Source organism: Amblyraja radiata, chromosome 6 (genome assembly GCF_010909765.2).
Source record: "Amblyraja radiata isolate CabotCenter1 chromosome 6, sAmbRad1.1.pri, whole genome shotgun sequence".
NCBI classification, from domain to species: Eukaryota; Metazoa; Chordata; class Chondrichthyes; order Rajiformes; family Rajidae; genus Amblyraja; species Amblyraja radiata.
In genome coordinates, this window is record NC_045961.1 from 32,083,007 (window position 1) to 32,217,684 (window position 134,678).

Below are 134,678 nucleotides of genomic sequence, written 5' to 3' on the forward strand. Positions count from 1 at the left end.
GCAAGTCCAACATCCGGCACCCACCAAGGGCCAGTCTTCAGCTGCCAAATCCTCTCTTGGGGGGCACACCTTGATCTCATTAACATCTTTGCTTGTGCTTCCCATCAACAAGCAGCTTCAGATATGATGCTCATGCTCTTCCATTTGGTCCTGGATGGGTCTTTTCCTCCTAGTCATCACTGGTATTTTCTTTTGTTCCATGTTAAATTGGTGATGGGTCTATCTTCAGTCAAAAAGATGCATCATTCTGGAGATTCTGCCCTGCTAGCAGAGTCCTCCCCGAGCTGGTCAGGCTGTTTGATATCTTTCTTTTGGCTTTTCCCTTCTGGTGAATCCAACGGCAATGCAAAAATGAGTTCAGCTTGGTCCCAGCTCATTCTCTTTAACCTCCTTGCTTGGGTGACGAAAGTGGGTCATTTGTCGTAACTATCTTTACTTCTTGATCCTCTTCTTCATCTTCTCTCCGGCATCTACCGTGGGTCCGTCTTCTGCTGTCGAATTCACTTGGACGACACACCTTACTCTTTAACATCCTCGCTTGTGTTTCTCCACCCATTAGTTGTGATGCTCATGTTCTCCAGTTTGATCCTTGCCGAGTCTTTTCCTCCTTGTCATCACTGGTGGGTTTTTTTTGTTCAGTGTTGAATTGGTGATGGCTCCATCTTCAAGCAAATAGATGCATCATTCCTGGAGAACTTCCAGAGTTGGTCAGGCTATTTGACATCTTTCTTCTGGCTTTGCCCTGATGGTGAATCCAATGACACTGCAAAAAAGAGTCCAGCTTTGTTTTCAATCGTCGTTAGATCAGTTGTGATGCCTTGGTTTTCCCAGAGACAATCCGTAGTAGGGTTCTCATGCTGCTGTTCCTCCCATGTATGTTTTCTGCTCGGTCATTTCCTCCTCCTTTTGTCTGATCTTCAGTCAAAAAGATGCATCATTCAGGAGAGTCTGCCCTGCTAGCAGAGTCCTCCCCGAGCTGGTCAGGCTATTTGACATCTTTCTTCTGGCTTTGCCCTTCTGGTGCATCCAATGACAATGCAAATAGATTGGTTCTCAATCGTCGTTAGCTCGTTACTTCTGGTAAGTTGCGATGCCTTGGTTTTCCCCAGAGACAACGTGTAGTACGGTTCTGATGCTCCTGTTCCTCCCATGTATATTCCTCATTTTGTCCCGTGTTGACCTGGGTGTGGGTTCTGTCCTGTGACAAAGATAGGCTTCATTACCAGAGATCTCTTGCATTTCAGGTGTTGCTTTCTGCATTTGATGTAGCTACCATTGGCACTTGCTCCTCTTCGTCTTCTCTTTGACCTCTGGAACCCACAGAGGGCCCGTCTTCAGCTGTCGAATCCTCGCTGGGATGGTTCGCTCCGTCTTACTCGCTCCCTGAGGGCCCAGCTCACTCTCTTTATCCGTATCGCTTGGGTGATGAAATTGGGTGATTTGTCATAAGTATCTTTGCCACTTGCTCCTCTTCTTCAACTTCTTTCCGATACCCACCACGGGGCAAGTCCAACATCCGGCACCCACCTCGAGCCCGTCTTCAGCTGCCAAATCCTCTCTTGGGGGGCACACCTGATTTCTTTAACATCTTAGCTTGTGTTTCCCACCAACAAGCAGCTTCAGTTATGATGCTCATGCTCTCCTGTTTGCTCCTGGATGGGACTTTTCCTCCTCGTCATCACTGCTATTTTCTTTTGTTCAGTGTTAAATTGGTGATGGGTCCATCTTGTCAAAAAGATGCATCATTCTGGAGATTCTGCCCTGCTAGCAGAGTCCTCCCCGAGCTGGTCAGGCTATTTGACATCTTTCTTTGGGCTTTGCCTTTCTGGTGAATCCAATGACAATGCAAAAATGAGTCCAGCTTGGTTCTCAATCGTTGTTAGCTCCAGCTACCTCTGGTGAGTTGCGATGCCTTGGTTTTCCCCAGAGACAATCTGTAGTAAGGTTCTGATGCTCCTGTTCCTCCCATGTATGTTCCTGATTTTGTCCAGTGTTGATTTGGGTATGCGTCGTTCTGTCCTGTGACAAGGATAGGCTTCATTACCAGAGATCCCTTGTTTTTCAGGTGTCGCGTTCCTCATTTGTTGTCATTACCTTTGGCAGATGCTCCTCTCTGTCTTTTCTCCCTCCTCCGGCAGCCGTCTTCAGCTGCCGAGTCCTCTCTTGGGTGGCTGCATCCATCTTCCGTGCTCCCCGAGGTCCCAGCTCACTCTCTTTAACCTCCTTACTAGAGAGACGAAAGTGGGTCATTTGCTGTAACTGTCTTTGCCACTTACTTTTTTTTTCCATCTTCTCTCCGGTACCCACCACGGGGCAAGTCCAACATCCGGCACCCACCGAGGGTACGGTTCTGATGCTCCTGTTCCTCCCATGTATGTTCCTCATGCAAAAAAGAGTCCAGCTTGGTTCTCAATCGTCGTTAGATCAGTTGTGATGCCTTGGTTTTCCCAGAGACAATCCGTAGTAGGGTTCTGATGCTGCTGTTCCTCCCATCTATGTTTTCTGCTCTGTCATTTCCTCCTCCTGTTGTCTGGTGTTGACTTGGATGGGGTATCTGTCCTCTGACAAGGGTAGGCTTCATGACCAGAGATCCCTTGGCTTTCAGGTGAAACTTTCAGCATTTGTTGTACCTACCATTGGCACATGCTCCTCTTCTTTAACTTCTCTCCGACACCCACCGTGGGCCCGTCCTCAGCTGCCAAGTCCTCTATTGGACGGCAATGTCGGCCTTTCCCACCCCTCGACGGCCCACCTCCCTCCAACAATTCGATCAAAGAAGGCCTATTCCTCACTTTGTGTTGCAGCTATAGATTAATTTTGTGTTGCAGCTATAGATTAATTATAATTCTTTCTACCCAGCCTGAAGATCAAATATTGGTCTGAATTACACTCGTAGGGTTCATAAGTAAGCAAATAGAGAAATAAGGCATCCAGACAAAATAAAATGCAAATTGCAGCTCTCGCTGGTGCCTTAAAAGACACTCAGCAACCCGACAATCATTCTCTACAGGTTCAAGAACATCTTCCCATCAACCATCAGTTTCTTGAAACACATTGCACCAGCAACACATTTCACAACCGAAAGCACATTTCTACTCACTTTTGCATTATGTTCATTATTTGGATCGTCTTCATCAAAATAGCCGAAGCACTCTCAATTAAACAGAATGCATCTCTCAACCACTTGGCTGTTAGATTTAAAAGAACATCAACGTTATTATCTTCTCTGCTTCATGCTCCCGCGCATTGGCAACTAATATTGGCACTTGCTCCTCTTTGTCTTCTCTCCCATCACCGACACCCACCGAAGGCCCGTCTTCAGCTGCCGTATACTCTCTCAGGCAGCACACCTTGTCTCTCTTTAACATCCTCGCTTGTGTTTCCCACCAAGAAGCTGCGTCAGTTATGATGCTCATGCTCTCCTGTTTGTTCCTGACCTGGTCTTTTCCTCCTCGTCATCACTGGTGCTTTCTTTTATTCAGTGTTGAATTGGTGATGGCTCCATCTTCAGTCAAAAAGATGCATCATTCCTGGAGATTCTGCCCTGCTAGCAGACTCCTCCCCGGGCTGGTCAGGCTATTTGACATGTTTCTTTACCAGAGATCCCTTGTTTTTCAGGTGTCGCGTTCCGCATTTGTTGTCACTACCATTGGCAGATGCTCCTCTCTGTCTTTTCTCCGTCCTCCGGCAGCCATCTTCAGCTGCCGAGTCCTCTCTTGGGTGGCTGCATCCATCTTCCTCACTCCATTATGTCCCAGCTCACTCTCTTTAACCTCCTTGCTTGGGTGACGAAAGTGGGTCATTTGTCGTAACTATCTTTACTTCTTGATCCACTTCTTCATCTTCTCTCCGGCATCTACCGTGGGCCCGTCTTCTGCTGTCGAATTCACTTGGACGACACACCTTACTCTTTAACATCCTCGCTTGTGTTTCTCCACCCATTAGTTGTGATGCTCATGTTCTCCGGTTTGATCCTTGCCGAGTCTTTTCCTCCTTGTCATCACTGGTGGGGTTTTTTTTGTTCAGTGTTGAATTGGTGATGGCTCCATCTTCAAGCAAATAGATGCATCATTCCTGGAGAACTTCCAGAGTTGGTCAGGCTATTTGACATCTTTCTTCTGGCTTTGACCTGATGGTGAATCCAATGACACTGCAAAAAAGAGTCCAGCTTGGTTCTCAATCGTCGTTAGATCAGCTGTGATGCCTTGGTTTTCCCAGAGACAATCTGTAGTAAGGTTCTCATGCTGCTGTTCCTCCCATGTATGTTTTCTGCTCGGTCATTTCCTCCTCCTTTTGTCTGATCTTCAGTCAAAAAGATGCATCATTCAGGAGATTCTGCCTTGCTAGCAGAGTCCTCCCCGAGCTGGTCAGGCTATTTGACGTCTTTCTTCTGGCTTTGCCCTTCCGGTGAATCCAATGACAATGCAAAAAGATTGGTTCTCAATCGTCGTTAGCTCCAGCTTCTTCTGGTGAGTTGCGATGCCTTGGTTTTCCCAGAGACAATGTGCAGTACAGTTCTGATGCTCCTGTTCCTCCCATGTATGTTCCTGATTTTGTCCAGTGTTGACTTGGGTGTGGGTTCTCTCCTGTGACAAGGAGAGGCTTCATTACCAGAGACCCCTTGTTTTTCAGGTGTCGCGTTCCGCATTTGTCGTCACTTACAATGGCAGATGCTCCTCTCTGTCTTTTCTCCGTCCTCCGGCAGCCGTCTTCAGCTGCCTAGTCGTCTCTTGGGTGGCTGCATCCATCTTCCTCACTCCATTATGTCCCAGCTCACTCTCTTTAACCTCCTTGCTTGGGTGACGAAACTGGGTCATTTGTCGTAACTATCTTTACTTCTTGATCCTCTTCTCCATCTTCTCTCCGGCATCTACCGTGGGCCCGTCTTCTGCTGTCGAATTCACTTGGACGACACACCTTACTCTTTAACATCCTCGCTTGTGTTTCTCCACCCATTAGTTGTGATGCTCATGTTCTCCGGTTTGATCCTTGCCGAGTCTTTTCCTCCTTGTCATCACTGGTGTGTTTTTTTGTTCAGTGTTGAATTGGTGATGGCTCCATCTTCAAGCAAATAGATGCATCATTCCTGGAGAACTTCCAGAGTTGGTCAGGCTATTTGACATCTTTCTCCTGGCTTTGACCTGATGGTGAATCCAATGACACTGCAAAAAAGAGTCCAGCTTGGTTCTCAATCGTCGTTAGATCAGCTGTGATGCCTTGGTTTTCCCAGAGACAATCCGTAGTAAGGTTCTCATGCTGCTGTTCCTCCCATGTATGTTTTCTGCTCGGTCATTTCGTCCTCCTTTTGTCTGATCTTCAGTCAAAAAGATGCATCATTCAGGAGATTCTGCCTTGCTAGCAGAGTCCTCCCCGAGCTGGTCAGGCTATTTGACGTCTTTCTTCTGGCTTTGCCCTTCCGGTGAATCCAATGACAATGCAAAAAGATTGGTTCTCAATCGTCGTTAGCTCCAGCTTCTTCTGGTGAGTTGCGATGCCTTGGTTTTCCCAGAGACAATGTGCAGTAGAGTTCTGATGCTCCTGTTCCTCCCATGTACGTTCCTGATTTTGCCCAGTGTTGACTTGGGTGTGGGTTCTGTCCTGTGACAAGGATAGGCTTCATTACCAGAGATCCCTTGTTTTTCAGGTGTCGCGTTCCGCATTTGTCGTCACTTACAATGGCAGATGCTCCTCTTCATCTTCTCTCCATCCTCCAGCAGCGGTCTTCAGCTGCCGAGTCCTCTCTTGGGTGACTGCATCCATCTTCCTCGTTCCCTGAGGGCCCTGCTCACTCTCTTTAACCTCCTTGCTTGGGTGACGAAAGTGGGTCATTTGTCGTAACTATCTTTACTTCTTGATCCTCTTCTTCATCTTCTCTCCGGCATCTACCGTGGGCCCGTCTTCTGCTGTCGAAATCACTTGGACGACGCACCTTACTCTTTAACATCCTCGCTTGTGTTTCTCCACCCATTAGTTGTGATGCTCATGTTCTCCTGTTTGATCCTTGCCGAGTCTTTTCCTCCTTGTCATCACTGGTGTGTTTTTTTGTTCAGTGTTGAATTGGTGATGGCTCCATCTTCAAGAAAATAGATGCATCATTCCTGGAGAACTTCCAGAGTTGGTCAGGCTATTTGACATCTTTCTTCTGGCTTTGATCTGATGGTGAATCCAATGACACTGCAAAAAAGTGTCCAGCTTGGTTCTCAATCGTCGTTAGATCAGCCGTGATTCCTTGGTTTTCCCAGAGACAATCCGTACTAAGGTTCTCATGCTGCTGTTCCTCCCATGTATGTTTTCTGCTCGGTCATTTCCTCCTCCTTTTGTCTGATCTTCAGTCAAAAAGATGCATCATTCAGGAGTTTCTGCCCTGCTAGCAGAGTCCTCCCCGAGCTGGTCAGGCTATTTGACGTCTTTCTTCTGGCTTTGCCCTTCTGGTGAATCCAATGACAATGCAAATAGATCGGTTCTCAATTGTCGTTAGCTCCAGTTACTTCTGGTAAGTTGCGATGCCTTGGTTTTCCCCAGAGACAAAGTGTAGTACGGTTCTGATGCTCCTGTTCCTCCCATGTATGTTCCTCATTTTGTCCAGTGTTGACCTGGGTGTGGGTTCTGTCCTGTGGCAAAGATAGGCTTCATTACCAGAGATCCCTTGGATTTCAGGTGTTGCTTTCTGCATTTGATGTAGCTACCATTGGCACTTGCTCCTCTTCGTCTTCTCTTTGACCTCTGGAACCCACCGAGGGCCCGTCTTCAGCTGTCGAATCCTCGCTGGGATGGCTCGGTCCGTCTTACTCGCTCCCTGAGGGCCCAGCTCACTCTCTTTATCCATCTCGCATAGGTGATGAAATTGGGTGATTTGTCATAAGTATCTTTGCCACTTGTTCCTCTTCTTCAACTTCTTTCTGGTACCCACCACGGGGCAAGTCCAACATCCGGCACCCACCTCGGGCCCGTCTTCAGCTGCCAAATCCTCTCTTGGGGGGCACACCTCGATCTCTTTAACATCTTTCCCACCAACAAGCAGCTTCAGTTATGATGCTCATGCTGACCCGTTTGGTCCTGGATGGGTCTTTTCCTCCTCGTCATCACTGGTATTTTCTTTTGTTCCATGTTAAATTGGTGATGGGTCCATCTTCAGTCAAAAAGATGCATCACTCTGGAGATTCTGCCCTGCTAGCAGAGTCCTCCCCGAGCTGGTCAGGCTATTTGACATCTTTCTTTTGGCTTTTCCATTCTGGTGAATCCAACGACAATGCAAAAATGAGTTCAGCTTGGTTCTCAATCGTCGTTAGCTCCATCTACTTCTGGTGAGTTGCGATGCCTTGATTTTCCCAGAGACAATCTGTGGTAGGGTTCTGATGCTCCTGTTCCTCCCATGTATGTTCCTGATTTTGTTCAGTGTTGATTTGGGTGTGGGTTCTGTCCTGTGACAAGGAGAGGCTTCATTACCAGAGATCCCTTGTCTTTCAGGTGTCGCGTTCTGCATTTGTCGTCACTACCATTGGCAGATGCTCCTCTCTGTCTTTTCTCCGTCCTCCGGCAGCCGTCTTCAGCTGCCGAGTCCTCTCTTGGGTGGCTGCATCCATCTTCCTCTCTCCATTATGTCCCAGCTCACTCTCTTTAACCTCCTTGCTTGGGTGACGAAAGTGGGTCATTTGTCGTAACTATCTTTACTTCTTGATCCTCTTCTTCATCTTCTCTCCAGCATCTACCGTGGGCCCGTCTTCTGCTGTCGAATTCACTTGGACGACACACCTTACTCTTTAACATCCTCGCTTGTGTTTCTCCACCCATTAGTTGTGATGCACATGTTCTCCAGTTTGATCCTTGCCGAGTCTTTTCCTCCTTGTCATCACTGGTGGGTTTTTTTGTTCAGTGTTGAATAGGTGATGGCTCCATCTTCAAGCAAATAGATGCATCATTCCTGGAGAACTTCCAGAGTTGGTCAGGCTATTTGACATCTTTCTTCTGGCTTTGCCCTGATGGCGAATGCAATGACACTGCAAAAAAGAGTCCAGCTTTGTTTTCAATCGTCGTTAGATCAGTTGTGATGCCTTGGTTTTCCCAGGGACAATCCGTAATAGGGTTCTCATGCTGCTGTTCCTCCCATGTATGTTTTCTGCTCGGTCATTTCCTCCTCCTTTTGTCTGATCTTCAGTCAAAAAGATGCATCATTCAGGAGTTTCTGCCCTGCTAGCAGAGTCCTCCCCGAGCTGGTCAGGCTATTTGACGTCTTTCTTCTGGCTTTGCCCTTCTGGTGAATCCAAGGACAATGCAAATAGATTGGTTCTCAATCATCCTTAGCTCCAGCTACTTCTGGTGAGTTGCGATGACTTGGTTTTCCCCAGAGACAATGTGTAGTACGGTTCTGATGCTCCTGTTCCTCCCATGTATGTTCCCGATTTTGTTCAGTGTTGATTTGGGTGTGGGTTCTGTCCTGTGACAAGGAGAGGCTTCATTACCAGAGATCCCTTGTCTTTCAGGTGTCGCGTTCTGCATTTTTCGTCACTACCATTGGCAGATGCTCCTCTCTGTCTTTTCTCCGTCCTCCGGAACCCACAGCGGGCCTGCCTTCAGCTGCTGAATCCGCTCTTGAACGGTTTCTTACTTTTTTTCAGTGTTGAAGGTTCCATCTTCAGTCAAAACGATACGCCTTTTCTGGAGATTCCTGGAGTTCTTCCAGAGTTGGTCAGGCTATTTGACATATTTCTTTTAGCTTTGCCCTGATGGTGAATCCAATGGCACTGCAAAGGGGAAACCAGTTTGGTTCTCAATCATCGTTAGCTCCAGCTACTTCTGGTCAGTTGTGATGCCTTGGTTTTCAAAGAGACAATCCGTGGTAGGGTTCTGATGCTCCTGTTCTTCAATACATGTTCTTTCTTTTGTCGAGTGTTGATTTGGGTGTGCGTTCTGTCCTGTGACAAAAGATAGCCTTCATTACCAGAGATCCCTTGTCTCTCTGGTGTCACGTTCTGCATTTGTCATAACTACTATTGGCACTTGCGCCTCTTCGTCTTCTCTCCGTCCACCGGCACTGACCGAGGGCTTCATCTTCAAGCAAATAGATGCATTATTCCTGGAGATTTTGCCTTGCTTGCAGAGCCCTTTCAGAGCTGGTCAGGCTATTTGAGATCTTTCTTCTGGCTTTGCCCTGATGATTAATCCAATGACACTGCAAAGAAGAGTCCAACTTGGTTCCCCATCGACATTAGCTCCAGCTACTTCTGGTTAGTTGTGATGTCTTGGTTTTCCCAGAGACAATCTGTGGTAGGGTTCTGATGCTGCTGTTCCTTCCATGTGTGTTTTCTGCTCGGTCATTTTTTCCTCCTTTTGTTTAGTGTTGACTTGGATGAGGTGTTTGTCCTCTGACAAGGACAGGCTTCATTACCAGAGATCCCTTGGCTTTCATGTGTTTCTTTCAGCATTTATTGTACCTACCATTGCAACATGCTCCTCTTCTTTATCTTCTCTATGGCACCCACTGTGGGCCCGTCAGCAACCCGACAATCCTTCTTTCCAGGTTCAAGAACATCTTCCCATCAACCATCAGTTTCTTGAACCACATTGCACCAGCAACACATTTTAGAACCGAAAGCACATTTCTACTTTTGCATTATGTTCAATATTTGGATCAAAATAGCCGAAGCACTCAATTAAACAGAATGCATCTGCCAACCACTTGGCTGTTCGATTTCAAAGAACCTCAACCTCATCTATCTTCTCTGCTTCATGTTCCCACGCTTTTAAGGTCAAGCAAATCCTGGGGCGACAGTTCTCTTTAATGGGTCTAATAGCTCCTGCATGTCTTCCTACTCGCCTCTTCACAACCTACTTTCTAAGCCAAACATAACCTTTTCCTCTGGTTTTACATAGGATTACCAACCCTAAAACCTCTCAGGTTAGGCACTAGATGCAGGCAGTTTTTATCAAACATCATTCACACATCAACCATCGCAAGCATTATGAAGTCTCTAATGTTAAGATTTCCAGAACAAGTCATTTTACAATCACCAGTGGCCTTCATTACAGCATCAAATGATTTGTTGAGATAATAAAAATTAAACATGCTAATCACACCCAGATCCATAAGTTGGAGGGATGTAGTGTTCAGTAGAAGATAAACGTGAATATTTCTGTTCCTGCAATTTACGTTGTCACAATGACATTACTAATACATTATGACACATGCTACCAAGTCTGAACATCAATTCGTCATCTGTTTCGTAATTAAGCATTACAAATAGAGAAATAGGACATCTAGACATAATAAATGCAAACAGCAGACTTAAGGAGTAAAATATTCAGCAGCTCTTACCAGACCTTTAGTTGTACTGGACGAAGGAAGGTTGTAGATGTACTTTATCTTCTCGGACAGGGGACAATTCCCTCCTTGGATGGATCACGTGCAGGATCACGTCCACAACCTGGCCAAGTTAAGCTTACTGGCCTTCAGTGAGTCTGACAGCTGAACTCTGGTAGCACCTTTGCCATTTTTGCCGGGGGGGGGGGGGCTTTCTGGTGTGCTAGGATGGATGTTGTGGGCCAAAAGGGACGGTTTTCCAGAGGGCTAGTATGGACATTGTGGACCTAATGGATTTTTGGGCTGGCAGCTCAGAAACTGCCAGAAATTCTGCCAAAAACTGGTGAGACCGAGAGGAGAGGGTAGACAATCAATATTAGACCTTTTCATCTTTTTGCACAGTTGCACAAGGGGCACAGTTGCACAAAGGGGCACAGTTGCAAAAGGGGCACAGTTGCAAAAGGGGCACAGTTGCAAAAGGGGCACAGTTGCAAAAGGGGCACAGTTGCAAAAGGGGCACAGTTGCAAAAGGGGCACAGTTGCAAAAGGGGCACAGTTGCAAAAGGGGCACAGTTGCAAAAGGGGCACAGTTGCAAAAGGGGCACAGTTGCAAAAGGGGCACAGTTGCAAAAGGGGCACAGTTGCAAAAGGGGCACAGTTGCAAAAGGGGCACAGTTGCAAAAGGGGCACAGTTGCAAAAGGGGCACAGTTGCAAAAGGGGCACAGTTGCAAAAGGGGCACAGTTGCAAAAGGGGCACAGTTGCAAAAGGGGCACAGTTGCAAAAGGGGCACAGTTGCAAAAGGGGCACAGTTGCAAAAGGGGCACAGTTGCAAAAGGGGCACAGTTGCAAAAGGGGCACAGTTGCAAAAGGGGCACAGTTGCAAAAGGGGCACAGTTGCAAAAGGGGCACAGTTGCAAAAGGGGCACAGTTGCAAAAGGGGCACAGTTGCAAAAGGGGCACAGTTGCAAAAGGGGCACAGTTGCAAAAGGGGCACAGTTGCAAAAGGGGCACAGTTGCAAAAGGGGCACAGTTGCAAAAGGGGCACAGTTGCAAAAGGGGCACAGTTGCAAATGGGGCACAGTTGCAAATGGGGCACAGTTGCAAATGGGGCACAGTTGCAAATGGGGCACAGTTGCAAATGGGGCACAGTTGCAAATGGGGCACAGTTGCAAATGGGGCACAGTTGCAAATGGGGCACAGTTGCAAAAGGGGCACAGTTGCAAAAGGGGCACAGTTGCAAAAGGGGCACAGTTGCAAAAGGGGCACAGTTACAAAAAAATAAACACATAATGGGCACTCACTGGTCAGTATTCTCAGTGTTCTGTAGATTTCCAGCTCAGGCTGAGAGTCATGAAACCTCTCCCTCCCCCATCTTGCAGAGACTGAGCCACATTTTTAAAACATTAATAAACCGTGTCCAATGCAACGCGAGCAAGCATTATGAAGTCTCTAATATTAAAAGATTTCCAGAAATCTTTAAGTCATTTTACAATCACCAGTGGCCTTCATTACAGCATCAAATGTTTTGTTAATAAAAATTAAACATGCTAATCACACCCAGATCCATAAGTTGGAGGAGGGATGTAGTGTTCTGTAGAAGATAAACTTGAATATTTCTGTTCCTGCACTTTACGTTGTCACAATGACATTACTAATAAACTATGACACATGCTACCAAGTCTGAACATCAATTCTTCATCGGAACTATACTTGCATGTTTCGTAATTAAGCATTACAAATAGAGAAATAGGACATCTAGACATAATAAATGCAAACAGCAGACTTAAGGATTAAATATTCAGCAGCTCTTACCAGACCTTTAGTTGTACTGGATGAAGGAAGGTTGTAGCTGTACTTCATCTTCTCGGACGGGGGACAATTCTCTCCGTGGACGTGCAGGACCACGTCCACAACCTGGCCAAGTTAAGCTCACGAACCTTCAGTGAGTCTGACAGCCGAGCTCTGGTAGCACCGATCTGATCCTTCAGATAGATCTCGGATGACCTCCCTAAGGAGCACCTCGTGGGATTCCAGACAGTGCGGGTTTTTCATTTAGATCCACAGTATGACCTACAATACAAATGAGTGGTATCAGAACAATTATCTCACTCTCTGCCTTTGTAAGACAAAGGAGTTACTTGTTGCCTTAATTAATGCACTGACTGATCCATCACAAATACTGCCCACCCCACCATTGAATTGACCTATAGGAAGTATCTGGACTTTCAGAAGGCTTTCGACAAGGTCCCACATAAGAGATTAGTATACAAACTTAAAGCACATGGTATTGGGGGTTCAGTATTGATGTGGATAGAGAACTGGCTGGCAAACAGGAAGCAAAGAGTAGGAGTAAACGGGCCCTTTTCAGAATGGCAGGCAATGACTAGTGGGGTACCACAAGGCTCAGTGCTGGGATCCCAGCTATTAACAATATATATTAATGATCTGGATGAGGGAATTGAAGGCAACATCTCCAAGTTTGCGGATGACACTAAGCTGGCGGGCAGTGTTAGCTGTGAGGAGGATGCTAGGAGACTGCAAGGTGACTTGGATAGGCCGATGAGTGGGCAAATGTTTGGCAGATGCAGTATAATGTGGATAAATGTGAGGTTATCCACTTTGGTGGCAAAAACAGGAAAGCAGACTATTATCTAATGGTGGCCAATTAGGAAAAGGGGAGATGCAACGAGACCTGGGTGTCATGGTACACCAGTCATTGAAAGTAGGCATGCAGGTGCAGCAGGCAGTGAAGAAAGCAAATGGTATGTTTGCTTTCATAGCAAAAGGATTTGAGTATAGGAGCAGGGAGGTTCTACTGCAGTTGTACAGGGTCTTGGTGAGACCACACCTGGAGTATTGCGTAGTTTTGATCTCCAAATCTGAGGAAGGACATTATTGCCATAGAGGGAGTGCAGAGAAGGTTCACCAGACTGATTCCTGGGATGTCAGGACTTTCATATGAAGAATGACTGGATAGACTCGGTTTGTACTCGCTAGAATTTAGAAGATTGAGGGGGGATCTTATAGAAACTTACAAAATTCTTAAGGGGTTGGACAGGCTAGATGCAGGAAGATTGTTCCCGATGTTGGGGAAGTCCAGAACAAGGGGTCACAGTTTAAGGATAAGGGGGAAATTTTTTAGGACCGAGTTGTGGAAATTTTTTTTCAGAGTGGTGAATCTCTGGAATTCTCTGCCACAGAAGGTAGTTGAGGCCAGTTCATTGGCTATATTTAAGAGGGAGTTAGATGTGGCCCTTGTGGTTAAAGGGATCAGGGGGTATGGAGAGAAGGCAGGTACAGGATACTGAGTTGAATGATCAGCCATGATCATATTGAATGGCGGTGCAGGCTCGAAGGGTCGAATGGCCTACTCCTGCACCTATTTTCTATGTATCTATGTCAGTGCTAGTACAACCGGATCACCCGTTTGGGAGAGTGGAAGTAGAAGTAGATTTGTGTCCTCACCAGTAAAAAGTCAGCCTTGACTTAAAAACACACCTAGAGGAAAAAAAAAACAGTTTAAAAAAAAAACCCACTAGTAAAAAGTCAGCCTGGACTAAGCAAAGACCCATCTGCAATAAAAAGCCAGCTTAAACTAAAATTCACACGAGTAAAAGCAGAATCACATTAAAAAAATCCCGCCTCGACTAAAAAACACTGAGGAAAAATAAAAGTAAAAAGCCCGCCTTGAATAAAAATCACACCTCAGGTAAAAATCATCGTTTAAAAAATTCCTCAAGTAAAACCCCCTGTCAAAAGTAAAAACCATAACTTGAATAAAAAGCACATCCAATTTTAAAAAACCATACCGAGTAAAAACAAGAGTAACCAATGCAGTAACCTCGGGCTTTGTCCAATGAACGTGGCAGAAGTTTCGAGCGGAAAACCGAAGTACAGAAAGTTTCAGCTGACGGCCAACCCCGCCCCACCCACAAGTACAGCACGAGTGGACAACACATCATGTAAACAACCTGCTCCAGTAAACACTCCCCCCCCCCCCCTCGACTAAACAGTTACAAAAACACTTCGAGCAAGAGTAAAACACATAGCTCGATTAAAAACACGTCAGGTAAATAGAAAACTTGGAAAAGCACGCTCAGACTAAAAAAAACCCCACCTCGACTAAAAAAAGCAATCGCAGTAAAAACAGAGAAAAAAAGCGAGCCTCGAGTAAAAAAAAAAAAGCACCTCAAGACACAAGAACGAGTAAGATTCCCGCCTTAACTGAAAAAACAAGCCTCGAGTAAAAAGTAGTTCCAAAACACACGAGTTAAAAGTCAGCCTCGACTAAAAAGTGCACCAAGTTAAAAAAAAATAGAAAGCCCGTCTTGACTAAAAAAAACCATTTGGAGTAAAAAGCTGGGGAAGTATCCCATCTTTAATAACTGATACTAGCAGTTTCCCCACTACCGATGTTAGACTAACTGGTCTGTAATTCCCCGTTTTCTCTCTCCCTCCCTTTTTAAAAAGTGGGGTTACATTAGCTACCCTCCAATCCTCAGGAACTACTCTAGAATCTAGAGTTTTGAAAAATTATCACTAATGCATCCACTATTTCTGGGGCTACTTCCTTAAGTACTCTGGGGTGCAGCCTATCTGGCCCTGGGGATTTATCGGCCTTTAATCCATTCAATTTACCTAACACCACTTCCCGGATAACCTGGATTTCACTCAGTTCCTCCATCTCATTTGACCCCCGGTCCCCTGCTATTTCCGGAAGATTATTTATGACTTCCTTAGTGAAGACAGAACCAAAGTAGTTATTCAATTGGTCTGCCATGTCCTTGTTCCCCATGATCAATTCACCCGTTTCTGACTGCAAGGGACCTACATTTGTTTTAACTAATCTTTTTCTCTTCACATATCTATTAGCCTATTAGCACGGAAATTCATCATTACACTCATCAACACAAACACGACATGTTATCATACTCACCTTGGTAGTTGGCCTCAGGTGATCACTATCTTCTGCCAATGGGCTCAAAGACTTATTCCTGCACCTTTCCTTTGGTGGCTCTTTCAAGACCTACGGTTGGACCAGGGGGGGGGTAAGCTTGTAGACGCACCAATGTCTTTGGGTATGACGGTGACTCGCAGATTGAACGGTGCGCAGATTTGTGTCCTCACCAGTAAAATGTCCGCCTCGACTCAAAAACACACCTCGAGGAAATAAAAGTTTAAAAAAGCACACACCAAAAAGCCCGCCTCGACGAAGCGAACAAGAATCTCCAATACAAAGCTGGCTTCAACTAAAATTAACACGAGTAAAAAAAATTACCATCAGCCATTGCAAAGAAGCAGCTTTCAGCTACTGAAGAGACATTTGATCCATCCCCTATTAGCACAGGAATTCATCATAACACCGTTATGAGAATTTTGCCTGAACAGTCAGTTACCCATAACGCTGTGTATAAAGCCCAATGCGCTGTGGCCAGTAATGTTATATTTAGAACCCATAGCACTGCAGCTGATTGCTTTGTTTAAATTTCAGTGCATTAAGCCGATAGCACTGTTTAAACCTTTGAGCACCAAACCGACAGCTCCGTGTATTACCTTTACGCGCCAAGTCTGTAGCACTTTGAATTGATTTGAGCGCCGTCTTTTGCGCTGTGAAAAATTGATTTGCGCGCCAGGCCCGTAGCATTGTGTGTATCGATTTGTACGGCAACTCTTTAGCACTGTGTATATTGATTTGCGCGCCAAGTCTGTGGCGTTGTGTATAGATTTACGCACCAAGTCTGTAGCGTTGTATCGATTTGTACGCCAACTCTTTAGCGCTGTGCATATTGCTTTGCGCACCAAGTCTGTAGAACTATGTATATTGATTTGCGCACCAAGTCTGTAGGGCTGTATCGATTTGTACGCCAACTCTTTAGTGCTGTGCATATTGCTTTGCGTGCCAGTCTGCAGCTGATAGCGCTTTGTTCCCAAAGGGGGGGCGGGCGGTGCTTGCTGGAATGCAGTCCCCTGCCATTGGTTATAGTTTGAATTTGGGAGAAGCGCTATTGGCCAGGCCTTACCGGCAGTTATTTTAACAGCTGATTTCGTACCTGTATAAAGGCAGGCGCCAGGAAGCCACAAGTTAGTTCATGTACGAGAGGGATTCACCGATGGGCTGTGTCGCGATCAGTGCCACGGACGGAGGCAGAGAGAGGTGTGTTGCTGTAAAACAGACCCCGTGCATACCAAGACAATTATTGTTTTTGTTCTCTCTCGCGCCAATAAATCTGATTTGTAACTAAACAGATGAGTGAGTCTTTTTCTGTTCCACTAGTCAGATCCTTGAACCCGTTACAAAGTAACACGCCCATCAACACAAACATGATTCTCTAAGTGTTATCATACTCACCCTGTTTGTCAGCCTCAGGTGAGGACTATCCACTGCCAATGGGCTCAAAAGCTTATTCCTGCACCTTACCTTCGCTGGCTCTTTCAAGAGCTATGGTTGGACCAGGCGGGTTATGTATATAGACGCTCCAATGTCTTTGGGTAAAACGGTGGCTCACGGCATGGGCCGTTTGCAGATTCACGTTCTCACCAGTAAAAAGTCCACCTCAACTAAAAAACACCTTCAGGAAAAAAAAAAGCATATATCGAATTAAAAAACAACAGCACAGTAATAAGCCTGCCTCAACTAAGCAAACATCCATATCCAATAAAAACGCAGGAGAAAAAAAAAAACACATGTAAAAAGCCTGCCCTGGCTTAAAAAGACACATCTTGAGGGAAAAAAAGTTAAAATCTACTTCACACTTCAAATAAAAATCCCACCGGGATTTAAAAAAAAAAAAAAAAAAACCTCAAGTAAATAAAACGAGTAAAAAGCCAGAGTTAAGTCAGTTTTTAAAGTTTTTAAAAAAGTAACTGGAGTAAAAAGCACATCGAGTTTTTTAAAAAACGTACTGCGATTAAAAATAAGAGTATCCAATGTGTAACATGGGCTAACGATGAGCTGGTGACCACGGCGTTCTTTCACCAAAGTGGCCCCGGAACCGTCCGTGTTGCACCACCCGCCCCCGTAATTCTGATCATCTCCGGCTTCGTTCAATCATCAGGAACGGATTTTTGAGCGGGAAACCGAAGTGGAGAAAATTTCCCCTGCGCTACATGTGGACCACCCCTCATGTAAACAACCCCGCTCCCAGTAAACAACCACCCCGACTAAACAGTTACAAAAAACACCTCGAATAAAACCAACCAACTCGAGCTAAACAAAAAAACGAATAAAAGGCCGCCTCGACTAAATAAACACCCATCTCCAATAAAATGTTGGCTTCGACTAAAAATCACAATTAAAATGCCTCCGTCATGTAAACAACCTGCTCCAGTAAACCACCACGACTAAACACCCACCCCGATTCAATTAAACAACCACCCCGACCAAAGTTACAAACACCTTGAGTAAAACATCCAGCGCGTAAAAGGAGTAAAAGCTCAGCTCGAAGAAAAACAAATCTCGAGTTAAAAACGCATGTCGAGTAAATAGAAACCACGAGTAAAAAGCTCGCCTCGACTCAAACCCCCACCTCGAGTTAAAGAAAGCACCCCGAGTAAAATAAACCAATACAAAGCCTGCCTCGAGTAAATAAACAGTTTAAAAAAAAGACTAAAAAAAAACACCTTGAGTTAAAACACACGCCTCGAGACACAAAGAACGAGTAAAATTCCCCCCTTGACTAAAAAACAAACCTCGAGTAAAAAGTACATCGAGTTACAAAACACACCCCGAGTTTAGATTTTTTAAAACGAGTAAAAAGCCCGCCTAAGGAAAATAAAAACTGAACTCGAGTAAAAAGAACATGGAGTTATAAAAAAAACTTCGAGTAAAAACAAGAGTAACCAACGCTGATCGGTCCTCTGGCTTCGTCATGAGGGGATTTTTGAGCGGGAAACCGAAGCGGAGAAAGTTTTCGCTGTCGGAGAAAGTTTTCGCTGTCGGCGAAACCCGCGCCCGCCACAAGTGCAGCACTAGTGGACAACACCTCATGTAAACAACCACCTGCCTAAACACCCACCCGACTCAACATCAACCTCTCAACAACCACCCCGACTAAACAGTTACAAAAATTCCTCGAGGAAAACAACCAACTCGAGCAGAAAGCACAGGTAAAGTAAAATCACACGAGTTAAAATGCACTCGAGTTTAAAAGGAACTGTAGATGCTTGAAAATCGAAGGTAGACAAAAATGTTGGAGAAACTCAGCGGGTGAGGCAGCATCTATGGAGCGAAAGAAATAGGCAACGTTTCGGGCCGAAACCCTTCCTGTCTGAAGAAGGGTCTCAACCCGAAACGTTGCCTATTCCCTTCGCTCCATAGATGCTGCCTCACCCGCTGAGTTTCTCCAGTTAAAAACACATGTCGAGTAAATCGAGACCAGGAGTAAAAAAGCTCGGCTCGACTAAAAAAACCATCACGAATAAAATACACACCTTGAAGACAACAACGCACCGAGTAAAATAAACTAGGAGATAAAATAAATAAAGACTAAAAAAAAAAATCACCTCGAGTTAAAAAAAAACATATCTTGAGTTAAAAATACACGCAGTCTCACAGAACGATTAAAATTCCCACCTTACTGAGAAACAAGCCTCGAGTAAAAAGTACATTGAGTTACAAAAGAGTAAAACTTTTTAAATAAACCTTGAGTAAAACAAAGTACAAGTAAAAAGCCCGCCTCGACTAAGCAAACGCCCATCTCCAGTAAAGACCTGGATTCGACAATTAAAAAAAACATCTTGAGGAAAAAAACTGTTAAAAATAGCCGCTTCGACTAAAAATCACACCTCGACTAAAATTCCCACCGTGTTAAAAAAAAACCCCACATACCTCGAGTTAAAAAGAGCTGGCGACCACGATGCTTCTTCACCAGAGCGGTTCCGTGACTGGAAGCGGGAACCGCACCCGTCCGTCTTTTAAACTCGCCGCACCCGCCCCAACGCTGATCGGACCCCGAGCTTCGTCCAAATAGCACGAACGGTTTTTTTGAGCGGAAAACCGAGGCGGAGAAAGTGTCCGAAGCCCGCGCGCGTCGCAGGTACAGCTCGAGTGGACAACCCCTTATGTAAACAAGCTGCTCCAGTAAACATCCAGCCCGCCTAAACATCCATCCCCGACCAAACAACCAACCACCGCCCAGTTTCAAAATCACCTTGAGTAAAACAACCAACGAGTGAAAAAAAACGAGCAAAAAGCACAGCTCGGGTTAAACCAATTTCTCGAGTTAAAGGAAACCACTAGTATTAAGCCCGCCTTAACTAACAAAAACCCATCTGGAGTAAAAAGCCAACTCGAGTAAACAACACATCTCGAGTAAAAACTTCCACAAGTAAAAAAAACTCACATCGACTGTAAAGTTATCTCGAGTAAAGAAAGAAACATCGATTGAAAAATACTTGAACTTTAAAAAAACGTCGAGTAAAATATAATTTCTACACTAAATCTTGTTATTCAGAAATAAAATGTGAGCATTTTAGAATGTTCGTTGTCAGGAGCCTATATGTGGTCAATATATCTCAATGCTAATGCGAGCTTTGTAAATTGAACATATTGATTTGATGACACAATGTCATGTATTCATGTAACATATTTGCTATATCATGTATGTGTTTTATGCATAACATCTTCAAAAAAATAATTAAAAGATATCTTACATATTTGCACAGCACAGACGCCCCCTCCCCTCCCCAGCCCAATTCACGCTTGCTGACCAAGGTGCCGATTTCCAATCTAAGGACACACCCAAAAGGCTCTTGAAAGTTGTAATTGTACCCACCTCTACCACTTCCTCTAGCAATTCATTCAATATACCCTCAAGTAAAAATCACACCGAGTAAAAAAACTCAACAAGTTACAAAATATACCTCGAGGGAAAAAAACCAAGGAAATGTGGAGAAAATGGTCCCCCTGATCTCCTTAATTCTTTCAATTTTTATCTTACCAGTTTTTAAGCTTCGTTGCCCTTGAAAAAAGCCCGCCCGCCCGCGAAAGAATGCACCTTGCACCTCTCGCAGCTTGCACTTGAGTTGGCTGAGGTGCGGATAAGACAGTTGTCTTCCCTTCTTTAATAACAAAATTTAAACCCCTGCCCCACGGTACGAGTTCATTCCAAGAGTTCTCCCGAGTTTGCCCTGATTCGAACTCGGAGATTACATTTGGACAGGCGAATAGATAGAAAAGCTTTGAAGGGTCTGGGCCAAATGAGACACTGAGAAAAGGCATCTTGGTCGTCGAGGTCGAATTGGGCTAAAGAGACTTTCCTATCTATGTCTGATTCTGTAACTGTTTACCAAGAAGGTCCAGCGAGGGGTTTGGTTGTTGTTGTCACGGCACCGCATTCTGAGGGAGTGGATTGCAACGCAGAATCCTACTACCACAGGCTACTGAGGGATGGATCCTATGTAACAGCCTATGAAAAATACTCGGAGGTAGACACGAAATACTGGAGTAAATCAGCGGGACAGGCAGCATCTCTGGAGAGAAGGAATGGGTGACATTTCGGGTCATTCTGACTCTGAAAAAGGGTCTCGACCCGAAAGGTCATCCATTCCTTCTCTCCAGAGATGCTGCCTGTCCCGCTGATTTACTCCAGTATTTCGTGTCTACCTTCGATTTAATTCAGCATCTGCAGTTCTTTCCTACACATATGAGAAATACTCTATTGATACTTAAAGATGAAACATTAGTGGAGTATTGCTACTATACAACATTGCCTCACCCCGAGTAAAAAAAAAGTACAAGTAAAAAGCCCGCCTCGACTAAGCAAACGCCCATCTCCAGTAAAAAGCTGGATTCGACAATAAAAAAAACATCTTGAGGAAAAAAACTGTTAAAAATAGCCGCTTCGACTAAAAATCACACCTCGACTAAAATTCCCACCGTGTTAAAAAAAACCCCCACATACCTCGAGTTAAAAAGAGCTGGCGACCACGGTGTTTCTTCACCAGAGCGGTTCCGTGACTGGAAGCGGGAACCGCACCCGTCCGTCTTTTAAACTCGCCAAACTCGCCGCACCCGCCCCAACGCTGATCGGACCCCGAGCTTCGTCCAAATAGCACGAACGGTTTTTTTGAGCGGAAAACCGAGGCGGAGAAAGTGTCCGAAGCCCGCGCGCGTCGCAGGTACAGCTCGAGTGGACAACCCCTTATGTAAACAAGTTGCTCCAGTAAACATCCAGCCCGCCTAAACATCCATCCCCGACCAAACAACCAACCACCGCCCAGTTACAAAATCACCTTGAGTAAAACAACCAACGAGTGAAAAAAAACGAGCAAAAAGCACAGCTCGGGTTAAACCAATTTCTCGAGTTAAAGGAAACCACTAATATTAAGCCCGCCTTAACTAACAAAAACCCATCTGGAGTAAAAAGCCAACTCGAGTAAACAACACATCTCGAGTAAAAACTCCCACAAGTAAAAAAACTCACATCGCCTGCAAAGTTACCTCGAGTAAAGAAAGAAACATCGATTGGAAAATACTTGAACTTTAAAAAAACGTCGAGTAAAATATAATTTCTACACTAAATCTTATTGTTATTCAGAAATAAAATGTGAGCATTTTAGAATGTTCGTTGTCAGGAGCCTATATGTGGTCAATATATCTCAGTGCTAATGGGCTTTGTAAATTGAACATATTGATTTGATGACACAATGTCATGTATTCATGTAACATATTTGCTGTATCATGTATGTGTTTTATGCATAACATCTTAACATTTAAAAAAAAAAGATATCTTACATATTTGCACAGCACAGACTCCCCCTCCCCCAGCCCAATTCACGCTTGCTGACCAAGGTGCCGATTTCCAATCTAAGGACACACCCTTGAAAGTTCTATCTATTCGCCCTAAAGGCTCTTGAAAGTTGTAATTGTACCCACCTCTACCACTTCCTCTAACAATTCATTCAATATACCCTCAAGTAAAAATCACACATCGAGTAAAAAAACTCAACAAGTTACAAAATATACCTCGAGGGAAAAAAACCAAGGAAATGTGGAGAAAATGGTCCCCCTGATCTCCTTAATTCTTTCAATTTTTATCTTACCAGTCCCCTCTAGTTTTTAAGCTTCGTTGCCCTTGAAAAAAGCCCGCCCGCCCGCGAAAGAATGCACCTTGCACCTCTCGCAGCTTGCACTTGAGTTGGCTGAGGTGCGGATAAGACAGTTGTCTTCCCTTCTTTAATAACAAAATTTAAACCCCTGCCCCACGGTACGAGTTCATTCCAAGAGTTCTCCCGAGTTTGCCCTGATTCGAACTCGGAGATTACATTTGGACAGGCGAATAGATAGAAAAGCTTTGAAGGGTCTGGGCCAAATGAGACACTGAGAAAAGGCATCTTGGTCGTCGAGGTCGAATTGGGCTAAAGAGACTTTCCTATCTATGTCTGATTCTGTAACTGTTTACCAAGAAGGTCCAGCGAGGGGTTTGGTTGTTGTTGTCACGGCACCGCATTCTGAGGGAGTGGATTGCAACGCAGAATCCTACTACCACAGGCTACTGAGGGATGGATCCTATGTAACAGCCTATGAAAAATACTCGGAGGTAGACACGAAATACTGGAGTAAATCAGCGGGACAGGCAGCATCTCTGGAGAGAAGGAATGGGTGACATTTCGGGTCAGTCTGACTCTGAAAAAGGGTCTCGACCCGAAAGGTCATCCATTCCTTCTCTCCAGAGATGCTGCCTGTCCCGCTGATTTACTCCAGTATTTCGTGTCTACCTTCGATTTAATTCAGCATCTGCAGTTCTTTCCTACACATATGAGAAATACTCTATTGATACTTAAAGATGAAACATTAGTGGAGTATTGCTACTATACAACATTGCCTCACCCTGAGTAAAAAAAAAGTACAAGTAAAAAGCCCGCCTCGACTAAGCAAACGCCCATCTCCAGTAAAAAGCTGGATTCGACAATAAAAAAACATCTTGAGGAAAAAAACTGTTAAAAATAGCCGCTTCGACTAAAAATCACACCTCGACTAAAATTCCCACCGTGTTAAAAAAACCCCCCACATACCTCGAGTTAAAAAGAGCTGGCGACCACGGTGTTTCTTCACCAGAGCGGTTCCGTGACTGGAAGCGGGAACCGCACCCGTCCGTCTTTTAAACTCGCCAAACTCGCCGCACCCGCCCCAACGCTGATCGGACCCCGAGCTTCGTCCAAATAGCACGAACGGTTTTTTTGAGCGGAAACCCGAGGCGGAGAAAGTGTCCGAAGCCCGCGCGCGTCGCAGGTACAGCTCGAGTGGACAACCCCTTATGTAAACAAGTTGCTCCAGTAAACATCCAGCCCGCCTAAACATCCATCCCCGACCAAACAACCAACCACCGCCCAGTTACAAAATCACCTTGAGTAAAACAACCAACGAGTGAAAAAAAAACGAGCAAAAAGCACAGCTCGGGTTAAACCAATTTCTCGAGTTAAAGGAAACCACTAATATTAAGCCCGCCTTAACTAACAAAAACCCATCTGGAGTAAAAAGCCAACTCGAGTAAACAACACATCTCGAGTAAAAACTCCCACAAGTAAAAAAACTCACATCGCCTGCAAAGTTACCTCGAGTAAAGAAAGAAACATCGATTGGAAAATACTTGAACTTTAAAAAAACGTCGAGTAAAATATAATTTCTACACTAAATCTTATTGTTATTCAGAAATAAAATGTGAGCATTTTAGAATGTTCGTTGTCAGGAGCCTATATGTGGTCAATATATCTCAGTGCTAATGGGCTTTGTAAATTGAACATATTGATTTGATGACACAATGTCATGTATTCATGTAACATATTTGCTGTATCATGTATGTGTTTTATGCATAACATCTTAACATTTAAAAAAAAAAAGATATCTTACATATTTGCACAGCACAGACTCCCCCTCCCCCAGCCCAATTCACGCTTGCTGACCAAGGTGCCGATTTCCAATCTAAGGACACACCCTTGAAAGTTCTATCTATTCGCCCTAAAGGCTCTTGAAAGTTGTAATTGTACCCACCTCTACCACTTCCTCTAACAATTCATTCAATATACCCTCAAGTAAAAATCACACATCGAGTAAAAAAAACTCAACAAGTTACAAAATATACCTCGAGGGAAAAAAACCAAGGAAATGTGGAGAAAATGGTCCCCCTGATCTCCTTAATTCTTTCAATTTTTATCTTACCAGTCCCCTCTAGTTTTTAAGCTTCGTTGCCCTTGAAAAAAGCCCGCCCGCCCGCGAAAGAATGCACCTTGCACCTCTCGCAGCTTGCACTTGAGTTGGCTGAGGTGCGGATAAGACAGTTGTCTTCCCTTCTTTAATAACAAAATTTAAACCCCTGCCCCACGGTACGAGTTCATTCCAAGAGTTCTCCCGAGTTTGCCCTGATTCGAACTCGGAGATTACATTTGGACAGGCGAATAGATAGAAAAGCTTTGAAGGGTCTGGGCCAAATGAGACACTGAGAAAAGGCATCTTGGTCGTCGAGGTCGAATTGGGCTAAAGAGACTTTCCTATCTATGTCTGATTCTGTAACTGTTTACCAAGAAGGTCCAGCGAGGGGTTTGGTTGTTGTTGTCACGGCACCGCATTCTGAGGGAGTGGATTGCAACGCAGAATCCTACTACCACAGGCTACTGAGGGATGGATCCTATGTAACAGCCTATGAAAAATACTCGGAGGTAGACACGAAATACTGGAGTAAATCAGCGGGACAGGCAGCATCTCTGGAGAGAAGGAATGGGTGACATTTCGGGTCAGTCTGACTCTGAAAAAGGGTCTCGACCCGAAAGGTCATCCATTCCTTCTCTCCAGAGATGCTGCCTGTCCCGCTGATTTACTCCAGTATTTCGTGTCTACCTTCGATTTAATTCAGCATCTGCAGTTCTTTCCTACACATATGAGAAATACTCTATTGATACTTAAAGATGAAACATTAGTGGAGTATTGCTACTATACAACATTGCCTCACCCTGAGTAAAAAAAAAGTACAAGTAAAAAGCCCGCCTCGACTAAGCAAACGCCCATCTCCAGTAAAAAGCTGGATTCGACAATAAAAAAAACATCTTGAGGAAAAAAACTGTTAAAAATAGCCGCTTCGACTAAAAATCACACCTCGACTAAAATTCCCACCGTGTTAAAAAAACCCCCCACATACCTCGAGTTAAAAAGAGCTGGCGACCACGGTGTTTCTTCACCAGAGCGGTTCCGTGACTGGAAGCGGGAACCGCACCCGTCCGTCTTTTAAACTCGCCAAACTCGCCGCACCCGCCCCAACGCTGATCGGACCCCAAGCTTCGTCCAAATAGCACGAACGGTTTTTTTGAGCGGAAAACCGAGGCGGAGAACGTGTCCGAAGCCCGCGCGCGTCGCAGGTACAGCTGGAGTGGACAACCCCTTATGTAAACAAGTTGCTCCAGTAAACATCCAGCCCGCCTAAACATCCATCCCCGACCAAACAACCAACCACCGCCCAGTTACAAAATCACCTTGAGTAAAACAACCAACGAGTGAAAAAAAACGAGCAAAAAGCACAGCTCGGGTTAAACCAATTTCTCGAGTTAAAGGAAACCACTAATATTAAGCCCGCCTTAACTAACAAAAACCCATCTGGAGTAAAAAGCCAACTCGAGTAAACAACACATCTCGAGTAAAAACTCCCACAAGTAAAAAAACTCACATCGCCTGCAAAGTTACCTCGAGTAAAGAAAGAAACATCGATTGGAAAATACTTGAACTTTAAAAAAACGTCGAGTAAAATATAATTTCTACACTAAATCTTATTGTTATTCAGAAATAAAATGTGAGCATTTTAGAATGTTCGTTGTCAGGAGCCTATATGTGGTCAATATATCTCAGTGCTAATGGGCTTTGTAAATTGAACATATTGATTTGATGACACAATGTCATGTATTCATGTAACATATTTGCTGTATCATGTATGTGTTTTATGCATAACATCTTAACATTTAAAAAAAAAAGATATCTTACATATTTGCACAGCACAGACTCCCCCTCCCCCAGCCCAATTCACGCTTGCTGACCAAGGTGCCGATTTCCAATCTAAGGACACACCCTTGAAAGTTCTATCTATTCGCCCTAAAGGCTCTTGAAAGTTGTAATTGTACCCACCTCTACCACTTCCTCTAACAATTCATTCAATATACCCTCAAGTAAAAATCACACATCGAGTAAAAAAATTCAACAAGTTACAAAATATACCTCTAGGGGAAAAAAACAAGGAAATGTGGAGTAAATGGTCCCCCTGATCCCCTTAATTCTTTCAACTTTTATCTTAACCAGTCCCCTCTAGTTTTTAAACTTCGTTGCCCTTGAAAAAAGCCCGCCCGCCCGCGAAAGAATGCACCTCTCGCAGCTTGCACTTGAGTTGGCCGAGGTGCGGATAAGACAGTTGTCTTCCCTTCTTTAATAACAAAATTTAAACCCCTGCCCCACGGTACGAGTTCATTCCAAGAGTTCTCCCGAGTTTGCCCTGATTCGAACTCGGAGATTACATTTGGACAGGCGAATAGATAGTCTGGGCCAAATGAGACACTGAGAAAAGGCATCTTGGTCGTCGAGGTCGAATTGGGCTAAAGAGACTTTCCTATCTATGTCTGATTCTGTAACTGTTTACCAAGAAGGTCCAGCGAGGGGTTTGGTTGTTGTTGTCACGGCACCGCACTCTGAAGGAGAAGACTGCAACGCAGAATCCTACTACCACAGGCTACTGAGGGATGGATCCTATGTAACAGCCTATGAAAAATACTCGAAGGTAGACACGAAATACTGGAGTAAATCAGCGGGACAGGCAGCATCTCTGGAGAGAAGGAATGGGTGACATTTCCGGTCAGTCTGACTCTGAAAAAGGGTCTCGACCCGAAAGGTCATCCATTCCTTCTCTCCAGAGATGCTGCCTGTCCCGCTGATTTACTCCAGTATTTCGTGTCTACCTTCGATTTAATTCAGCATCTGCAGTTCTTTCCTACACATATGAGAAATACTCTATTGATACTTAAAGATGAAACATTAGTGGAGTATTGCTACTATACAACATTGTTTCCACTCACCTACACATTGAAAGGTAAGTAAGACATAACATTATAACTCCAATTAGTCTGGCACGTTATCGATGTTGCAATAGTGTCGCCATAATTATATGTTCGAAAATATATCAGACTGAGAGATTGACAGGGTGTAAAGGGTCCTAACTCAAAATGTTGCCTGTCCATTCCCTTCACAAATGCTGCTGACTTTCTGCAGAGTTGATTTGTGCTAGTTCAACTAACAGAAGCCAACATTGTAATGGATTTTATGAGCCATATAACCGAACGATCCCCTGATGCAGAATTTTAGCCCAAAACATCGACTACCCTTTTGCCTCCACAGACGCTGCCCGCTGAGTTCCCGGAACAAATTTTGCTTTGCTCCAATTTCCAGCATCTGCAGTTTTTGAATTATCCTCTCATTATTTCAGTCTCGCAGATATCCTTTTTTTTGCCTGGCGTCCTTTTCTTATTTCCAAGCTTTGTTTTATCGTCGAATGAACCAATATTAGGCAAATTATACATCGTCAAGCCTATTGCCATCTGTTCAAATACGGAGAGGTACATATGATGAAAATCTTATTTGTAAGTCTTGTTCTTTTTTAAATAATCCTGAAGGGCAATAAAAGTAAGAAAAGCCGATTTGCATTTCTCATAAGGACTGCTGAACAGTGTTTTGTGCATGTTCACCCTTCTGCTTCAGAAATTGTAATTGCTCTATTTGAAACAAGTTAACCCCTGCATGATTGAGTAAATCTGCATCTGCAGTTCCCTCCTTTGATCAAAACATGAACGAAATGACGAAGAAACATCAATAGGATGTAGAAACACCCAGTGATGCAAGGGTACACTACTGATGATGTGTCCTGTGCCCAACTGTCCTGAAGGTTACCCAGGCCAAGATATACGTATCCACTCCCCCCCCCCCCCCCCCCCCCCCCCCCCCACAGATGTTGAGCGTCTACCACTCTCAACAATCAACGAATGTCGTGAAATGCTCCCCACCTATTGGCACAAGGGACTTCTTAACATCTTGTCCTGTGTATTTGATTCTGATAATCTGGACTCGTCCAGTGACTACTGTGAAAGGACAGCTGACAACATGGGAAAGTCCACGTGACAGCTTGGAGAGACAGCTGACAGGAGGGAACAGACCCCACTGGGGCCGTCATGGGCTAGCTACCCATGATAGCAGTCCCCAACGCTGTTTCAGTTAGTTGGAGACACCCGCTAAATGCTACTAAACGTAAATTAAAGAGAATACCCCTAGAGCCTGCGAGAGCGGGGGCGGAAGATGGCTCACCGATTGATAACACGGTTACAGACCCAGGAACGGAAACGACTACGGACAAGGAGAGCATGGCACATGAGACATCCACAACAGCTGCGGGACACAAACTTCAGGTGTGCATTTGTGGTTGCGAGAAAATTACATCAGTGAAGGGCTTGAAGATCCACCAAGGGAGGAAAAAGTGCTTGAGAGAGCAGAGACATGGGCCTCGCATTGACCAGTACTTCTTACGAAGCAACCAGTCAAATCAGTCGAGTGAAGCACAGCGACAGGACTCTAACCAAAGTTCGCAGAGCATCAGCACCCATGTCACTGAAGAGGGTGATACAAGCACAGAAATGCCGGTGGAGGAGCCCACGCAACAACGACAAAGACCTCCATTGGAGGGAAAGATCAAAGGGCACAAACCTGGAGTGAAATGGCCCAAAGCTGTTGAAAAGAAAGAGTGGGAGACGGTCAACAGTGACCTTATACATATCTTGGAGCAACAAGCGGGCACAGCAGTGGAAAAGCTTGAAAGGATGGGCAACACAATCTACAGCTATGGAGAAGAACGGTTTGGGGTGAGTAAAGGGAGAGGTGGAAAGAAATTACCAACACCAATCAAGTCCAGGAGGCAGCAGGAGATCGAGAGGCTAATCAGAGAGAGGAGACAGTTGAAAAAGCAATGGAAAAAAGCAACTGAGGCAGAGAGAGAAGGTCTCATGCTACTCCAAGAGGACATCAAGAGCCGATTGGCAACCTTGCGAAAAGCAGAGAACTTGAGGAAACTTCGCAGGAAGAAAGAACACACAAGAACACGGTTCTACAAAGACCCTTTCAAGTTCATCAAAGACCTCTTCGCAAAGGAAAAAAGTGGAACTTTGAAAACATCAAAACGGGAATTGGAGGAACACCTGGAAAAGGTCCACCAAGACACGAAAAGGCATGAGCAGTTAGTCATCCCACATGACATCCCGCCTATTCAACCACCTGAATTCAACCTGGACACCAGCCCTCCAAGATGGAAAGAGGTAGAGAACACTGTCCGGCGAGCAAGAGCAGCATCAGCTCCGGGGCCAAATGGAGTACCATACAAGCTCTACAAGAACGCACCGGATGTGTTACGCTTTCTATGGAAGCTCATGAGGGTGGTGTGGAAGAAGCAAACAATACCTAAGGCGTGGCGAAGGGCCGGCGGCGTGCTAATACCTAAAGAAAAGGATGCGTCAGACATCAGCCAATTCCGGCCAATATGTCTCCTCAACGTCGAGGGAAAAATCTTTTTCAGCATTGTATCACAAAGGCTGTCCACCTATCTGGTAACAAACAAGTACATTGATACATCTGTACAGAAAGCAGGAATTCCAGGATTTTCGGGCTGCTTGGAGCATACAAGCATGATCTGGCACCAGATCCAAGCAGCTAAGAAGGAGAAGAGAGACCTACATGTGATCTTCCTCGATCTGGCCAATGCATTTGGTTCAGTTCCCCATGAACTCCTTTGGAAATCTTTTGCCTTTTTCCATGTACCAGAGCTCATTACCACACTGGTCAAGAGCTATTTCCAAGACCTGCAGCTGTGCTTCACAACAGCTGACTTCAGTACAACATGGCAGCGCTTGGAAGTAGGCATCATGGCAGGCTGCACAGTCTCACCCTTGGCCTTTACAATGGCCATGGAAGTCATCATCAGGGCCTCAAAATGGGTGGTGGGCGGTGAACGAACCAGGGCTGGGCTCCGTCTGCCACCCATCAGGGCATACATGGACGACATGACCACACTAACCACTACTGCAGCATGCACCAAGCGGCTACTTGGAAAGCTGCAGGAGAACATCAAGTGGGCCCGAATGAAGATCAAACCAAGTAAATCTCGAAGCATCTCCATAGTCAAGGGGGTGCTTAGAGACACAAGGTTCTGTATCGGTGACGACCCTATACCAACAGTGTCTGAGCAGCCAGTTAAAAGCCTGGGTAGATGGTACAACGCAAGTCTCAAGGATAAAGAGCAGGTGGAACAACTAAGGCAAGAAATTGTCAATGGCCTGGAGAACATCAATCAGACCCTACTGCCTGGGAAACTGAAGCTCTGGTGCCTACAGTTTGGACTCCTTCCTCGGACAATGTGGCCACTGACCATTTATGAAGCCCCAATAACAACTGTGGAGAAGATGGAGCGAACCATAACTTCATACGCGAAGAAATGGCTCGGGGTCCCATGATGTCTAACTAACATCGGCCTATATGGCAAAGGGGTCCTGGAACTACCTCTCACTAGTCTAACAGAGGAATACAAGTGTTCTAAAGTAAGACTTCAGATGACACTGAGGGACTCTAGAGACAAGACCATCAGTGCTGTTGCGCCGCCCCTAGTAACTGGCCGGAAGTGGACACCATCTGATGCAGTACAGCAAGCTTCATCAGCCCTGAGACACAAAGACATCGTGGGGCAAGTCCAGCAGGGAAGAGGAGGCTTTGGCCTTACGACAAGTAAACCAACTTGGCGAAAGGCCACAACATCAGGGCGGAGGACATTGGTGGTCGAGGAGGTGCGGCGACAAGAGGAGGCCGCAAGAAGTGCAAAGGCGGTCTCTCTTGCCAAACAGGGGCAATGGATGCAGTGGGAAGGTGTGGAGCGGAGGAAGATCAGCTGGAAAGAACTATGGGAAATGGAAGCAAGCAAGATCAGCTTCATCATCAGAGCGACTTATGACGTGCTTCCATCACCAAAGAACCTCCATCAGTGGTACGGCGAGGATCCAACCTGTGCCCTCTGCCCAACTCCAGCGACCCTCAAACACATCATGGTAGGCTGCAAGACCAGCCTCACGCAAGGGAGATACACGTGGCGGCATAATCAGGTACTAAAAAGCCTGGCATCAGCCCTTGAGAACAGGCGGTGTGCGACCAACTCCTTGCCTCCGAGAGCAAGCAACCCCCTCCCCCTAAGGGCAACAACCTTTGTCCGAGAAGGACAGAAAACATCTAAACATCCTTCCACCAGATCAGAAGAAGGAAACCTAAGCAGGGCCCGCGACTGGAGGATGCTGGCGGACATCGGCCGACAACTAGTTTTTCCACCTGAAATTGCTTCCACCAACCTCAGGCCAGACTTGGTGTTCTGGTCCCCTTCACAGAAGACTGCTTACATCATAGAGCTCACAGTTCCATGGGAGAACTCTGTTGAGGAGGCCTATGAGCGTAAGAAGCTGCGTTACGCAGAGCTTGCAGCAGAGGCAACGCAGCGTGGCTGGAACACCAAAGTCTATCCAGTTGAAGTGGGATGCAGAGGATTTGTTGCGTCATCTACCATCAGACTGCTGAAGGAGCTTGGAATCCACGGTCAGGCTCTGCGGAAGACCATAAGATCACTCTCAGAGGCGGCTGAAAGAAGCAGCCGGTGGATTTGGCTCAAGCGGAAAGACCCATGCTGGGCCCCAAGTATTTCAGGGTGAATCTTTGGGACGGTTTGACACGGGACACGCGCTGAGGGCTGATCATCCTGCAGCGGGCCGCCCTTGTGGAGGGTGTATAGTGTTAAAAGGCCGAAACACCCAGTGATGCAAGGGTACACTACTGATGATGTGTCCTGTGCCCAACTGTCCTGAAGGTTACCCAGGCCAAGATATACGTATCCACTCCCCCCCCCCCCCGCCCCCCCCCCCCCCCCCCCCCCCCCCCGCCCCCCCCCCCCCCCCCCGCCCCCCCCCCACAGATGTTGAGCGTCTACCACTCTCAACAATCAACGAATGTCGTGAAATGCTCCCCACCTATTGGCACAAGGGACTTCTTAACATCTTGTCCTGTGTATTTGATTCTGTAGATGCTGGTTCACACCGAAGACACAAAATGCTGGAGTAATTCAGCGGAACAGACAGCAACGGGTTTCGACCCGAAAAGTCACTCGTTCCTTCTCTCCGGAGATGTTGCACCAGCATTTTGTGCAGTTCCAGCATCTGCAGTTTCTTCCTTTGCTCAAAACACGAACGAAATAATGAAGAAAAATCAATAGGAACCGCAGATGCTTTGTTTACGAAAAAAATATACAAATGGACACATACAGACATTGAAACTCATTGTTAAATACACAAGTCTGCGATTCCTTCCTCTGGTCAAAACACGAACAAAATGATGAAGAAACATCAATAGGAACTGCAGATGGTAGACACAAAAAGCTGGAGTAACTCAGCAGGCCAGGCAGAATCTCTGGAGAGAAGAAATGGGTGATGTTTCGGGTCGAGACCCTTCTTTAGACTCAGAGTGTTTGGACCAAAGATACTAGAGGAGCAGTCTGAAGAAGGACGGTTACCCGAAACGAGACCCATTCCTGGGTTACTCCAGCTTTTTGTGTGTATATCTTCGGTTTAAACCAGCATCTGCAGCTCCTTCCTACAGAATAGATGCTGGTTAGCGATTCAAAACAAAAGATACAAAGTGCAGACGTCGAAACGCATTGTTTCACTGAAGGGTGAACGCGCAGGCGCAGTGAAACGGACTCCAACTCCCAGCATGCCAGGGACGGGCGAAGACGCAGGCGCGGGAGACTGCGGCGGTTGCCCTCTCCCCCTCAAGGTAGGCCCCAGCCCCAGTCCCATCAACGTAGGCCCCAGTCCCTCAAGGAAGCCTCCAGCCCCAGTCCCATCAATGTAGGCCCCAGCCCCTCAAGGTAGGCCTCAGCCCCTCAAGGTAGGCCCCAGCCCCAGCCCCAATGTAGGCCCCAGCCCCTCAAGGTAGGCCCCAGCCCCTCAAGGTAGGCCCCAGCCCCAATGTAGGCCCCAGCCCCAACCCCCCTCAAGGTAGGCCCCAGCCCCACCCCCACCCCTTCAAGGTAGGCCCCAGCCCCAACCCCCCTCAAGGTAGGACGAGCGTGGATCTCCGCTCCCCTTTTCTCCTCCGCCCCAAGGCCGCACTGGGACCCGTCGGCGCTAACCTTCCTGCTGTGGCCACCACCCGCGGCTCCAAGCCGATCCGCCAGGGTCCCGGGTTCAATCCCAGCTCAGGGCGCTGTATATGTGGAGTTTGCATGTCCTCCTTCAGGCCGATCCTCAGTAACCCTGGCTTTCCCATTCTGTCCCTCCCCCATCCAAATTCTCAAACTAGTTTAACTGCCCCCATTTGGTAATTTTACTGATTGTTTCAGAAGGAACAGCAGATGCTGGTTTAAACCGAAGATAGACACAAAAAGCTGGAGCAACTCAGCGGAACAGGCAGCATCGCTGGAGAGAAGGAATGGGTGACGTTTCGGGTCAAGATCTTGACCTTAAACGTCTTTACTGGTTGTATGCCTGGTTGTCACCTTCCTCATAGCGAACAATGAACGATTCTACATTTCCTTGATCATTGTCTGTTTTGATCTGTATGTATGGAGTTTGCATGTCCTCCTGCAGGCCTATCCGTCAGTGTTCCGGGTTCAATCCCAGCACTGTCCTCCTGATTAATGTTACTGTTTGCATGCTTCGTTGATACCTTCCCCTCAGCCAACAATGAACCATTCTACAATTCCTTAATCACCATCCCTTCCATATCTCTGGTTTCCCTCTCCCCTGACTCTCAGTCAGAAGAAGGGTCTTGACCTAAGTGTCACCCATTCCTTCTCTCCAGAGGTGCTGTCTGTCCTGCTGAGTTTCTCCAACATTTAGTGTCTGTGTTCCTGAACCAATCACCTCTTTCACACCCCCTTCTGAGTGCTGCTTCCACCAGCTCTTAACTATTCTGTTATTATACTTTGTATCAGTAAATAAATGGTGTGCAAAGCAGCAGATACTTTTAAAAGGCAGAAGATAGACACAAAAAGCTGGAGTAACTCAACAGGTCAGAGAGCATCTCTGGAAAAATATGTTAATTATTCAGGGCAGAATACCTCATTTCCACCTGTGCCTGTTTCATCCCTCCGTTGCCATGCGGTGAGAATGGAGAGGTTGAGAAGGAGTTTCTTCCCAGAGGCCATTTGGACTGTAAACGCCTATCTCACCAGGGACTAACTCTACTGAACGTTTTTCCTTCCATTATTTATTATGTAAAAGAATATGTGTGTTATGATTGTGTTTATAGTTTGTTTGGTTGTTTGTCTTTTGCACAAAAGTCCGCGAGCATTGCCACTTTCATTTCACTGCACATCTCGTATGTGTATGTGACAAATAAACTTGACTTGACTTGACTTGCTTTTACTCAGTAGCTAAACATTTTTCCATAAGTGAACTCAAGATCTTTCTCTTACTTTTCCTTGGTAATGAATATTCACTGCATAGGGAAAACCAACAATACATGTGGGCTGTTTGAAGCCCACAATTCTGTGGAGTATGATTTTATTTCCCCCATGACTTGAGTTAAAGTTCCACTGCTATTCTCACTTGCAGCTTTAATCGTTGCCATTTACTGTTCGAAATGCAATTTTGAAAGAAAGGTTGAAGTAGAAACTGTATTGTGCAGTATTTCAATTTATTTTGGTTCTATTTGTGATTTAAATTTTTTATATGGCTTCAATGATGTTAGTATTTTTGTAATTTTAGTGTTGAAGAATCTGACTGAGAATGGGGAAGCCCCCCTTTAGGCAGGTTCAGACATGTGGGCCTTGGGATTTAAAGGAACGCCTTGGAGCAGGAGGCTTTGGGCATGTCTATATGTATGAACATAAGGTACATTCTATATACAGTTAGTCTAACCTTTCTAGTACATTGTAGAGTTTTTACGATTTAATAAAACAAGCATGAGACAGATACAAAAACCTCTTTCGTTCAGTTTCTTTAACCAACTGTTAATATGCAATTTCAGGGGACTAATTTCGCCTTGGCCTTTATTGTTGTAGATTTTATTCCTTCCATGATGTGATGAGAAAATTTGAAATCTCTTGTTTTTACATTCCAGTCTGTGTTGCTTTTCTTCCCCTTCTCCCCAGTATCTGTGTGACAGAAACCTTTGTAATTTAGATCAGAAATGTTGTGATCAAACTTGGGAAGCGATGATTCTTTCAATATATCTATGTCATGTACTTAAGCTGATTGTGCGGCTACTAGCAAGCTATTCTGATCAATGCAAAGCTCCGATAATTTTAAATTGAAATTATTTCTGAAAGAAAAATAAAGTGCTCAATGTATGGAACTGACAGAAGGACGGTTGACACGCAAGCCCTAAGGGTTTTTTCTCGGTGGGAAGTGATTGCTCTTCTGCAGCCATTTTCCTGTGAGTTATGGATGACACCAGTTTTTTGCTTGATTTCCATGACTTTAATTTTACCAGGGCTCCTTGATAATACAATTGATGGAGTGATGTCAAGAGGAGCCACTCTCCTCTTGGTTGTGAAATTCATTTTTTGGTTATTGATTACATTTGAAAGCAATTAATGTTTTTGAGAGTTGAATGAATTAGCTTCAGAGAGGAAGCTTTCCACATTTTCTGGGAGAAATTGTAACCTTTTTAGCTTAGGGGTGTAGATATATTTTAATCACATTATCCTTTAAAGCAAGGATGTTGTTGTGTTATAGCTTTTTGAAGGGTCCCAACCTGAAATGTCGCCTGTCCATGTCTTTCAGCAATGTCGCCTGTCCTGCTGAGTTGCTCCAGTGCCTTATTTTTTTTGTAAACCAACATCTGTAGTTCCTTGTGTCTATTGTACAGTGTGCGCCCAGCTACAGTGCCCTTCATAATGTTTGGGACAAAGACCCATTATTTATTTATTTGCCTCCGTACTCCACAATTTGAGATTTGTAATAGTCCTCTTCAGTTTTCTCTTCAGCATATAAAAGGCATGCTCAATTGGGTTCAGATCAGGTAATTGACTTGGCCACTCAAGAATTGACAATTTTTTAGCTTTGACAAACGCCTTTGTTGCTTTAGCAGTATGTTTGTGATCATTGTCTTGCTAAAGATGGCTGCAATACAGGCATGGCAGAGCACCAGAGAAGACACCCTGCAACTGGTGATGTCCATGAATCGCAGACTTCAAGCAGTCATTGCATGTAAAGGATATGCAACCAAATACTAAACATGACTACTTTCATTTACATGACTTTGCTGTGTCCCAAACATTATGATGCCCTGAAATGGGGAGACTATGCATAAACACTGCCGTAAATTCTACATGGTGAAACCAAAATGTATACAAATGGCCTTTATTAAAATCTGACGATGTGCACTTTAACCACATGTGATTATTTTTCTATTACAAATTTCAAATTGTGGAGTACAGAGGCAAATAAATAAATGATGGGTCTTTGTCCCAAACATTATGAAGGGCACTATATTTCCAAAATCAAGAAGTGAGGGTTTCCACTGATAAACCCGGTTCCATCTTCTCTGATGTGTTATTTTGTGATTGTTAGATGAAAATCCTGTTAATCCTTTTATCTTGCTGACATTCAGTATTCACGGAATGGTTCTCATGTAGGGGGCCCTTGCCTCAGCTTGTCTGCTACCAAAACCAGTGTGTGCATTGTCACCTTTAGACTAGATGGCGTCAAAGGTTCCCAATCGCTTCATTAACATGACAACATTTCCTTAATAGATCTAGTTTAAATTTTCATTCTCCTATTAAAATCCTTGCATGTTGTTGGCCACTTATGTCTGTAAATTCTTAAGCTTTCTTGTGCGCAATCTTTCCTAGATTACTTTTTGTTTTCAAAATTCAGCCTCATTTGCTTGCTTCGCTCTCTTTCATCATTACCATCCCCATATCTCAGTTACTAGAACTTATACCATAATTATCAGAGTTTTAATAGATTTGAAATTCACGCTATCGGTTTCTTTCTGGTGGTTCAAGATAAAATGATTAATGTTTATTCGTAAATTGACTACATTTGGCAGCTATACTGCATCTTTAAGGTTTCATTACAATAATCAACATTACAGTGTATTTGATAGACTTTATAGTTTATAATTTAATCAGGAGTTTAACGTCAGTTGGAATGATTTGCAAGCCAGTTTAAAATTAACTAAGTGAAACGAGTGTAACTTTTTTGAGATTTGTGATCCGTCAATAATTTTGCCAACAACTTTAACTAATTACACCTCCCACCCTCCCATCCGCCCGCCCTCGGGCTCCTCCTCCTCCTCCCCTTTTCCTTCCTTCTCCCCCCCCCCCCCCACCCCCCATCAGTCTGAAGAAGGGTTTCGGCCCGAAACGTCGCCTATTTCCTTCGCTCCATAGATGCTGCTGCACCCGCTGAGTTTCCCCAGCAATTTTGTGTACCTTCGATATTCCAGCATCTGCAGTTCCTTTTTGAACACTTTAACTAATTACCTTTTGATTTACTATATAATGAACTTCTAAATGGCATCTCTGTTCCAGAGCACTGAGGAAAGGATTGCAGTTAAAGCCTGTCGTGTAGAGTTGAGTGCAAGAAACAAGGAGAGGTGGTGCCATGAGATTCAAATCATGAAAAAGTGAGTATATTTTCAGAGACCTCTGGAGTTTCTTTAGTGATGCAGTGGACCTTGGCTTAAAAAGTTTCACAAACTTTTTGCCATCACAGATAATCCATTTTGTATCCAGCTATTTGTTCACAGTACAGCACAAACCATTGACTAAAGATGTTTAGGAATATCAATATATTAGTGATTTGTAAGTATAGGTTTTGAAGGAACAGCGTGTTCATTTTTTTGTTACCTGGGCATAAGGATAGTGTGCAAACTGAAAATACCTGTTCCTTTGGGTTAGGTGGAACTTGGAGGAAATTCTTAGTTTGATTTTCCCGTCTCCCAATCAAGTTCACTGAGGTTGTGGCATTTTGTTTTGCTGGGATAAGGTTGTTCCAAACAAGGTTCTGTGGAAGATTCGGTAAAAGATTGTGAGTACATCAGAACCTTGGTGGCTACAGTTTGAGTATTAATTTGTATGTTCCATCAGTATGAAACAGTATGTTTCATCAGTTTGTATGTTTCATGTTTCATGCAGCAAGCAAGAATTTCATGGTCCGACCTGGGACACATGACAGTAAAACTCTCTTGACTCTTGACTTCATCATGGAGTAGCACAAGAGTAAGGCAGAACATTTGATAAGGTCCCACATAGGAGATTAGTGGACAAAAGTAGGGCACATGGTATTGGGGGTAGAGTGCTGACATGCATAGAGAAGTAGTTGGCAGACAGCAAACAAAGTGGGGATTAACGGGTCCCTTTCAGAATGGCAGGCAGTGACTAGTGGGGTACCCCAAGGCTCGGTGCTGGGACCGCAGCTATTTACAATATACATCAATGATTTGGATGAAGGGATTCAAAGCAACATTAGCAAATTTTCAGATGACACAAAGTTGGGTGGCAGTGTGAACTGTGAGGAGGATGCTATGAGAAAGCAGGGTGACTTGGACAGGTTGGGGGAGTGGGCCGATGCATGGCAGATGTAGTTTAATTCAAATAAATGTGAGGTTATCCACTGGTAGCAAAAACAGGAAGGCAGATTACTAGCTAAATGGCGTCAAGTTGGGAAAAGGGGAAGTACAACGGGATCTGGGGGGTCCTTGTTCATCAGTCTATGAAAGTAAGCATGCAGGTACAGCAGGCAGTGAAGAAAGCGAATGGCATGTTGGCCTTTATAACAAGAGGAATCGAGTATAGGAGCAAAGAGGTCCTTCTGCAGTTGTACAGAGCCCTAGTGAGACCACACTAGGTATTGTGTGCAGATTTGGTCCCCTAATTTGAGGAAGGACATTCTTGCTATTGAGGGGGTGCAGCGTAGGTTTCCAAGGTTAATTCCCAGGATGGTGGGACTGTCATATGCTGAGAGAATGGAGCAGCTGGGCTTGTACACTGGAGTTTAGAAGGATGAGAGGGTTTCTCATTGAAACATAAGATTGTAAAGGGCTTGGACACGCTAGAGGCAGGAAACATGTTCCCAATGTTGGGGGAGTCCAGAACCAGGGGCCACAGTTTAAGAATAAGGAGTAAGCCATTTAGAACAGAGACGTGGAAACACTTTTTCTCACAGAGAGTGGTGAGTCTGTGGAATTCTCTGCCTCAGAGGGCGGTGGAGGCAGGTTCTCTGGATGCTTTCAAGAGAGAGCTAGATAGGGCTCTTAAAAAATAGCAGAGTCAGGGGATATGGGGAGAAGGCAGGAACTGATTGGGGATGATCAGCCATGATTATATTGAATGGCGGTGCTGGCTCGAAGGGCCGAATGGCCTACTCCTGCACCTATTGTTTATTGTCTATTCCATAAGGGGTGGCACAGGGGTGGCGCAGTGGTAGAGTTGCTGCTTTACAGCGCCTGAGACCCGAAATAGCAGCAAGAGTAGGCTGCAGTGTCTCAATCTTGTCTCAGCATTAGATGGCATCAAGGCTAATTTGATTTTGAGGACTGAACCTCACCATCCTGCCTTTTTTCTATAGCCCTTTACTCTCCTCCCAACCAAAAATCTATCTGTCTTCACACTATTCCGTGTTGTAACCTCCACAGTACTTTGGGATAAAGAATTTCAAAGTCCACTGAAAGAAAAACATTCCTTGTCATGCTCATCTTTTTTGAGGCTCTTCTTTGAGGGTAAACATTTCCTTTGTCAAGCCCCTTCAATCTGTGTGATTCATTCAAATCATCTCTCATTCTTCTAAACTCCAATCTTTCATTCAAGCAAATCCATTTATCACAGAAATCAACTTGGTGAAACTCTGTTTGAAGTGCATCCAACGTGTACAATGTGGGAGCAAATCTACAGGTCGTCCCCTGACATTTACTTGAGTTTGAAGGTAGACAAAAATGCTGGAGAAACTCAGCGGGTGCGGCGGCAACTATGGAGCGAAGGAAATAGGCAACCTAAGGGTTTCGGCCCGAAACGTTGCCTATTTCCTTCGCTCCATAGATGCTGCCGCACCCGCTGAGTTTCTCCAGCATTTCTATCTACCTTCGATTTTCCAGCATCTGCAGTTTCTTCTTGAACATTTACTTGAGTTTCTTCTCTCCTTCCTTTTCTTTTCTCCTTTCTTTTTACTCATCATAGCAGGTTGTGAGCCAGTTTTATCAACTTGATGCTATCTTTAACTTTCTAAGCCATGCATGTTTGATCTTTTTCCTAGAATATGGAATATGAATTCAAAATATTTCCTTAAATGTCTCCCACTGCTTATTTACCATCTTCCCTTTTAATCTCTGCTATCTTGGATTTGAAAAATAACATTTCTCTTCATTCTTTTGCGTTGTTCTTGAGATCGAAATTTAAGGATGAGAATATTAACAGTTATCTTCTTTTTGGGAAGTTCTGTCGATAATTTCCTCTTGGATTTGCAAATATTACTTGATATCTTAATGTCTGAAGCTGATTATTGAGTAATTTTATCCTTTCTAGTGGAAAGATATCTGAACTATTATCTTCTAGTTCAGGTTTTGAAACTGGAGCTTCATTCAACTTTATTTACTATCGAAAACTCCACGCTAAGTGGTTGGATCAGATTATAATTAGTTACAATTGGTGCTGGATACATTTAAAACATAACTACAGTCAGTTAAATGAGCATTATAACTTCATATCTTTGCCTGTTTTGTATCTTGAATGTTCAATTTATTCTGAGAACCGTGTAAAAGATTTAATGTTACAGGTGCACAACCTTTTATCCGAAATTCCAAATAACGAAAAGCTCCGAATAGCGGACATTTTTTCGGTCCTTGAAGACGTTCACCGAGGGCGGCCCGCAGAGGTGACAGCGGAACCTCCGGTCGGTCCTCGAGGAAAGGGGAACTAAATCCCCATTTATAAAAGAGAAGGTGAGGGTATATTGCGCGGGAGGGTTAATAATTGACAATCTGCTGCTGCCTGCCCGCTGAGTTAAAAAGTTCCCACGGTAGACTCACGATACATAGTGTATCGTGAGTCTTGCGTGGGAACTTTTTAAGTCAGCGGGCAGGCAGCAGCAGATTGTCGCTCCCTTCAGTTTCACCCCACCTACACCCCTCTGCTTCCCGGCCATGTGTGTGACCCCTTCCCTCCCCTCTCCAGTTCCCCGCCCATTGCACCGGCGCGGGGGCTTTGCACTGTCCTCACGTCGGCGATGCCAGCAGGTCAGTGCCAGTCTCCGGAGACGTCAGGACCAACGGGACACCGACCCCCAGGCCCACTGCAAGCACGGAGATCCCAGAGACCCACAGCCAGCAGCAGCCCAGCCCCGTTCCAACTCCAGAGGAACACGCTCCCCGTAGGGACAGAAGCTGATGGTGTACAAGGTACGTCTTGTTCTTGGGGTTGCGGATGAGGGGGCGCAGCTCGGGCTGTGACGTGTACAGGAGCTGAGATTGGGAACTGTACCGCCCTTGCCCCCTCCCTCTGCAACTGCAAACAACCCCACTCTCCTGCTCACCTGCGAGGCCGGAGACGTCAGGACCACCAGAAGCCGCTCCCCGATGGGCCGCTACGGCGACAAGTGGCCGTTCGCCCACAGCCCAAGCTGCGCCCCCTCATCGGGACACCGACCCCCAGGCCCACTGCAAGCACGGAGATCCCAGATCAGCAACTCTAGCCCAGCCCCGCTCCAACTCCAGAGGAACACGCTCCCCGTAGGGGCAGAAGCTGATGGTGTGCAAGGTACGTCTTGTTCTTGGGGTGGCGGATGAGGTGGCGCAGCTCGGGCTGTGGGCAAACTGCTACTTGTCGCCGTAGCAGCCCATCGGGGAGCGGATTCCTCTGGAGTTGGAGGGGGAGGGGGGTATTGTGCTGTTTGATCGCCCCCTGCTATCCCAGGGACAGGGAGACACAGCGGCTTTTGAGAATGGTGGGCAATCACTTCCAAAGTTCTGCCCACACAGTCAGTACACCTCTCCTACACTTGTCTCCCGCACTAAGATCATCTCGCAGAGAATGATCCCAGCCTAACCCTCCCTATTCTCTCCTATTCTGCAAGAAAAAACTACATTGAAGACTCAAACTCGCGATCGAGTAACTGCCGGGATCGAGCCGCAAACTCGCGACCTTGCGGATATGAGCCGAGCACTCTACCACTGAGCCAGCCGTTAAAATCTACGCTAAAAATCTTCCATTCCGAAAGCCGAAAAATTCCGAATTACGAAAAGTGTCTGGTCCCAAGGCTTTCGGATAAAAGGTTGTGCACCTGTAATTGTGAATGTTGATTACTGCTGTGTTTTTGTGCATCCATTTTTCATGTTCTATTAAGTAATTTGTTTGAACTCATAATACATCTATTTGAACATCTTTCGCTAGAAGTTTATAATACAATTGCCATTTTTCTGTAGGAGAATTTTTGAATATTTATTCAGGTATATTTTTCCTATTTGGTTCTTTGCTAATGTTGCATTTTGTGTTTGAAGGTATTGGGCAAGCCTGAAACTGTTGTGGACTTAAATAAATCCAAGTACAGGTGCACAACCTTTTATCCGAAGATCCAAATAACGAAAACCTCCGAATAGCGGCCATTTTTTCGGTCCTTGAAGAAAGGTCCTTGAAAACGTTCACCGAGGGCGGCCTGCAGAGGTGACAGCGGAACCTCCGGTCGGTCCTCGAAGAAAGGGGAACTAAATCCCCATTCATAAAAGAGAAGGTGAGGGTATATTGCGCGGGAAGGTTAATAATTGACAATATGCTGCTGCCTGCCGAGTTAAAAAGTTCCCACGGTAGACTCACGATACACAGTGTATCGTGAGTCTTGCGTGGGAACTTTTTAACTCAGCGGGCAGGCAGCAGCATATTGTCAATTATTAACCTTCCCGCGCAATATACCCTCACCTTCTCTTTTATGAATGGGGATTTAGTTCCCCTTTCTTCGAGGACCGACCGGAGGTTCCGCTGTCACCTCTGTGGGCCGCCCTCGGTGAACGTTTTCAAGCGCAAGCACGGAGATCCCAGAGACCCACAGCCAACAGCAGCCCAGCCCAGCCCCGCTCCAACTACAGAGGAACCTGGGTTGCGGATGACGGGGCGCAGCTTGGGGCGTCGTAGGGGCCCATCGGGGAGCGGGTTCCTGTTGGTCCTGACGTCTCCGGCCACCTGCCATCCTCCGGGAACTGTACCGCCCTTGCAGGAGAGTGGGGTTGTTTGCAGTTGCAGAGGGAGGGGGCAACTGCGGTACAGTTCCCAGTCTCAGATCCAGTCCAGGGGGGTGGCCGGAGACGTCAGGACCAACGGGACACCGACCCCCAGGCCCACTGCAAGCACGGAGATCCCAGAGACCCACAGCCAGCAGCAACTCCAGCCCAGCCCCGCTCCAACTCCAGGGGAACACGTAGGGGAAGAAGCTGATGGTGTGCAAGGTACGTCTTGTTCTTGGGGTGGCGGATGAAGGGGCGCAGCTCGGGCTGTGGGCAAACTGCCACTTGTCGCCGTAGCGGCCCATCGGGGAGCGGATTCCTCTGGAGTTGGAGGGGGAGGGGGGTATTGTGCTGTTTGATTGCCCCCTGCTATCCCAGGGACAGGGAGACACAGCGGCGTTTTAGACTGGTGGGCAATCACTTCCAAAGTTCTGCCCACACAGTCAGTACACCTCTCCTACACTGGATTTCATACAAACATTTATTCTGCAAGAAAAAACTACATTGAAGACACAAACTCGCGACCGAGTAACTGCCAGGATCGAGGCGCAAACTCGCGACCTAGCTCGGGGATTCAAGAATCCCCGAGCTAGGCCACCTAAGGGCATGTAGCCCCGCTAGGATGACATGAGTGCGAGAGGTGATTCAATGCTGCGGGCACATTTACAAATTCAGGAATTCATTCAACACACTGCATTTCATACAGACATTTATTCTGCAAGAAAAAACGACATTGATGACTCAAACTCGCGACCGAGTAACTGCCGGGATCAAGGCGCAAACTCGCGACCTTGCGGATATGAGCCGAGCACTCTACCACTGAGCCAGCCATTAAAATCTACGCTAAAAAATTTCCATTCCGAAGACCGACAAATTCTGAATTACGAAAAGTGTCTGGTCCCAAGGCTTTCGGATAAAAGGTTGTGTACCTGTATTAGCTTAATACATGATGTTGGTCGGGTTTTTTTAAATGCCTATTTATAATTTAATAAAATTTCTTACAGATGTTGATGGTATAGTCAGGTGGGCAGGAAAGTGGAAAATGAAATTTAAACCAAAGACAATTTGCCCTTGGGGAGATGCACCAAGGCAAGGGAATGCACTGCAAATAGGAGGATGATGGGAATTGTGAAGGAGAAGAGAGAACGTGGTGAATATCCATAGGTCCTTCAAGAAAGGATGGATAGATTAGAAAGCTGAACGACATATGGAATGCTTTTGTTTATTAGCAGATGCAAAGAATGTGCAGGAAACAAGTTTACGCTGGAATTGTACAAAATGCCTGTTCAGCTACAGCTTGCCTATTGTGAATCATTCGGGTCATTGCATCATAGGCAGGACATAATTTTACTGAGAGGGTTCAGATCTCATATGAAATGAACTGTAAATTTCGAAGCACCGAGGAAAGATCGCAGCCTGAGGTTGTTTTATTTGGAACCGATGAGCCAAATGGCCTCATAATCTCATGAATATTCTGTGATCTGGTCAATATAAAGACAAAAGATTCAGATTCAATTTTAAGATTCAGATTCAATTTTAATTGTCATTGTCAGTGTACAGTACAGAGACAACGAAATGCATTTAGCATCTCCCTGGAAGAGCGACATAGCAAATGATTTGAATCATTTGGGGGGGGGGGGGGGTGGATTGGCAGTCACCGAGGTACGTTGTTGAGTGGAGTGACAGCCGTCGGGAAGAAGCTGTTCCTGGACCTGCTGGTTCGGCAACGGAGAGACCTGTAGCGCCTCCCGGATGGTAGGAGGGTAAACCGTCCATGGTTGGGGTGAGAGCAGTCCTTGGCGATGCTGAGCACCCTCCGCAGACAACGCTTGCTTTGGACAGACTCAATGGAGGGGAGCGAGGAACCGGTGATGCGTTGGGCAATTTTCACCACCCTCTGCAATGCACATTCTCTATTTAAAACAAATCTGCCTTCACCTACCATTTTGCATTTAATCTTAACCAGGTTCTGGCAGCCAATATTTACATAACCACAGAATTATCCACAGAGATCTGAAACCTGAAAATATTGTGTTGCAAGAAGATAATGGCAAGGTAAGAGAAATGTAAAAGTACTTTAAAAAAAAAAGTTTTAACTCTTTCCTCTGTGGTTTTCCTACCACAATTTAAGAAAAAATGGCATATATACTTGTTTATTGCCAAACCATCTAACCTCTTTCTTCCTTTAAAATCGGCATTCCCTTCCCAAAAATGTATTTTTGTTCCTCTATTCCCAATAATCCCAACATTGCATTTTGTCCCTTTATTCTTGCAACCACTGCACCATCTTCAGTCTTTCCTTCTCTGCAAGATGCTTGAATGGACTATCAAATCTGAGCCTACTTCTCAAACCTCATCAATAAGTTTCCATCATATTTAAACCTCAGCTTGCACAATGTCGAATGAAAGACAGAGTGGCATGTTTTCCATTCCAGATAAGGTACTTGACCATTCTTCTATAGCACCTCTTTTGTACAATTTAGTTGAGCTGTCTTTGCTCTGTTCCATTCTTGCTTGTCTATTCGTATCCAGAGATTCACTGGGAATTATTGAGAGCCAAATAGACAAGTTCATTAGACAATATTGTTGCCTTCTTTCTAAGCTCCGAAGTTATTTGATTCACAATCTTACACAGTCACTGTAGACCACTGGAGCTTTGGAACACTAGAATTTGAGTGTATCTCAGGATTTCGACCATTTTTACATAACATGCAGCCTTTCCAATCGTAAGTAGATTGATTTTGCATCCCTATTTAATGCTTAATGCTTAAATCACATTTACATTTACAAAGAGAGGATGTTAGAATTAGTGCATTGGGGGTAGTTTTTTGGGAAAGGATTAAATGAAGAGAGGTGCTGGGGGGTGGGGGGGGGAGGACGACGACACAATTAGAGGCACGGGATCGAATGGTTAAGTGATGTGGAATTAGAATGCTGACAGGGTTTCAGGACTAGAGGTTAAAGAGATGAGGATTGACATGATGGAATTTAACCAAAGTGAATTAGAAGCCTACAATGATTGGTGATCGTGGATTAATTAATTAATTGGACGCGGGAATAGCATTTTGAATGAGGTATAAATAGCTGTCTGAATATTAGAAAAATCAAGTTGGAGGGTAACAAACATTGAATGAGTTGAGGCAACGATGAACATGTTATGGCACTGGGTTAAATTGCAACAGTAACAAGGGTAGAAACTTGACCATAAAAAGTAATTCCATGGAACGAAGGGGGCGCTGCACTGCAGCAGCCTCTACCTACAGCCTGTCTGTTATTTCAATCTTTTTTTTATTTGTAGTTAGTCTAAAGTTTTGTGTTGGGGGAAACTTTAACTTTTCTATGTGGGGGAGGGGGGCAGGGTAAGAGGGAAACCGTTTCCCAGTCTCTTCTTGGCGGGGACGCGACTATTTCTCCGAGTCGCGTCCTCGCCCCCCACCTCACGGCCTACCAGCTGGATCGGAGCGGCCTTTCCTGCCGGGGACCGGGAACCGGACCAGGGCTGCTACAGCGGCGGCGCAGCGCTGGAGTCACCCGGAGCGGGCGATGCCTACCTGGGTCGCCGTTTGGAGCTCCGGAGCGTTGGGCCGCTGCTCCAACATCGTGGAGCTCTGGTGCGGAGAGCTTCCAACACGGGCGGCGCTGAACAACATCGTGGAGTCCTTGGGCGCCTTGCAGAGGGCCTACAGCAGCAGTCTCCACCCGGCGCGGCCTGCGGACTTTGGAAGCCGCCGACTCCTCCGGTAGGAGGGGGCCGACTCTGTGTCCACGCCGCTGAGGACGTCCCGCAGCCCCGACGTCGGACTTGTATCACCTCAGCGAGCGGTCCTGGACATCGGGCCGCCCGTAGCTGCAACTGCGGAGGGCTTGGGGAGGCCCTGACCACGAGGAACAGTGGAGGAAGAGACTGACTTTGGTGCCTTCCCACACAGTGGGAAACTTTGATTCTGCTGTGTGGGGATGTTTTATGTTAAATTCTATAGTGTGTGTTCTTTATACCCTTTCTGGCTTATTCCCTCCCTTCACCACCTCCAGTTTAAATTCCAGTTGGAATATTTTGGAGGACCCAAGAACCAAGCTTTAGAGGCACCAACACAATCAAGGGTTTCCTGAAGGCAATCGGCCCAAGTATTGGTTTTCTTTCAGAATTTAATTAATGATGGTAATTTACATAGATTGGGCTCATTCCTGAGATGAAGGAATCACCCACAATGTCATTTGCTTGGAATGGTATTGGATTGTACTGTTAAGGACTCTAATGAATTTCTTCTCTATTATCTTTAATCGGGTTGAATGAAAAAATCCATTGTTGGATTATAATCAAGATCACAGAATTAAAATCAGATTTTGCAAACCATAATCTTTTTATTTTTAAATCAGAAGATAATCCTAAATGAAATTTCAATTCCCGTCTTAGTTAAACTACACAAAATATCCACATTTCCCATAGCAGCAATAAGATGTTCCTCAAACGGTTCCAGATATTTCAAACTCACTGGTCAGTTTAATATTAGCTACCCGATGTGGAATGTTTTCTGTAGTATTGATAACACATTCTCTTTTCTTTACTTCCATTGTAAGGGAAGGGTAATGATATTCTTTACCTTTACCTTGGATTTTCTTTAACTTGATTGCAGCATCCCTTACAATATCATCGTTCCAGTTTTAAAAATAGGTATTTTGCCTCTCAATATTTACAGGATGTAAATTTACAATAAAGGACTGTTAGAATTATATACACAGCAGTAAGTACTGGCCAGATTGTAGAATTGATTGGAGCTTGTAATTGTAAAGGGTCTTGGTAAAAATTATAAAAACATTTTGGGCTCAACTGAATGATGAGCCTTATACTGAAAAAAAACTACTTTAAAAGAAAAAAAATGTGCACTGTTTATCATTTAAATTAAATTCATGCTGAATTATACCTAAACGTGTGTTCAGTTCATTGTTGCTAAAGATCTGTGGAATATAGCTTCTAGGATTACCATTTATTTATAGAAAATGGATTACAATATATTTTGACATTTATTGCTGTGGATAAATTAATCGTGAAAATACACTTCCTTTTAGGCAAGACAAAGTTAGAGTTGAGGGCCAGTATGACATTATGGCTGTTGAAGAGATGACTGGTGAAGTAAGGTTCTCCACAAATTTGCCACAGCCCAATGGCCTTAGCACGTGAGTATTTTTACTTGTAGGAATTTTGCATCTTTAACAACTTAAATTTCGCTGAAATTTGGTTGTATCATGACATTTTTAAAATCTCCAATATCAGTCTTGTAAAAAAAGGGTGGACAGTTGTAAAACGAGCGAAGGGGGAAACTACCTTTCAGGGTCCCTACCTGGTCGGAGAGGCGGCTTTTCTCCGGGCTGCAGCTTCGACCCGTCCTCGCGGCCTACCAGCGGGCCTGGAGCGGCGTTTCCTGAGGGGACCGCCCAGAACCACGGCTTTCGGCGGCGACACAGCGCTGGAGCACTATCGCGGAGCGGGCGATACCTTGCCTGGGTCGCCGCGCTGGAGCTCCGGTGAGCTGAGACCGCCGGGAACAACATCGCGGAGCTGCGGGTCTGTGGAGCGGCCACCTGCGGGCGGCGGCGCTGAATTTTAAACCGGGAGCCTGGGATCTCGCGACGAGATCGCCAGTTGTGGAGCTCCAACTGGCGCGGCCTTGTCGGCTTCCGAAGCCGCGGCCTCCAGTGCGGAAGCGGCCGTTCCAGGGTTCCCAAGCCGCTGGGAGGACTCTCCCGACGCCGGAGCAACATCACCCGGCGAGAACGGCCAGGAACATCGGGCCTCCGTAGAGGCAACTGTGGAGGCCTCAATGGGCCCGACTATGGGTGAACTGGGGTTGGGGACTGGACTTTGTGCCTTCCCTCATGGTGGGAGCCATTGTGGGGGGATGTTCTATGTGTTTAAGACTCTCATTGGTGTTATGTCTGTATTTTTTTGTGTGCTGCAAAATGGCAAAAAGCATTTCACTTCACTACACCTAGGTGTATGTGAATGTGACTAATAAAATACCTTTGATACCTTTGATACCTTTGAAGAGGAATTCAGGTGACCATGCAATCACAGTGAGGGGAACAAGGATCTTGAAAACCCAAACCTGTTATCCTACCCAAATATTTTCCCCTTCAAATATAATGCAGTGCTGCAGAAATAGATGCTGGAATGCCTAACTGACCAAGTGCCAGCAATTTCTAGAGCTACAATGCACTGCAAATACTGGAATCTTGAGCAAAACACAATGTTCTGGAGAAACTCATTGGGTCAGGCAGCTTCTGGTGAGAGAATGGAAAGACGATATTTCCGGCCTGTCCTTTCCTCCAGATACTGCCTGAAGAAAGGTAGGTCACAAAGGTATGTAAGTGAAGAAAGGATGTCACTTTCCATTCCCTCCACTAATGCTGCCTGAACGTCTGAGTTCCTCCAGCACTTTGTGTTTTGCAAACAATTGTTAGTTTTGTGAATTGTCCAATAGCTGGAATCTTCCCCAGTAAATGTATGTTAGTCACCAGGCAACATGGAATGTTATCTTTTCCAGGGTCTGGTCAAATAATAACTGTTACATTATTACAATGTTAAATCTAAGTAAATTGTCACAAAAATAAAAAATAAAAAGGCTGATACACTGAGCAGTCAGGCAGCATCTGTGAAAGGGAAAGTGCTTTTTCTTCAGACATAAATTGTGATAACTACATAGATTCATAGAGTGATACAATGTTGAAAAAGGCCCTTTAGCCCAACTTGCCCACTGGCCAACATGTCCCAGCTACACTGGTCCCACCCATTTGGTCCATATCCCTCCAAATTTGTTCTATCCGTGTACCTGTCTAACTGTTTCTTAAACGTTGGGTTCGTCCCAGCCTCAACTATCTCCACTGGCAGCTTGTTCCATACACTCACCACCCTTCCCATGATGGTGAGTTCACTGCGATTATTTCATTTTTGAATGGTTTTGTTTTGTTTTGCAGCTTAATGGTAAAACCATTGGAGACATGGCTGCAAATGATGTTGGTTTGAGATCCAAAACAACGGGGTGGCAATGTAGATCCAAACACAAATCGACTAGCCTGTTTCTCACTCCTGGAGCAGATTTTAAGTCAGAAGGCTGGTGATACAATAAATATTGGTTAGTGTAGTGACAAATGACGTTTAATTTAATGAAATCTCTGATAAAACACGTGTTTGAAAGACAATATAATAAACGCAGAATTACAATCAAAGGGAATGTCAAGATAGAGTTTCTGCAGAAGTGCTATATTTTATTGTGAATCTTGCTACACATTTCTTTAAAGTATGAAGACCACCAAACATTTTGCTTTATCAAATATATGATCATAGTACATGTCATTTAATGCATATAAATTTGAACACGTTCAGAAAGATTTTGAGGTTAAATGCATTTGAATTGTCTGTCATTTTTCTTAATTAGTTTTTTTTTTCATCTCTCAGTGTATTTCTTAATCAATTAAAGTTAACCAGAATTATTTCTGCTGGCCCAAGACATTTGTGTGGAATGAAGAATATTCAGGGAAACTGGCCAGGGTGTATAGGGATCTGACGGCTGTTATCTAATCTCTTCCTTCAGCAATGAGGAGTCCACCCTAATGGAACCTGATCCCAAAGGCTAAGTAAAACTTGATCGATCAATAATTATATATTTTTAAGAAAATAGAATTATTCCTTTCACATTCTCAGAACATCACAAATCGCTTTGCAACCATTAAAGTACTGTGAAGTCAAAATGCAAAGTAAACTTCAGATGCTGGAAATCTGAAATAACGGAGAATGCTGGAGGGTACTCTGTAAATTAGGGTGTACCTGACAGAGAGACACAATTACATTTTTGGTCGATAGCCTTTCATCAGAATTAGGAAAAGTTAAGTACAGAATAAGTTATAGAAAGGTGTAAGAAGGAACTGCAGATGCTGGTTTAAACCGAAGATAGACACAAAATGCTGGAGTAACTCAGCGGGACAGGCATCATCTCTGGAGAGAAGGAATGGGTGACGTTTCGGTTTGAGACCCTTCTTCATACTATGGAGCAAATACTATATGGTTGCCGGTTGAAAGAGTCCAGGCCTAGTCAAAGGATATTTTTAAGGCAGAGATAGATAGATTCTTGATTAATACAGGTGTCAGGGGATTCTTGATTAGTATGGGTGTCAGGCCGAATGGCTTACGTCTACTATCACGTATGAATTTATGAACTTACTCGCAGCTGAATTTGTTTTTGCATTGACCAACTTTTCCCTTAATACCACTCACTTCTACCAAGTCAAAGTCATAGTTATGAGCACGTAGATCTGAACAATACATACACAGAACCTCTTTTCTGTCTGAACTGAACCAGTTCCTTTGTTCCTTTTTTTAGTACATTGCAATAATTGTGTGTCCTGTTCCCACACTGAACTCAGGTGTGTCTTCACTTCTACTGCTGATTTCCGACAGGCTTTCATTTGAAATCTTGGTGAAATAGTCTTGTGAGCAATATTCATTACAAACCTACAAAGCACTAATCTACTCGGTATACATCTTTCCATTTTGCCTCTTGCAAGGATTCCTTCTTGTATGGCCAGTTTCCCTGGTTCCATTGTATTCTTATCGTGACACTTCCACACTAGTACTTCTGAGGTGTTTTCCTTTTGCCTTAAAAGGGGCTTTTGGCGTAACACAGCTCTTAGTTGGTGGTTTCTGGACTGACCTGATGCAGTATCCAAGATATTGACCATCCCTTTGCCTCCACAGATACTGCCTGACCTGTTAAATTCCTCCAGCAGCTTGCTTTTTACTCCAGATCCTAACAGCAACAGTCTCTTGTGTCTCCACACTGCATAGTTGCTTCATTTTCTTGTACTCTGTCGCTGAAATTAATTCCACCGATCAGACATAAATGAAGTAGGACAGGCCAACCTCACTCTGACTGAATAGGAGAAGAGACCTCACGAGGTAAATGGTCTCCTCCTGATGCTGTGATCATTTCATTGGATCATTTTACCTTGAGCAAATCTTTACCATCATTCAGTCCTTCTAGGTTTGCAATGAAGTCGGAGCAAGACATCCTTTTGCCAATATTCTGCAATCAGTAAAGAAAAAAGGTTCATGTACAAAGCGCCACACCACATCTACTGAGCTTTATAGAAGACTATCTTCTTTTGAAAATGGTGTCAAATGGAGACTTTGAAAATGGTGCCAAAACCTGGCGACTCTTGTAGATGGTCTCAGTGGGCTATTTCTATACATTTAATGAAAACATTTAAATGAAAACATACCTTAAAATGAAAACAATTCTTCATCTCCTAAACCTAATTTACTAGCCATGCTATCTTGTACGTCAATCTACCAAACACGTCCTTGTAGAAAAACCTTTAAGACTTGAAAGTTCAACAGGATTTTCTGATTCACTGCTATTGGTGATGGTACTGGGTGTACACTTTAAGCTCTTCTCAAGGTCACTCCTATCCCCATTCTATGTCATTCTCATTTTATCATGTTTATGTCATGAACTTGCTTTCCTCATTTGAATCACCTTCTCCACTTTGGTGATTTTTTTTGTTAATAAGATTTTTGGGGACATGAATGCTGCTGGTAAGGCTAATGGTGCAGTCTTTCCTTATTGACTTTGAAAACGCGTAGGTGAGCTGCAACCTTAAATTGGTGCAGTCCTCGTAAATGTAATCCTTCAAGGTGTTTCAGATTTTGACACTATGACAACGAAGGTGTAATTCCGGTCCTAATCTTACCCCGTTAGAATGGTTCGGTAAAACACTGAATACAAGCACTGGACCAACTAACTTTATTTTCCAAACACAGTCACACTACCTATACGATACCTAATCCAACACCGCGGATCCGATCCTTGTCTCTGCTCTTCAGTCCTTCAGCCTTGTGCGAATAGAACACCTCCAGAAGGTCAGCACGGTCCTGAAAAAGCTACTTTTATAACTACTAAACCAGGTTCGCTTCTTAATAAACAGACATCACACAAACTGTTTGGTAGACCAGTTCAAAACTTTACTTAACATCGGCCGATGGAAGGGAGGGAGAACTCCAGTCAAGTGACCATTACAGACACTTACAGATACAGGGGGGGGGGGGGGGGGGGGGGGGGGGGGGGGACCCCTACAGGCCAATCATCAATAAAGATAAAATACATTAATTGACAGCTCCCTAACCCAATCACAAAATATCACATAACATTGTTTCTACAGAAAGCACTTAATGGGAAACAGTGCCATTAAGCAAAGAAACATTTTACCAGGTAATGTAAACATTTTGGGCAAGGCCCCTCTACTTGACCAATCACGAGTAATGGCACGAAGACCATGCAACATAGTTATCAACATTATTATAACCCCACCATCTCCCAACCAATCCTGAGCATGCATTTGCAGCAGGACCTAGCTCACTCTGCAAAACCCTCATACATATTATCAATTAAAGGACATCTGGACATCAACCTGTACTCAACCTCTCCACAGGACCCAGACACTCTGGAGCCATGATCCTCATGGTCTTTGCAGCCTTTGCAAAAGATGTCAAGCAGGTTTTGCAAAAGCAGAAATCCTCCATTTTGTCAGGCATCTAAAATGCCCAATATTATCAAAGGAATAGCGATGTATTGTCAAGAGAGGATGGTGAGTGACTTGGAAGAAAACCTGATATTGATTATGTTCCGACATTGCTGTTGTCCTTTTTGTCAGAGAGATTATGGTGTTTGTAAGGTTCTGTTGAAGCAAGCAAGGTGAATAATTGAGGTGTATTTTGCAGATATAAAACAGAGCCTGCAATGTGTTTTAGTGTTAGGTAGCATGAATTTATATGCTGAACTGTAACGTCCAAGTTCAGGAACAACTTTTTCCCTGCAGCCATTAAACCCAACAACCTCAAATAAGCTCTGAACTACATAGACTATTATATATGGAATAGAAACACACACTGAACCTTTTTTTTCTCGCTCGTTTATTATATTGTTTACAGTGTACTATGTTTACATATTCTGTGGTGCTGCTGCAAGTAAGAATTTCATTGTTCCAGTGGACATATGACAATAAAACACTCTTGGCTTGACTTAGAGGTGGCGTTGCTCCCATGTTTTGCCCTAGGCAGGAATTAACGTTTCTAGATTGCACAGCGGACCCTGTCTGGCTGCGATTTTACAGCAAGAATTGGCCAAACTGCCTTGGCTCCTGGCAGATGGGATTCGTTTAATCTGTCATCACGGTTCACACACACATGGTGGGATGAAGAAACTGTTCCTGGGCAGCACCGTTCTTCATTATAACAAATGTTTGCCTCTCTTGATAAATGCACCCTTCTGTGACATTCTTGTTGATCTATTCCCCGTATCTGTGTTACAGTTAAATAAATGTCACTTGCCACTTGTAAGAGAGAGTTAAGGGCCTGTCCCACTTGGGCGTCATTTGCACGTCATTTGCGCGACAGGCCGGTAGTGACTGTCGTGCGAAAATCGTCTAGCAATACGACAGTCGCGCGCCAAGTGCTGTTGAGGGCCCTACTTCTTTTGGGAGCCATTTGTGATGTCATTCGTACTTAGTCCGATCGCCATGGCAAGGATTTTCCCAGTGAAAAAATGTCAAAACTAAGAGTGTTTTATACCCGGGTGGTCAAGTGGTGCGTCGCTCAAATGACGCGCAAATGGAGCGCCGACGGCATACGTGCGGCACATGGTTACGGACGTTGACGCATGGTGACGCATAATAAAATTGCATAGGCAATGTTCGTGCGTCTCCGTGCGTAACCATGCGTCACCACGCGCTACACGTACGCCAGCGTACGCAAGGGATACATCATGCAGGTGGCACGCGAGGTTTTGAGCACTCCAAAATTCTGGGGCGCCGCGCGTCACTGCATACGCCACCACGCGTCATGCACGCATCACCACACACCAAACAATTTTTAGGATGTCGTGTAAATGACACGCAAATAATGCCCAAGTGGGACAGGCCCTTTACCAACATCCACCCCTCATGGTTGTAATTGTGGCCCATCCATAAAACCCAGAATCTACAATCAGTTGAAATATCTTATTTTGTTACCAATACATCTGAGAATTAACTGTTTCTGATTCTCTGGACTTGATGCCATACAAGTGTTCCCTAAATTCATCCTTTAATCGTGTAACTTTAGAGGAAATGCATACTTTAGTTATTCTCTGTGCTAGAACATTGGCTGACCAAGCATCATTCTTTTAAAATCACCAACAATCAATATATATATCCAAGGTGTGGGCACAAGTACGGAGTGTGGTTTAGGATTTGCGTCATTTTTCCAACTCAATTGTTCCACAAGGGGCAAGTTAAATAAACTCCATGAAATCCTATTGACAAAATTTGCTGTGGACCAATTGCTCTCCATTCCTCAGTCTATTTCATTTAACAAAAAAAGGAACAGGGAATAATGCAGTATGGTGGTGCAGTGGTAGAGTTGATGTCTTACAGCGCAAAGGACCCAAGTTCGATATTGACTATGGGTGCTGTCTGTACGGAGTTTGTACGTTCTCTACGTGAATGCGTGGGGTTTCTCCGAGATCCTTGGTTTTCTCCCACACTCCAAAGACGTACAGGTTTGTAGGTTAATTGGCTTGGCATAAATATAAATTGTTCCTAGTGTGTGGAGGATAGTGTTAGTGTGCGGGGATCGTTGGTCGGTGTGGACTCGGTGGGCCGAAGGGCAGGTTTCCGCCCTGTATCTCTAAACTAAACACAACTCAAAAAAGGAACAATGTACAGAAGATTAAGAAGCAAAGACATCAATTTCTTGGTGAGGTACCATTTTATTATGATTTCTTAAATTTGTTTCAAAAATGCACATCCAAATCAATCACATCCATCAACTATACAAATGTTCAACTGAATCCAGTCAGTGAATGTTCCTCAAGGCAAAAATATATAATTTAATTATTGTACAGACATTACTCTTATTTACAATTACATTTACTCCAGTAGTAATCAGACTATTAGCAGCAATACCTTCCAAAATGTAGGTGTTTTACATAATAATCACTTAATCGCATATGCAGAGAATTTGCTTCTTCAGACTAGATAAATCCTAAAATAGGACTTAAGGAGAAAACACCAGAGCTCCAGTTAAAATATCAATGGTCTAAAACAGTGCTGGGAAATGGCACAACCTCTACAAGTTGGTAGTTGCTCTTGTAGTTTAAAACAAGAATATTTTTGTTCAATCTGCAACAAAAACAATTGATCAACAGTATTGACATTGGTATATCACAGATTATGAACGGAATTTAAACAGAAAAGGGAACAGAATAAAACATGCTTTGGAAACGTTTGAAATTAAGTTGCATTGCACCATATGTTCATCAAAAATGTGGAAGGTATTTATTTCGTTAATTCCATTACCATCCTATCTCAGATCATTTTAATGAAATAACCAAAGATAATTCATCTTTATGGGCTGACATCCTCTTTCTCTCCTGGTAAAATGCATGGGTGTGAGATCACATGTGATAACAAATTGTTTTCTCCTCAGTGGTGTAATTTATTTTCTCAGGCCAGCGGCTATGGTCATGAGAGTGCAGAGAGGATGGCGGAAGCGAGGGGTTGCGAATTTGGAGTGAATATTATTACACCTTAATTTCATGATACTAATAGGCACAGTCTACCAGCTCATCACTGGCTTCCCTTGTGTGCTGAGTTCATGATGAACAAGGCCTCCCGGGAAATCAATGAACTCAGTTATACAGCAACCAGCATTATCGTGGCTATTATTACATTTCAACAACGGATGTTCATTTCATTTCTACAGAGTTCATGTCCAAATCTACCTAAGTTATCACAGACCTCAAAATAAACTTTGAATTTGGCACAAAGATAAAAACCACCATCAGATTGTTTGCGCAGGTATAAACATGCCCGGTGACAGGAGGTAAACGTGCACTGTGACGGGTAGGAATCCCAAATCATTCCCGGAAAACAATGAAGAGGAGACACTGGACTGAACCACTTGAAGGTGAATCACAGTGTTAACTCCCGCGACTGAGCCTCCTTCATTCCCCGGCAGATTCTCCTGGAGTAGAATTGAATCCCTTAGATTGCAGCTTCATTTTGTTCAATTGTGATGTTTGTTGCCTGAAATGTAATTGATTGCATTGTTAGCCACAGTAATAGTGCATACAATGTTTCCTGCAGCGGAACAAAGGGAATTAACAAACTGACTTTCCACAAAAAGAAGCAGATCGCAACAATTTGGAAGTTTGTAAACACCTCATTGATACTACAGTGTGCATTATTCAAAAGGCACTGCACATTGTTTAGTTCCATTTCCATCTCCTCACAAAGTGAAGTATATTTCAAGACCATGACAGTATTCATGAATGGATGTATTAGTGCCAGGTAGCATTTGTGCCAACCAACATCCAGGCAATATCATTAGCTTTAGTATTTACCAGCATAGTTCAGTGAGACCTTGCATCACTTCTTGACAATTATTTATCATCCTTTTCACTAACTATAAGGCAGGACTCAGAAATATGATGAATATTCTGCATTTGCCTGGTAGTTCCAACGCCCAAACCTGGAGACCATCCAGTACAAAGCATTGTGGTTAATTGGCAGCATATTGCTTCAATTTCCCCTTCCTCCCACACCCACCACCATGTGTTCCATTCTACAGCCTGTGATGAAGATAACTATTAAATATTTCATTCTTAATATCCATGTTTTGAACAGAAGACATCCTTCATTGACTGGTGTCAGCTGTGTTCTAAAATCGGTCTCAACATTGTGGACGGCGACGGTGGCTTTCCAGTATCCCAACCTCTGCTTCTGGGAACATTAATAATGAACTTTGGGTGAGAGGACCTGGGGCTCTGCTCTGATGCCAATTTGAGTAAAATAAATCACGGCATCTATTTATTCACAGGGGAAATCTGAGTTCCGTCAAACACAAAACACTGACCTTTCTTTATGAGTGTCTCCAACCACTTGGCTTCAGGATCCACACACACCTTCATCTCATTTTTCAGCGCGACACTGTAAGGAGAAGATGACATTCAAGCTATAATTCACAGACATTCCAATCATTTTAAATTACAGAATTTACAATCTGGGAAGGAGTAAGGTTGAGTTGATGCTCGGACTCATTTACTCACATTATCTCTGCTTTCTCACAGTGAGATCCTTTGGGAATAAATGTTAGGCTCCGGATGGACTTTGGAGCAATAACTTTAGCGCTGGTCCCAGTGCAGTGGCACCGTCCATGTGCTCCTAGGATCTGAATACCTGAGGAAAGATTTAATCGTGGAATAGATGGGAGCAAAGCCTGCAAAACGTTCAGGTATTTTCTGCAGCTCTCTTGTATAATTAATGTACGACCCAGAGAGAGATATTGGATGTCTGCACTGTTGCACAAACTCCTTCACTAAAGTTGCGAGTTTCACTTAGAAGCTCAAACACAAAGACAAAAGAGCAGCTACAATCCATGAAAATGTAACTAGTTTGCTGGTGCATTTCTTTCTACATTTGCAGTCAGGCTGCTGGGTCAGTTTATGTGTGAACAAATAAAATGTAATTGCTGCCTGATCTGGTGAGTTCCCCCAGCAGTTTGGTCTTTGCCATCTGCAGTGTCTTGTGTCTCCAACTTATCTCCAACACAGTCACGCCTTCAGAGATCTTTCCTGTCAGTACTTTCAATTTCCCTTGGACAGCTATTTTCAGCGTATTGATTTGTATATGCATCTATTCAACAGGTAAAAATATCAGAAAAAAATAATTTCAAAACAATTCAGAAGCAGACAGCATAATACCATTCATTGCTGGGGTGTGGGGGTGACTGATCTGACTGACATCAATCGCCTCTCCCGGGAACCCAGTGCAGGTGCTGATGTGCTGCCTTCCTGAACCGCTTGCAGTCTCTGTGGTTCTTCAGCATGGTAGTTTGAGAGAGTAACATGTCCTGGCCATGTTGGCGATCAATCATCCACCCGCAGGAGTGAAGTAACAGCCGTTTCTAAGATTCTCGCGAACTTATTTTTATACATTTGAATAATTCTTACATTTTAAGTGGTCTGTTAATTTTTAATATTTTGAATAGTTGTGAATGTTTCTGAATAACAGACATTTTCAGAAGAATTCATAGCTCGTGAATCTTTTGACAGATGGCTAAGCTTGCATGTGACTTTGCTGACTGCTTTATTTTCACAGTTGTTTCAGGGGTGGGTGTCTGAACCCATCCTTCATTATGTTGTCCTTCACTATTTTGGACTTGGACAACAGGTCAACATTGGCCGATCTATAATGGTGAATTCATATTTACCTCGTGGGTCACAGATAGCTTGGCTGGGCAACAAGCCTGACTTGTGACTCCCTCCACCACATTCTGCTGGTTGGTATATTACAATTGACAATAGACAATTGGTGCAGGAGTTGGCCATTCGGCCCTTCAAGCCAACACCACCATTTAATATGATCATGGCTGATCATCCACAATCAGTACCCCGTTCCTGCCTTCTCTCCATATACCCTGACTCCGCTATCTTTAAGAGCTCTACCTAAGTCTCTCATGAAAGCATCCAGAGAATTGGCCTCCACTGCCTACTGAGACAGAGAATTCCACAGATTCACAACCCTCTGTGTGAAAAAGTTTTTCTTCATCGTTCTAAATGGCTTACCCCTTATTCTTAAACTGTGGCCCCAGGTTCTGGACTCCCCCAACATCAGAAACATGTTTCCTGCCTCTAGCGTGTCCAAACCCTTAATAATCTTGTATGTTTCAATAAAATCCCCTCTCATCCATCTAAATTCCAGAGTATACAAGCCCACCCTGCAGCCATTGATTCAGATTCAGATTCAGAAAACGTTATTGTCTGTCGCAACAGAAAATCTTCTTTGATAAGACGTGCATGCTCATCATTCCAATTCCTCTATGTGAAAATTACTTTATCCACTTTGGGTGAAGCTAAAGGAGCGAGTGTAACTGAAAGACATGCTACGAAATATTTGAAATCATGTTACGAGGAACAAAGTCTATGTTGGAAACAATTTTTTCAGGTCAAATTAGTATTTCTGTGGTTCTCCAAATATGTTGCCTGACCTGCTGAGTTACCCCAGCACATTGTGTCCTTAAAATGTCTATGTTAAAGTTCCCTTCATTCTAATTACTTTTGATTATTTCCAACATTTATTGCTTCACAAATAATGTCACTCACTTAACTACAAACAAATGTTCATGCCATTTTTTTGTTGTTGTCATCTTTCGATGTCATTTAAACATCTATCAGTTGGTTTCTGCAAATTAAAACGCTCTTTTTTGTAAGACACAGTTGCAGTTTATAGAACTCACAGCCTGTCACTGGGAGAGCTCTCTCGGATTCAATCAATGGTGTGGCTCGGGTTGGCCGTGTGTAGAAAGGAACTGCAGATGCTGGTTTACACCAAAGATAGACATCAAATGCTGGAGTAACTCAGCAGGCAGCATCTTTGGAGAAAGGGAGTAAACTGGAGGTGAAAAAAGGCTGAAATAAATTAGGGCCAGCAACAGATGAGTTCATGAAGGGCGAGGCCCATGATGGCCCATTGTTGGCTGAGGAAGTTGTGATAACATGAGGGTGCAACCAGTGGAACTGATAGAATGACTTGGATGAGGGAGGGGGGGGGGGGGGGGGGGGGGAGAAGGGAGGGGATGGAATGCATGAGTTCCTTGATATTAGAAAAATCAACATTCATACCGCTGGGATGTAACCTGCCCAAGCGGAATATGAGGTGCTGTTCCTCCAATTTGTGTGTGGCCTCATTCTAACAGTGTATGAGGCCCAGTACAGAAGAGTTAGTATGGGAATGTGAAGGGGAGATAAAATGTTTGGAAAATGAGAGATTGCGTAGACCATCTCAGGCCACCTGAGCGTAGGTGTTCAGTGAAATAGAAACATAGAAAATAGGTGCAGGAGTAGGCCATTCGGCCCTTCGAGCCTGCACCGCCATTCAATATGATCATGGCTGATCATCCAACTCAGTATCCTGTACCTGCCTTCTCTCCATACCCCCTGATCCCTTTAGCAACAATGGCCACATCTAACTCCCTCTTAAATATAGCCAATGAACTGGTCTCAACTACCTTCTGTGGCAGAGAATTCCAGAGATTCACCACTCTCCGTGTGAAAAATGTTTTCCTCATCTCGGTCCTAAAAGATTTCCCCCTTATCCTTAAACTGTGACCCCTTGTTCTGGACTTCCCCAACATCGGGAACAATCTTCCTGCATCTAGCCTGTCCAACCCCTTAAGAATTTTGTAAGTTTCTATAAGATCCCCCCTCAATCTTCTAAATTCTAGCGAGTACAAGCCGAGTCTATCCAGTCTTTCTTCATATGAAAGTCCTGACATCCCAGGAATCAGTCTGGTGAACCTTCTCTGTACTCCCTCTATGGCATTCAATTCCCTCGTCCAATTCATTAATATATATTGTAAATAGCTGGGCTCCCAGCACTGAGCCTTGTGGTACCCCACTAGTCACTGCCTGCCATTGTGAAAAGGACCCGTTTACTCCTACTCTTTGCTTCCTGTCTGCCAGCCAGTTCTCTATCCACATCAATACTGAACCCCCAATACTGTGTGCTTTAAGTTTGTATACTAATCTCTTATGTGGGACCTTGTCGAAAGCCTTCTGAAAGTCCAGATATAACACATCCACTGGTTCTCCCTTATCCACTCTACTAGTTATATCCTCGAAAAATTCTATAAGATTCGTCAGACATGATTTACCTTTCATAAATCCATGCTGACTGTCCAATGATTTCACTACTTTCCAAATGTGCTGCTATCCTATCTTTAATAACTGATTCTAGCAGTTTCCCCACTACCGATGTTAGACTAACTGGTCTGTAATTCCCCGTTTTCTCTCTCCCTCCCTTTTAAAAAAGTGGGGTTACATTAGCTGCCCTCCAATCCTCAGGAACTACTCCAGAATCTAAAGCGTTTTGAAAAATTATCACTAATGCATCCACTATTTCTGGGGCTACTTTCTTAAGTACTCTGGGATGCAGCCTATCTGGCCCTGGGGATTTATCGGCCTTTAATCCATTCAATTTACCTAACACCACTTCCCGGCTAACCTGGATTTCACTCAGTTCCTCCATCTCATTTGCCCCCCGGTCCCCTGCTATTTCCGTCAGATTATTTATGTCTTCCTTAGTGAAGACAGAACCAAAGTAGTTATTCAATTAGTCTGCCATGTCCTTGTTCCCCATGATCAATTCACCTGTTTCTGACTGCAAGGGACCAACATTTGTTTTAACTAATCTTTTTCTCTTCACATATCTATAAAAACGTTTACAGTCAGTTTTTATGTTCCCTGACAGTTTTCTTTCATAATCTATTTTCCCTTTCCTAATTAAGCCCTTTGTCCTCCTCTGCTGGACTCTGAATTTCTCCCAGTCCTCTGGTAGGCTGCTTTTTCTGGCTAATTTGTATGCTTCATCTTTTGTTTTGATACTATCCCTGATTTCCCTTGTTATCCACGGATGCACTACCTTCCCTGATTTATTCTTTTGCCAAACTGGGAAGAACAATTGTTGTAGTTCATCCATGCCGTCTTTAAATGCCTTCCATTGCATATCCACCGTCAACCCTTTAAGAATCAATTGCCAGTCTATCTTGGCCAATTCACGTCTCATACCATCAAAGTTACCTTTCTTTAAGTTCTGGACCCTTGTTCCTGAATTAATAATGTCACTCTCCATCCTAATGAAGAACTCAAACATATTATGGTCACTCTTTCCCAAGGGGCCACGCACAACAAGACTGCTAACTATCCGTTCCTCATTACTCAATACCAAGTCTAGAATAGCCTGCTCTCTCGTTGGTTCCTCTACATGTTGGTTTAGAAAATTATCCCGCATACATTCCAAGAAATCCTCTTCCTCAGCACCCATGCCAATTTGATTCACCCAATCTATATGTAGATTGAAGTCACCCATTATAACTGTTTTACCTTTGTTGCACGCATTTCTAATCTCCTGTTTGATGCCATCCCCAACTCCACTACTACTGTTAGGTGGCCTGTACACATCTCCCACTAGCGTTTTCTGCCCCTTAGTGTTTCGCAGCTCCACCCATATCGATTCCACATCCTCCAAGCTAATGTCCTTCCTTTCTATTGCGTTAATCTCCTCTCTAACCAGCAACGCTACCCCACCTCCTTTTCCTTTCTGTCTATCCCTCCTGAATATTGAATATCCCCAGCCTTGGTCACCCTGGAGCCATGTCTCCATGATCCCAACTATATCATAGTCATTAATAGCTATCTGCACATTCAACTCATCCACCTTATTACGAATGCTCCTTGCATTGAGACACAAAGCCTTCAGGCTTGTTTTTACAACACTCTTACCCCTTATACAATTATCTTGAAAAGTGGCCCTTTTTGATTTTTGCCCTGGATTTGTCTGCCTGCCACTTTTACTTTTCACCTTGCTACCTATTGCTTCTACCCTCATTTTACACCCCTCTGTCTCTTCGCTCACACATTTAAGAAACCCTTTTCCTTTAACTCCATCCTCGACTATCCCATTTGACACCCCACCCCCCTTATTCAGTTTAAAGCCACCAGTGTAGCAGTGGCAAACCTGCCTGCCAGAATGCTGGTCCCCCACCTGTTAAGATGCAATCCATCCATTTTGTACAGTTCCCCCTTACTCCAAAACAGATCCCAGTGATCTAAGAATCTAAATCCCTGCCCCGTGCACCAGTTCCTCAGCCACACATTCAGGTCCCGTATCTCCCTGTTCCTGCTCTCGCCAGCACAAGGAACTGGAAGCAAACCGGAAATAGCAACCCTGGAAGTCCTGCTTTTCAGCATTTTTCCGAGCTCTCTAAAGTCACGCTGCAGAATATTCATCCCCGTCTTTCCGACATCGTTTGTGCCGACATGCACTACCACTTCCGGCTAATTGGGAAGTCTATGCTTGGTCTCACCGATATATAGGAGCCCACACCGGGAACACTGGATACAATAGATGAGGTATACGGAGTCTGAAGAAGGGTTCCAACCCGAAATGTCTCTGACACCTTTTCTCCACAGATACTGCAGATGAGTTACTCCAGCACTTTGTATCCGATTCGGGTCAACTAACAGCTTTGAATACAGGCTCAATGTCTGAACAAGCACAGTCCTCTGATGAATTCTCCATGTTGACATCTGTGGCAGCTAATCATTGAATATGTTCACTGACTTCCACTCTCTATAGAAAGTAGAAGATGTGGGAATCAGGCAGGAGAGGGGGCTGGTGAAACAGGATGTCTCAAGCTGACTCAGTGGGATAGAGGATGGGTTCCTTTTACCTTTAATGTTAGAAGTTGTTTGATGTCACAAAGGCCTATAATCATTTCTGTATAAACATTTGCAACCAGATATCTCATGGTTGCTTTTAAAATGTCAAAACACTGACGCTTGCTTACAATGAAGCACACATTATAAAGCAGAATTACTTGTACATTAGATCTTATTATGCCAGATGAACCATTTCAGATTGGCCGAAGTCCAGTCCACATTTTGCGGCTGGCCCACGGGAAGGAGATATTTTACAATGATGACCGCTCCTGGGATTATAATAAATAGGAAGCAATCCCTGGGCTGAAACACATTATTTACTTGATATTTTGCTGAAGCAACAGCCAAAGTATGTCTTAAACACAATGAATTAATAACTATTTCAATTTAACAACATGATGCTTGGAGAGAGAGAGAGAGAGAGAGATAGAGCGAGATGGAGGTTAAATTTGTCATCAATGCGTTTGTATCTCAGGGAATTATTTCAATGTCCTTGTCCCACCAGTGCAGGAGCATGCTGGCCCCAACTTTAACTGATCATAGCAGATTTTAGTCAACGTTTCAGGTGACCTGTACCTACAGAGAGGCATCAGGACATATACCAAACCATCCCATGGCTGAAACATGAGGGTTACAAGAAATGGAGTATCCTCCATCTTGGGTGTAACATTGGGTATCTTAGATACATCTTTGCACATTAATAGATGTGCCACGTTCTCATTGTGGACAAAATATTAAAATCCTTCCTTACTTAATTTTGATTGGAATTGAACAAGGTAACGAATGGGTGTGTGGATGTGGCAATTGACATTTCTCGTTGGCCAGGTGCAGAAGAGGTTTGTGGGAATCGGCAAATAAGATTAGCCACATTACCTCTTGCTGGGAATGCATTGAATGGTGAATATAAACATTACAAAATTAGGACAGAGATAAGTGTAATGTATATAATGTAATTAACATATGTTATGTCTTGTGCGAGGGGACGCATGCGCTAGGGGAGACTCAAGGTGGCGTCCTGCAATAAAGAAGCTTGTTAGTTTACTCCTGTATCTGAGAGTTCTTTTGAGTCAGTTCCAAGCATCCAAATACACTACAATTGGCGACGAGGATGGGATAGAGTTTGTGAACTCACCCGCAGGACTGTTTTGCAACACACAGGATTGTTTAACAGTTTGAACTGTAGATACGGAGTTGTGTCGCAGTTGTTTGCGAGCTGGACAAGAGAGGCCTGCAGATCCCTCTATGCCTGGGACTGCATTTAAAACATCAGCTGTAGAAGTCGGCGAGTTTTGTCAGGCTATCTCTATGTTGTGTCTACGTGGCAAGATGTCGTCCTTCGGATTGTTACTCATTTTAGACTGAGATGTTTTCTTTTTGTCAAATTTCTCAAGCTGAATAGTCTTTGTATAAGTTTTAGGTGAATTGTTACACCAAAACACACAACAGCACGAAGAGGATAAAAGAACAGAAAAGGAAAGAAGAAGGACTGTCAGAAAAATAAGGTTGTGTTTGGAAACAAAGTGGAATGGCACCAAGCCAAAAGATTTGGCGCCAAATGGGTTTGAATTGGCGCCAAAGAAAAGAAAGGTCGGAACAGGAAGCAAGGAAAACAGGTGGGGCAGAAGTAAGTGTCACCGAAGAACGCTGCCGAAAGCTGGAAGCCTAATCAGCAGGACAGCGACGGTGTCAACTTACCTGGAACATTTTCCAGGGCTGTGTAGCTAAGGCAGGGGGGCAGAAGAGGCCCAGCAGCTGCCACCGACTTCGGACGTTTTCCAGGGCTGTGTAGCCCACAGCCAGGCCCAGGAGCCGCCAACGACGTTGAGTGAGGGCCTAGTACCGGGTAGGTCACGGACAGGTCCAGTGAAGCCACCGACGAAACAGTCAGCCCGGCTGGGAGAAGAGTCAGCCCAGTCGAGGGAGAAAGCCGGCCGCGTGAGAAGCGGACCAGCAGTGAGAAAAAAAAGGCCGGCCACGCGTGAGAAGCGGACCGGTCGTGAGAGAAAGCCCGGTCGCAAGAGATGGCCATGAGCAGAGAAGGCCCGGTCGGGAGCAGAATAAGCCCGACCGTGAGCAGAAAAGGGGGTCCGGCCGCGCAAGAGAAGCGGACCGGCCGAGGGGGAAAGCCCGGACGTGAGAGGAAGTCCAGCCCCGAGCAAAGATTGGGTCAGCACAAGTGAAGCAGGACAGCACTCAAGCACTTCAGCCCGGTCGGGAGTAGAGTCAGCCCGGTCGTGAGGGCTATGGAGACAGCGGGCAGGCAAGTCAGCAGAGCAGCAGTAGTCGACTTGGCAGCGAGCCAGCGGCAGCAAAAGTAACGGTGAAGCACGGAGGAGCCAGCAAAAGCAGCAAAAGTGGAGGTCTGGCGAGGCCAGCAGCAAAGTACCAGTGGGGACAGCTCTAGAGGTCAAGAAGGCACTGGAGTCCATAGGCCGACAAGCTGGACCGGTGAAATTCTTCAAAGTAAAAGCAGGACTGTAGAATGTAATGCATTGTTCACTATTCCTTCACAGTAAAAGCGGGACTGTTTGGATGTAATGCATTGGTCACTGTTATTAATAGTAAATCTGTGTGCATAGCAGGAATATGGTTAAAATGTTCTAAATGTCTATTAACATGAAATGTTGGTTAATAGTATAAATCTATTATTATAAGAATTAGTAATAGTCAGTGGGCTGGATCACTTCTTAGTGTGTAGAAGGATTAAGTCTAGTGCAGAATACACAGTGAGAGAAAAGAAGATAATGCACCTGAATAGCAACAGGTAGCATGGCTTTTCAAATTGTAGGAAACGTGCCCCAGTTAGATTATGGGTGTAATTTTAAGAAATGGACCAAAGTCTTGGAGGCTTGTTTCATTTCCAATGATATCGCTGCAGAGGAGAAGAGAGCATGGTTCATATTAGGCTTAGGAAGAGAGGGTTATCAGACCTTACGTATGTTACTGCTGCCAGCAGCGCCCACAGATAAAATGTATGAGGAGTGTAAGGAGGCTTTAATGGCTCATTTCTCGCCAAAACCTTCAAGGGCATCCAGAGGCAAGGAGCCTGAACTAAAGAGGGCAGAGAGTCTCTCAAAGGACCAAGGTCAAGTGCAAAAGGACAAAGGTCAAGTGCAAAAGGACAAAGGTCAAATGCAAAAGGACAAAGGTCACGTGCAAAAGGACAAAGGTCAAGTGCAAAAGGACAAAGGTCAAGTGCAAAAGGACAAAGGTCAAGTGCAAAGGGACACAAGTCAAGTGCAAAGGGACACAAGTCAAGTGCAAAGGGACACAAGTCAAGTGCAAAATGACACAGGTCAAGTGCTAAGGGACAAAGGGCAAATGCAAAGTGGCAGAAGTCAAAGGCAAAGAGAAATTGCCATCCATAGGGCAACCCTAGCTATTCAAGCTGCATTCAGGGGTATGAAGGTACGGGGAGAGATCCGGAACAAATAGAAGGCAGCAACGGTAATACAAGCAGCATTTAGAAGGCACAGAGTATACCGTCAATACAAGGCAATGAGATTGGCAGCTATAATAGTACAAACCCATTATAGGGCACACCTTCAAATGGAAAGTGATCGCAAAACTTACATGAAGGTACGCAGAAGCGTTGTACTGCTTCAGGCAGCCTACCGTGGAATGCTTGTTCGAAGGCAACTGCGGGGCATGCATAAATCTGTCAAGGCCATACAGACTTATTATCAGATGTATAAACAGCGTCAGTATTTTAAGAAACTACGCTGGTCTGCCATTGCTGTACAGCAACGATACAGAGCATGCCAGATAAGAGATGTCCAAGTGAGACAGTATAAGAGTTTGAGAGAAGCAGTGGTGTGTATTCAGGCCTTATACCGCGGGATCAAAGCCAGAGTATTGGTAGAGAAAACCAAGGCAGCACGCTGTATTGAGTCATTCATAAGAATGTGCATTACAAGAAAGCATTTCTTGATGCAAAAGGCGGCTGTAGTCACTCTGCAAGCTGCATACCGTGGTTACCAATTAAGGGTACGGTACAGAGCTATGCGACAAGCAGTCATTTCAATCCAGAGATGGTACAAAGCATGCAAAATAGGGCATTCCCAGTTTGTGCAATATCAATTAATGAGGGATGCAACTATTACCATTCAAACTGCCTACAAGAATATGGTGGTTAGGCAGTGGGTTAAACAAAAGAGAGCTACTGTAAAAGTGCAGTCAGTACTCCATATGAGTTGGTATAGGAAAGACCTAAGGAGACAAATAGATGCACAACAGAAAAGGCTGAAACGATACAAAAGGCTTAAACGATATAGGAAAGACTTCCTCAAACCGATTTATACAGCAGTTGTAGTGCAGTATCACTATCGTGCTTATGTAGTAAGAGAAATATACAGAGCGCAAATCAAAGCCACTGTTGTATGGCAAGGACAATATAGGTCCTACTTCTTGATGAATAACCAGAAAGGTAATTTATGAAGACAAATAGACGAACAACAGAAAATGCTTAAACGTTGCAAAGAACTGTTAAATAAATGTGTGACGATGAGCAAAACGCTGTTAATAGAAAAGTCTAAAGAAGAGAGGCTTGTCGGTCGAGACAAAAGTATGCAGGACCGATTGCGATTAGGACACTTCAGTATAGTCCAGCATGGAGCTTCCTTCACTGAGCAATGGACAAATGTTTATGCATTGCAGAATGTCATTATACACTAAGAGCAGATAAATACGTAGTGCCAGGAAATTGAGCGACAGAGAGCGACTGAAAAACGAAAACCTGCAGTCATGTGTCAGATCCCACCTACAAATAAAGAACAGAAACAGAGGAAATGTTAACTTTAGCAGAATATCAAGACAGGAAGAAATCTGCAAATTAGATTAGGATATTTAAAAAGGGAAGAGGCAGAGATACAGGTAGAGCTAGAGTGATTAGAAAGATGAGTGGAATGAACCATTATAAGTGCTAAGTTTAGATACAGTTCACAGTTATGAGGATGTAATGTCAGATGACTGTAATAATATAATTTTGCAAGTGTAATGTATATAATGTAAATGGTGTTACCTGCCTCCAAGTTAAAGGGGGAGCAGTGTAATGTATATAATGTAATTAGCATATGTTATGTCTTGTGCGAGGGGACGCATGCGCTAGGGGAGACTCAAGGTGGCGTCCTGCAATAAAGAAGCTTGTTAGTTTACTCATGTATCTGAGAGTTCTTTTGAGTCAGTTCCAAGCATCCAAATACACTACAATAAGGAAGCTTGTTTTCCTCTATGTAAGTTATGTCGGCTAATTCTGCTGCAAAGTCAGAGAACTGATGAGCAGTTAACTGGGTCGTGGTTAAGAGATTCAGAGTTGGATAAGATGACACAGACACGGAGAATTCTTCAAGAATTCTTGCACCCTGCTTGAAGTGGTCGGAAACTGCACTTGAATTTGGTGGCCTTGCACCCTGCTTGAAATGGCATGAAACTGCACCTGCATTTGGTGGCCTTGCACCCTGCTTGAAGTGGAAGGAAACTGCATTTGAATTTGGTGACCTTGCACCCTGCTTGAAATGGAATTTCAAGGAATAGCCGTGAGTCAACTGCCAGCCCACCAGCCGTGAGTGAGCTGCCACCCCAATAATCCATTTGGCCCAGAAATGTCCATATTAGCCCTCTAGAAATCAGTCCCTTCAGCCCACAACACCCATACTAGCACTCCAGAAAGCCCCCCCCCCCCCCCCACCCACCCACTGGCCACCAATATTGGAATTGGTGGAGAGGTGGGAATATTGCGTTGGGGGATCAGCCCTTCCGTGTGAACATGGGACCCAACGGGTCCCATTTAGTCTAGTATATTAAATCTCAATGTATGATTTTACACCTTGGAACTTATTTAATGCAACCCCACTTCACTACCTGACAAATACACAAATGTACAGGAGATGGGATATTGATATCCTTTGGATTTACAGGTGAATGTAAACTTTCGTAGCACTGCATGGAGTGCAGGTGAACTGAGCAGCCTGTAATGTCCTGTAAGTTTTGATAGCTCTTCTGATAGTTTAGGACTTTTTGCTGGAGCAGTTTCTGCAACAACAGATGTTCATTACGTTCACCGTCCATGAGTGGTGAAATAGCAGCTTCAGGGCTTTCTGGATCTGATTAAAGTTTCAGTTTCCAGATTTGTGAAGTGCGGAGACTGCAGTCATGGGTAAGGGAATTCCATTGTCAGGTTGCAGCCCGTGTGTTTCATCCCATGTGAATTCCAGGAAATCAACCTGTTTCATCCTGGATGTCGATTATAATCCAAAATCTGTCTTTTCTTCAGTCTGCTAATCATAGGCAACATATTACAATAAATAATAAGAATCTCCCCAGATTACTAATCACCATATCTTTCCATGTTGCGTGAAATGTTGCAGCCAATGACCTTGTGACTTTCTACTGTAAATCATGCATTGACTTTATGAAATAGGCTGTTGAATTCTTTTGAAAGAGAGAAATATTTACCAGAGTTTTGACAAAATCAACAAGTTCAGCCCCACCAAACTTTTGTCATGGGAACACACCCTGTTATATTTTAGGGACTTCCTTTGACCTTTAGCACTAGACAGTCTGGGGATTCCTACAGCTCAGCATCAAGAGTGCCTCCAAAGTCAGAAAATGCTTCCATTTTTCTTCACAACTGCTTCCAATATTTGTTTATGTTACATTTTAATGCAGCCCTTTCGGGACCACAGAACTATTTTGTGCAGGTTGCAAAGAAGGACCCAGTGTAATCATAATCTAACTGCATTAGTCAATAAAGTGACAATGATTGAGCTCTGTGGAAGGGCGGCACGTTGGCACAGAAGTAGAGTTACTGCCTTATGATGCCAGAGACACGGGGAATACGGGTGCTTGTCTGTGCAGTTTGTATGTTTTCCCTGGGGTGGGAGATTGCAACCTTCACGTGGTCCGCCCTGTTTCGACGAATGCAATCAACCTGGCGTGCACAATCAAATAAGATCAAATATATCAAGTTTAGGCTGTGCACGCCATACGCAAGAAGAAGTATGTTTTCCCTGTGACCTGTGTGGGTTTTCTCCGGGAGCTCCGGTTTCCTCCCACACTTCAAAGCTGTGCAGGTTTGTAGGTTAATTGGCTTGGTATAATTGTAAATTGTCCCTAGTGTGTGTAGGATAGAGTTAGTGTGCGGGGATCGCTGGTTGGCGCAGACTCGGTGGGCTGAAGGGCCTGTTTCAGCGCTGTATCTCTAAACTAAATTAAAAACCCCTGTGGTAAATTGGTTTTGTCAACAATGGTGGCCCATGGAGATTGGATTCTAATCCTGACATCCTCCATTTCATTGCTAATTGATATATGAAATGCGAAACAAACATCTATCTACTTCGAATTGAACCATTGATACCATCTCCAACGTCAAAACTACATGAGAAGCTTAGATGGAGTGGGTGTGGTGAGATTGTTTCTCGCAGTGTGAGAGAGTGGAACCAGTGAGCACAGCCTCAGAATAAAAGGACATAGAATGGAAATCAGGAGGAATTGCTTTAGCAAGAGGAATTCATTGTTGCAGACAGTTGTGGAGGCCAAGTGATTGGGTGTTTTTAAATCAGAAATTGGTAGGTTCTTGATTAGTAAGGGTGTCGATGGTTATGGGGGGAAGACAGGAGAATGGGGTTGAGAGGGAATGAATGGCCTAGTTCTGCTCTGAGGTATTTTTATCTTATGATCACAATGATAGGACTTGCTATGTTAAACTTACCCAAAACTCCACTTTAATATGAACATTACTCTTGCAGGCTCTCATTCTGGAGTCTGGGTATACATACGTTTTGGGGTTAAATGATCCTGGCATTGATTTATGTGTTGGACACCACCCATGAAGGACTGAGCCTGAATTAACAACCCATGTCACTATCTAGACCACATTCATACAATGCTTGCTGTCTACTGCACTATATCTACAGAGTTGATGTCAGTGCTGATGCAGAGAAGAGAATACTGCTGCAGGATCTCAACATTGATAATCTCTGCCATAGATTTAGTCCTGGTTTGGAGGAAGTGGCTGGTCCGAGATATTATCACTGTGAGGGAGGGGCAATGTCAGCACACAGCAGGCCGGATGAGTTTTGTGGTGGTCAGGGTTGAGGATACCTAGGGAACATTCCAGGTCATCGTGTCTATGGACTCAAAGATACATTCAAATCACCACCAAGGCACCTGGGGAATTTAGTCTTGACAATTCAGAACTATCGCCAATGGTGTATGTCAAGCTACCACATCAGTTTAATAACACATCTAATTTACCAGTGAGCTGTCGGCAAGGTGTTCTGCCTCCTATATCTACTCTGGCAGGTGTCCTTCTACTCAGGCAATCCCTTGGGATTCAAGATGAATTGCTTTTACTCCAATTTTGTGTTTCTGGAATGGCTTATGAGGTGAACATGGGAAAGGCTCTTCGACCGAGGGCAGGAGGCGACTGAATGAGGGGTGGTGTGGTTGGTCATTCCTGACCTGCTGTGCTCTTTCTGCTGCTTAATCAGGGCATCTGTGTTGTCCCAGTACACGGACACAAGGCTCTCAACACCATAGCCAACACTCCATCTCCACTTTGAGCAGTCATAGGCCAGAGATTGCCAGGAAACACTGGGGATGTTGTATTTCTACAAGGAGGCTTTGAGGGCATCCCACAAAATTTCATCTGTCCCCCGAGATATTCCTTCCAGTGACAAAGGAAAGTATCCATTTGGGGAGCCAGGCGTGAGATATGCAACTTAGATAGCTATTGCAACATCACTGACTAAGTGTAAGTAAAGAATCAGTGAATGAATATGTTGGTCTTTGCGTGATGAATGATTTAAATTGGATTATCCTTCTGTCGTGTCTATCATGAAGTTTATGTCACATCTGGAACTTTCACCATTGTATAATCTTTTTCTCAACTAAATACTGAACTGGTGCATTGAAGGCAATGGTGAAATTCATCACCAATGACCGAGTTCACTGAGCGGAATCTGCTGATGACTTTTCCCTGCGGCAGCTGGCAGTGAGACCCCTCTGTGGTCAGATGTGTCTTCCTTCATGAACATGGTCAGGATCGTATCATTCTGAGGTCCCCTGGTATATCCAACTCTTCTCCGATGTTGATAACGATGTGATTTTGTGACTGAAGCTCATCATCGCTGAGTTTCAGGACATAAGCAAAGAAACCCTGTGTTCCTGACATTATCTTCTTTTACACACAAGGAACTGATGATGCTGGTTTACAAATAAGGACTCAAAGTGCTGAAGTAATGTGGCGGGTCAGGCAGCATCTCTGGAGAAGACACACAAATAAATGCAGATGTTCCAGAGTTGTCTGTTCTGCTGAGTTGTTCCACACCCACAACACCCACACACAAACACATACATGCAATTACTCCTTTAGGTTCACTTCTCACACCCCACTTCCAACCACCAGTCCATGAGGCAGTCTCCAGCTCCCAGGACATTGAGTTCAAACGATAATTAGGATTAGCAATCAGTGACATCTAGAATATGTTGATTATTAACTTTTTTAAACTACAGGCATTTAATGGGCTTATGTTGAACTGTAACGTCCAAGTTCAGGAACAACTTTTTCCCTACAGCCATTAAACACAACATCCTCAAATAAATTCTGAACTACATAGACTATTATTTATGGAATAGAAACACACTGAAACTTTATTTCTCTCGTTTATTGTATTGTTTACAGTGTACTATGTTTACATATTCTGTGGTGCTGCTTGCAAGTAAGAATGTCATTGTTCTAGTGGACATATGACAATAAAACACCCTTGACTTGACTCTGAGCTGGCCTTGCTCCTTGTTTTGCCCAAGGCAGGAATTAAGGTTTCTAGATTAATGTTAATTGCAAAGTGAACCCTGTCTGGCTGCGATTTTTACAGCAAGAAGTGGACAAACTGCCTTGGCTCCTGGCAGATGGGATTCATTTAATTTGTCATCACAGTTCACACAGGTTGAAGAACCTGTTCCTGTGCAGCACTGTTCTGCATTCTAACTAATTTTTGCCTCTCTTGATTAATGCACCATTCTGTGACATTCTTGTTGATCTATTCCCTGTATTTGTGTTACAGTTGAATAAATGTCACTTGCCACTTGTGAGAGAGAGTTACCAACATCCACCCCGCATGGCTGTAATTTGTGGCTCATCCACTAAACCCAGATTCTACAATCAGTTGAAATATCTTATGTTGTTACTAGTACATATGACAATTAACTGTTCCTGATTCTCTGGACTCTTGATGTCATGCAGGTGCCCCCTAAAATCATCCTTAAATCATGTAACTTTAGAGGAATCGCCTACTTTGATTACTCTGTGCCAGAGACCCGGGTTCGATCCTGACTACGGGTGCTGTCTGTACGGAGTTTGTACGTTCTCCGTGACTGCGTGGGTTTTTTCCGAGATCTTCGGTTTCCTCCCACACTCCAAAGACGTACAGGTTTGTAGGTTAATTGGCTTGGTGTAGTTGTGTAAAATTGTCCCTAGTGTGTGCAGAATGATGTTAATTTGCTGCAATCGCTGCTCGGTACAGACTTGGTGGGCTGAAGGGCCTGTTTCCGCACTGTATCTCAAAACTAACCTAAATAAAAATTATCAAGGGGGAGCAGCCGGAGGCTGTTGTGCACATTGGCACAAATGAGATGGGTAGGGAAAGCGATGAGGTCCTGCAGTGCAGAGTGAATACAGTGAGTTAGACAAAGGGTTAAAAAAAGCAGGGTAGTAATCTCTGGATTACTCCTGGTGCCACGTTAGTGAGCGTTTAAATAGTAGGATAGGATGGATGAATGCGTGGCAGAGGCGTTGGTGCAGGGGGCAGCGATTCAGATTTTTGGACAATTGGGATCTCTTCTGGGGCAGAGATGACCTGCACAAGAGGGAGGGGTTGCATCTGAAGTGGAGGATGACCAATATCCTTGCAGGGAGGTTTCACAAGTGTTACTCAGGTGAACTAGAGATGTTTCAGATGTGATGCAGAGGGAGGTAAAAGAGGTGGAAGAGTAGCTTCACTAATCAGGAAGAATATCACGGCGACACTCAGACACGACAAAGCGTAGAGTTCGTCCTGAAGCGATATGGGTAGAGCTGAAAATTAGAAATGTGCAATCACTAATGGGATTGTACTATAGGCTTTGTAATATCAAGTGGGAGATAGAGGAGAGCAGGAGACACATATGTGGACAGATTACAGAAAGATGCGAAAGCAACAGGCAGGGCCGGATTTACGAATAAGCTTCATAAGTTTAAGCTTAGGGCCTCGAGATCTAAGGGGGCAGGGCCGGATTTACCTATAGGCTCTTAGGCTGAAGCCTAGGGCTCAAAATCTAGGGGGCCTCTGGCCAAGGTGTTTTTTTCCCCAGAGTAAAAAAAATCCTGAGTAAAAAATAAAAAAAATTGGAGCGCTATCAACGTTTCCACTTTGACAGAAATTACCCGAAATTCTGGTTCCGGCCCGCAGCAATTTTTAGAGAAAAAAAATTGCGACCATCCGTGCCTGCGCAGTTGGGGGTAGCCGATGACGCAGTAGCTGCGCTAAATGACGTTGTCTCTCCGCGCGTGGGCAGTGGGCCCGGGCGGGTTCAGATCTCCATTTGCACTCCACACAATCACCTCGATGCCTCGTGCCTACCAAAGATCCTCAGTGTATACTCCAGGTAAGTAGTGGAATATTGTGTTGCGGGAGTGCCCGTTTCTCCGGGCCGGGAGGGCTGCGGTGTCTGCGGCGCGGAGTCGGAGCCTCGCTGCGTGGGAGGGAAAGGGGGAGGGAGAGAGAGGGGGGGGGATTTGAGAGGAGGAAAGGAGGGATTGAGACAGAGGGGGGAGAGAGAGGGAGGGGGGGAGAGAGAGGGAGGGGGGAGAGAGAGAGAAGGGGGGGAGGGGGAGAGAGAGAGGGGGGGATGGGGAGAGAGAGGGGAAGGGGGGGGGAGAGATGGGGAGGGAGAGAGGGGGATTACCTTTAGTGAGATTGCAAAATTAAGGTAGGTTTTAAGAGCAATTATATTTTCTCCTCCATATGAATAATATCAAACAATTGGAACGGCTTTCTTTTCCTTGATAACAATACTGATTGTATTCCATAGTTTGCGACTTTCATTTTGCATCATATTTTTAATGTGCACACACTAACACAGTCGAACAGTAACAGGCAATCAAATCAACACACCAAACATTTTCTAAAAAAAAGTTTTATTTACTGCAAAAACATACAGTATTTTATTTGCAGTGTTTGCATGCTCCTTTATAACATTTTACATTACAACTTGATTATTAACACAAGGACAGCTTCAATTCTTGATTTAAAAAAATGTATACAACCATGATCCCAATCATCCCATTCCAACCACTCATTACTCTTGACTCAATCAAAATTATTTCTGAAATATTGGTCATAAATTTGGTGCAAAAATGCTCCAAAATAAGACAGAATGCACCAGAGAGCATCTAAAATCCCAGAGCTCCCAGGGCCCTTAAGCGGGCCCTGGACCCCGGCCGCAAGGGTCCTTGAGCTTCGCACTTGTGATATGCACTGCGTGCACTTATTTCACATAACATTTTTGTAATCCTGCCATGCCACCCCCATTTTTGAAAAGCTTCATACGAGCCTGGTGTATAATATTTTTGACTGTCATAGGCCTTTCTTACATATGCTGTCGCAACACACTAGTCTCTAAACAACACTTCAGTAATTTTCTTTGCCCTCCATTTCAGAATAATAGTGTTTTAAGCCGATAACTCGACACTAGCACTGGCAATAAATAAAAAGCGCTTATGAGGCCCTTATCTCATTGGCCACGTTCGGCTGCACATCGGTGTCAATCTGGTGGACTCTTCCATCTTCTTCTCGTCGTGGGGGTGGAGGATTGGGAGGGGCCTCACAAGTGAAATAGCCTCTTCATCTAAATCCGGCCCTGTCTGACACAGTAACCAATAGTATAGGTGCCCTCGTTTACTCTCGTTGACGTGCAGGTTGTTTCTTCGTCGACATATTCAAAGTGCGCAGAGAATGTATTGATGTTTAAGAAGGAACTGCAGATGCTGGAAAATCGAATGTAGACAAAAATGCTGGAGAAACTAAGCAGGTGAGGCAGAATCTGTGGAGCGAAGGCGACGTTTTGGGTCGAGACCCTTCTTCAGACCTTTCTTCAGGATGTATTGAGCTCATTGGGCAGGTTCCTGTTTTTGTCAGCGATACTGCCAGACTACACCATGTAACCCGTTATAGCATGCAAGCTTGCCACAATCTACAGATGTTGCCTTGGGATTCCAGCTCGGTCTGGAATTTCCTCTTGCCATCTTTATTTGATAGCTTTGCAGAGATCGTAGATAAGATTCCTTGTACCGCTCAGGATAGTTTGACTTGAACCCCATCTGGGAATGGACCTCATAATTTATCCATAGTTTCCGATTTGGGAACACATATCGTCTTCTTTGATATGTATGTAAAGGTATTTAAAGGTAACTGGTTATAGTTATAATATTCTGTTAAGGGCCTGTCCCACTGTACGAGGTAATTCAAGAGTTCTCCCGAGTTTTCCCCTAATTTGAACGGAGTATGTCTGTAGCGGGTCTGTAGGAGTTCGTGGATGTCTCGTAGCGGGTCGTACGAATAACGGTAGGTACTCGGGAAATCCGGTAAACTCGTGACGTTTTTTCAACACTGAAAAACGTCCACGAGTAAATAAAATACTCGTTATGAAAAATATTGATACTTTGTACTCGTACAAGTGCTACAAGACATCCACGAACCCCTATGGACCCGCTATGTACATTCTCCGAGTTCGAATCAGGGGAAAACTCGGGAGAACTCTTGAATTACCTCGTACAGTGGGACAGGCCCTTTAAGCTAAATGGCTACTACAATGTATTCATCTACACAGTTGCTGATAACTGTGACAACTGTGGCATGGTCATTTAGGTTAGCTGCAGTCTTTGAATAGGGATCTTGAATAGTGAAGAGATTTAGTTTGATTGCAAGATTGCACAGCAGTACAACTTTTATCAGCCACCCCCATTGCAAAAGGGAACTGATATTTTTCAACTAAATGCCATGTAAAACCTTCACAACTATGACCTAAATTGTCACAACTCTTAAAACACCCATCAGTGATATTGTACCAAAATGCTGCAGTTGATATACTACCATAAATTTCTATTCCTTTGCTCCATAGATGCAGCCTCATCCGCTGTGTTTCTCCAGCATTTTTGTCTACTTTCGATTTTTCCAGCATTTGCAGTTCTTTCTTAAACGAACATAGACATAGTAATTTTGTTTAGTTATGCTGCAAGAATGGTGATAAGTCATTAAAGAGTGCTTCTTCAAACTGCAGTACTTATGATTCATCAGGTGTGCAAATCACGGACAATTGGCAAATTGCTTTGAAATTATTTGACTAGGAAGCCATTGAATAGCCCTGGAGACCTAACAAATGCTGCACAATCACATTCATAATTAATTTAGCCAAGAGTGTTCAAGGGCTATGTTCTTCTCCCTGCAGAGGAATGAGCTGCATTTATGGACAAACAAATGAAGTAAACGAGAAATTAACAGGCCTATGTGAGATTTTGTTCTATTTGCACTGAATGGCATCAATCTATGGTTGTCACTAGAAATTTAGGATACCTTGGGGCACTTTTATCAACAGGACCAATATTATTTCCCATGTAACTTGCATCTGTTAAAAGACTGCAGGCCCCATGTTGAGCAGCTCCCGCATAGTCAGGCCAATTGTTTATTGTTTATTTAAATTAAAATCTTGTCCTCAAATATCGAATCCCATAACTATAGCTGCAAGGAGATATCGTGCAGCTGTTCCACCTCGGTCCCTTTGCTTTATCTTTACTGGCTCAGCAGTACCAGAAGCTATCACTTATATTTTCAAGTCACATTCGCAAAACAGACAACTGGTACAATATAAATTACTCCACTGTCATGTTTTTGCTGCATGGCTCATGTTTCAAAGAGATCTAGTGTTGTCTATGATAAAAGGCATAAAACTTGAAATAAACAATTTATATAACATGACATTCGTAGACTTGGAACATAGGACAGTATTGCACTGGAACAGGTGCTTTGGCCCACAATATTTGTACCGACCATCATGCTAATTTAAATTATACAGTTCCTGCAAATGGTTGACATCCTTCCATTTCCTGCCCGTTTATGTGTACCTCAATGCCTCTTGAACATTACTCGAGTATCTGCTTCCACCACTTCCGGGCAGCATTTTCCAGGAACCCACCATTCTAGAAAGAACTTTTCTATAAATCCATGTCCCCCTCCTCCCCCTCCCCCCCCCTTGTGTATGACATTTCCAATACCAGGGATAGGGAGGGGGGACTTTCTACCCTATCTAAACCTCTCAATGTTATGTACTTCTAGCAGGTTGTCCCTCAGATTCTCTCCATGAAAATCATCCAAGTTTGTCCAACAACTTCCTGGCTGAGTTTCCAATCCAGGCAACATTCTGGTTAACCTCTTCTGCACCCCTCCTAAGTCACCACATCCTTCTTGTTATGCAATGCCCAGTACAGCACACAATACTCCAAATGTGTAATCTCCATTTTTATGTACAGGATGGAGGAAACTGGTTACTACATTTGATATGCAATATATGTATATGGCATATATCTGGGCTAAGTATTTCCAAATGGGGCTCATGGACAATACTTAAATCACACTACATAGCACCTCGACCGCACCCGAATCTTATTATTTGGCAGTTATTTCTGTTAATTACATGCAGCAAGAAAGACAGAAACCATAATTAGGGAAATAAGAGATTTACATGTGGAGAACAGAAAGAATGGATAATCTGATAAACGCAAAGAATGACACATATTTGGACTGTCTAAAGGCACGTGCTAATAGCATAATTAATTATTTTGAGAGAAAAATGTACGCACAACCTTAATCACCTTAACCTTAAATGCCACCCCCAAAAGGCAAAGCAGTCAACCAAATGCATGCTCCAAATATTGAGTTAACACCCGTCCAAGAATATGGATATAATTTTTTGTTCTCAATCTTGATGATTGTCTTGTAAACCAGTTTTGACTTTTAAGGTGTTTCAGGTCACGACTTCAGGCTCTTGCTGGTGCGAATAAAGCAGTGCTGAATAGCACTTTGCTACAATGGTCCCAGGGTCTTGGCCCTATCACAATAGTTAGGTCTTCTGATCAAATATGCATTGGAAAGTTGAAAAACGTTTTCACAAATATATTTTTTTCTGATAGGCAAGAATCTAGAAACGTATACGCAGCAGGTGCATGTAGTTTGATTATGAGTGTAGGTGGGGTTGGGAGTGGGGGAAAAAGAGACATGCCATCCCCTAAAAAGACAATTCACAATCAAAATCAAATATTAAGAAATATAAGGGAATTTCAAGAGCATATTTCCTATGCAAAGGTAATACATCTGAATAAATTATAAAACAGCACATAAACAAAATGTTTATTCCGTAATTTGCATTTGGGGGAAAAACAGAGCAAACAATGCCATCATTTGTAGACAGAGTATTTTAACAATACATTGGTGCTGCTTATTAGAGATTAAAATAATAATCAACTTAATTTCAAATGACTAGATGACAATATGCTCAAAGAAAATTGACCAAAGCTTTAAGGCATTGGATGCTATAAATTATTAACACTCTCAATACTTTCAATGTTTGCAGCCTTGTTTACAATAACATTTGCTGATAAGATCTGCACACCATTCATTTTTGGCTTGCTTATTGTGCAATTCCACAAATACAAAATTAACCATATTGATAAGCAGTTTCTCTCAACTTTGTGCAACTTTCATGTTATGAATCAGGAAAAATACCAAAGTGTAAAATTATATACAAGAGACAATTCTTGTGCGTGTTGATGACAAAATATAAATATTTGTATTGTCATCTTTCTAATAATCTAACATAACTCTCTTCTTGGTAGCGCCCACTTTCTAACATTTAGAAAAAGGAATGTAGATATTTACAACACCTGCACATGCAAAAGCAAGACAATACAGTCCAAAAACTGATAAATATTCTTAATTTTCTCATTACCTTGTCAAGATGTTTTAGTTCCCAAATTTGAAATTAATGTTACAGTATCTTCACTATCCAATCTTTACATTTGACAAATGTCAAAAATTCTAAGTGTCGGTAACACAAAACTATATTAGAGATACATAGGGAAAAACATAAAAATCAAACTTAGTCATCTTTTAAATTAAATCAATATCATATATTCTCGACAGCAATTGCACTCACATTTACAATAGACAATAGATGCAGGAGTCGGTCATTCGAGCCAGCACCACCATTCACTGTGATCATGGCTGGTCTTCCACATTCTTGCCTTCTCACCATATCCCCTGACTTCGCTATCTTTAAGGGCTCTATCTAACTCTGAGGCAGAGAATTCCATAGATTCACAACTCTTTGGGTGAAAATGTTTTTCCTCATCTCCGTTCTAAATGGCCTACCCTTTATTCTTAAACTGTGGCCCCTGGTTCTTGTCTCCCCAAACACCAGGAACATGTTTCCTGAATCTTATATGTTTCAAGATCCCCTCTCATCCTTCTAAATTCCAATGTATACACGCCCAACCACTCCATTCTATCAATATATGGCAGTCCCGCAATCCCGGGAATTAACCCCGTGTACCTACGCTGCAGTCCCTCAATAGCAAGAATGTCCTTCCTCAAATTTGGAGACCAAAACTGCACACAATACTCCAGGTGTGGTCTCACTAGGGCCCTGTACAACTTCAGAAGGACCTCTTTGCTCCTATACTCAACTCCTCTTGTTATGAAGGCCAACATGCCATTAGCTTTCTTTACTGCCTGCTGCACCTGCATGCTTACTTTCAGTGAGTGATAACAAGGACACCCAGATCTCTTCGTACTTCCCCTTTTCCCAACTTGACACCATTCAGATAATAATCTGCCTTTCTGTTTTTGCCACCAAAGTGGATAACCTCACATTTATCCACATCAAACTGCATCTGCCATGCATCCGCACACTCACCCAACCTGTCCGAGTCACCCTGCATCCTCATAGCCTCCTCCTCACAGTTCACACTGCCACCCAGCTTTGTGTCATCTGCAAATTTGCTAATGTTAGTTTGAATCCCTTCATCTAAATCATTGATGTATATTGTAAATAGCTGCGGTCCCAGCTACGAGACTTGCGGTACACCACTAGTCACTGCCTGCCATTCTGAAAGGGACCCGTTAATCCCTATTCTTCCTTAGTGAAGACAGATCCAAAGTACCTGTTCAACTCGTCTGCCATTTCCTTTGTCCCCGTATTGCCTTTTTAGTTATCTTCTGTTGCTCTTTAAAAGTTTCCCAATCCTCTGGCTTCCCGCTCATCTTTGCTATGTTATAGTTCTTCTCTTTTGTTTTTATACTGTCCTTGACTTCCCTTTGTCAGCTACGGTCGCCCCTTACTTCCCTTGGAATCGTTCTTCCTCTTTGGAATGAAACAAGAACAATTTCAAAAGGAAAACAACAACTGTATCCAAAATGTTCAATTAGTTGATTTTCAATGTAGAATCTCATTCTATAAAACCAATAAGTAAAACAAGAAAAAGTTGTGGAAATATCATTTGTTAGAAACTATCTTTATTAGAAACATCCTGGAAATGTCTATCAAACCAACCCTTTATTGGGTCCTGACAATCATTTTTTAGATGCTCTTTTTTTTTCCAATCTGCTGAGTTTTAGCAAGTGAAGGACACTTAGATCAGGTGACTTGGGAGCTTTATCTCCCTAAGCTGCTTATCATTAGGGTTTGTTTCACCTGCAGACTAATTAATGAGGTTGACTTATCATGACTAATCAACAATTAAGTAACATAAACATTATTTAAAAATAGACATTATCTATTATCTAGTCAGTTCCATTTATTCACCATCTTTCAACTAGCACCTTGTGTTCCTCGCCTATACTAAATAATGCAATCTGCATGCTTGAAGTATCAGAGGCACAAAATGGGGATGAAGGAGATGAAGTATTTTGGTAATCTGCAGAAAAGGCAAACATGGTCTTCCAAGAACAGTGGTTTGAATTAAGAGTTATTGGGAAGAAAGTATCTTGACTAACTGTTTGCAAAGGCCACAGATGTAAAATGTGTGGCAAACATCTTATCGGGGTAGGATGGAAGGGTGATGATAGTTTACATTCAGCAAGTTATGACCTAGAAACGCATCATCTGTAACAGTTTCTTTCAAAAGTGGAATTAGATTTCTATTTCAAGTTTGCAAGTCTGCAGGGCTTTTGTGAATAATGAAGGACGTTGAGAGACTATTTTAATCTTCCAAAAATGTGGCAAAGGCACAATGGGCAAAATGACCATCTTCTTCAATGCATAATATTATGGCTTGTCAAAAATTACAATTCAAAGAAAGACCACATATGCTGGAAACCTGTAAGTGCTTTCATTGAGAAATATTCACATTCCTTTAGAAGCTGAGCACATGATGAGGGTGTATGATTATAGATAAAATGACCATATGGCAATGATTGAAGGACAGGAAACATTAGTATGGGCAAGACCAGGTAACACAGAAGACACTCATAATAGTGATTATTACGATTCAAGAATGATAAAAATAGCATACTACAGAAAAAAATAACTTACTAAAATACAATAATTGAAATAACATACACACACTTTAAAAATCATATTTCAAACTGGCACACAGATTTATAAATGTATGGCTTATATGCAAGTACTTATGAGACAGTACTAAAATTCCGTATTTTCTTAAAACCGAAAATTCTTTCAACTCAAAATGAAACATTAGCAAGGTGGTAGCAAATTAATTTAATTGATTGATCTGTCTCCATAGTGCACCCTACAGATGTTGATCAATTTATAAGTTTGAGAGAAAATCATGCACACTAAACATATATTCTAACAGGGAACCTCTCCTGCAGTCCTCATACAGTTCCTTAGAATTATAAAGATAGTGTCATGTTGTGCCAATATTTTCCAAAGGGAATAGTTAAGATGCAACTTTCACAAAAATGTGCAAGTGTGTCAATTCCTTTGGTTTATTGATTTCAAAGATTTCACAACACAGGCTGCATTTACTTTTGCAGTCAACCCATGCAATTTTCCAAAACCTGTAAGTTTAAAGTTTCATAATATAAATTAACCATTCCATAACTTCATCCTGAATGTCACATGGCATAGGCTTCTAATTTACATATGGATATTATTAATAGCAAATATGAAACAAATTCTCCATAGCCGATATGACAATGTCAAAAAAAAAAGCTGTGTGAAAGTTCTGAAATCTTTTTCCCGAAAATAACTTTTCAAAAAAGAATGTGAAGCAGGTAGGTTATATCTGTTTCTTTGGGCTGAATGAATGTCTTTGGATTTGCAGTATATCCAATAATACTTCCATCTGTGACGGCATTCTTTGAGAAACACCTTTAACCATAGTTTGTTTTTTGTAGTTAATTCACTTTTGACTAAACAGTTGGACTGTTTCCAAAGTCCACAGTAATGTTGGTGTACAAAGGAAGCTCTTCCCTTTGAAGTAAGCTGTATTCTATAGAGTTCATCCCATCAGATCGCCATGACTTGGATACCTTCACCACCATGTCAAATCTGTAAAATAATCAAACTACTTGGTCTGCTATAATTGCAGATTTAAAAAATACGGCTGTTTTATTAAACATAAAATGTTACCTTGTCAAAATATCTATCCTTATCCTTATTAAATCTGAATGCAGACAGCCTATAGTGGTATTCTTTAGCATCCCAGCCTCTTATAACAGATTGAGGGGCAGCAGGGCCTCCAATAAGTTTTTATGCCACCTCCCTAGGCTCTGGCTGACAGCAAAATTTAATTCTGGAATTTTGCTATCTATAAAGTCTTTTGAAATGTTTCTGAATGTGATAAAGGAAACTATTAAAATCTTTAAAATTAAGATTTGATCACAAACATTAGGACAATAATAATAAATATTAAGCAAAACCTCAAGCAATGCACTTATCTGCTCCTTGTTTTTACTGCCTTCTAATTCCATGGAAATTAACAGGATAGTGGATACGAACACAAATGCCAGGGAATCCCTGAATGATTTAACTCCATTGTTGAACTCCATGGGAAATCTAAGAGTTTTGATTTGGTACTCCAAATCTGCAAGTTATGATTTTCGCACACGCACTGGTATCCCTAATTTGCTTCATTTTAACGGATGCATGTCAAGCTCAAGTTTCTTTTCTAAATCAAGCATCTGTACACATGGTATTTAAAATGGAATCAAACTTTTCCCAGTGTTTTTATCTATTGTATAATGCTATCTAAAACAAGCAATTTTCTACTCAGTAGCACTTTTCTGATGAGCAAGCGACCTCGTACTTTCTAATTGTCCCATTTTGCACTTGACAGTCTTTTTTCTTTTATTAGTTAAAGAAACAAATGCAATGCCCAATGAGCTCAAATTAAACTGATTACTTATTTTCCATCTTCTTCTGAAGACTATACAAAACAGCGCTGAATGAAAAAAACTGTAAATCTGAAAGCAAAAGTAAATCCAAGCTCAAAACCATCAAAAGCAAACCCAGGGATTATATTAAATGACAAGAAACGTATATTTGAGTGCAAAACTATTTTTACACCCAACCTGTCATAGTAAAGTCAAATTTAGAAATTATGCATGGAAAAAACTTTTAGAACAGGTATAACTATCAACATAGTATGTTTTTTTGTATCTTCGAGACATCCCTAAATGCTGCTTTATACTGATCCATATATTTTTATTTTGTTTAAAATAGACAATAGACAATATGTGCAGGAGTAGGCCATTCAATGTTGTCATGCGTGATCATCCACAATCAGTATCCCGTTCCTGGCTTCTCCCCGTATCCCATGACTCCGCTATCTTTAAGAGCTCTGTCTAGCGCTCTCTTGAAAGCATCCAGAGAACCAGCCTCCACCGCCCTCTGAGGCAGAGAATGCCACAGACTCACAACTCTGTGTGAAAAAGTTTTTCCTCATCTCCGTTCTAAATGGCTTACCCCTTATTCTTAAACTGTGGCCTCTGGTTCTGGACTCCCCCAACATCGGGAACATATTTCCTGCCTGCAGCTTGTCCAAACACTTAATAATCTTATTTGTTTCAATAAGATACCCTCTCATCCTTCTAAATTCTAGAGTATACAAGCACAGCCGCTCCATTCTATCAACATATGACAGTCCCGCCATCCCGGGAATTAAGCTGGTGAACCTACTCTGCACTCCCTCAATAGTAAGAATCCAAAGTACCTGTTCAACTCGTCTGCCATTTCCTGTTCCCCATAATAAATTCACCTTTTTCAATCTTCAAGAGTCCAACTTTGGTCTTAACTAATTTTTTCCTCTTCACATACCTAAAGAAGCTTTTACCATCCTCCTTACATTCATACCTCATCTTTTCTCCCCATATTGTCTTTTGAGTTACCTTCTGTTACTCTTTAAAAGTTGCCCAATCATCTGGCTTCCCGCTCATCTTTGCTATGTTATACCTCTTCTCCTTCATTTTTATACTGTCCCTGACATCCCTTTTCAGCCACGGTTGCCCCTTACTCCCCCTGGAATCTTTCTTCCTCTTTGGAATGAACTGATCCTGCACCTTCTGTATTGTTCCCAGAAATACCTGCCATTGTTGTTCCACTGTCATCCCTGCAAGGGTATCTTTCCGGCCAACTCATAGCTCAATTCCCCTTTGTTCAACTGTAATACTGACACCTCCGATTTACCCTGCTCCCTCTCAATTTGTAGATTAAAACTAATCATATTATCAATTTGTAGATTAAAACATCATATTATCATTGCATTAATGACCAAGTATATATAATTTCACAAAATCTGTGGCATCTATTCCTTGGGAAACAATGCAAAAGAATAAATGAAAATCCATTTTATATCACTGTTTTAAAAAGCTTAACTGATCCGTAAAGCAGTTGAATTAATATTATACCACCCAATACTCAAGAATCATAGCAATAACATTTGGCTTATAAATTAAAACCACATCTTAAATTTACCTTTTGTCATTTTTTTCATTACCCACATCCATATTATGTGAGATCATTTTATAATGTCCAAGTGAGAGGGGAGTTCGAATTATCTTCATCCCTGCAAAATAAATCCTAAACAAAGAGTAATGATTTACTTATAAGTTCTTCAATATAAACCTTTGTACAATCACTTAACTAGATATTTGGTTACATTAAGGTTGTTAGCTTCTATGTTTTTGCATTCATAACCTGCTTTAAGAATATACTGTAGACCTCAAATCAAAGTTCTAATTAATCATACATTCAAGCAGGTAATATTAAATTACTGATCAGGTAACAAAAAACGTACTAAATTTAACGCTAAAACAAAAACAGTTCAAAGATAACCACATTGGTCGCATTTCATTGGTCTATCACGATTTGGTCTGGCACGATTTGGTTGCCGCTGCTCTCTCTTCACACTGTGTTTTTGATTTTCTGTTTTTGGATTGAATTCTGTTTTTAATTTGTGTCATTGTGATGTCTTTAATTACTTGTTTTACTCCGATTATATGTTTTTATTCCGATTACTATGTAAGGTGTCCTTGAGATTTTGTATGAAAGGCGCCCATTAAATATAAAATTTATTATTATTATTATCAGTAATTATGGGCCGCATTTCAATCACTCAGTAGAGCTCAGCCTACAATTTTGTTGAATTCTTCTTTTAAGAATTGTAAATAGCAACCTATGGGAGCTTATAGCATTATTCCTAAACAATGGTATATCATGCCATTCTAACAATAATTCTTTAACTTTGACTTGCATCTTACCTAGCAGAAATATCATCATCTTCTCCACCCCAACCCCAGTATGTGTTTGGGAAGCCATTAATTCGTAAGTACTGATCTGGAGTCAAGGCTGAAACACCACCAAAATACATCCTATATGGTAGCCTATAAAAACAAAGAACATTTGTTGATGCTTCATGCATTTTCACATAAGAGGCTACACTAAAAAATAAAACTGCTGATTATATTTTACAAGTGATGCAGTGGCAAGCTTCACATGTATCATTTATAGACTTGAAAACAATGCTACACACTTTGTCTTACATTAAAAAATCAGATAATTGTAATTATCAGAGTGTAGAATATAGTGATATAGCTACAAGTGGAAGTATGATTTAAAAGAGTGGAGCAATTGTATTGGATGACAGTAGATCCTCTTTTAGGACGAGCGCACAATGATCACTGCAGCGATTTTTCAAAATCACAATAGTTCAGTGTAAAACTTCAAACCCCAAGACTTGAACTTTAACACAAATATCCAATTACATGAAAGATGAAACATTAACTCACATGAACATATAGCTCAAGTGTCTATGCAAAACAGAATTAAAGAGCAACCAACCTCCAAAGCAACCAGTTAACATAGGTAAATGTAGATAGGTGCAAGTAATCTGTTTGGAGTCATTAATAATAGTCACAAATTAATATGTAATAATGTTAGAAAATTAAGACTTTATCAAATACATTTAACATGCCATACACTTAACCTCCAGTACAGGCTTCTCAGGACTTAGGAATGTTATCAATGAAGAGTTTCAAGAATTCACAATTATCTTTAAACTAGATTGAAAAGTCCCAATAAAAATGTAGCTCTTATTGTTGGTTGATCAGTTCCTTTGCGAGAATAGTTTAGTTGGAATTCTTGTCAGCATAGATTTGAGAACATTGAGATTTGAGAGCATCAGAACAGGTGTAATCATAGAATATTTAACACCATATCTAAAGGTTTATCACATATCTGAGGTATTTGCCCTCCATATGTATTGTGGCAGTTCAACTCTCCAAACCATTTGCTCCTGGAAGTAGATTATCGTTTGTTCAACAGAACAAAATCCTCAATAGAAATTAGACATATGGTATACAAAGAAACCCTCAAAGTGCAGGAGTACTAACTGAGATACTTGGCTAGAAGATGTGACATTGAGCTGGAGTTCTGAGTAGAACATTCTTTCAGCTTTTGAGAACTGTGTATGCCACATACAGTGCCCCCCATAATGTTTGGGACAAAGACCCATCATTTATTTATGTGCCTCTGTACTCCACAATTTGAGATTTATAATAGAAAAAAGACACATGTGGTTAAAGTGCACATTTTATACATTTTTGTTTCACCATGTAGAAATTACAGCTGTATTTATACATAGCCCCCCCATTTCAGGGCACCATGTTTGGGACAACATGGCTTCACAGGTGTTTGTAATTGCTCAGATGTGTTTAAATGCCTCCTTAATGCAGATATGAGAGAGCTCTCAGCACCAAGTCTTTCCATCACCTTGGGAAACTTTTATTGCTGTTTATCAACATGAGGACCAAAGTTGAGTCAACTTAGGCTTATCAAAATCAACTGTTTGGAACATCATTAAGAAGAAAGCGAGCACTGATGAGCTTACTAATCGTAATGGAACTGGCAGGCCAAGGAAGACCTCCACAGCTGATGACAGAAGAATTCTCTCTGTAATAAAGAAAAATCCCAAACACCTGTCCGACAGATCAGAAACACTCTTCAGGAGTCAGGTGTGGATTTTCAATGACCACTGTCAGCAGAAGACTTCAACAGAAATACAGAGGCTACACTGCAAGATGCAAACCATCGGTTAGCCACAAAAATAGGATGGCCAGGTTACAGTTTGCCAAGAAGTACTTAAAAGAGCAAGCACAGTTCTGAAAAAAGGTCTTGTGGACAGATGAGATGAAGATTAACTTATTTCAGAGTGATGGCAAGAGCAAAGTATGGAGGATAGAAGGAACTGCCCAAGATCCAAAGCATACCACCTCATCTGTGAAACACGGTGTAGGGGGAGTTATGGCCAGGGCATGTTTGGCTGCTGAAGGTACTGGCTCACTTATCGTCATTGATGGTACAACTGCTGATGGTAGTTGCATAATGAATTCTGAAGTGTAAAGACACATCCTATCTGCCCAAGTTCAAACAAAGGCCTCAAAACTCTTTGGCCGGCAGTTCATTCTACAGCAAGACAATGATCCCAAACATACTGCTAAAGCAATAAAGGAGTTTTCAAAGCTAAAAAATGGTCAATTCTTCAGTGGCCTAATCAATCACCCGATCTGAACCCAATTGAGCATGCCTTTTATATGCTGAAGAGAAAACTGAAGGGGACTAGCCCTCAAAACAAGCATAAATTAAAGATGGCTGCAATACAGGCCTGGCAGAGCATCATCAGAGAAGACACCCAGCAACTGGTGATGTCCATGAAACGCAGACTTCATTGTATGCAAAGGAATGCAACAATATACTAAACATGACTACTTTCATTTACATGACATTGCTGTGTCCCAAATATTTTGGTGCCCTGAAATGGGCGGACTATGTATAAACTCTGCTGTTATTTCTACATGGTGAAACCAAAATGTATAAAAACACCCTTTAATAAAATCTGACAATGTGCACTTTAACCACACGCGATTTTTTTTTCCTTTACAAATCTCAAATTGTGGAGTGCAGAGGCAAATAAATGATGGGTCTTTGTCCCAAACATTATGGAGGGCACTGTAGGCAATCTGAAGAAGTTCCATTATTTTTGTTTCTCGATTTCCTTCTACAGAGTTCATCATCCACATGAAGGATCACTCTCCATGTTATCTGACCTCGTCATCACGTATTTGCGCATTGCATCCATAACCAACAACACTGATTGTCATAATCACAGCCATCTCCCAGCATAGTGAAAGCAGCAGGCTCTCTCAAAAATGCCAGATAGAATAGCACTCCACTCTTGTACAAACTGCATCCAGTAATTAGGAAAACATCACTAAGTTTAGTTGTAGACATTGCTCTTTCAAAATACTTCTGGACTTTCAAATTCCATTTCCCCATTAACTCGTTAAATAGTATTCTCCAGATGGCATCACATGGTTTTGTATTACTTTCATAGACGGAAGGGCTGGGGTGGATGGCCTATGCCCCCCCCCCCCCTCCCATTTTGAGAGGCGAGGGACAATCCCCCCCATGTTTTCTTATATGTCGAAACCAAAGATCATAGAGCGTATAATCTACGTATGATCTTTGGCCGAAACGTAACTTAGGCCTATTCTCCGGCCCCTTTACCCCCCTAGGTGCTCCCACCCACCACGGAAGGAAACTAGTGCTGCACTCTTCCCAATTAAGCCAGTGCTACCTGTAATTACCGTATCATGCGTACATGTCCATCAGGGGTCTCCAAACTGGCCCGTGGGCCACATCCGGCCCGCCGTTAAATTTTATCTGGCCCGCAGCAAGCTCAGCGCATAACGGAGCGCGTGTCAGTTAGGCTTCGAGTCGGGGAGCACCGTGGCATGGAGCTGCTCTTAGTTTTGTTACCGGGCATGTCCCTCGAATTGTCAGAGCCGAGACATCACAGGGCTACCGTGAAGAAGGGTGCAATGTGGGTGGTTGTGTGTGTGTGTGTGTGTGTGTGTGTGTGTGTGTGTTGCTCGGCGGCTGCCAAAATGAGTTGGCGGTGGCGTCATTCAGAATGGGTCGGCAGCGCGTTATAACATGCGATCGTTCCTCTCTGCCTCTCTCTTCCTGTCCCCCCCCATGTTTTAAAAGCAATTTCCGCCCATGCTCGCACCACAGAATGCATTCCTACAATCTTGTTGAAATTGCAGAATGTCCATGGATTTTACTTCAAGGTTATGTGCATGGATTTTCAATCTGCAAGACAAAAATCCAACCGCCTTTTTAAAAAAAATGTCTGATGGACTTTATTTTCAGCTTAAAAAAAACTCTCAAAATCCAGTGAAATGTTTGGATGTTATTAAGATTTCTCTACCTACTCCCTCCAAGCAGTAGTAGCTATTTAATCCTCATGACAGAAAAGTTTAACTCAGTCACAAAGCACTTTCTCAGAATGCTGCCTGATTTGTTTTGCATTCACTTTTGTTCCATATTTCAAGAAACTACCTTAATTCAGCATCTCACAGATCCAACTTTTGTTCCTTTTCTCTCCCCAACTATTTTAATTCATCCATTAGGTTAAAGGTGAGACGGGAAAGATTTAATAAGAACCTGAGGGGCAGCTTTTTCCAAAGAGGGTTAAATGTATATGGGTACGTGCAAGAAGGAACTGCTGATGCCGGTATATACTGAAGAAAGGCACAAAATGACTCCATGACTCTAGAGGTTATAGATCTGGGAGATCAAAATCACTTTCTGACAAGTTAGCATCTTTACTAGAAACCATGTATCTGTGTTTCAGATGTTCTGATAATCTTTAACAGACCAACCACTCAACACTGATAATCTAGCAATGCTGACAGTCAGTATGCAGTTAGCACTCATTCTACCCCAGAATCATTGAAATGAGCAACCACCAGATGAAGAAGGGTTTCGGCCCGAAAGGTTGCCTATTTCCTTCGCTCCATAGATGCTGTTGCACCCGCTGAGTTTCTCCAGCATTTTTGTGAACCACCAGATAAGGGTTTGTAAATATTACAATTCCTGTTTCTATCAGACATAGCTACCTCCATATTTCACTCTTTAGGGAATGATAATTGGGGTGATGCTTGTTGAAGCAGTTAGAATGAGATTTGAATGCTGGTTTTACAGAGATGAGCGCAAGTTTTACAGAGATGAGATCAACAAAGACAAAGCTAGCGGCTGAAGAAATAAGTAACTCCTGAGCAACCATGATGAAAGAAGCCAGTGGCCAAAAACAAAACGATAGGAGAGGTAATAAGAGAAAGTATAATGGAATGGCATACTATATTGTGAGTAAATTGTGACAATGCAGTGAAATTCTTTGCTTGCATACCTAAGGTATGCAACTAGTTGCCACACAAAGTGCTGACAAAGTCACAAAGTACCCAGCACCGCTCCTCCATTGTTCTTCCCCCCTACCCCCCCCCCCCCCCAACTCCTTCCCCGTGGTATCCACACACCAGGTCCTACATTATTCATTATTCTTTCCCCTCCCTCACAGCGGTCCCCCCATGCTGGGCCCCATTGTTCTTCCCCTTCCCTCACGGCAGCCCCCCCCCATGCCGGGTGTTCCTTCCCCCCCCCCCCTCACGGTGGTTCTCCCGCGGCCTCATCGACAAAAGCTAGAGATGTAAAGGAGACCAGCGAGTTTCCACCGCCACGAGGCTCCGTCAGCCAAGATATACAAGATACAAGATACATTTATTTGTCACATGTGCCAGTTGGCACAGTGAAATGTGTGATCACCATACAGCCATACAATAAAAATAAAGAACACAACACACGATAGAGTTCAACGTAAAACATCCCCACACAGCAGAATCAAAAGTTTCCCACTGTGAGGAAAGGCACCAAAGTCAGTCATCTTCCTCTAATGTTCCTGATGTTCACCCGTGGTCGGGGCCTCCGGAGCCCTCTGCAGTCGCCGCTACGGGCAGCCCGCTCTGGCCCGCTCGCCGGGATGTTGGAACTCCGACGTCGGAACGGGAGGCCAACCTCAGCGGCTTGGACCTCCAAATCGGCCGCTTCCCACCAGAGTCCGCGGTTCCCGAAGTCACGCTGGCGGCCCACACTGGGAGCTCCGCATACCACAGCCCCACGATGTCGATGCTGCAGGCCCAACGCTCCGGAGCTTCAAACGGCGATCCAGGTAGGCATCGCCTGCTCCGCGGTGAATCCAGCGCCGTGCCATCGCTGCCGAAGCTCTGGTCCGGTCCCTGGTCTCCGTTATGAAAGGTCACTCCGATCCAGATGGTAGGTCGCGAGGAGGGGGGCAAGGACGCCACACGGAGAAATAATCGCATCCTCGCCAGGAAGCGACTGGGAAAAGATTTCCCCCTTACCCTCCTCCACACAGAAAGACTAAAGAATCCCCAAAACAAACTGTTTTAGACAAAATACAAAAAAGATGGAAAAAAACAGACAGACTGTAGGCAGAGGCTCCACCGCCACTGCCGAGGCCTACCGCTGCCGCCGAGACTCCATTGGCCCAGGCAGGCTTTGCTGCCTGGCTTCACGGCCTCCCGGGAGGCGCAGAAGAGCAGGAATACAGAATAAGATACAAAACTGATTTGCTGACCTTGGGTATGGAATTGATATTTATATTAAAGGCCTAGAATTAAAGAACAAGAATTAATGAAGAATCAGTCATGCCGGTGATTTTAAAATGTGTACAGGGACTTTGTAAATATATATAAAATATATATAAAATATATAAAACATATATAAAATGGTCATAAATAGTAAAGGCACGGGAGAATTATGCTTCCCAAAGAGATCGACTGGAACTTAAAGAACTTCAACAGCGCAAAGGAACAAAAATAATTAGAACATTTAAAACAGCTTGGTACAACAGGAAACAACGAGAGAAGAATGGATTTCATGTACAAATAATATGGTAAGTAAATTTCTTTGCTATATGTTTTTAAATACTTTATTAAGAGATAGGACCTATTGAAGACAAATTACTTGATAAAGTCGAGAGAACAATCTGCGCATGCGCGGTTTCCAATTTTTTTTAAAGCCAACTGACAGCTCGCCGGGGAGAGAACAATCTGCGCATGCCCGGTTTCCACAATTTTTTTTTAAAGTCGACTGACAGCTCGCCGAGGAGAGGATAATCTGCGCATGCATGGTTTTCAAGCATTTTGAAAGCCACTGCCGACCCTGACTAATTACTCACGGCACGTGCCTGACTTGAACCTAAATGCCAAATTATAAAAAGCAAAATCAATGCATAGAAACAAAGTAAGGTTGGATCAAATAAATGTCTGTGGAAATGCAGTTCCCTACAAGAACCCTAATAACAGAATGCAACACACTAAGAACATATCATAAAATGCAATTTCTTTCCTCTCATCTTTAAATGAGACAGTAGTTCAATGCAATAATTTATAACCAGTTTATGTTGGTGGACAGATAGTTGGGAAACTTTCAAATGAAACAGTCCATAGGAGACTCTTCTTCTTGCATTTGAGGCAGCAGAGGTCATGTAACGCCCTTCAGGTGCTGTAGCCAGTTCAATGACCTGTTGTCGAGGGCCGTGAGGTCTACCCCTCCACCAGGGGGGCGGAGGACAGTCGAAAATGACGTGCTGTGCTGTTTGCTAGTCTGCTCCACACATGCAGGCTGCTGATGAACGCAGCCCCCAGCGATGCATGTTGCCTTTGAACTGGCTGATCCCTGTGTGGAGCCGATTCAGGGCGACCCAATCTGCGGGGCAGGTCCGAGCCGGGTGGGGCAGTGGTGTTCGGTGCAACAGTGAATTGACGAGGTCGCGAAGTCTGTTCCCTGCTGGTTCTCCATGCTCCTATTGTGCTGAACCTCGAGCCACAGAGAGTCGCTGCGTGACGGGAGAAGGGGCGACGAGATGACAGGCGTTGAGACCCCAGTTGCTGTGAGGCCTGGGCCAGGTGGTGCAAAGGGTGTTTGGCGTCCGATGGGGGCCTTGCACACCAGCCTGTGGGTGAAGTACTCTCTGTGAAGCTTGGTCGGTGCGATACCTGCGAGCATCGGCAGAAGATCCGTGGGAGTAGGACGTAGGCAGCCGGTGATGATCCGCATGGTGTCGTTGAGGATGGCGTCTAGCTTGCTAGTATGAGCGCTGCGGCACCTTGCAGGAACGGCGTACTCAGTGGCGCTGCACACGAGTGCAAGAGCACTGGTTCAGAGAGTAGATGTCCTGGCGCCCCATGACGATCCAACCAAGCAATGCAGGAGGTTGTTCCGCGCCGAGACTTTAACAGAGAGCTTCAAGGTGTTGCTTGTAGGTCAGCTGCCGATCTAGTTTCACCCCAAGGTATGTAGGAAATAGGTTATAGGGTAGGGGCGACCCATTGAGGGTGACGGTTAGCTGGCGTTGAGCTTCCTTGTTGTTCAGGTGAAAGGCCGTTGTGGTGGTTTTTGCCACACTCAGTTTTAGTCTCCAGGTCTTAAGGTAGCCCGCGACAAGTTCCATATCCGCTGAAAGCACATCCTCCACGTTTGACCAACTCCTGTCTGAATGCAGTCGGGCCAGGTCATAGAAACATAGAAAATAGGTGCAGGAGTAGGCCATTCGGCCCTTCGTGCCTGCACCGCCATTCAATATGATCATGACTGATCATCCAACTCAGTATCCTGTACCTGCCTTCTCTCCATACACCCTGATCCCTTTAGCCACAAGGGCCACATCTAACTCCCTCTTAAATATAGCCAATGAACTGGCCTCAACTACATTCTGAGGCAGAGAATTCCAGAGATTCTGTGTGAAAAATGTTTTTCTCATCTCGGTCCTAAAAGATTTCCCCCTTATCCTTAAACTGTGACCCCTTGTTCTGGACTTCCCCAACATCGGGAACAATCTTCCTGCATCTAGCCTGTCCAACCCCTTAAGAATTTTGTAAGTTTCTATAAGATCCCCCCTCAATCTTCTAAATTCTAGCGAGTACAAGCCGAGTCTATCCAGTCTTTCTTCATATGAAAGTCCTGACATCCCAGGAATCAGTCTGGTGAACCTTCTCTGTATTCCCCCTATGGCAAGAATGTCCTTCCTCAGATTAGGAGACCAAAACTGTACGCAATATTCCAGGTGTGGTCTCACCATTCAGATAACAGTCTACTTTCCTGTTTTTGTCACCAAAGTGGATAACCTCACATTTATCCACATTATACTGCATCTGCCATGCATTCGCCCACTCACCCAGCCTATCCAAGTCACCTTGTAGCCTCCTAGCATCCTCCTCACTGCTAACACTGCCCCCCAGCTTTGTGTCATCCGCAAACTTGGAGATGTTGCATTCAATTCCCTCGTCCAAATCATTAATATACATTGTAAATAGCTGGGGTCCCAGCACTGAGCCTTGCGGTACCCCACTAGTCACTGCCTGCCATTCTGAAAAGGACCCGTTTACTCCTACTCTTTGCTTCCTGTCTGCCAGCCAGTTCTCTATCCACATCAATACTGAACCCCCAATACCGTGTGCTTTAAGTTTGTATACTAATCTCTTATGTGGGACCTTGTCGAAAGCCTTCAGAAAGTGCAGATATAACACATCCACTGGTTCTCCCTTATCCACTCTACTAGTTACATCCTCGAAAAAATCTATAAGATTCGTCAGACATGATTTACCTTTCATAAATCCATGCTGACTTTGTCGAATGATTTCACCACTTTCCAAATGTGCTGCTATCCCATCTTTAATAACTGACTCTAGCAGTTTCCCCACTACCGATGTTAGACTAACTGGTCTGTAATTCCCCGTTTTCTCTTTCCCTCCCTTTTTAAAAAGTGGGGGTACATTAGCTATCCTCCAATCCTCAGAAACTACTCCACAATCTAAAGAGTTTTGAAAAATTATGACTAATGCATCCACTATTTCTGGGGCTACTTCCTTAAGTACTCTGGGATGCAGCCTATCTGGCCCTGGGGATTTATCGGCCTTTAGAATCATAGAAAATAGGTGCAGGAAGAGGCCATTCGGCCCTTTGAGCCTGCACCACCATTCAATATGATCATGGCTGATCATCCAACTCAGTATCCTGTACCTGCCTTCTCTCCATACCCCCTGATCCCTTAGCCACAAGGGCCACATCTAACTCCCTCGTAAATATAGCCAATGAACTGGCCTCAACTACCTTCTGTGGCAGAGAATTCCAGAGATTCACCACTCTCTGTGTGAAAAATGTTTTTCTCATCTCGGTCCTAAAAGATTTCCACCTTATCCTTAAACTGTGACCCCTTGTTCTGGACTTCCCCAACATCGGGAACAATCTTCCTGCATCTAGCCTGTCCAACCCCTTAAGAATTTTCTATAAGTTTCTATAAGATCCCCCCCTCTATCTTCTAAATTCTAGCGAGTACAAGCCGAGTCTATCCAGTCAATTTAATCCATTCAATTTACCTAACACCACTTCCTGGCTAACCTGGATTTCACTCAGTTCCTCCATCTCATTTGACCCCCGGTCCCCTGCTATTTCCGGCAGATTATTTAAGTCTTCCTTAGTGAAGACAGAACCAAAGCAGTTATTCAATTGGTCTGCCATGTCCTTGTTCCCCATGATCAATTCACCTGTTTCTGATTGCAAGGGACCTACATTTGTTTTAACTAATCTTTTTCTCTTCACATATCTATAAAAACTTTTGCAGTCAGTTTTTTATGTTCCCTGCCAGTTTTCTTTCATAATCTATTTTCCCTTTCCTAATTGAGCCCTTTGTCCTCCTCTGCTGGACTCTGAATTTCTCCCAGTCCTCTGGTAGGCTGCTTTTTCTGGCTAATTTGTACGCTTCATCTTTTGTTTTGATACTATCCATGATTTCCCTTGTTATCCACGGATGCACTACCTTCCCTGAGTTATTCTTTTGCCAAACTGGGATGAACAATTGTTGTAGTTCATCCATGCAGTCTTTAAATGCCTTCCATTGTACATCCACCGTCAACCCTTTAAGAATCAATTGCCAGTCTATATTGGCCAATTCCCATCTCATACCCTCAAAGTTACCTTCCTTTAAGTTCAGAACCCTTGTTTCTGAATTAATTATGTCACTCTCCATCCTAATGAAGAACTCAACCATATTTTGGTCACTCTTTCCCAAGGGGCCACGCACAACAAGACTGCTAACTAACACTTCCTCATTACTCAATACCCAGTCTAGAATAGCCTGCTCTCTCGTTGGTTCCTCTACATGTTGGTTTAGAAAACTATCCCGCATACATTCCAAGAAATCCTCTTCCTCAGCACCCCTGCCAATTTGATTCACCCAATCTATCTATATGTTGATTGAAGTCACCCATTATAACTGTCATCTGCGTATCCATACTAGCGTGAGGTCGTGCGTAGCAAATCGCTGATATAGAGATTGGAGAGCATGGGGGCCAGTACCGAGCCTTGGGGGACTCCGTTTCTTAGGCGTCGGAGTCGGCTAGATTGTCCGGCGCTGGTCTTGAGTACAAAACTGCAGTTGGCAAGGATGTTGGCAAGGAACCGCACTAAGTGGTGGTCAGGAACGGTGCGGAGGAGCTTCAAGATCAGGCCCTGGTGCCACACTGTGTCGTAAGCGGTGGTGAGGTCCACCAGTGTGACGGCCGCCTTGTGACCCTTTTCAATAGGAGACACGAAGGTCAGACTAAGCTTAAAAAGAAAACCAACCCATTATTCCAACAAAAAAAGCAGAAGGAATAGCATTTAGGATGTGTTCGAGAGTCAAGTAGGATTGATGATTCGGGATAAACTACTTGGCTGTCAACATCTATGGCCGAACTAGTTACAATGAAGCGTAAAATCTTTTCTCGTCAGTTTTCTGAAGAGTAGTTGAAAGAAATTAATAAAAAAGTTAATATTAAAATCATCAGAATATGAAAACAAAATTATAAGAAATATTTATTTCTGAGATTTTCAATACCTGTACTTGAATTTATTCATTGCACTGGATACGTGCTTGGGGTATCTTCTATTACAAATATACAAATTGTGATCATTCTCAGGGATAAGGTCAACATCATGTAGAAACAGACAGTCCCAGTCCTCATCCTTCAGTGCTTCTCTCACTCCAACATTAAGCAGTTTTGCTCTGTTAAATGTACGATTTCCAGTCTGAGGGGGGAAAAATTGCATTTACAAACATTTAAAATATTTGAATAAATTTGGTCATGTTGCATTTTGCAATTAGATTACATGCAGAAGTGGGTTATAAAGTGATGAGCATAAACAAATTAATTTATAATTTAAAAACTGTTGCCCAACTTTCAAAATATGAGCAACCTCCACCCCCCATGTTAGGGCCTATTGATAACAGAAATTTGGTTTTACAGAATTCACAAAAAACTATCCAAAATGTTGATAAAATAAAATATTTCTGCATCAATTTCCTAATGCATGTGCAGTTGACACATCTTCATGTTATGGAAAAATCCCAATAAGGACATTGTAACTCTTGCAATCTCCCCTTTGGTTTCTCAGGGGGTCACCTGTACAATGTTAGATGAGGCAAAAAAAAGTTATAGAAATGCATCAAAATCTAATTGAAATAGAAATCCCAGTCCAAATTTACATACTAGTTATTATGAAAATACATTTCTTGATGCCTGACCGATTTGTTACTGTGGCCATTATTAAATAGGATTGATTGCAATATCGCCAAAATTCTGAATGTGAACAAATTATCTATACTGTTGCTTCTACTGTTGAGCACAAGTTATAAACACACACACGCACGTGCACGTACGCACACACTAACCGCAAAGGACATTGGAAGAAACAAATAGTTTAATAAAGTTTACACTATTTTTATAAATATGCTAGAGCATTAGGATCAAGACATTAATATTCATAATTCTGTGTAGGCATCAGCCAAGTTGATAATATAATTTATGTATAGGATATATTTTTAAAAACCAAAGTAATTGAATATAAAAATCAAGTTCCTTGGTTTGGCTTCATTTGGTGTACAATCAAATTGTCAATGGCAAGACTTAACCGGCTTAACAGGTTAGAATAATGATAAAATTATAGATAGATGGAGCATTGAAAGGTTAGGATTGTACGTAGGATTGTTGGGAGAACAGTTCAAAATTACAAGCAGTTGTACTAAAGCTACTTGGGAAAAAGTTCCTTCTGGCAAATAGATTACTGAAGAAGCAATGATTTAAAATATACCAAAGATCCAAATGAGAAAAATTAGACAAATCTTAGGAAAATTAGTAATTTTCAGACAGCACCAATTTAAAGACTGATAGAAGCAGATTCCCTTGGAAATCTATTGGAAATAGATTGAATTTCAAGAGAAAGGATATAACTCACTGTGGATTGCAATGGATGATTCTTCCTTAAAAAAATATGATCGAGTGCTTCAGGAGTACAACTGAACCCATGGTATGTAAAAGTGACAATGCTCTTATTTTGTATGTAATCGTTACCTTTTAATAGTAATTTCATCTTATACACTAAGTGAGGTCAAGGAAAGAGCGTTCACGTCGTGGCCCTGTTTCCACCAATCTTTCCACCACCACGCACAAGAAGCGACAACACAGACACCATTGTATGCAGATGTCGAGAAGTGTGTTCAGCGCTGGCTGAGCAACTAATCTTGTGTGTGGACTCGATAAGAAAATACACAAGCTACTGTTTCCTGATATGAGACAGAGAATGTTTTGGCATACTCTAGCTCATAACCCTCTCTTTCCAATTAAGGAATCTGAGAATGATGTACAATTTTGTTACAAGCTTTAAAATTATTACTGTCAGCAAGCAATTTTTCCAATGACCAAGCTCCTCTCTGCTGAGCACATGAATTACTGCAATGTTGATCAATTGTTGTGATTCAGTATTGGCATTGTATTATTATTGTCAAGTAGTGCGAGATAAGTAGGCTGTGGGCCGAGCATCAAAAATGTGTCTAGAAATCGATTTTCGTGACCCACGTCACGGAACTACATGAAATTTTCAATTAGATGAAATATAATTGAGAAGGATGTCATAACTCGTCAGTGGCAAAAGTTGCACATTAATCAATTAAACTAATTGAAAAAGAGATCGGGAAAATAAGCGCCATCTAGTGGCCAATGCTCATATTACACCATGGGCAGCCTATTTCCGTGTTGCAGTCCATTTAAATTATATATACATGACGTAAATATGACTGTAATCATATATAATTAAGTATAATTATATTATCTAAAAATATGATGAATATAATTGTGAGTGTTTTTTTATGACACTGTCGCAGAGGTCCTGTTCCTGAACCAGCCTAATTAATGGGTGAGGGCAGTTCTTGCTCCCTTTACTGAACCCCACTGACTGCCAGTGTGCAGAGTGGGGGTCACGGCCATAGTGAGACTGGGGCAGTTCCAGGCTGGGTGACAGTCCTGCAAGGCATTTTCCAGTCGGTTTAATAGGAAATTAAATGAGACTGCAGCAGAGGTCCCAGGTTTTAAGAACTCATGAACCTGCCTAATTAAAGGGTCAGGACAGGTCCTCTGGGTTCCCCCATTTACTGAACCCCACTGGCTGGCATAGTGGGGAGAATGGGGGTAACGGCCATAGTGGGACTGGGGCAGTGCCAGGCTGGGTGACAGACCTGTAAGAGACCTGTCTTATTTCTGATGTAAATGTAACATCCTGACCAAGAATCGAATGCTCTGATGTTTACTCGATGAGTATTCATTTTAAGCTACAATGAGCCTATATTTATGTTAGAGATGGTGCCTTTGCAAATGAGGGCTATTACCTTTATAGGCTGTGGGCCGAAGAGCTTGTTTGTGCAGTTTTGTGACCCAACTCACGGAACTACGTGGAATTTTCACATATTGTGTAAAAATATTATACAAATCATCCCTGAAACTCGTCAAGAACAAAACTTGCATATTTTAAAAATTATTTTAGAGAAAAAAATGAAAATTTTCGGGTATTTTTAGTCCAATCAAAGCACGTTTGACATTGAGTCGGACACCAAGTGGCCAATCACGCGCTTTGTTTCAGGCTAGCTAGGCAGGAGCACACAATTTCAACCTCTTTTTAATGTTAATGAGAATAACACAGTTACTACCATAGATAAATTAGTTCTTCACATACACCAATTCATTTCTACATAAACATCAGCAATTTCTGACCATTTCTCACTCCAATGGAAGCCTATAAAATGCAATGAATATTCCTCCGTTTTTCTCCCGTGGTCGGGGCCTGGAAACGGCCGCTACTGATGGCACTATGTACTCCCCCCCCCCGTCCCCCCAACGCGGAGATGATCCACGGCTCCGCGTTCGCGAATCGGCCGCTTTTTATTTGAGACCGCGGCTTCACTATGTTAAGTACATAGGCCCCGCGATCGGAACACTTTTTCCTGGTAAGTTATCGCAGGCAGCTCCGAGAATAGATGTTAAAGAAAACTTATTAGACTTCAACAAGCTGGCATTAGTGAAAATGTTTAATTTACTTTGTTATGGATACACATAGTTTAGGCCCTCAACTTCATGAATGAATGAGTGAATGAGTGAGTGAGTGAGTGAGTGAGTGAATGAGTGAATGAATGAGTGAATGAATGAATGGATGAGTAAATGGAGTGAATGAATGAGTGAGTGAATGAATGTACAGCCTCCAAATCTAATTTTTTCACATTATAAAAGGGTGCAATTAAATTAATTAAAATCCATAAAGATTAATTTTCATAAATTCAGACTTTAGATCTTACCTTTCAGTTCCAGTTGATTCACAAAGTTTGACTGCAGCACCTCAGCAGGGACTTTGCTTTCAAGGCTTTGTTCCACTTCTATCCACTTAGCTGCACATTCTTCAGACTTCTTAATGCTTTTCTCACTAAATTCAATTACCCTGCTGCAAGTTTCCACGACATGTATTCCACAGAACTACAAAGAACCTTCATCGGAATCTCCAGTAAAACAGGAAGTACTCTCAGCCATGTTGTGTGCTCCCTGCCTAACTAGCCTGAAACAAAGCGCGTGATTGGCCAACTGGCGTCCGACTCAATGTCAAACGTGCTTTGATTGGACTAAAAATACCCGGAAATTTTCAGGTTTTTCTCTAATTTAATAAAAATGTGCAAGTTTTGTTCTTGACGAGTTTCAGGGGTGATTTATATAATATTTTTTCACAATATGTGAACATTTCATGTAGTTCCGTGAGTTGGGTCATGAAACTGCACAAAAAAGCTCCTCGGCCCACAGCCTAAAGGTGAAAAACTCGGTTTTGCACGCAATCCATTCACGTCATACAATCAAAGAGCACAGGATACAGTGAAGACATACACAGAAAATCAGGAAGTGCAGAATATAGTGCTGCAGCAATACAGCCACAGCGAAATTGCAGATAAAAAAAGTGCAAAGGCCATAATTTGGTAGGTTGGGAGATCAGAGACCACATCCATAACTAATGAGATCCGTTCAGTAGTCTGATAATAGAGGAGAAGCCGTTTCAAAATCAGATGACACATGCTTTTGCACCTTGAAATGGGGCAAGACAGAAGGGGGAAATGCAAGGATGTATGTGTTCTTGATTTCATTCGCTGCTTTTCGGAGGTAGTGTGAAGTGTACAAGAAATTGATGGTGGTGCGGCAGGGAGGCTGGGTTGTGCATGGTCTGGGCTGTATCCACAACTGCAGAGCAATTGTCATACCAAGTTGTGATGCATCCAGGGAGGGTTAACAAGGACAGAAGTCTGGGAACAATGTATTGTCTCTCGCTCTTATGTAATTTATAGTTGATCCAAATCCCATTTCTGTTGACCAATTTGTCACTTATTGTCGAATACCATAGCCTGATATAAACCAAAATCTCGGTTCTAAAATTTTTTATTGAATGGGTTCAATAACTGACTTGAGGGAGATTGTTCTAGACTTTGATTATTCAGTTAACTAATTCCTGACAGATTTCTTTCAAATCATTGAATAAGATATCAGGGGAGGTGTTTATTTATCTTATTATACCTACACTAGATCTTTGAAATGAACTACAACCCCACCACACTTTTGCTATCTTTCCTACAAGTTCTTTCCTCATAATTTTCATGGAAAATTAAAATTTACTGAAATTGCTTCAACCAACTCTTTAAGCATTGCATGCCAATTCAAAGGAAAACATTTCCTGTATTTCTTCTGTCAATTGCTCAAATATAAGTCATGGGGCAACGTCACTGGCCTTTCTGTCACAAGAAAGAGTTCTTTATTCGAATTCTTCCTCCATTTACTTTATTAAACTTTCCTTGTTCCAGACTGCTGCCACAAGAAAGATTTTTTGTTCCATTCTATCGTCATCCAAAACATTAGTTAAACAACATCTTAATTTTTAATTTGTTTGCAATCTGGCCTCCATATAACCCTTTTCATTTTGATAAATAAAATGTCTTGTGTGCCTCCAAGGTAAATATACCCCAGCCAAGGCATAATACAGTTTTAATTGCCATCCATTTAACAGCTTTATACATCTTTAACAACTTTTACCAGGTTTTCCTATGGTCTCCAGCTTAAACGGTGAAGATTTCCACTGATCATTACTTTATATAACTAATCAAAATTAAACAAGATCTATTTCCTACAATATCTATTAGTGATATTTAGGCCGTGGGCCGAGGCGCCAAAATGGCTCTAGATTTTAACTTTCGTGACCCATGTCTGGTATCTACTTGAAATTTGGCACAGATTTAGATAAAACATAATTGATAAGGGATTCTTAACTCGTCAGTGCAAAAAGTTGCACACTAATTAATTAAGCCTTCTTGTGCTCAATAATATATAGCTGTATATGGGAACATTGAATTTGGGACTGCCGCAGAGGTTCAGGGTTTCACCGGCTCCTGAACCCGCCTAATTAATGGGTGAGGGCAGATCCTGTGCGTTCCCCAGTTTACTGAACCCCACTGACTGCCAGTGTGCAGAGTGGGGGTCAAGGCCATAGTGGGACTGGGGCAGTGCCCTGCTGGGGAAAGGCTAAGGTATCTGCCACTGAGAGGAAAAGGGCTAACCCTAACTTGCCCCCCTTCCAGAGCTGCCCACGGCTTCGGGACCGGCTGAGGGCTCCGTACGTGTGGCCACTCAGCGCGTCCACCTCGGCCAGCATGCCATTCTGGATCATCAGCAGCAGCCCACCCAACGCCACATTTACACCGAATGTCAACATGGTGGGGAGCAGCACTCCCCTGCATGCCGCCCGGGCTGCCTTCAGCACCCCCATAGCGCCGGGTCCATCAGTCCGCCTGCTCGCTGCAACATCGGCCGGCCGACAGCCCAACCAACCTCTCACTGTACCCACCGGCCGGCCATTAGTACGACCAACCCCTCACTGCACCCACCGGCCGGCCGACAGCCCGACCGGCCTCTCACGACACCCACCAGCCAGCTGACAGCCCGACCGACCCCTCACTGCACCCACTGGCCGGCCATTAGTCCGACCCCTCACTGTGTTAATCCTGGCCAAATTGGAGAGGCTAGGACACTAAAAGTGAGTAAATGATTCTGGGCTGCTAGGCCATTTGGTCAATTTAAAAGTGCCTTCTGTAGAAATGGGACAAGCCGCAGAATGGTGCCAGTTTGTCTAGAGCCTAGATTACAGTTGCAGGAAGAGAATGGGAACATCTGCAGATCCTGGCAATTAGGTGAAAAATGCATAGAATGGATTGGATGAATGCAAACCAGACATACACACTTTACTTTGCTGGATGTTGATTGGATTAAGCATTGAGCCTTGTCTGGTTTTCTTGCATATCAGGGCACATGTTGTGATATTCGTTTCCTTTGAGAAACACTGTTTGAATACAATGTATTAGCCACTGTATTATTGGGTTAGGGAAATGTCTGTCATGTACGGGTTAATCGATATCTGTATTGGACTGTAAAGAGACCACCCCCATGTGGTTCGGCCCTCAAGGTTCGGGGACCTATAAAAGACCGCTCCCACAAGATACTGTGTCGATCTTCTGGGAGAACGCTTAAGACTACGTGACCTTCTGGAGTGTCTCTGTTTAAACGAGGCCAAGAGGGCTTGATCAGGCATATACGAGGATCAAACCCGCGGTGGTTTGGTACAGTAGTTGGAACTGTAATTGTGTTTTGTCAAAATAAAGTTTAGATGCGCAAGTGCTTGTCAATCATAAAAGATGAAATAGCGACACATTTGGAAAGCAGCAACAGGATCGGTCCGAGTCAGCATGGATTTACGAAGGGGAAATCATGCTTGACTAATCTTCTGGAATTTTGTGAGGATGTAACTAGGAAAATGGACAAGGGAGAGCCAGTGGATGTAGTGTACCTGGACTTTCAGAAGGCATTTGATAAGGTCCCACATAGGAGATTAGTGGACAAAATTAGGGCACATGGTATTGGGGGTAGAGTGCTGACGTGGATAGAAAATTGGTAGGCAGACATGAAACAAAGAGTAGGGATTAACGGATCCCTTTCAGATTGGCAGGCAGTAACTAGTGGGGTACCGCAAGTCTCGGTGCTGGGAGCGCAGCTATTTACAATATATATTAATGATTTAGATGAAGGGATTATAAGCAACATTAGCAAATTTGCTGATGACACGAAGCTGGGTGGCAGTGTGAACTGTGAGGAGAATGCTATGAGAATGCAGGGTGACTTGGACAGGTTGGGTGAGTGGGAAGATGCATGGCAGACGCATGGCAGATGCAGTTTAATGTGGATAAATGTGAGGTTATCCACTTTGGTGTCAAAAACAGGAAGGCAGATTATCATCTAAATGGTGTCAAGTTGGGAAAAGGGGAAGTACAACGTGATCTGGGGGTCCTTGTTCATCGTTGGAGGCCGTTCTCTGGATACTTTCAAGAGAGAGCTAAATAGGGCTCTTAAAGACAGCAGAGTCAGGGGATACAGGGAGAAGGCAGTAACAGGGTACTGATCGTGGATGATCAGCCATGATCACATTGAATGGCGGTGCAGGCTCAAAGGGCACTTATTGTCTATTGTCAAGAAGAAATAATTGTTGCCAGCATAAGAAAAATAACCAAGACATTTTACAATTTTATAGCTTATACAATTGGAACAATATTTCTCAAATGGATTCAGATGCCAAAGGTCAGATTTAGTGACAATGCTGACTACCTGATCAATCCTCAATAAAGAAATAGACAAGACTAAGAAAAGCTTTGTTCCCTCATCTAGAAATTGAATAGCACTTTTCACTTTTTAAAAGTTAGGTATGTAACTTTTCCTACATTGCAGACTAGTTTAGAGTTTCCAATAAATCAGCAAGGAGGTTATGCAAGAAATATTCCAGTTCTAAACATTTGACTCCAACATGAATTAGATTAGTATTGAATTAGATTAGATGAGAACTGATTAGTATTGGAGACAAATAATTGGAAACAATAATGCTCTAGCACAAGACACATAATTGCTTCACAACCCTTTGTTGATTTATTGGAAGCTTAAAGCTGGTTTGCTGTAGCTGAAATGTAGGCGTACCATGCTTACAGGTCGCAGTGAATGTAACTGCCAAGATTTTGTGCCTGTTACAGTGAATTTACCAGCCATTATTATTGTTTAAAACAACTTGCGGAAGTATTTTAACATGATATAATAAAACTCAGCCATAGGATAAAATATTACAATGTCCAAGCATTATAGTATTTTATTCTATGGCTGAGTTTTATTACATCATGTTAAAATACATATGTGCAAGTTGTAATCAATAAAAGTTGTAAACATTTTGGTTATTTTTCTTATGCTGGCAACAATTGTTTCTTCATTACCACTAAGTAATCAATAGTAATTTGCAAACTTCAATTTTAATACATTAAAGCAAATAAATATTTTGTCTTGTTGAACAACGTGTAAACAAAATACAATGTGTTGTCACATTTTTGATTTCCTCAAAATCTGATTTGGCAAATGTAGCTTCTCATTCCCGCGCTGAAATTCGACAAAATGTGATTATTCAGCCTACTCTACTAAACATCAGAGATGTTGTCAGATTCAAACAACAATAGAAATAAGGAAATCTTTGCTTAGGTTCACGAGATTGTTCTGGGTAGATTTCTTAAATATATAAAATGGTCAGCAGTGAACATCCACCTCATGTCACTGAGTGGATAACCCTGATCACCCCCAATTAAATTCCCCCAATTTGGCTAGCCTGTGCTGTCTCCTCCCCTTCCTTCACCCTCTAGCTGTCTCCTCCCACCCTCCCATCCGCCCGCCCTCGGGCTCCTCCTCCCCTTTTTCCTTCTTTCTTTCCCCACCCCCCATCAGTCTGAAGAAGGGTTTCGGCCCGAAACGTCGCCTATTTCCTTCGCTCCATAGATGCTGCTGCACCCGCTGAGTTTCCCCAGCAATTTTGTGTACCCCCAATTAAAAGTCACTTAACAATGGGACAACTTGCAATTAAAGTTGTATGACTGCCCCTGACTCAGATCTTCAGAAATTAAGACCGTCTCCCTTCACAAAAAAAAAAATCAGTCCCTGGAACATGTCCCTAATTTTGTTTAGGCAAGCTATACAATTCCAAACAAAGAGTTGATCATAAAAATACACATTGTAGCTATGTTACAATACTTACTTTCAGTGCTGCTGCAGTTCTCCCACTGGCCGTGTGCGCGACTTTAGTGCCTTTGAGGAGGGGGGGGGGGGGGGGGGGGGGGTTAAATGCCATTTTCTCCTGCCTGTCGGAGTCGAACTTCCTCAGGCTGTTAAGTTGCTGAAGAATAATCGATCCGACTTGCGTTCTCTGAGGTTTTTTTTTAAATCGCGGGACAATTTAATCCCTGGAGTAAAATAAAAAGCTAGTTCTAACGCCGACAAGGGGACGGATCTCACGTATGGGACAAAACAAAATGTAAGTCGTCTATTTTACATATAAACTTGCTTCTTAGGATGACTTTAATCAAAATTTTCTTGGCGATAAAGTGATTTTGGCCCCATACGAACCGGCAGTGTTTTTCCTGCCGATATGGGGTTCAAATTCACTGCAACCGCAACGTTCCAATCGATCGCGTTCCACAAAAACCCACTCGCAAGATGAATAAAATGCACATTAATTTACGGGAATTAAACATTAAATTTCTTCCATTTGGCCTATAAATTAATGACAATGAGATTTATAAATCATGTTATATTGTGAATTCTTGTGTGAATGTTATTTGGACACTTAGCCTATTTAAAAATGCTAACCTTTTCTTAAGAAATGGATAGATGTTTAGATCTAGTAATTGAGTTTTGTAATTAGCTACAATTAGGTAACTAACTAATTATATGCTTTAATTTCAAGTCATCCAAGTAAGATTGTTTCATATTTGTTTCAGAATGCTTCAATCTATAATAACTGAAAATTTCATTCCGTTCTCTTAATTTTTAAGAAAGTTATGGGCTTTTGACTGTCCTCGATCACAGCTTTTGTGTTAAGTCAATGGAAAAGCAATAGGGAACAAGATGCTAATTTCAGTATGAAAATGGCCATAACTTTTTTAATACTGAAGATATGAAAGTGAATTAGATGTCAAATTAAACTTCTTTTTATGCTTTATCTGATTTCAGACTTGATTTTTAAAATCTCAAAATGTTGTAACATTGCATAACATTTTTGAGCTATGCAGAAGACCTATTTATAACTGGTAGTTAGAATCCAATGACTGGGCAAGTCAGGGTTATGATTGGCTGTCTTGCAAAAACCAGCAAAATACCAAAAATGATACCTTAAATTGAAGTGACTCACTAAATGCCCATTGAAGACAAGACTGAAGAAAAAGCAGCCATCTTTAGAATCAAATGATACAGATAAGATTGAAGGCCTTAATTCCAGTAGACCTTTAATCTCTGACATGCAGACATGTTCGAAAATGAACCCAAACAACATTTTCCAAGCTACAACATAAGTTTAGAGCAATCAACATAGTGACAAGTATGGGTTTAATAGGTTTAAACTAAGAATTAAAAACACATTGTATTCCATTATCTGCATCACTAAACTTCCAATTAAGTGACATAATGGTTGTTTAAATCCAGCATGTACTTTGCCCTGCAATGAAACTCAGGTTCAAGGAGTTGAACAGAAAAAACAAACTAATTGATTAAACAAAATAAATTGTAGGAAAATATTTACCATGCCTGTAATCCAATTACACAAGCTAAAATAGAAATGGTTTTAAATTTAGGATAAATAATTGAACTGCAACATTAAACCTTAGAAGCTAGTTTGGCATTTTTCAATACACAATAGCTGCAGTAGGCCATTTGGCCCTTCGAGCCAGCATTCAATGTTATCATGGCTGATCATCCACAATCAGTACCCCGTTCCTGCCTTCTCCCCATATCCCTTGACTCCGCTATCTTTAAGGGCTCTATCTAACTCTCTCTTGAAATCATTATGTTGAACTTATGTTCAATAACAAAGACCATAAGTAAACTCACAAATGAGCAATAAGGAACCTTTTTAAACAGCCACAAATGAACAAATAAGAGTTGAAACGTCACAAATAAGTGAAACATCACCTATTTGTTCCATCCTGAAATACTGCCTGACCCACTGAGTTACTTCAGCACTGTGTTTTAAAAAAAAAAACAGTATTTCCCCATCTTCCACAAACATGGTCAGTACAGCGTATTTAAGATTTTTTTTAAAGATAGCATTATTTGTATGGATCACAGAAATCTTTACCTAACTGAAGCTTATGAACAAAAATCAAGAAACAATTCTGTATTAACCAAATTACCTGATGGATGACATATATTGCATATTGAAGCTGTTGACGCTGAAGGAATGGATGAAGATAATATAGAAGATGGCGCAAATGTGGCTCCCTGTTTCGATGAGGAATAAGGATTGCTGTCTTATACCAAGCTTTGCAGTGTGGGGGAGCATAACGCCCACCAGATTTCACATATGGATTTTTTCTTTCTATTTTGCTCATACCCGGAATTGCTTGAAAGCTGATTGTCAGTGGTCCAACTGTGTAAATATTGAAAACAGAAAGATGTATTCTGCATGCAGGAAGTCACACAAAACAGAGCAATGCTCTTTACCTTTAAAATAATAGTTCTGTATGCAAAATGCCCAAGGTAACACAGCAAACATAACATAAAGAGTTTACAATCATAATTTAAATTATTCAGAAGAATTCAGTATAAAGTTCAAACATATACATAAACAGATTCTAGAACCATGTGATATGCCAAGTTACCTAGACTGAAAGAAATTTAGTTAAAAATGTTTGCAATTGAATCTTGCAAAGCACCCAACAAAAATAATTTTGCTATGCCAGAGTAGCTTGCCATCAAAAGCATGAACTTCTGCTGCCAGTAGCACTAATGTAAATTCTATGGCAAAAAATTAAAAATTGCGACCATAAATACCTGGTGCTTTTCCATTTATGGTAAACCCCAAATATTTGTTCTTACCAATGAAAAAAAAGTAGTTGAAGATCAAGTGTGTCATCTTGGATTTGGCCTACTAACAGTTGCAACTATAGTTTAAATTTATTTCACAGGCCGTGAAACACAGGACATCCCAGTACCATAAAATGAACTTTGTTACTAGAAATTACTTAATGTCCTTTAGCATAGTCATACAATAGTTTATTCAGTTTGGTAGAAAACTGCTTTTATTCTCAGATATCAATTTCAAAACAGTACCACATCTGAAACATCCCAGTATTATTTTGTTCATAAAGGATTCTTCCATTGTAATGTTTTGATTTTTCTCAAACATATTGTCGTCTGAATTCAGATAAGTGTGAGGGTGCTGCATTTTGGAAATCAAGCCAGGACTTGTCCATCACAGTGAACAATTGGGACTTGGGGAGTGTTGCAAACCAGATGGAACTAGGAATACAAGTACATAGTTCCCCAAAAGTGGCGCCATGGGTAGATTGGTTGATGAAGAAGTTATTTTGCATACTGGCCTTCCTCCATTGGGAAATGTGAATTTGATTTGTTTTATTTAAACAGGGACAGTGCATATTGATAAACATTTACATGTAAATATGCAAGATTATAGCCAATAGCTAATTTCCATCTTTAGTCCTTTTGGCAGCAAAAAGAAACAATTATACAAGACACACAACCAACTCAATGCACACAGACATCCACGCCGGGCGATGTCAGGCCCCGCTCCGGATCTTGATGTTGGAGCCCCCGGCGGGCGATGGCAAGTCCTGCGGCCGTTAAAGCTGCGTCGAGCGATGTCAGGCCCCGCTCCGGGTCTTTTTCAATCCCACAACTCGGGCGGGAGAAGCTGCCGCTGCGGGAGCTCCGAAAAGCAGTCTCCCATCAGGGACCCGCAAGCTCCCGATGTCACCGTCCACAGGCCCGCAGCCGGAGCTTCCGAAGCCCCAAAGTCCAGTCGCAGCCGCGCACCACCACAGCTCTCCACGCTCCGAGGCTGGCCAGCCCCACGATGGTAAGTCCGCAGGCTCCGCGACTGGAGCCCCCAGGTCGTTCTGGCTGGAGGCCGCTCCACGGTGCTAGGCCTCAACGACAACGGAGACCCGACAGGGAAATGGTCTCCCGTGCAGGGAAGAGATTTAAAAGTCCCCCCCCCCCCATATGCACAGCTAAAAACACACAAAAAAAAACCACACAAAAATTTTAAAAAAGGAGACGAGCTGCAGGGGCCGCGCCATTACAGCCCCGCCATGTTCCCAATTGTGTGAAGATGTTGGGACTTTTCAACTTCCCAATTTCTTTATTGTACAAGACATTTGTGAGGTCACACTTGGAATATTGTGTTCAATTTTGGTTGTGTTACTTAAGAAAGATACTATTAAGCTGAAAAGATGATTTATGAGGATGTTATTGGGACTTTAGGGCCTGAGCTATAGGTAGAGGTTGGGCAAGGTAGGGCTTTATTCCTTGGTGTGAAAGAAGGTGAGGGATGGTAGAGTATAAAATCACAAGGGAAGTAGTTAAGGTGAATGCACAGTCTTTTTTCTATAACTAGAAGATATATGTTTAAGGGGAGAGGGGAAAGATTTAGTTGAGATTAGAGCTAGAGTGTGGGAATAGGCCCTTCAGCCCACTGAGTCCCGTCGACCATCAATCACCTGTTCTATGATATTACACTTTTGGAACTTACACACTGGACAATTTACAGAAGCCAGTTAACCTACATATCGGCACGTCTTTGGAATGTAGGTGGAAACTGGAGCACCCAGAGAAAACATGTGGTCACAGTGAAAACGTACAAACTCTGCACAGGCAGCACCCGTAGACAGGATTGAACCCGGGTCTCTGTTGCACCACCTTTAAATAATAGGAGCCCAAAGAGCAACTTTTTCCACACAGGGAGTGGTAGGTTAATGGAATGAGCTGCCATGGGAAGTAGTTGAGGCAGGTACAATAACACCATTTTAAAGACATTTGGACCATGGATAGGAAAGGTTTAAGGGACATGGGTCACATATGGGCAAATGGGACTAGCTTGGAAGGGGCATTTTGCTCAGCATGACCAAGTTGGGTGGATGGACCTGTTTCTATGCTGTAATTCCTAAACATGAAACGTCACACAATAATGATAAACTTGAATGCAAATTATAGACTGCCAAAGCTTTTTTTCCACGACACATCTAACACAATTAATTCTCATACATGGGGAAAAAATTTGTCCTGTTGAGTGTATAGTTTGTGGTGGGTTTTTGACTGTGTATGTGTGGGGGGCGGGTGGGGGAAACTTTTAGATCTCTTCCCTGTACGGGGACCCGACCTTTTCCCTGTCGGGTCTCCGTTGCCGTTGGGGCCTAGCACCGTGGAGCGGCCTCCAACCGGAACGACAGCTCAAGTCACGGAGCCTGCGGACCTACCATCCTGGAGCTGGCCAGCTTCGGAGCGTGGAGAGCTGTGGTGGCGCGCGGCTGCGACCCGACTCCGGTGGATGGTGACACCGGGAGCTCGCGGGTCCCCGGTGGGAGACCGCTTTGCGGGGCTCCGGCAACGGCGACTTCTTCCGCTCGAATTGCGGGGTTGAGAGTGACCTGGAGCGGGGCCTCACATCGCCCCGCATGGCATTAAATGGCCGCGGACTTGCTAGCGCCCGCCGGGGGCTCCAACATCGGGTACATCCCCCGGCGCGGCTTTAAGTGGCCGTGGGACTTGCTAGCGCCCGCCGGGGGCATTGACTTTGACTTCGGGAGAGGAATGGAGAGCAGGGGAGAGACAAGACTTTGCCTTCCATCACAGTGAGGTGGAGATTCAGTGATGGATGTTTGTGTAAATTGTGTTGGTGTGTGTCTTGGTTCTTTCCGTGTATGACAGCAGAAACCAAATTTCGTTTGAACTTCATGTGAGGTTCAAATGACAAATAAACGGTATTGTATATTGTATTGTATTGTATTGGAAAGAAATAAAAATCAGGCTAGGTGTACATTATAGATGCTGAATCACTCATACCCATCTCAGGAAAAAGGATTTGAATTTCCATAAGGTTACTTACTGCAGAGTTAAGTAATGAGTACAGTCAGAATACATCACGTCAGGAAGTTGCCAATGTAATAACTTGCATCATTAATCCCATGTTAATATAATTTGTGTTGGAAACAGTGAGAAAGCAAACATCTGCAGAACGTAATGCTCCAGTAGACCTATGACCGACAAGCTGCAGCAGGTGGTGGACATCACCAAGGTCAAATGGGCCTTGGTCCAAGGTATGCCATCAATTAAAATAAAACGGTAGGGTATGTGCTCAACACTGTTTTTCCTTAACTTTTACATAGTTGGCAAACATCGAGTAGGAATTTTTACTTTCTAGTTTTAAAAGTGATTATGAAGATTGGAGGAAGCCAACACAGTCTATAAATCAAAGTTAATTAACAGAATAAATGAAAATGATAGACTTGTTTCAGTGTGCAATTAATAAGAATGCAGGCAATCAGGTTTTTGAAGCTCTCTTTACAGGTCCATAAGAAAAAAAATCAATCTGGTTTCATATCATCTCACATTTCCAAATCATTCATTTCATATTGTTACCCTAGTCATGGTACAAAATTCAAGTAGAAATAAATCAGCAACCTAAAGAAAATGAATTGAAAACATAGCTCACGAAGAACATCTTGAGAAATCTTTTGAAGATAGGAAGGATATGTTGGCTAAAGTAGGAAGGAATAAGCAGATGAGAAGTATCGTTATGTTTTAACACCCTTCTGGAAGATTATCAAAATCTGGCACAAACACACTAGGGCAAGTGGATAAAACCCTTGTCACAACACAATATTTCAAAGTGCATTGTAAAGGAGGAAAGAGGTAGACTTGCAAAGAGTTACGTGAGAACTAGGTGCCCAGACCCCTGGCAACAGGAATGGCTGACAGGGGTAGAACAAATAAATTGGGCAATAATCAAGTTGTCAGAATTTGAAGAGCTCAGATGTCTGAGACTGAATATCAAGCAGAACGAGATAAGGCTCTAGAGGGATTGAAAACAAGGCGGTTGCTTAACCAAGTGTAGTTTTAACTTTGCAAGCACATGTGCAAAGGGGTTTTATAAGAATCAATCAGAATCGACGCTCTTAAGTTTACAGAAGCTAGAGAAATATTTAGGGGGCATGTTAAAAAGTCGTGTCTAGGAAACATGATCACTATAACCATATAACAATTACAGCACGGAAACTGGCCATCTCGGCCCTACAAGTCCGTGCCGAACAACTTTTTTCCCTTAGTCCCACCTGCCTGCACTCATACCATAACCCTCCATTCCCTTCTCATCCATATGCCTATCCAATTTATTTTTAAATGATACCAACGAACCTGCCTCCACCACTTCCACTGTAAGCTCATTCCACACCGCTACCACTCTCTGAGTAAAGAAGTTCCCCCTCATGTTACCCCTAAACCTCTGTCCCTTAATTCTGAAGTCATGTCCTCTTGTTTGAATCTTCCCTATTCTCAAAGGGAAAAGCTGATCCACATCAACTCTGTCTATCCCTCTCATCATTTTAAAGACCTCTATCAAGTCCCCCCTTAACCTTCTGCGCTCCAGAGAATAAAGACCTAACTTATTCAACCTTTCTCTGTAACTTAGTTGATGAAACCCAGGCAACATTCTAGTAAATCTCCTCTGTACTCTCTCTATTTTGTTGACATCCTTCCTATAATTGGGCGCCATACTCCAGATTTGGTCTCACCAATGCCTTGTACAAATTTAACATTACATCCCAGCTTCTATACTCAATGCTCTGATTTATAAAGGCTAGCATACCAAAAGCTTTCTTTACCACCCTATCTATATGAGATTCCGCCTTCAAGGAACTATGCACGGTTATTCCCAGATCCCTCTGTTCAACTGTATTCTTCAATTCCCTACCATTGACCATGTACGTCCTATTTTGATTTGTCCTGCCAAGGTGTAGCACCTCACATTTATCAGAATTAAACTCCATCTGCCATCTTTCAGCCCATTCTTCCAAATGGCCTAAATCACTCTGTAGACTTTGGAAATCCTCTTCATTATCCACAACACCCCCTATCTTGGTATCATCTGCATACTTACTAATCCAATTTACCACACCTTCATCCAGATCATTGATGTACATGACAAACAACAAAGGACCCAACACCGATCCCTGAGGCACCCCACTAGTCACCTGCCTCCAACCCGACAAACAACCATCCACCATTACCCTCTGGCTTCTCCCATTCAGCCACTGTTGAATCCATCTTGCTACTCCTGCATTTATACCCAACAGTTGAACCTTCTTAACCAACCTTCCATGAGGAACCTTGTCAAAGGCCTTACTAAAGTCCATATAGACAACATCCACTGCTTTACCCTCGTCAATTTCCCTAGTAACCTCTTCAGAAAATTCAAGACGATTAGTCAAACATGACCTTCCAGGCACAAATCCATGCTGACTGTTCCTAATCAGACCCTGTTTATCCAGATACTTATATATATTATCTCTAAGTATCTTTTCCATTAATTTGCCCACCACGGAAGTCAAACTAACAGGCATATAATTGCTAGGTTTACTCTTAGAACCCTTTTTAAACAATGGAACAACATGCGCAGTACGCCAATCCTCGGGGACTATTCCCGTTTCTAATGACATTTGAAATATTTCTGTCATAGCCCCAGCTATTTCTACACTAACTTCCCTCAATGTCCTAGGGAATATCCTGTCAGGACCTGGAGACTTATCCACGTTTATATTTTTCAAAAGTGTCAGTACTTCTTTTACTTTGAAACTCACTAGTAAAAGTTCAACAAACACATTGAAGTCAGAAATAGATTACAACAATGAAAGCTTCACAAATAATAATTTCCTCGCTGAATGTTTTATGTACAACTTAAGGATTTGGTTCCACGATTTTAGGGTAGCAAAATGCTTTGAAGTCAATGCAGTAATTTTTGATTTGTAGTCAATGAAGGGCAAACAGCTGTCAATAATCAAAGTAATCGCACAGAGATCAGACTAACTGATCGAAAGAAAAATATTGGCTGGCATAACACAACTCGACCTTTATTCATTGTTTACATACAGCAATGTTTTATCCGGAAAATCGCACTCGCAACATCGAAATCTAAAACTCATGTTAACCCAACTTGTTCTAATACTTTCATCTTAACTGCCCAAAATAAGACTAGACTCAAGACTGTACTTATTTTGTCCCTTGTCAATTAAGGAGGAATTAAGTTTTCCCCATTACACACAGCTTTTGCGCCACCCTCCCCAATCCCTCCTGCCTAATTAGTCAGCGGAGTTGGAAATAGTCTAAAGCCCAAACGAGCCCGTTGTTGCAGTGTGTGGACATAACCCCTCCCTGGTGGCGAGCCTTTCTCGACCGTCAGCAGAGGCAAACACCACAGCAAACTGGTAAAACGTCGTTGTGGTCTTACCAAGAAGCGGCGATTCGGCGGGACAATTGGCTAAAGTTTCCCCTTCAGGGACCGGGGTGATCAGGCTGAGGTTGGTGTAGACGTCGTAGGTTTTGGAGTAATCCCAGTAGCGGCCGTGGTCGTCCTCGTACAGCAAACTGACGAAGGAGCTAGAGAGGCTGCGGCGGTAGAGGAAGAGGATGAAAGCCAGCTGCAGCAGAGCGAGTATGAGCAGGCTGCCGGGCCGGCTTGGGGAGCACAGGCGCATCATTGAAGCCGGCTGTCGCAGCCCAGCTACGGCATAGCTTCACATCGCTCGCCCGTCCTCGCCTTCATGGCTGCGAGCAGCGCGCCTCAGTCCAGCGCGGGCACGCATGGCAGGCAGATTGATGCCCGAGTTGTGGTGTTAAACGCCGTGTTGAAGGCGCCGGCTGCTGCCCGAGAGCCGGCCGGCCGCTCACCCACCCATCCACCCACCACACGAGAAGGAGGAGCGGCCGGTCAGTCGGCCCAGCCAGTGAGTGAGTGAGCGCCGCCCACCCCTGCGCACTGCTCGAGCCGCAGTCTCGCGCCGCTCCGCCCGCCTCCGTCTCGTTGGCGCGAGGAGCAACGGTTCTCTTCCCCTCGCTACCGCTCTGCCTCCCGCGCGCGCGATCCCCTTCCCCGTTTGGACCGTTTCGCTGAACACCTCCGCTCAGTCCGCCTCGGCCTCCCGCCCGAGTTGCAAAACACTTTCACTCCCCCTCCCATTCCCGCACTGTCTCGGGCCTCCTCCACTGTCAGAGTGAAGCCCAACGCTGATTCGAGGAACAGCACCTCAGCGGTATGAACATTAATTGCTCTAATTTCAAGTTAAGGGGCTGTCCCACTTGGGCGACCTACTCCACGAGTTAAGAAGAGCGTCTTCGACCTTCAAGTTCGAGGGCACTCGCCTGGAAAGCCTCGTGTGTGTGAAGTTGCGGGGAGGTTTACAATGTTTATTATTTAATGTCCCTTGTCTAGTCTGAAATAAAGTTAATTGGATATAAAAATCAGAAGAAATATAATTGTATGCGTTATATGATTATATACATCTATATCACATTCATGTATGTGTGTTCTTTCCAGCACAATCTAGTCAGTTGTATACTCATGGAATAAAACCATCCTTAAGTTATACTTCTTTGGTAAAGCTTGCTCAAAACAAATTTAATTTTGTGAAATTCTTCAATTAGATAACCCCGCCATTACAGGCAGATCTCATTCCACTCTCTGGCCATTGGGAAGACCAGACCTCTTTTTATTTGTGGAGAAACAACTCCATAGAAAATAGAAAATAAGCACAAAAACATTAAGTAACATTCCAGGGCTAGAGCAACTGGAATCTTCATATTGTAGGTATCTTGCAAAGCCTACCTGAAGCGTCTTTGAAAATCTGCCGCTGCGGGTGTGCGCGATTTTGGCGCCGTTTAGAGGGGGCGGGTTTAAAACGCGATTTTCTCTAGGCTGTTCAAATCGAAGATGTTCAGCCTAGTTAATTATTAACGAAAAATCGCTGGAAGACCCCGTCGCAAAAGCTATTATTAGTTTTAAAGGCCTCGTATAATAGTTATAGTAGTTTAAAAACCAATCTCTAAACCCGCGACCGCCAGCAACCGCAGGGTCTCATAAAGCAGTCAACTGAAGGAAGGCTGTATATTTTTACATTAAAAAGGGCTTCTAAAGATCCCTTTATACAAAGTTTAATATTGCGAGTAGCTCATTTTGGGCCCATTATATCGCGCAGTATTTTTCTCGGCATTTGGGGCACAAATCTACCGCAATGTGAACGTTCTAAACCAGCGCGTTCCACAGGGACCCACTGGAAAGCTGATTTAAATGGGCATTTATTTACAGCAATTGAACACTAAATTCCTTCCATTTGGTCTATAAATTAATGTAAATGAGATTTAAAAATCATGTTTTATTGTGAATTATTTGTGAATATTATTTGGACATTTAGGCTATTTAAAAATGTTAATCATTTATTAAGAAATGGATAGATGTTTAGATCTAGTAATTGAAGTCTGAAATTAGCTACAATTAGGTAACTAACTAATTATATGCTTTAATTTCAGGTCATCCAAGTAAGATTATTTTATATTTGTTTCAGAATGCTTCAATCTATGATAACTGAAAATTTCATTCAGTTCTCTTAATTTTTAAGAAAGTTATGGGCTTTTGACTGTTCACGATCACAGCTTTTTTGTTATGTCCATAGAAAATCAATAGGGAACAAGATGCTCATTTCAGAATATGAAAATGGCCATAACTTTTTAAATACTTGAGATATGAAAGTGAATTAGGTGTCAAATTAAACTTATTTTTATGCTTTATATGATGGGATAAATTACAGACTTGATTTTTTAAATCTCAAAATTTTGTAACATTGCTACATATTGCTATTATTTTCCCAAATACTGCAATTGTGAACAGTGTGATTAGATGAATGAATTACAGAGTGCAAGTGTAATACAAAATCAACTCAAACACAGCATATGAGCCATTTAAAAATAAATGATTTAAAAAACATTAAAAAAGAAAATTACCTGAGTCAAAATTTATAAACATTTTATTCTTTAACAAGAATTAACAGAATTATGGACTAACAGAATTATGAATCTAACCCTATATCACTCACAAAAACTGTTACATCACAAATGCAGTATAATGTGGATAAATGTGAGGTTATCCATTTTGGTGGCAAAAACAGGAAAGCAGACTATTATCTAAATGGTGGCCGACTAGGAAAAGGGGAGATGCAGCGAGACCTGGGTGTCATGGTACACCAGTCATTGAAAGTGGGCATGCAGGTGCAGCAGGCAGTGAAGAAAGCGAATGGTATGTTAGCTTTCATAGCAAAAGGATTTGAGTATAGGAGTAGGGAGGTTCTACTGCAGTTGTACAGGGTCTTGGTGAGACCACACCTGGAGTATTGCGTACAGTTTTGGTCTCCAAATCTGAGGAAGGACATTATTGCCATAGAGGGAGTGCAGAGAAGGTTCACCAGACTGATTCCTGGGATGTCGGGACTGTCTTATGAGGAAAGACTGGATAGACTTGGTTTATACTCTCTAGAATTTAGGAGATTGAGAGGGGATCTTATAGAAACTTATAAAATTCTTAAGGGTTTGGACAGGCTAGATGCAGGAAGATTGCTCCCGATGTTGGGGAAGTCCAGGACAAGGGGTCACAGCTTAAGGATAAGGGGGAAATCCTTTAAAACCGAGATGAGAAGAACTTTTTTCACACAGAGAGTGGTGAATCTCTGGAACTCCCTGCCACAGAGGGTAGTCGAGGCCAGTTCATTGGCTATATTTTAGAGGGAGTTAGATGTGGCCCTTGTGGCTAAGGGGATCAGAGGGAATGGAGAGAAGGCAGGTACGGGATACTGAGTTGAATGATCAGCCATGATCATATTGAATGGCGGTGCAGGCTCGAAGGGCCGAATGGCCTACTCCTGCACCTAATTTCTATGTTTCTATGTTTCTATGTTCCCCCGCAACGTTGATTACCCTGCGAGTCGGGTAGGTTTCCGGTTACTACAAAATCAACTCAAACACAGCTTATGGGCGGCGGCGCGACTCTCGTCAGCAGCGGCCTCTGCAGTCCGTCTGCGTTTTTATTATTTTATGTCTTATGTTTTTATGTAGTTTTTGTTATTTTTGTTGGGGTATGTGTGTGGGAGGGTGGGTGTGGTGTGGGGGGGGGGGGTGGGGGTAACTTTTAAATCTCTCCCTGCACGGGAGACCCGACCTTTTCTTTGTCGGGTCTCCGTTGTCGTTGGGGCTGCAACGAGGAGCGGCCTCCAACAGGAAGACCGGGGGCTGTGGTGCCGACTACTCACCTCACCGTCGCGGAGCTGGCCGAGTCCAGAGCGGGTGGAGCTGTGGTGGACGCTGCTGCGACCCGACCCCCGGAGATTCGGAGGCTGCAACTGTGGGTTTGGCGGACGGCACTGGGAGCCCGCTGGTCCCTGGAGGGAGACCGCTTTTCAGGGCTCCCGCAACGGCGACTTCTCCCCCCCGAGTTGCGGGGTTGAAGAGCTCCTGGAGCGGGGCCTTACATCATCGCCCCGCGCGGCTTGGAATGGCTGCGGGGCTCTGCGAGTGCGCGCCGGGGGCTCTAACATCAAGACCCGGTGTGCGGCCTTGCATCACCCGGCGTGGCTTTAATGGCCACGGGACAATTCGCCATCGCCTGCCGGGGGCTTTGACTTTGACTCTGACATCGGGGGGGAGAGTGCAGTGGAGAGATAAGTTTTTTTGGCCTTCCATCACAGCAATGTGATGGATGTTTATGTAAATTATGTTGTGTCTTGGGTCTATTTGTTTGTAATGTATGGCTGCAGAAACGACATTTCGTTTGGACCTCAAGGGGTCCAAATGACAATAAATTGAATTGTATTGTATTGTATTATGAGCCATTTAAAAAGAAACGATTTAAAAGATATTAAAAAAGAAAATTACCAGAGTCAAATTTTATTCTTGACAAGAATTAACAGAATTATGAACTAACAGAATTATGAATCTAACCCTATATCACACACAAACTGTTCCCCCGCAACGTTGATTACACTACGGGTCGGGTCGGGTAGGTTCCGGTTACTAAAATGGGCGAGAAAAAATGCCCAGGATCCGCTCCGTAGCGTACTACACGTCAGCCCATTGCATTTCGCAGGAGTGGCCTATCTTGCTCCGCTATAAGATCTTTGCCGGTAGGTTTTCCTTGGTCCTGAACACTCCAATGAGCCAATTAAAATGCCCGGTCAGCGAAGGAGATTGCCTACGGCTGCCCTTGACTGCCTGTAACTAAATAGCGACCCCACTCCACTGCACTACGAGTTCAAAAAAACCATGCCGACCAAATTTTACTCGCGGAAAATGTTTCAACATGCTGAAAATCTTTCCGCGACCTAGCTGAGGGACTTCCCTCGAGTATGAAGGAGAGTCCCAGTGACCTCATAGGACCTCCTGGGACCCCGTGTCGACCATGCTGCGAGTTTGAAGGTCGAAGACACTTCTAAACTCGCAGATTCGGTCGCCCAAGTGGGACAGCCCCTTAACCCTTGTATCCCCTCTCTCTCCCTCACTATTTGTATACATTGTGTATGCAAGCCAAGAATTTCACTGTGCCTAGTCACATGTGACAATAAAGTATTTCTATTCCTATCCCACCCTAGTTCCCCGACTTGTTTCACTGTCCTGATTAATTTTACTGATTGTATGATCATTGTCACCGTCCCCATAGCTAACAATGATCCATTCTAAGTTTCCTTGACATTGTCTGCTTTGATCTATCCTTTTCACATCTTACTCTTCCATATCTCTAGTTTCCCTCCCCCCTGACAGACTGAAGAAGGGTCTCAACTCAAAATGTCACCCATTCCTTCTCTCCAGAGATGTTGCCTGTCCCATTGAGTTAGTCCAGCACCATACTCACCATGGCTTGGACAGTGAGCACCATGAGCTTATCAATAATCTCAGTATTTTTAATGCTTTACCTTGCACCCGCAGGACATGTCATCACCAACAGCGATTCAAGGAGCACCATTACTTTCTCAAGGTAACACATGAGAGTGATATTGCTGTTGCTCACACATCTGCACCTCAAAAAAAAGCATTGACACATTTTTATTCCTTCAAAACTCTTACTTTAATTAGGGAAGATTTCCGGCTAATTTATTCAACCAGTAAAACAAGATGAGGCAATCAAAGAATTCCAACACATGCTTAAACAGTATTTATTAGTACAACAAATACTTATTTTGGTTAGTTGTGGTTTAACATGCACTGTCCAAACCAGTGGTAGGAATCGATTAAATAGTAACTTTAGAAAGAGCCTTTAATGTGCCTGAAGAGGCGTGGGGCCAAATGGCATTTCTATTTACTGTTTGATTTGTTCAAACAAAAATCAGAAGAACATTCTAAAACAGATAATTTAAAGAGTATTTACTCAATGTCTACAATGGGGAAAAATTACTCTTGTATGGTAAATATTCAAAAACTATTGAGACAATAAACGTAACTCTTTGAAATTGGCAGCATGTTTCCATAGATAGTAATGAGGGCAGATTTCTTTCATTTAACATGATATTAGGTGCAGTATTGCTGAGTGCTGCATTACACCTTTGTCGAAATGCACCAGTGAATCGCAATTTACAAAGGTGATGCGGCGTCTGCGGACTTATAAAAGCTTGCACTGACTTTATCCTTGTCCTTGTCGTACTTTCATTATTGACAGTTAATATGCAGTGTACATTTTGGAAAAATCTGAGCAGGTCATTTCAAAATATAAAACTAATTCATCTATATACTTTCAAAACTGTGTGTGTGTGTGTGTCATTTTGCATGTGAAACGTATTTCCTCGAAAACCAGACGCAAAAACGCAGAGATTTTTACATTCGGTAGGCATTTAACTTATGATTTCAGAAATCCACCCCTCTCTAGATTTCGTCAATTATTTACCCAGATTTTGAATAAAATTCTTCACAAAACATCAAAAAAATTAAAAATCAAACTGCTGCATGAGTCACAGTGCCACCTCACAGATGTCCAATCACAATGGATCTCATTTACATACATGACATAGATGTCCAGTCGGCGAGCATTGCCACTTTTCATTTCACTGCACATCTCCTATGTATGTGATGAATAAACGAGACTTGACTTGAATCACCATGGATCTCATTTACATATGCCATCACAATGGGACAGGTGTGGGAGATTGCAACTTTCACGTGGTCCCATTAAAATCAAACTGTTGCATGAGTCACAGTGCCATCTCACAGATGTCCAATCACAATGGATCTCATTTACATATGATATCACAATGGGACAGGGGTTGGAGATCTCTCTCCCTCCCTCCTTCCCTTCTACCCCCGTGCCTTCCCCCCACTCCCCCTTCTCTCTCTCCCCCCCTTCTCTCTCTCCCCCCCTTCTCTCTCTCTCTCCCTTCTCTCTCTCTCCCCCCCTTCTCTCTCTCCCTCCCCACTTCTCTATCTCTCCCCCCTTCTCTCTCCCCCTTCTCTCTCTCCCCCCCCTTCTCTCTCTCCCCCTCCTCTCTCTCCCCCTCCTCTCCCTCCCCTTCCACTCTCTCCACCTCACCCCTCCCCCTCTTCCTCCCCCCCCTCTCCCCTCCCCTCTTCTCCCCACCCCTCTCTCATCTTCCCCTCTCCTCGGGTCTGTACTTGGTCTAGTTAATATTAAAAGTCAACAACATGCAGTCAAGAAGGCAATTGTATATATTTTTAAAAGTAGGAGTTTAACATGATATTTGCCTTTTTACTTGTATCGTCATGGTGTGATAAAGCTCCACTTGGTAATGATGACTGCAATGAAAAGAATTAACAGTAAACTTTTCCAAGATTATCTTTCAAGGAAATGAGATAGAATAGCTCCTTAGAGCTATATATAAATTAGTTCAAAATAGATCTGAATTTATTTAACTTAGTTGGCATAATAAATTAGACAATTAGAGTCAATGTGTACAAAACAAATGTAAAGCTATAATGATATCACCTATTTGAGAATTATAATAAAATGTATTGCATCTGGAGTTGAACATGATTAAAACCTTGATACTAGCCAAATCTCTGACAAATATTTAAGATCTTAAGTGGGAGGAGAGCAAACTGGCCATCTCTTTTTTTGTTTTTGATCATTAATTTTATCCAATGGCAAATAGTCCTTTTGTTAATGCATAAAGATGATGACTTGTGGGAGGGAAATATTTAAATACATTATAATTGTTCTTGAATCAATGTCACTTAAAATAATCCAGTTATGCATATAAAATATCATCTTAATTGGGAAATAAACTATAAAATGAAGAGCTAAAAAAGTGGCGGATTAATATGTGATGCACATAATAGATAGTGGTAAAGTCAATGGTCTATGGCTGAGACATAGCTATTTAAAAAAAAGATATGTTAAAAGATAGTTTTGTTCTTCTTCTTCTTATCGAGTCCACACACAAGATTAGAAGTTGTTCAGCAAGAGCTGAACACACTTCTCGGCATCTGCACAATGGTGTCTGTCTTGCGCTTCTTGTGCGTCTTGTGCATGGTGGTGGAAAGATTGGTTGAAACAGGGCCGCGACGTGAACGCCCTTTCCTTGACCCCATAGTTTTGTTGATCTAAGCTAAATAGTGGTGGTACAAAGATCATAGCCTGCAGCAGTATTTGCATTGCTCTTTTATAAAATGTAATGCACAGTGCAAAGGTGGCACAGTGGTACAGTTGTTGCCTTACAGCACCAGTGACCCAGTTTCAATCATGACTACAGGTGCTGTTTCTACGCAGTTTGTACGTTCTCCCCGTGACCTGCGCGGGTTTTCTCCGGGCACTCCCGCATTAAAAAAAACGTGCAGGTTTGTAGGTTTATCTGGGCCGAAGAGCCTGTTTCCTTGCCGCATCTCTAAATTAAACTCATGGCTATAAAATCATTGCCTGTGAATGAAAATAAATGGTTGCTGTTTCAAATTGAACCACTGCATCTGATATATGGTTTCAATCTGAAATGTCACACATTCTTTTCCATCCACAGATGCTGCTCCAGATTCCAAAAACTGCAGTTTTGTGTGCCTCAATAGTATAACTTGGTGGGTGTTAAAGATTTTAGATCAGATTTGAGTTCATGTTTATTTTCACATGTACTGATTTCTGTCCTATACCAAAGAGAAGAAAAGTATTTTTGAACAAAGTATCTGTTTCTGAGCAACACTTGATTAATTGGACTTTGATACTGTGGAGAAGAAAAACCCTTTCAGTGAAATAATACTGATATTGAAAAACTACTTTTGCAATGTGAACTTAGCTAATGTAATAGTGGTCATTGAAATTCATGAGAGCTCCCATTTCGTGGAGTAGCATTAGGGCAAACATCAAAGAAGTTGCATTAGCCACTGTACTATTTACATAATTTTACAGGACCTCAAATGGAATGAGCCTCGGAGCAGGTTCAATACAGATTAATGGAATGAAATGTTGCATTTATTTCATCGGAATATTACTAGACAATTTCAAGTCAAGCCATATAAAAAAGATAAGACAAAATTAAAAGCATTGTCAAAAGAAACGTGGTTTTAGGGATCATCTGAAATGATAATAGAGAGGTGGGCAAATTTACTTTCAGCTTTCCATTGCTTGGTGCTCAGACAATTGGATACTTGGGAATGATAGTGAGGTGATAGAATTGGGCAAGAAACCAGAACTGAAGAAACCAAGTTTCTAGAGTTGTAGGGCTGCATAAAATGGCATATACACGGAGGAACAAGAACTTTGAGAGACTAGAGTAGTCACTTGAGAATGTGAAAACTGAATAATTGGACTTAATTTAAATTAGTAAGAACAGGGGTGATGGATGAATGGGCCATAATCTGAGATGGGATTTGAGGGCTCCCACATTATACATAAACTAAAGTTGTACATTGTCTTACTCCAATTTAATACCTTTCTGCAAGGTCCAGCCATCTCCTTACTAAAAACCGTGTGCGGACGGGGCGTCGAAGGACGAGAAGCCGAAGCGCTGGAGTGGAAGCCAAGATACCGAACGGAAACAACGACGAAAAGCCAAATAACCAAACGGACACGACGGCGAAAACCCAAATAACCGAACGGACACGACGCCGAAAACCCAGATAACCAAACGGACACGACGCCGAAAACCCAAATAACCGAATGGGCGCGACGCCGAAAAGCCAAATAACCAGACGGACACGACGCTGAAAAGCCAAATAAACGAACGGGGGCAACACCGAAAAGAAAATACGCGACGCCGATATGCCAAATAACGGACATGACGTCTCCAGGGACGGGATTTGTCCGAGACCTTGTCAGCGATTGCTCCAGGCCCCCGCGTCCATCACATCACTGGTCAGGGGAGACGGGAGGGTGGGGGGGATTTTAAATTTTCCTTCGCCGCTTTTGGACTGCCAAAGATCATAGAGCGGATTCTTTTTGTAAGCGTTGATCTACCATGGTGCCTGGGGTTAAGAGGCTGGAATCTCTCTATCTCCCTCTCTTTCTCGCTCTCTCTCTCCCCCCCCCCCCTCTCCCCCTACCCCTCCCTCTCTTCTATCTGTCTATCTATTTATCTATCTATCTCTATCTCTCTCTTTTCTCCCGGTATCATTTGCCGTTTTGCAAAGACAACTACATCTGCAGCTCCTTCCTATTGAAGAAGATCCCTGGCCTGAAACAACTCCTAATCCATTCCCTCCACAGATGTCGCCTAGCCCGCTGAGTTCCTCCAGCACTCTGTGTCTTTTATTTAACTCTGAATTCAGACCGAAGAAGGGTCTCGATCCGAAATGTCACTCATTCCTTCTCTCGGGGATGCTGCCTGTCCCGGCTGAGTTAGCCAAGAATTTTGTGTCTATTTCTTAGAACAGCCCTGCAACCTGGAACTTTGGTTGCAATGCTGGTGAATGTCTTTTAGGAGGAGCGAAGGCTGAGAGGAGATTTGGTTCAAAATCATCGCGGGCAGAGGGATTAAGGTGGAACGGGTTGCACCGGAGTTTGGGCTGTTTGATCTAATGTTTTGATTTCATTGCACAGTATTTTTCTTTTCACTGTCTTGTACAATTTATGTATAATTTATGTTTTTGTGCGTTGTCTATGTGTGCCTGCGATGCTGCTGCAAGCACGTTTTTCATTGTTCCTGTACCTCAATACACTTGCGCATCTGAAACTAAACTAGATTTGAGAACTGGAGACCATAGACTTTAAGTGTATGTCAAAAGAAATGGGGAGCTCGCAAAGAAAAAACATAATAACTAGGATCTGAATCCAAAGCTTGACGAGGTAGAAGGAGCTTTAATCGTGTTTTAAATATTCGATTTGGTAAGCATCTGAACTGAAACGGGTTACGGGAGATACATAAACAATGACAGTAAATCGACTGTTCTTACAGAAAGCATATGGACAGCAGACACTCCACCTCTCCCATCCCACCATCAGTCCAAACCAGTTACATAATTCCATACAACGCCTCCACAGGGTCTATATTCCAAAGAATACTTGTGAATAGACACAAAATGCTGGAGTAACTCAGCGGGACAGGCGGCGACTCTGGAGAGAAAGAATGGGTGACGTTTCGGGTCTAGACCCTTCTTCAGACTGAACTGAACTCTCGTCGGCGAGAGCACTTGTGATTGTCTGAAGAAGGGTCTCTATCCGAAAAGTCATACATTCCTTCTATCCAGAGATGCTGCCTGTCCCGCTGAGTTACTCCAGCTTTTTGTGCCTATCTTCAATTTCGGAGTTAAATAAGTCAACGGGCTGTGGAGGGAATGGATTAGGAGTTGTTTTGGGCCAGGGTTTTTCTTCAATTGGAAGGAACTGCAGATGCAGTTGTCTTTGCAAAACGCCAAATGATTCCGGGAATGCCAAGAGAGAGAACACAAGAGAGAGAGAGAGAGAGAGAGAGAGAGAGAGAGAGAAAGTATCCAAAAGCGGCAAAGGAAAATTAAAAATCCTCCCCACCCTCCCGTCTCCCCCAGCCAGTGATGTGATGGACGTGGGGGTCTGGACCAATTGCTGACAAGGTCTCGGACAAATCTCGGGGGGGGGGGGGGGGGGGGGGGGGGGGGAGGATGGCTTGAATGGGTGCAGGATTTTCTGGAGCTCCTTCCAAATGGCAATATTTTGTATGTTCGAAGTTAATAAGGAGGACTAGGCAGGAATATCAAATTGATCACCTGCAGCTGAGAAAAAAAAGATGATTTGTGCATGAAGAAGCCATGAGGAAAGCAGAGATACTGGAGTGGAGACGGAAGCCGGTTACGGAAATTATGCTGAAGATTACCCATGACCCTACTACGGCTTTTTCGTCAAGTGGACTATCTTGCTCCTCTATATGAACTTTGGTTTCCAGTCTCCATGAGATGGAGAGTGTGGAGGAAAGTGGTGCTGTAAGGGCAGTCCACGTCTTTCACCAGCTCATCGGAACTTTTCTCAATTCCAAAATGACTGTCTAAGAACTTGGCCCTCATCAGACCTGGCATCTCAAACAGCTGTAAACCGCTGGTGGGAATGCGGCGGAACGCGAACTACCAGTCAAAGTAGCGAACGTGGTTGTTTACAACGTGGTATCTTGGTCCACGTGGCTCGAACTTGAGGGGGCCGTAGGTTTGAAACTTCTGCCGAGATCTCAGCGAGGCATTGTTGGGATCCAAATCCGTCCTTTGGATTTCTCTCCCTCTCTCTCACCTTCTTGCCTCGGCATTCCCGGAATCATTTGGCATTTTGCGTGGACGGCTGCATCTGCGGTTCCTTCCTGTTGCGGGGGTGGGGGGGGGGAGGTGACCCTGGCCCGTGGCGGCTCCTGGTCCGTTCCCTCTGCGGGTGCCGCCTCACCCGCTGAGTTCCTCCAGCACTGTGTTTTTTGTTTGGCTCTGGAGTTGAAGGTGGACACGGGGGGCTGGGGCTCTGGGGAGTGGGTGGCATTTCTGGTCAAGACCCTTCTGCAGACAATCACAGGTACTCTCGCCGACGAGAGTTCAGTTCAGTCTGAAGAAGGGTCTTCTCTCCAGAGTCGCTGCCTGTCCCACTGAGTTACTCCAGCTTTATGTCTAACTTCAATTTCAAGAGTTAAATAAAAAAACACAGAGTGCAGGAGGAACTCAGCGGGCTAGGCGGCATCTGTGGAGGGAATGGATTATGAGTTGTTTCGGGCAAAGGTTCTTCTTCAATAGGAAGGAACTGCAGATCAAAGATACTAGAGTGGATACTAGTAACTTTGCTGCAGATCAAGCATGATATTCTTCCAATTTAAATCGTAATTCCGATTTTATTGTTTTCCTATTTTGAATTTTTTTGTGCCTGATTATTTGGAGGCCAATCAACCGCTGTCTCTAAGGGGGTTGCGTCCAATCACCGACCAGCTACCCTCAACATTCCCGTCCAATCAACAAATCGATCTCCTCCCGTCCAATCAGCTTCTGTCTCCAAGGGCATTGTGTCCAATCACATAATGCGCTGGTAACTCGGCGGCCAATCAGACACAGTCTCCTAGGGGCCGTTTGATCAATCACCGACCTGCTTCCCTCACCGAAGCACACAATGGCTGCAGCCAACAGAGAGAGAGAGAGAGAGAGAGAGATGCAAGAAAGCAGCTATGACATATAATACACAATACACTATATTATAAATATCCAATAAACAAGTGATGCATTCTTGTACTCTTACATGGGTATGACCGCACATATGACCGCACATTCCACCCCCTCCCTTCCCAACCTCAGCCTCACGGACCTTAGAGTACCCCTAGTTCCTAAAACCCATTTCAATCACAGGTTATCTAAGATTACAACAGGATCTAAATCAACCTTGGAAAGTGGGGCAAGGATTGGAAGATTGAATGTAACCTGGACATCAAGTTACAACTCTACAGTTATTGGTGAGCCCACGCTTGGAGTATAGTATGCAATCCTGGTCACTGACTGTAAGAATGATTTCACTAAGCTGGAAAGGGTGTGGAAAAGATTCACAAGGATGAGAGCAGCACTGGAGGGCTTGAATTCAAAGAACTGACCGGAAGGGCTGCGGCCTTTTCTCCAGAGCTTTGGAGGCTGAGTGGTGATCTTATAGAGATATATACAAACTGAGGAGCATAGGAAAGATGACTAGTTACTGTATTTTTCCCAGGATAGTGGAGTCTAAATCATTAGGGAATCTGGGCAGGTTCATGGATAGAAAAGGTTTGAAGAAATATGGGCCGTGAAGGTAATTGGAACTCGTTCGACTTGACAGCTCGGTTGGCATTGACAAGTTTGGTTGAAGCGCCTGTTTCCAATCTGTATAATTATAATTTGATACATTTATCACTTGAAGCTGACTCCCATGACAGCCAGACTGTGAGAACATATGGTAGCCATGGAGGATCAGGACAGTGCAGGGGAGAAGAGTGTCACAGAGAGAAAGAGAGAGAGATGAATAAAATAACAAATCCTCCAGATGTGTACTACCTAGACAATGAAGCAATCTGGGGGAATAAACATCTCTGGGTCCATCATTCCTTCCTTATCTGGTTCTGCTCCTCGCCTTCACTTGCTAGATTACAACTAAAGCAGCCTCTTGTGCGTCCACATAACATTTTCCAGCCCCTGTCTCTACCTCCTGGGCTCCCTGCTCATCAACCCCCTTTTCAGGACAAGGGGTCACAGCTTAAGGATAAGGGGGAAATCCTTTAAAACCGAGATGAGAAGAACTTTTTTCACACAGAGAGTGGTGAATCTCTGGAACTCTCTGCCACAGAGGGTAGTCAAGGCCAGTTCATTGGCTATATTTAAGAGGGAGTTAGATGTGGCCCTTGTGGCTAAGGGGATCAGAGGGTACGGAGAGAAGGCAGGTACGGGATACTGAGTTGGATGATCATATTGAATGGCGGTGCAGGCTCGAAGGGCCGAATGGCCTACTCCTGCGCCTAATTTCTATGTTTTCACAAGATTCCATCTATCACATGGCTGCCCCTGCCTCACCCTCGCTCTCGTTACTTTATTCTGGCATATACCCTTCTACTATTTCGTTCGTCTCAACCCAAAATGTCAACCATTCTCCTGCTCCTCAGATGCTGCCAAATCCACAGAGTTCCTGCACCATGGAGAAACAAGTATCTGTCTATGCTATATATGGAGTATAGTATACAATTCTGTACGAGTTGGGACCTTTCTTCAGACTCCCGATCCTTCTGAAGAAGGTTCCTGACTGAAAACATTGCCGATCCATGTTCTCCAGAGATGCTGCCAGACTTGCTGAGTTACTACAGCACTTTGTGTTGTTTATTACAGTTCTCCCAGCAGTTTGTCTTTTGCTCTAGATTACAGCAGTCTCCCCATCTTTTAAAAGCAGTAACTTTTGAAGGAAACTATAATGGATGTACAGCTTTTTGCAAGACTAATAATCTCTGTTCAATCCTATCAACCTAAATGTCATTGTGTGACAATTTGGCCATATAGTTCAATCCAGAATGTTTTTTTTCACATATTTTTTGTCATTTCATTAAAGGGGATCATGAAAAATTAATAACAGTGAAATTCCATTTAGATTTAAGGCTTTAAAAGTCAACTGGATTGATTTAACAAAGTGCTTTTCATTATTATACAAACTTTCCTTTAGGGGGCAATAGATATTAATGAATGACTTTGGCAATATATACCAATAAACAAAAAACAGAATTCAAAATAATTTCAGTACAGTATAGAATTCACTTCAAATCTATACCATTCAACTGAATAAATAATGCAAAGAGCAGATTTAAACTTTCTATTTAAATTATCTCCACATACACTTCAGAATGTATATTATGATCTAAATAAACATTTATTAACTGCACGGTTTTCATTGACTAGTAGAACAGATGGTATACTGTTTATCAAATATCAGAAAAGCAAGTTTCTCCATTGAATGTCAAGAAGAGGTTTGAATCATTCTTGTTTGAGATGGACCTTGATTTATACGTGATAATATCTAATTTGCCACATCAATATAAACTGCATACATGGAGTTTAGCAAGGATTTTGACAAAGTCCCACATGGTATGGTAGTCCAGAAGGTTAAATCACATGGGATCCATTAGCCCTGGGCATGCACATCTC

General features: G+C 43.2%; 1 protein-coding gene, 2 long non-coding RNA genes and 1 pseudogene across 4 annotated transcripts; 3 read left to right on the top strand and 1 right to left on the bottom strand.

The window, feature by feature from the left end:
• Positions 1 to 17,144: 17,144 nt before the first annotated feature.
• LOC116973984 lies at positions 17,145 to 38,777 on the top strand. Its single transcript, XR_004412233.1, has 3 exons — positions 17,145 to 17,159; positions 29,627 to 29,634; positions 38,640 to 38,777. It is a non-coding gene; the product is annotated as an uncharacterized LOC116973984 (long non-coding RNA).
• A 5,888-nt stretch (positions 38,778 to 44,665) lies between these two features.
• On the top strand, positions 44,666 to 50,722 carry LOC116974705 (annotated as a pseudogene).
• Positions 50,723 to 58,709: 7,987 nt separating this feature from the next.
• On the bottom strand, positions 58,710 to 119,583 carry LOC116974216 (beta-1,4-galactosyltransferase 3-like). 2 transcript variants are annotated; one of them, XM_033022450.1, is made up of 6 exons: positions 119,083 to 119,579; positions 111,974 to 112,209; positions 100,205 to 100,395; positions 88,668 to 88,790; positions 87,883 to 87,987; positions 58,710 to 58,816 (listed from the first exon to the last, which is right to left on the bottom strand). In XM_033022450.1, exons 1-6 carry the CDS (start codon positions 119,330 to 119,332, stop codon positions 58,762 to 58,764), a joined length of 960 nt encoding a protein of 319 aa, XP_032878341.1. In that variant the 5' UTR covers positions 119,333 to 119,579; the 3' UTR covers positions 58,710 to 58,761. The 2 variants fall into 2 exon arrangements, with proteins under 2 accessions (XP_032878341.1, XP_032878340.1); XM_033022449.1 differs by lacking the exon at positions 58,710 to 58,816 and adding an exon at positions 81,285 to 85,458 and having other exon boundaries at positions 119,083 to 119,583.
• LOC116974217 lies at positions 94,199 to 113,629 on the top strand. Its single transcript, XR_004412308.1, has 3 exons — positions 94,199 to 94,209; positions 106,485 to 106,490; positions 113,566 to 113,629. It is a non-coding gene; the product is annotated as an uncharacterized LOC116974217 (long non-coding RNA).
• Positions 119,584 to 134,678: the final 15,095 nt, after the last annotated feature.

What these genes read in the sequence shown, in the direction of transcription:
- LOC116974216 (XM_033022449.1), bottom strand. Translation starts at nt 119,332, where the DNA reads ATGATGCGCCTGTGCTCCCCAAGCCGGCCCGGCAGCCTGCTCATACTC. An exon ending in CGCCGAATCGCCGCTTCTTG is followed by an intron (nt 112,210 to 119,082) that starts GTAAGACCACAA and finishes ATATTTACACAG; the next exon opens with TTGGACCACTGACAATCAGC. An exon ending in GATGATGATATTTCTGCTAG is followed by an intron (nt 87,988 to 88,667) that starts GTAAGATGCAAG and finishes CTCTTTGTTTAG; the next exon opens with GATTTATTTTGCAGGGATGA.